The sequence below is a fragment of the Camelus ferus genome, chromosome 12, assembly GCF_009834535.1.
Source record: "Camelus ferus isolate YT-003-E chromosome 12, BCGSAC_Cfer_1.0, whole genome shotgun sequence".
Taxonomy (NCBI): Eukaryota; Metazoa; Chordata; class Mammalia; order Artiodactyla; family Camelidae; genus Camelus; species Camelus ferus.
In genome coordinates this window covers 23882859-24024008 of record NC_045707.1, presented here as the reverse complement: position 1 = coordinate 24024008, position 141150 = coordinate 23882859, and the positions used below count along the sequence as shown (strand labels likewise).

The 141150-nt window shown below is 38.9% G+C and overlaps 1 long non-coding RNA gene across 2 annotated transcripts; it reads left to right on the top strand.

Annotated features, from left to right (window-relative positions):
• Nucleotides 1–39129: 39129 nt before the first annotated feature.
• On the top strand, nt 39130–100049 carry LOC116667639. 2 transcript variants are annotated; one of them, XR_004324566.1, is made up of 5 exons: nt 39130–39758; nt 49591–49688; nt 50950–50998; nt 98299–98432; nt 99564–100049. It is a non-coding gene; the product is annotated as an uncharacterized LOC116667639 (long non-coding RNA). The 2 variants fall into 2 exon arrangements; XR_004324565.1 differs by lacking the exon at nt 39130–39758 and having other exon boundaries at nt 49359–49688.
• The last annotated feature ends 41101 nt before the right edge of the window (nt 100050–141150 follow it).

Here is a 141150-nt window from a genome sequence, read left to right as displayed (position 1 = left end):
CATCCCGGCAAGATGTGATAGTCCTTTGGACTACAGTTATAGCTGTGAAGATAGTGAGGATTATATTATTTCTACATTTTGAATTTAGAGATACAGAGTCAATAGGATTGTTGATGGGTCAGATGTGAGGTTTGAGAAAAAAATGGAGTCAAGGATGACCATAAGGACTCTGGTCTGAACGACTGAGCGATGGAGTTGTCTTATCTCAGATGGGGAGGATTATGGGAAGATGAGGTTAGACAATGTCAGCTCGGGTTTGGACAGATCCGTGAATTCTGAGTGACTTCCAAGTGGAAATATCAGCTTGGCAGCTGAAGATATGAATCTTGGATGAATTTGCAAATTCAGGAGTCGTTAGCCTAGGGACTGGTATTTAAAGTCTCTGGACCAGATCGGCTTGTCAAGGGAGTGAGCATAGACAGAGAAGTGAGCTCTGGGTGTCTCCAACAATGAGGTCTGGGAGATGAGGAGAATCCAGCCACCCTGACTGAGAAGAAGCCGCTGGTTAAGAAGGAGGGAAACAAGCAAAGGCAAAGTCTTTGGAAGCCAAACGAAGTGTGTCAAGGAGAAGGGAACAGCTGACCACGTCACATCTGCTAATACAGGTCAAGAAATTTATCAGTGGATTTAGCAACATGGGGATCATTTGTGACCTTGACAGTCACTGTTTTGGTAGAGCCATGGGTGTGAAAACTTGATTAGAGTGGGTTCAAGAGAGAATGGAAAGAAAGAAGTTAGATACAGAAAGTGTAAGCAGTTATTTCAAGGTATTCTACTGTAATGGAAAAGAGAAATAGGGCAACCACTGCAAGAGAAAAGCCATGCAAAGAGAGTTTTGTTTGTTTGACTTTGTTTATAAGATGGTAGATAAAAGCCTGGTATATTTTTATGCTAAGATCTAATTGAGAAATTAAAAATTGCTAATTCATGAGAGAATTCATGAGAGGGAGAGAACTTCAGGGTCAGAGTTCCGTGTGCCAGTGGGCAGCCTTACCCATGAGCATGGATGACAGTTCTGCCCTGGTGTCAGGAGGGAAGGTGGATTATGTGGACACTGATACTGGAGCGGGGGCATGTGTGGTGGTGGGAGACAGTGGGAGTTCTCTGATATCTTCCAGTTTCTCAGTGAACAAGGAGTGGCTGAGATGGAAATGAAGGCTAAGATGCTACAGACTTGACCCCAGCAGAGTGGGAGAGTGATGTTATCTCAGTGCACATCCACCACCACAGTGCTTTCTAAGAGCCTGAAGAAATGGCTCATAAACTCTGGATTCCTACTGGCCATGTTTTAAAGGTTCATCAAGGAGAGGGTAAGTTAACTCTCTAATTATTTTGTTGTATAATTAACTTACTACTTTGTGTCCCAGTTTAATACATATTGGTAAACATGGTCAAATTACATATTTACCTGTCCATAATCAAGAAGTCTCAGCAACTTTCTGAGGGAAAAGTTGGAAAGAAATGTGTGAACTGAACCTACCTAATGCCTTAGTGTTCACAATTGACGTTATTTTCAGGGAGGCCATATTTTTGCAAATATCTGGGAGCATCCACTATTGAATGAGACAGAAGTGTAGTAAGGGAGTGAGAAAAAGAGAGAAACTTCCTATATGAACAAATTAGATCAAACCTCATCAGTACTTTGTATTTATTCGTGGAACAAGCATTGAGAATATTACATACATAAAACAAGTGTTTGTAATTTAATGGGACACGTCAGTTTAGTAGCAAAGTCCTAGACTTAGGAGTCAGACATCCCTGCCCTAACTCCAATTACCTAACACAGGAATTATTTAATATCTCCAAGCCTCAGTTTCCCTATTTGTAATGGGGTGATAGCACCTACTTTCTAGAGTTTCTGCGATGATTATAAGCAATATAAAAGAGTATGGTTCCAAGCGCCTGGGTTAAGTAAAGATAAATATTATTTCTCTTACTCTTACTGTTACTATTTTTGAATAACAGAGCAAAGAGGAAACCTGGCTTCATTTCTGTCTGTGAAAACCTTGGACAAATTCTTTGTTATTGAAAAAAAGGGGCCTACTCCGGTAGTTACCTCACCCTGAAATTGTGGGTTTGAATGAAAAGCTATGTTTATGAAGACAAAGATTTGGGCTCTCCATCTGACCTGCAACTACACTTTGAGTGTTCCTGGGAATTAGTTTTTTCCTCACTTTTAGAACATAGTTAATACAATAAGTATGGTATTTGTCACATGAATGTTGTGGACATGAAGGGAAATGACACATCTGAAAGCACCCAGACGTGGAGCTCTATGTGAAGGCTGGGCACAAGGGCCCAGGACCCCACCGGCAAACATGGGCCCCACGTTCTCACTGTGTTTGAGCTGGTATTTTCTGAATGACCCTAGGGAAGGTCCTTTAATTGCTCTCGGGGTCAGCGGTAGGCCCCACACTGAAGAAAGAAGACCCCCAGTTGGCTGGGAAGAGCTTCCAACTGTAGTGGAGCAAAACATGTTGTGGGACCACCTGCCCTTCTGTTCCTCAGAATAGTAACATAGCCTCCTCTCCAGGAGGCTCCCACTGCATTTCAACACGGAGGGGAAAGCATGAGAAAACGACCTTCATGCTTTCTTTCTAGGCTGTATGGCATTGACGCAGGGATGGGGAGTGTGGAGTGGGCTCCAGATAACCCAACAAAGGTTCACTGAGTAGTTTGCAAAGAGAAATGTGCTGTTTTATTCTGTTGGGGAAGGAAAGGCAGGTTTTAAAAGAAATAGTGATGAGTCGGATGAAGGGATAGATGCTGCCCATCCCCACTGCTACCTCAGTGTGGCCCCTGACAATGGCAGAGACTGCATCTGGAAGCCAAAGGCAGACGTGATGGGTTCTGACTGGCACCCACCTGGCATGATTCCCAGTGGTTGTCACTTTGGAGGTGGGTCTTGAAGAATAAAGGGCTTTATCTTCCCTAAAGTAAATTAATTAGAAGAACTTTGAAAAACAATATAGAACTTTACAAACATAAAGAATAAAAGTGGACTATAATGCCACTCCACAGAGAGACTCCTTGTTACCATTTCTGTAACTCCTTTAGCTGTCTTCTGTGTGTGTGCATACTTATTTGCAAAATGCCCACTTGCACATTCTGGGGCACAAACTCTTTTACTGTGTATCCACTTAGATAGGATGCATCTTTTATTATGTGTATCAGTTGGATGTTGAGTGTCTATCTATCTTACTGGCTGTATGATGTCACTCTTACTTGCCCTCCATCTCCATACTCTAAAGATTACACTGATAACTATTATGCTGCAAACAGAAGTCACCTTGTAGCCACGTCATGCTGTGACCTGAATGAGCTGTGATTCGGGCACACAGTGACCCAGGCACATTGTGCCCCCAGTTTGCCACCAGGATTTCTGTTGACCAGCCAGGAGTTCTCCAGGGGTTGGGGGGCAGCAGGAAGAGGTAGCCCCTTCACTTGAGTTACTCTCAGCTGTGGCTGTCCCATAGCCAGAGGCCAAGATAGAACTAAGCAACTCCGTTCTTTCATCAAATAGCTCTGTAGTCTCCACAGTCACACCGCCGCTGTCTCCTGTCATCCCCTTACCCTGGCCATACACCTCTTGCAGAAGCTTCAAGATGGCAAAGCATAAATCACTGCAAACTCAACATGCCAACAGATCCAGGCACATAGTCTAAATGTGTGAACTGGGCCAGATAGAACACATTAGGGAGCGGCAAGGACTGTGGTGACCATCAAGGGTGCTGACAGCTGGTCATGTTGACCAAGACACTCCCGAAGCGCCACCATTTGGGAGCTCTTGTTAAAACCATCTACCCCAGGAAACAAGTGTCACAGTAAACGGAGCGACTGCAGGCATCCATCCCACTGTGGTCCTCGTTGACTGATTTCTCCAGCCCCCCTCAGCTTGGACCCAACCTCAGACCAGGTGTTTCTACGTGAGTAATACAGATTTGTTTCTAATCCAGGGAGGGTGGAATCTAAGTATAAAAAAGAGCTATTAAAGCTAACTACTATTTTTTTAGTGAATGAAGGCTGTCAGAGGAAAACATTTTGATGGAGGTCCTTGGCTTCTTTACCCCCGCCCCCCCGCCTTGGGGAAAAGTGAAGCCCACCTTTTAGGGCCAGGTGCTCTTTTCAGTTCCGTGATAGCCTGGCAGGGAGAGGCTGAGCTCAGTCCACTGTTCCCAAGGTCCTCAAAGTTTATAGCAGCCTTGTTAACATCTGCAATTTTAAACATGTTGCATAAAAAACAAAAACAAAACAAAAAAGCACATGGTGTCTATGTTCAGTTTTGTTTGCAAACCTCTCATGTCCACAGGACACTCGGGAACCGGGTCATCTGAAGTGGACCCCGGCTCCCCCTCCCCCGACCCTCACTCCACCCCTTTCCTCCAGATGCTAATATAAATCAATTAGGGGCTGACACAGCGATTGGCTGCCTGACAAATGTTCCATCATAATGCAGCTCAAGAGAATGTGGAATTTCTGAGGTGCTGGTTATAACGCTTTCAATATAGCTGTAAATTCCAGGCCGTGTCAGCCCAGGTGGAAAGCTGGGTCGTAAATAAAATGTTTCCCCAATTCCTAAAGAGCTGCCTCGATGATTAACCAAAGCAAGTTGTGATTTAATTCAACCACTTAAACTTTTAGGGAGTAAAAACCAGACCTTCATCAAATTCAGACCAAAAAAAGGGAGAGGAAGAGAGCACAGAAGGGAGGCAGGAAAAGGTAAAGAACGCTGCAGGCCAAGGGCTGCAACGAGCAAGGCTGCTCCCGCTGAAGCAGTTGGAGTCCTCATTATTTAGAAAATAGTCAAAGACCACAGCTAGACAAATGCTCAGTTCCATGGGAGTAATTAAAGGAGACACACGACTTCTCCCCCTCTGTGGACCACAGCTTGGCATACATGCAGAGACTTACATTTTCCACTGTATTTTAATGGCTAATGATGGACACATTCATGATTCACATGGTTCTGCCAGACCCCTCTTCCACTTTAGGAAGCCTCTTGGATTTAAGCCGATTTCCTTATTTGCGTGGAGGGCAAATAAGGAAACCTTCCCAAGGGTGGGTACTACTTTCAGTATTCTCTATAACTCCACAGAACTCCGAGCACACAGCAGGCGTGCCAATACTACAGTGAAGAATGAATAAGATCAGAGGCGTGTCCACAAAGATACATTATTTCAGGACACACAAGATAAGTAGGGCATATTAGCAAGTTTAGTTGAAGACTTAAAATTTGAAGATACCACAAGTATGACTTTTTTTTTTAAACTGGAGTCTCATTACTCTGTCAAATTTGCTCTTAATTCTTTATAGTTTTAGATGTCATTATGTCCAAGTATATTTTGATTATTTATGGGAAGAATAAAAACTGTATGGAGCTATAAGTATCAAAACATATTACTATCTGAATTGATGCCAATGCATACTCTTATTTTCAGAGAGATGCCTAAGCAGAGTGAAGGAACTCTCATTGCCAAGATAGTAATTGATTTTATTTTTATGCTCTTCCATTTCACATTTTATCTAGCTTCTCTGCCAAAATTACGAATATCTATGTGTGTGTACAGATGTATGTTGGTGTGATTCTGAGCATGCTCTTAGGATACTTCTACCAAAGATACTGAGTATTACCATTCAATTCCTCTCTGACGTAATAGCTAGAAAGATAGTACAGAGGAGCCGAAGATAATAGTCTATTGTCTGTGAAATGATTAATACTTTTCATTTTCGTGAATCACAATTACGCCTACTTTTCCATTCATGGTACTAATTGTGACTTTCATTGGGGTTAGCAGTCATTCCCAGTGTATCTGAATTTCCTAAGTATTTATAAATTCCTTAACTCTTGGCTTGCACTTCAAGAATCTTAATTCACCAAGTATTTTTAATATCAATGTTGTTGGATAAGACCAAATCTCTACCTAATCAAAGGTAATTAAGTAGTTAAGAAAACTTATCTATTGTTAATATATTTTAATCTTTTTTTTCTTATTGTGGACATTATCTATATAGGCCCAGGAAATAAACGATGTGAAGAGTAAACCTTCCACACTTTTATTTCTACAAATTCAACTCCTGCTCTTTGCTCATTACACTCAGTAATATTTATATTCAGCTGTGCTCTGCTTTTCCTGGCCCCCTGGCCTTAGCACATACTGTTGCAGCAAAGTATGTTACAGCTCAGTTGTGACAGCAACCTGGATCCAGAAGAGAGACCAAGCAGCACTCGAGGGCTGGAGAACTCAGGGTTATTACGCCAGCGGGCCCAGAGGGGTTAACACTCCAAGCTCTGGACCCCGTTTGTAGGTTTACATAGGCTTTTATAGGCTGCCAGTCTAGATTTTGCAACATCATACACAAATAAGGTGTAACAAAGTTGACTAATCAGGAATGAGCTTTTTAGAAATGGGCCAATCAGGAGTGAGTTTTATGCAAATAAGGTGTTACAATTGGACCAATCAGGAGTTAGATTTATGCAAATGAGGTATTACAAATGGACCAATCAGGAGTGAGCTCAGGGAACCAATAGAATCTTAGCAGTAAGTTCCACTTTCTGAGAAACAAGCCATTTATAGAGGCAAAAAGCGAGATGATACTGCCAGGCCAGGGAACTGGATGGCGCTGGCAGGAAAGTAGTGGCCCTGCCTGGGGGTCCTGCCGGTCTTTTCAAGGGGCTTCCCACCTCAGTACTATCTTGCCTTTTTTAGAAGGTAAGTCCCCTGTCCATTCTGTTAACTCCAGCTCATTTTCAAGGTCTCAGCTTCAAGATCCCCTTTTCCAGGAAGCTTTTACAGAATCTCTAGACAAGGCAAATCCCAGGCTCCCTGGTCATTTTATGCCTTCCATTCTCCTAGGTGATTATTTTAACCTCCTCTCTCCACAAGCCTCTCAAACCCCTTATCTCCTGTTCTCACTCAGCTGACTTTACTGAGAAAATAGAAGCAGACAGAATTTTCACAAACTCTACCACTACCCACCTGTGTGCACCTATGTCCAGAGAACTTGCCATCTCTCTTATTTCAGATGAACTATCAATTCTTCAACCAAGAGCTTGATCCTTCTGTACTATTTCCAGTTTATATATCATGCAGATCAAGTGCACTGTCCTGCCCTCCTCCCCGGGGCAACCTAACAACAGTTCATACAATCAGAAAGCAAGGTTTAGGCTGCTCCTGCCACTGCTGTTAGGGGACAAGGGGCACATCCTGGGCACTGCTCCAGTCTCCAGAGTCGCTGTGAGCACCACCCAAGGGCAACCCCTTTACTCATTTGCTAGACACACACGTCTCCGGCTTCCCTCTCTGGTCATCCCTGAAGGAGACAACTTTGACAGATGGGAGACGTGAACTTGAGTAGCTTCTGGACTGTTGGAGGTCTTACTAACGTCTCTGATATGGCATCTCTGAAGATGTCCTGCAAGACTGAGCAATCAGTTGGTCACAAAGCTACGATCAGGTGAGGAAGATTCTTTTAGAGCTGCTTTCCTTCCTCTCCCACCATACTCCCTTTAGCCTCATCTCTGCTTCCATGTTGATTGCATCCTCCCTCTTTCATGCTATACGAAGCCTTGTTTCTCTAGGGAACCACACGGAGACACTTCGGCCATGCATTAGATACTCCCTTGCCTTCTCTAGGCCACTGATCCAGTAACTTCCCCTCACTGGCATCATCAGTTTTTCTTTCTATTCTTGATTTTTAAAATATGGGTACAGACTAGTGTTATTTCCCTCGTGTTAAAAATAAAAATCTGAATGCCATCTGGATGCCATTTCTTTATCTGCTCCACTTTTCTTCTGTTTTTCCTATTTTTCAATCCACAACACTCTTGGGACAGTTGTATCTAATTCCTCACCATCTATCCTCTCATGAACCCACTCCTTTCAGGCTTCTGTCCCCACCTGTTTTTGAAAACTTCTTTTGTTGTGGGCATCTGTGACTTCCGTGTTTCCAAGTCTAGTGGTCACTTGTCAGTCCTACCTTCACCCGACCTACCAACAGCATTTGACAGTTGATCAACTCTGCCTCCTTAAAACATTTTCTTTTCTTGGCTTTCAGGTTATCTTTCTGGCCTTCCTTCTACCCTAGACTGCTCCTTTTCACTCTCCATTGGAGGTTCCATCTATTAACTCTGGAGTCCCTGAACTTTTCATCATCTCTATCTCTACCCAGTCTCTATAAATATGACTTTAAATACCATCTAGATGTTGACGATGCTCATGTCTATATCTCCAGCCTCCTTCCTGAACTTCTGTTCCTCTGTCTCTTTCACATGGACCATGTAGGCATCTATTAGACATCTCAGCCTTCACGTAACAAGCCCTGGACACCTTATCTTCCCGTCTCAGAAGCTGCTCCTCTTGTAGTTTTTCTCATTTTTTAATGGCAACTCCATTCGTGCCTTGCTCGTGTTAAAAAATATAGTGACTTTTAACTTTTCTTTTCCTATGATACACTATTTCCAGTCCATGAGCAAATTCCATTGACTCTGCTTCCAAAATATATTCAGAATCCAGCAACTTCTCAGCTTATCTTTTACCATCTGCCTATTCCAAGCTACCCCCATCCTCACCTGAATTACTGCTCTCTACTGGTAGTTGGTACCTTTGCTTTTATAGTTGCTAGCCTTCCGTCTATTCTCAACAAAACTACCAGGGTGAAACTATTATAACACAGAGGTCAGATGCTGAAAACACAGAAAGACAAAGACCTTAAATTGTCTGCAGAGCCATATAGGATCTGGATTACTCTTACCTCCCTGACACCATCACCTGCTACATTCTCTCCTCCCTCACCACCTCCAACCACGTGGACCGCCTGCAGCTCCTGGAGAGCACCAGCCATGCTCTCATCTCAGAGCCTTTGCCGCTGCGGGGCCCTCAGCTTCTGCTTACCTCTCCGTCCGCTCCCTTTTCCTCTTCCGAAATGAACCTCCCTAAATAGTCTCATGGTTCACTCCCCTGGGTCTTTGTTATCCTCACAACTTCCCGCCGTGTAACCTACCTTGTGTTTTACTTATTTATTGTGCATTTCTCGCTTCCTTCGCTAGCATGTACTCTCCATGAAGGTCGGTTCCTGGCTGTCTCCTCAATGTGTGTGACCGTACCCTGCACACGGTGGGCACTTAATAAACGCCTGTGAAGCAGCAGCCCGCCGAACTCCCCGTATCACAACGTCTGCCGCGCCCTATGGGGCATGCTTATTAGCTCTCTCTCTCTCCCCTGCCCAAGGGAGCCATTCGCTGGAGCAGAATCAGTCCCCATTCTTTCCTGCAGTATCCCCAAGGCTTAGCGGAGCGCTGGCACAAAATTAGATGTTGAATAAACATTTGTCTGAAAACTGAAGGCAATTTTTCTTTTATCCACATGAGTTACTAATTTATATGCATTTAGATGAATGATTTGCTAAAGCTGAAATGATGTCAGTGGGAAAGACGAGAAGCTGGCTTTTTGATTTAGCTCAGGATGTTCACAGCCTCTGCCTCAATTTTAAAAACAATTCAATCTAGTTTGTTACAAACATGTTAGCAAAATCTGAGCTGGCACGCATCCCTGAGATGAGGTGCAATCCCCATTTACCATGTTGGAACTGGACCATGTGGATATCTGGAACCAATGCCCCTGAAGTGCCTATAGCCGGGGTTCTCCATTCCCCACTCCTTCTTTGCCTTTTTAAAGAAAACGACAACAACACACTTTTATTATTGTTCTTATTACAAAAGTAATCCCTGTAAAGCTTTAGAGATAATAGTTAAGATAGAAAAGAAAACTCAAATGATCTGTCATCCCTCCATCCAGTGATAAACCTGTGTGCTCATCGTCTTCATATCTTCTCTACCTGTAACCTGATCTTAACTTTTACACCTTATCTTCTACGTAAAACACCATATTCTCAATTATATAGCATTAAATATAACACACACATATGCATGATACAGGCATAGCTTTAAAGACTATAACTAGACTTAGTGTGGTGATCATTTCACCGTACATACAAATATCTAATCCTTGTATGCCTAAAACTAACATAATGTTATGTGTCAATTACACCTCAATTGAAATATGTATATCGATTTATTTACCCATTTTTAAATTATTGGACATTTAAGTTACTTAATTTTCCCTTAATGAAGGTAGCACATTGATAAATGTTACTCATCTGTCAGAACAAATACCTGGAAGAAGAAAAAGCAGATCAAAAGATGTGTACATTTTACAGCTTGCCATATTTTGTTCTTTTGAAAGACGCCATCAATTGACACTCAAATAGCAAGGGAGAATCGTTCCCGGTTCTTATCAGAGGTATTATGATGTCCATAAACATTTGACAGTCTGAGAATTGAGAGATGGATTCTCCTTGTTACTTTAATTTACCTAAAAATTCTTTATTGCTGGCTGTACGCCAAACACCATTGAGAGCAGTCAAAGCGAATTACATCATGTGATCCTCACAGTAACCCTATGAAGTAGATACAATGAGCTAAGTCCTATTAATAACCATCATAAGACAGGCAAGGAAAGCTAGGCACAGAGAACTTAAGTCCTTTTTCATAGGTTGAAATGTTAAACTAAATAATGTACCCTCAGTTAAAATAATTGTAGCTGTAGCCAAGCCTGGATTTGAGCACGCATAGTCTAACTTTGAGCCCGGTTCCTTAATCCCTATGACTTTCCATACAATTATTGGCTCATTTTCTCCTGTAAATTTACTATTTAAGGCCGTTTTCCACTGTTTTTTAGGGTGTTCACCTTTTATTGATATGTAAGAAATATTTATACATTAACTCTAAAAATACTTAGTGATACAGTTTGCAGGTGTTTCTCAGGTGAGTCACTTGTCTGAATTCTGTATGTAGTAATTTGGCTAAAGAAGTTTTATATTTTCTGCAATCAAATACATCACTTACTTCTTCCATGGCTTTTGCTTTGCTGCAGTACTTAGTCATCTTTAAACCAGCGGTATAGAAATGCCATTATGTTTTCTTCTGGTTCTTGCAGGGGTTCACCTTTTACATTTAAATTATTGGTCCATCTGGAATGTATTTTTGGTGTGAGGAATGGGCCTAAATTTTTTTCAGATGATTTAACGGTGTACCAGGACCATTTGTTAAACCATCCGTTTCTTTTCTGCTGATATAAAATGTTTCTTTTATTGTACACTAAATTCTTGTGTCTACCCAGATCTGTTTCTGGGTTTTTAACCTCCCTTAGTTTTGGAAAGGCATATTTCAAAGCGACACTTTATGGGTTTTTTAGTGCTGTGATTTGAAAAGAACACGGATTTCTGGACTTACTAGATAGTCTAGCCAAACTTCTCTTTGGTCCTCTTTCTTTGGTAAAATAAGGAGGAAGCATAATATTAATTCCATCTATAGCTAACGTTCTTTTGCAGTAAAAACAAATTTTTAATGAAAAAATATTTAATTAGCCAAAAACTACTATGTAGGTATTTTTCAGTTGCTGTAGTATGTGATAGTCATTGAATCATCATTTTAACACATTAATGTTAGAAAAAAGTTCCTTATTAAAATGAACTCGAATAAAGGAGAACTTGTTTTGTCAATTCACATTTAGTTTGCACTGCTCCTTCTCAACCAGGTCAAAGGTTCACTCTTTGTGAGAAAGGAAGACCCTTTGACACTCAGGGGCAAGTCCTTCCCCGTGTCTGTCTGACAATCAGGTCTCCCCATTTTCTCTCTTTAAGCATGATTTTCTTTGAGAAGCCAGATGTGTGCTTTTCTTCTGATTGTAAAAGTGAATGTGGACATTGTCCCCAAATGGATAGACATTGACACCAGCAGATCATGACCAGCCCTGAGAGGTGTGTGCAGACTCCCCCTTCTCGCGAGTCGAAGACCCTGTGGTCTTACCCATGCGTGTGACTCAGAGGCTCACATGTTTGCTCACTTGTCTGCAACCCACTGTTTACACTCAGTAGAGCTCAGGACCACTTGTGCTCCAGTGAGTCAAGTCAGACAGAGTGGCAGTCACCTGATGAGAAAGGTGTTGAATATCCTGGTGCTAGTCCTTAATTTGGGGTCCTAGAGCCTGAAACTGCTCCACTTCTGGGGTTTTGACAGCTTTCTTCTGGTTGTGCAAAGAACCTTTGGAAGAGCCTTCAAATCCAAGGCACTATGACAAAAAAAAAAAAAAGAAGGAGGAGGGGGAGGAGTGGAAGAGGAAGAGGGAGAGGGAGAAGGGGAAGGAGAAGGAGAAGGAGGGGAAGGAGAAGGAGAAGAAGGAGGGGAAGGAGGGGAAGAAGAAGGAGAAGAAAAAAAGTTAGGCTATATGTGTGCTGATGCCTTCAGCCCAATGCAGATTCTTCCTTATCTGATCCTCATCTCACCTGAAACCTCTCTCACACAGATCAGGACATGCTGCCCTAGATTAACTTGTGTTCTAGACCTCTGTTTTCCCAGAGTAAGCTCTTGGACATAGTTTTGTTACCTGGCCCAGAGCATTGGATGAAAGCATAGAGGACGTCCCCAATCTATGTGAGCTGGTTGAAATAAAAGTCAGTGGAAGTTATTAAAAACATAAGACAACAAATTCTCCAAGCACAAAAAGGAAAATAAAAAAAATTCTGTCTCCTTCATGGTTTGGGCATGCAGAATCCATTAAAGAAAAATCTATTTACTATTACTCCAGGTTTGCCACAGTCATGCCCCAAATCATCTTCTCGTGGTTCCCTCCCATCATTCTGCAACAGCTCCCACATTCTCCTCAGCACAGCCCTCGTGAGCAGAAGGTGTGGGTGCCTCGCACTGAATCTCTGCGTAGGCTCCCTCCTTCTCCTCCACGTAGCCAGTGTTGCCCAGTCTTAAACCTCAAAATCAATTTCTTCTGAGAAGTCCTATCTTCTTCCTTATACGGCTGTCCGTGTCCCAGCTCTTCATTACTCATCTGAACCCAATTTCCTGAACGCTATCGTCAGGTACCTTTTGCATGTTTATGTCCTGTCCATGTAGCTGGACCTGTTAATTCTTTGAGGGTGTATACTATGTCTGGGCCTTTTAAAATCATCTTTTAAAACTATCCCAGTGCGTCAGCTAGTACTAAATAAATATTTACTTAATTAAATTGCCTTCCCAGCATACATAGTATGTCTGAGTCTTGATAGGCAGCTTAAAAACTCTCTCTGGAACCTGCCCTTCACTTTGCCATTCATTTCTCCTTTCTCAACTTCCTGTTTTAGCCCCTGGTACCCAGGGGCTACGCAACAAATGTTAATGGCCATGATCTTTTCCATCAGCAATTTGTAAAGTGGGTGATTATTGTCTATAAGTGACAAGGGAGACACTATTTTCTATTCATGCTAATAAAAGACTTGACTTGTGAAGGCAGCATCTACAAACAGTGAATGGCGAAACTAAACTCCTTAGCTCATCCAAAGCAAATGGGGTCCAGATTCAGGGGGGCAGAGTGACACCTATTGTTCAGGAGATGCTCATCGCTGTTTCTCACTGTCACCGCTTGTATTGACTCTTGCCTGTGTGACAACGGGAGCTGTGAAGAGTAGGGGGCTAACGCAGAGTGGTACCTTGCCCGTGCTTTGCAGCGCTAGGGCTGGACACCTGCTACCAGAAGTGTTTGATTTGCCGTGTTTACCAGCTGTTCACACATTTGGCAGCAACTTATATTGTAATCTGTGCCCATTTAAACAGGAAGTTATTAAAGATGGGAGAAGAGAGACGTGAAAACAAAACTAAATCATGTTTTTTTTTGAAATTACTAAGGAGAACAATGAATAACTCCATTAAGGGTGCCTGGTGGAACAGGGCTTCTTTGGCTAAAATTATAGCTCTGTAATTTTAAAGACCAAAACGAAAGCTTTAAGTTTTATGTTACATGTGACCTATATAAACAGTAACTTCTCCTAAAAGGTCGTTGTCAGCAGCCAAGAGGACACTGACTTTTATGTGGTCAATTTGTATTTTTTTGAAGATGGAGTATGGCCCAGTGGGGAGAGTCTGTCATCCAGCCTCAATTCCAACACCTGTCGTGGCAGGAATTTCACAGTTCCTTGAGGCAGATACAATATAACACAGCACTACCTGCCTTAGCTTTGCTATAGTGCTGTTGAACAGATCCAAGGGTAAAATGTATATGAAATGGTAAATGTATTTTGAAATGTGTGTAGAACTCCCTACAGGGCACAATGAACGTAATGAAAGCCATGTCTATCCAGGATTCTAAAGAAAGTAGTTAATCGATGTCATGTAATTTTAAAAATGTTATTATCCCTTCAAATATTACACAATATATATTGCAAACTGCGCTGAAGATTGGTATTTCTAAAGTATATAATTACATCTTTGGAGTTATTCAGAAAAGTTCGCCCCAAAGATACTTTAAATTTCTATACCTGGCTCACGATCAGCAATTTAAATAAAGACTCTCGTTTATCTATGCTTTATAAATTACAAAACTATATTATTCGCATTTAACACAAAATGTTTGCTGTGTTCCCAATGTGGTATGAGTGGTGGCTAAAATCCATACCCTCCTGACAGTCTCGAAATGAGTGGACTTTACAGCCATGTGGGGTGAGCAACCGGAAAAACAGAAAGAGGAGTTTTTAGGCCCAAAGTTGCAAAGAGATATAATGGAAGGCTTCTCAGAGGTACTGAGAACATGGAATGTTTATGTGTCTGTGGGGTGACAGTGAAGGGAGCAAGGTAAAGAGACAAGGAAAGGATGTCTAGGTAAGGAACAGGAGGAGCCACGGCCCGGAGAGCAACTGACGCAGGGCGGCTGAAAAGGGAAGCAGGGCGGCTGAAAAGGGAAGCAGGGCGGCTGAAAAGGGAAGCAGGGCGGCTGAAAAGGGAAGCAGGGAAACAGGTGATTCTGCCTAGCAGCTTTTCACTTGTATTGAGCTTCTCAAAAAAAATATCTTTAGGTCTCATTAATTTTCTCTATTTTTTTCCATTCTATTGATTCTCACTGTGCCTTTACTAGCGCTTTTATTTGGCCTATGCGTTTAGTTTGTTCTTCTCCTTCTAGTTCCCTAAGGTGGAGGCACAGGTGAGCGTTGTCCCCTTTTCTACTGCGGGCGTTTAGTGCCGTCAGCTTCCCCCTCAGGACCGCTTCAGCCACGCCCCACACACTGTAATATGTTCTGTTTCCATTTTCATTCATTTCAAAAATACTTTCTAATTTCCTTTTTGATGTTTTTCCTTTGATTCCCCAAGTTATTTAAAAGTGTGCAACTGAGACTCAAGAGCTTTAGAGCTTTTCCCAATGTTTCTCAGGCACTGATTTTCTACTTTGATTCCATTGTGATCAGAAAGCTCAGTCTGCCTGGTTTAGGTTTGCATAACGTGAGACTTCTTTTCCGGATCAGAATATGGTCTCATGTGAAAACGCACTGTGTATTCTTGTATTATTGCTGGGATGTTTTTTAGTTGTCAGTTAAGTCAAGATAGTTCATTGTATTTTTCAGATATTCTGTACTCACTTTTTTGTTCTTTTTGGTCTACTCATTCTATTAATAATTGAGAGAAGTGTTAAAGTCTCCAAATGTATTTTTGGTTTGTCCATTGTTCTTTGCAGTTCTGTTGGTTTGCTGCGTTTATTTTGAGCTCAGTTATTAGGTGTGTAAACATTCAGGATTCCTATCTCCTCTTGATGAATTAACTGTTTATCATTAGGAAATTACCCTCTTTTTCTTTGATAATTTACTTGTCTGAAATTTACTTTGTCTGATATTAAAAACTCCAATTCAGCTTTTATTTTTTACTGTTAACAGTACATTTTTTTCTCATCCTTTTACTTTTAACCAATTTTGTCTTTATACTTAAAGTGAGTTTTTTGTAAATGGCATATAGTTGGGTCTTTCTAATTAAATCCTTCTTCTGTCTTTTAGATATTTAAACCATTAACATTTAATGTGAATATTGATATGGTTGGATTTAAATCTTTTTGTTTTCTGGTTGTCCATCTGTTTCCTTTTTATTCTTCTTTGTGATTCCATTTTATCTTTGCCATTGGTTTATTATCTATGACTAATTGCTGTATTACCTCAGGGGTTGCTTTGGGGTTTATAATGTACATTTTTGACTTATGCTCTCCTTTCAAATAATAGTACATCACTTCATATGGAGCGTACAACAGTAAATTTCCATTTCTCCCCTCCCAGTTACTGTGTTATTAATTTGTTTTACTACTATGTATATTATAATCCCACAATACATTGTGATTATTTTATTGTAAATAGTTGGCTGTCTTTTATAGAGATGTAAGTAATAGGAAAAAGACTTTGTCTCTGTAGGTGCCATTTATGGTGGTATTTATTCCTTTGTGTAGGGCTGGGTTTTCATCTGGTAGTCATCTTTCTTCTGCTTGAAGGACTTCCTGTCCCGTTTCTAGCCGTGTAGGACTGTCAGGGGTGATCTCTGTTGGTCCAGTCACTTTTCCCCACTACTTACCCAGCGGCCTTCTGGTACTCTGACCCATGCCCTGTCAGTTACGAAGTTTCTGCCCCGACTGTTGGAGGCAAACGCCATTTCTGAAACTGTCTGAGGCACTGTTCCCTCTAATTCTTGCAGGTGGTTCTTTTTCCAGCTTTAGGTAATCTCTTCACACTCATATACTGATAAGTCCTCGGCCAAACACCCAAAGAGGAACATGTGCAAATGTCCAGGGGCCTTCTCTGTGCAGCTTTCTCCTCTCCGGTATCGAGGACGCTCATCGTCTCAGACTCTGAGGAGTCCCAGGTCTGCCGCCGGATCTCAGGGAGCTCGCCAGGCTCTGCCTGGTGGTCGCCTTGCTCTGCTGCTTCCTGCAGGCCTCCCGGAAATAAGCTGAGGCAACGGCACGGCCCCCCTTGCTGCTTTCCATGTCTCGGGGACCACGTGCCTCTGTTGCCTGAAGTTCAGTATCACGAAAGCTGTTTCCTACACTTTTCTGGCTTTCAGCTGTTGCAGTTGAAAAGGTGAATCTGGTCCCTGTTACTCTAGTTTGCCTGGAAATAAAAAGAAACTGAATTTTAAATTGTATTTCATTTTAATTAATTTAAATTTAAATGATCACATATGGTTCTACTGAATAGCACAGAAGGGACTGATTACAGAGGCATTCAGCTTGTGAAATTTCACTCAACTATACATTTAGGACATGCATGCCTTTGTGCTGTGTAGCACTTCAACAGCAAAACGAGTCTGAAGAACTAAGATATTTTCCTAAAATTTGCTCATCAGGAGCATCCTTTTTTTTTTTTTTTCTGGATCACTGATCAAGAAAGCTAATACAAGTTTTTGGGTTGTTTTTTTTTTTTTTTTAAATCATAATGGTTTAGCAGGGAGGAGGTGACCAATTTTTTTTCCCCAAGAAAGATAAAAGGATGAGTGGTAAGCGAAGCATATCTACTTAAACGGCATGTACTAAATTCACATTACAAGATTAAGGATGGCGTCGCCTTTAAATCCCCGTGAAGTTAAACTGAATGGTAAAAGATCTATAGGGTAGAATAACCTTACTTAACATCTTATACCTGATTTATTCCTCTTTCATGCTCGACTCACTTTAATCGCAGCCTTTTAAAAAGTTTTTGTTTTTTTTTTAAATATACAAACCCTGGTCCAATTTGACTCTTTTCTTTGCACATGACAGATCTCTGAAGAGGCAGTGGGCGATATGTATTGACAGCCTCAGGAGAATAAAATGGATCGTGTTTTTTATGTTCCCTGTAATTCTTTCTTTACTTACAACCTGTGCTGTATTATTTTTAGTAAAAATTGAGCACTTATTTGAAATACAGTAACAACTCATAATAAAATACCAAATTCTAAATGCTGAAAAATACCACAAACATAACAAAATCCAGAAGAAAATGACAAAACTAGTGAACTGCCTACCACATCTCTGTAACATTCTAAATTTTAGCTCTCTTTGTGTGATAAGTTTTTTCTATAATTTGTCTATAGAGAGATGAGAAGGAAAATTCAGTCTGCTAGAAAAGTTTTTTTGACTTCCAACTCATTATAATGCCGTGTAAATTTTTTAGAGTTTTATCAAATTTGTGATAAGCTCTGTGTAGTTCCCTTCATCTGTGAGCTGTAAGAATCACAGCGTTGCAGGTTTCTTGTGCAATGGCTCATTTTATTTTCTCCCAAGTTATTGAGATATAATTGACATGTAACATTACGTAAGTTTAAGGTATGCAACTTAAGGTCATGACTATATATATATATATATATAAATGATTACAACAATAAGGTTAGTTGACATATTCATCACCTCACATAGTTACCATTTGTGTGTGTGTGATAAGAATTTTTAAGGTCTACACTCAGCAACTTTCAAGTATGCATCGCTCAGTATTGTTAACTTTAGTCACCATGCCATACATTACATTCTCTGAACTTATTCATCTTATAACTGGTAATTTGTACCCTTTAATCACCTTCACTCATTTCCTCCATCCCCTCACCCCCCCACTAGCAGCCACGAATCCATTTTGCTTCTAGGAGTTCAAAATTTTTTAGATTCCATATATAAGTGAGATAATGCAGTATTTGTCTTTCTATAACTGACTTATTTCACTGAGCATACTGTCCCCAAGTTTCATCCACATTGTTGCAAATGGCTGGATTTCCTTCTTTATGACTGAATAATACTCCACTGTATAAGTATACCACATTTTCTTTATCCAGTCATCGGTAGATGGCCATTTAGGTTGTTTCCGTGTCTCAGCTATTGTAAGTAGTGCTGCAGTGAACACGGGGGTGCAGATACTGCTTTGAGACTGTGATTTTGATTCCTTTGGATCTATACCCAGAAGTGGGATTGCTGGATCATGTGCTAGTTCTATTTTTAATTTTTCGAGGACCCTCCATACTGTTTTCTGTAATGGCTGTTACAATTTACATTCCCAACAGTAGTGCACAAGGGGTCTCTTTTCTCCACATCCCCACCAACCCTTGTTATCTTTTGTGATTTGTTTTGGTTTGGTTTTGTTTTGATGACAGCTGTTCTAACAGGCAAGAGGTGATATCTCATTGTGGTTTTCATTTGCATTTCTCTGATAATTAATGATATTGAGCACCTTTTCATGTACCTATTGACCATTTGTGTGTCTCCCTTGGAAAAAATGTCTATTCAGGTCCTTTCCCTAGCTTTAAATCAGAACATTTGGCTTTTGGGTTTTTTTGCTACTGAGTTATATGAGTTTCTATGAGTTTTGGAGAAGTTGAGTTCCACAGAAGCAAAAGAGCTTTGTCTACTTCAATTTCCTGAATGAATAGGTGTTGTTATTTTACCATTGTTATTATTTTTAATTAGAAAAACAGGAGAATTGAGTGGAAACTCTATTAAGTGGTAACTCAATTTTCCTTTCCAACACTGACTCATCCAGACATTTTATGACCTGTTCATGACAAAATTATAGAGTTTTTACAGTAAATTCTTATTAACAATTCTTATCAATGATTCATTTCTTTTTGTTACCCTTGAATGCCTTATGAATATTGCAGAGTGGTCTCTGCTTGGACAGAACAGACTTTATTGGATGGAACAGACTCTTATGAGCTGTATGGCCTTGGCCATTCACTCTAAAAACCCCCAGTTTCTTTTTCTGTAATAAAAAATGATAACAACAGTGGTGGGATTACTATCAAGTTGAAATGAATTTAGGTATTTCATTTTAAGTAGAGATTAATAATGTAATATTGTGACTACTGCTCTTTTATTGTCCAAATCAGACTGAGGAATAGATATAATTAGTACTCAAGTGGAACAATGCAAAAAAAAAGGGAACATTTTCACAGAAGAATATATTTCTTTAACTTGCATTTACTTTGTGCTTCAAAATCCCCTCTGTGTCAGTGTCTGTTTTTCCCCCGAAGCAAAAAGAAACTTTATAAAAGATTTAACAGACAAAACACAGCAATATAAATAAAGAGATCTGAATTTTTCTGTGTTGTTTTGGGAATTTCACCTTTATTTTGTGATTTTTGCACCTAGTAGCATGAACAGTTTGCCCCTAACAATATTAAAAATGCCTTCAGGACTGTCACAATTACATACCAGAAAAGACCTTGCCAGGAGGATTTTATTATGAAATGGGGTTGCACTGTAAAAATAATTGTTTCAGCTATAAATGGGAAAACAGCTTCAATTAGTTCTCTGAAGAACCTAGATTTGTGTAGATTAGGTGATGAATCAAAGGAGTTTAAGTTACTGGATTTACTAAATTCAATTTAAGGGTACTGCTTTGAAACAGCATATGAAACACTTCATTCACTAAGTATGTATTAGTAAGACAAAATGAAATAATCACTTTATGCTTCTAGAAACTATCATGATTTTATACTATTACCTGGAGAAAAAAAGAATAAAATATTTAAAGCATATAAATATATGTAATATGAATTGAAATCTGTAACTTTGTCAAAAATTTATAGAAACTAGAAAACCTGAAACATTTGATGTTTGCATTTAAATACCAAATTTTCTTTTTCTTAAAAAAAAATCTTTAAGTAAATAAAGGACTTAGAGATGTCTTAAAGAACCCAGATAGACATATTTCCTTACTTCTAAAGTGAGTTTCCCTCTGCGGCACTAATGTTCTAGAAGCTTCCAGCAGACAAAAGGATCCAAGGAGGAGCTGCACCCACACGAGGCTGCCGTTCTGAGGAGCCTGAGTCACAGAAGTGGTCTCCCTTTCTTAAAGGGTGGCGACGTAACCAGGAAAGCACAGTCCTCAAAGCACTGTGGGGGAGAAAATGGGAACGGAGGCGTCGTTTTCCTTCCCTCTCCTGCTGCCGGCCCTGGTGCTGGAAGCAGGGGTGGGGAGGGCGGTGTTACAGTCAGGAGACTTCCAACTGCATGTAAGAGCTGCGTGTAACAGCAACCCAGAATGATTTAAACAAGGAACATTTATTATCTCACAAAACAAGAAGTCCTGAGGGAGCGCAGCTCCTAAATTGGTTAATTTAATGATTCAAATACATCATCCAGGAACCAGGCCCCTTCCACATTTCCAGACACAGCACCAGGCAGGAGAAAAAAGAGTGTGCTTTTTAGAGGGTGGGACCCTGTCCCCAAGTCTCACAGCTGTTTTCCCTTCCCATCTCGCTGGCAATTATCGGCCATGTGCCCTTTCCTAAACCAATGACTGGCAAGGGGAATGGGGTTATTCCCTTTGCCTTAAACCAAGGTAGACAGTCTTCCTCTCTGGACGGGGCTGGAGGGGAGATATTTCAGGCTCTGTGGGCCATACATTCTCTGATGCACTTTTCACCTTTGCTGCTATGGTGCAAAAGCCGCCATATATCATACATACACAAATGGCATGGCTGTGTTCCAACAAAACTTACTTATAAAAACAGTTGGCAGCACGGGTTTGGCCCATGGGCCATAGTTTGCTGACCCCTGCCTTAGAGCAAGTGGGATTTACCTCTGACAATGTCTGAAACACGTGAGAAATCTGTTCGGCTGCAAGCAATTCTCTTTTGTTCTTTCGCCCCAGACTCATGCCCAAGAATTTAGAGATCTTCGGAGAATTTTGAGCTGCTTTCTCAACCTTTTTTTTCCCTCTTGCCTTTTTCTAATAGAAGGAGGCACTGGAGAACCCTGATCCCTCATTTGCCCATTTTTCTTTCTTGCCCATTTTTTACAAGACTTTTGTAAGAAAGCATGCTTGAGAGTTCTTTTAAGGAAAGGCTTTCCGCTCAGCATAATCTGTAACTCCACCAATTGGGTCCATTTGGATGAAAAGTCAAACACCATTTTCCAAATTAGGAATAATATTTACTCATAGCTTAATATATATCAATTTAATTTGGTTGTTTTTTTAATTCTGATAAGAGGTATGTGGTGTCATGGAAATAAAGGCAAGTAGTGAGAAGCAGAGAGTAGATTTCAGGTTCAAGTTTACGAACTGATCATGCGTTTATCTCCTCCCTTCCTCTCCCCATCTCCATACTATATTGAACTGAAAATAATGTAATAGAATGGTTCTAAATCCTCAACAGTGAGGAGAATGCAGAGAATCTTCAGCAGGTAAAGAAATGAACAAATTTCTGGAATGTAGGTTTAAAAAGCTCTTACTGTTGGACCACAGGAGAGGAAGATAGAGTCACCTCAGCACGTGAAGGAAGGGCTGTAGTGTGCAAGGAGGGCACCCACATGGCCAGCACAGCCTTGGAGAGGCTTTGCACTTAGGCATGGTGGGGCGGTAGGTACAATGAAGACTAGAAGCAATAAGGAAGGTTGAGAACAAGGAGACAGAATCAAGATGTATGCAGAACCTTGACTCCTCCTGGTTCCCTTTAATCCTCTCTGTGTTCATAATGACTAAGCACTTAATCCATGCAAAACATTGGATGATTCAGTCTCTAAAGGAGAAGCCTTCCCCTAGATGGTTCACCATAAAGCAGAGCTTTTTCACTAAAGCCCTGCCCTGTACACAAAGTTCCATCACCTTATTCATTCTTCCACTTAACAAATATTTGCTGAGGGTTTAATAGGCAATGGCAAAAAAACAAACTCTCTGTTCTCCTGTAATTTACAACATTAAAAGGATTACCAGACATGTGAGAAAAATTGTAAAATGAAAGAGTAAAACAAATTTTTTGTTTTAATAATCTAAAATGCACTCTTGACTGGGTTCTCTGCTCAGGGTATCCCAAGGCTTGGAAACAAGGTGTTGGCCAGGTTGAGTTCTTGTCTGGGAGCTCTTGAGAAAAATCTGCTTCCAATCTCATTCTTGTTGGCAGAATTCAGTTCCTTGTGGTCGTAGGACTGAGATCCTGATAATACAGTTTACAGGATCTGGAGGCCACTTGCATTCTTTACCAAGTGACCCCCTCTATCTTCAAGTTGGCAATGGTGCACTGAATTATTTTTGTGTTTCCACTCTCTGGCTGTCTTGTCTGTAAACAACAACAAAAAAATACCTTTCTGTTTTTAAAGGGCCCATGGAATTCAAGTCCCCAGTAATCTCCCTATCTTAAGGTCAACTGTGCCATAAATGTCCCCAAGTTAATGGGAGGAAAGCCCATATCATCCGCAGACCCTGGGATTGTGTAGGGCACGTAGATCAGGGTGGTGGAAAACCTTAAGAGACATCTTAGAATTCTTCCTACCACAGACCTAAACTAGACCTATTATACAAAATTTCAAAACCTCAAAGTGATGAAAAGATCCTAGCATAGAAGAAATATATCACATAACCATGGGATAAGAAACAGACCAGTATCAGATTTATCATCAGCAATAATGGCTTTTAGAAGATAATAAAATAATGCTTTCAAATTTCAAAGGGAATTTTTTTTCAATACCAAATTTCTGTATTTAATTTCTGTATTTCTAGCCAAATTGTCCCTCAAGTATATAGGCAAAATAAAGATATTTTCAGACATGCAAGGAGTCATAAAATCTTTATTTCTCATGTACCCTTAAGAGTTAAAGTGTAGACTGGAGCAAGTAAAAAGCAAAAAGTTTTCAATAGAAGCCTCAATTTCTTCTACCTTAAAATGACCATAATAACAGTCCCTACTAGTTCATAAGGTCATTACAAAGACTAAGTTAACATTTGTAAAGTGCTTAGAATAGCATCTTACATTTATAAATGCTGTAGAAGAGTTTGTGAAGTATTTTTAGAAACTAGTTTAGGAAAAACTAAACAGAGAAATGGCTCATGAGAAATGGACCCAGGTTTTTGCTGTTTATTTGCATTCTTTCTATTCCACACAATTTTTAAAAATTGGTACTGATCAACACTATCAAATAGTTCAGAGATATTAAATAAGAAAGTGTCTAAGTTGCATCCACTGTATTTGGTAAAGAGGTAGTTGGTCATTTTAGCTATAGCAGTTGCAGAAAAGTGACAAGGATTTTAAAAAGAGAAAATGTAATGAGTTTACGAGTAATACAAAGTGATAAGACTGTAAGCAATTCTTTCAAAAAGTTTGACTTTGAAATGCAGAGACAAAACGGGACGGCAGCAGAAGAACGTAAAGATGAAGGACTTTTTTTTTTTTTAATTTGAAGATACAAGAAGAGAGAAAAGACTCAGTGCCTCGCTCCAAGTCATATCTACCCGTTTTCTCCAGTCAGCCCAAATAAAAATAATGGGAGTCCCATACTTTGATATAAACAATAAATTTTTTTAAATTTTTATGTAAGATGTGAATAAAAATACCTTCTGAAAACTGCAGTTTTTCTGGATCTCTGACACATTGGCTGGGGAGAGACAAAGCGCTTGTCTGCAAGCACAGCTTTGGGACTGGCGTTCGTTCGGAGCGCGCACCTGCGGGAAGGCAGGTGAGCGAGGGCCCTGGGGGAAGGCAGATGCGCCCCGGCCCGCCCCTCGCCCCCTGCCCTTTCGGGCTCCATTTCACGCCAGTCCGAGGAGCAGCAGCGCAGAGAGATGTGCAGGCCATTTGTCTCCAGAACCAGGCAGGGCTCAGAGCCTTCTTGGACACCAAGTCGTGTCTAAATAAATATTGATGACCTCCGGAAATGTTCCTTGGAGGAGGGTCACGACTGACAGACTGCCAGTCGGCCCTGTGTGTCTTTCCACTCATTTTGAAGTGGGTACCAGTTTTCCACATATTCCCATCAAACATGCATCCATTGAACCAGAACCTCAGCACAATGCCGTTCAAAATGTGGACTTTGGACTGATGTTGGCCCAGGAACCATTTGTTACCAGTCTGCTATGGTACACGTAAGCGTGTATTTTTATAGCCATCTGATGAAGTGTCTTTATATATTTGGAACCTAATCTTGAAATATTTAAGTCTGTACATTGCTCTCTTTTTTTTAAATCTTATTTTTCTAGTATTGTTTTTTAAACCTCCCATCACAAAAATGGCGAATTGGAGTTTTAAAAATTCTTTCATCATGAATAATTTGAGAAGCACCACTTCAGAGCACCTGCTACATAGGGACCCGGCCTTGATAGAACTTGGGTTGCCGCTCCCCACCTGCCCACTGGGGACCAGGGGGAAGCCACTGAACTCCTCTAAGACCTGTTTCCATCTCTCACCAAGGGCAACAATTCTCACCTAGGAGAGCTGCTGCCGGGGGTGAAATGAAATAAAGGGTTGGAAATTGATTGGTTCCCGGTATGGAGGGAACAAGTCCAGGCGGACTGGGCTGCCATCATTGTCCTGTGCGTGATTAAAGAAAGAATCTCTACCGTTCCTATGGGAAGTAGTACTTTGTAAAAATGTATTGTGTCTTCATTCCTTTTAGGATTCTTTGGCAAAGCGCCTCGCCCTGATGTTGTTTGTTTTGAGCTGTGCGGTACCAGGTTTCTTTTTAGAGCAATTAGCAAGCAAGCACCACTGCCCAGGTTTTATCTCCCTTTGCATTGTCTTGCTGCTTGCAATCCTTGCATCGCTAATTCAGTGGCTAAAGAGCGAAATATGGTTGGCAAACCGTGTAACATTGAATTCTAATGTCATTAATCTCTCACATTCCTTCCATAGTTTCGGCCGATCTTATGCAAAGCGAACGAACCTGGCTCACGCTGAGAGGCTCATCAAACTACCCGAGGGAATACAAGTCCTTCAAGATCCCTTTTCTGTTTTATTTCTGTATAATCGTGCGTGTTCGTAGCTGACCGAGGTGAGATTCATGCGTGAGAGGTGTACGGAATCTGTATCCAGTTGGCAAGAATCACTTTATACTCGGTAGCTGTAAATGCATTTTCTAACTGTCAGCTGCATGTTCGCACGAATCCATTCTTAACTCTTTTTAGACTGAGTTCAGGATGGAAATTTCCCTTTCTCAAGAAGTTTTACCTAGTATAATATCTTGGCAATAAAACCACCCCAGAGGAATAATTTTGCAACCCCATTTCCATTTTTATACCAATTAAATTGGTGTGATCTCCCTCACCATCGTCACACAAAATAGGTTTCTAGGCCATATCCTCCCCTCTTGCTTAGAGAAAGCCATCAGATTTATTTGGCCCTACTCAGATTTAATATCAGATATCTTTTTTTTTTTCAGAGCTTTACGACTTCTAATAATAACAACAAAAAGCACTGAAACAAACCTATTTTTATGGCTGCCTTCCAATCAATATGTAACACACTTTCTGTTTTGTCTCCACCGGAAATAAATAGTGCTTTAAAGCCCTGCTCTGCTTAGATATGTCAAACACGTGGGGCATGCTATCATTGCTAAAGTGGAAACTTCTTGAGATGGCCTTGTTAGGAAGCCTTAGAAAAAGTGTTTTGCAAGCCCATAACCTCATTCTAGAACAGGTTTTATCGCCTTAGAAGATACTAGCATTCTCCGGAGATTACGAAATTGCTTTCATTGCTATATGAAAGAACTGGCAGAGAGAGTTTTTGCTGATAAACATTAAGATGCTTTAGGAAAGACAGAAGAGCCTGAAATATATAACCTTTCTTCAGTCCTAATTGCCCAAATCCTCTTCCTCCACACCCTTGCACCTCATCCCTCCTACTTACAGCTTCCGTTTGCCTCAGCTCTTTGTGATTCAGTTTTAATCATATCCAAGCAGTTGAGTCACTGGGAGAGACATCTGCTACCTTCACGAGGAAACGGGTATCATAAAAGGAGCTGAGATCGTCGTTTTGGAAGGCCATGGGGTATTGTGTGTTAACTTCTAGGGACAAAAGAAAACAAAACCCATGAACTGTGGCTATCATTTCTGCCCTGCCATCTATTCCCCACTCTACATTTAATGCTTAATTATTTGCTTTTATCAGCTAGACTCACTGGCAGCATTTTTCCTTTTTAAATAGCTGCTCATTTTCCTACCCTTCCCCTTGTTTTCTTTAGTGCTCTCTAAAGGGCACTCTTCTTCCGATGTGACAGACTGGACAGAACTTACCGAGAAAATGATCAAGTCATTAACATCCAGGTATGCAGACTCTTCTTGCTAAGAAAATGCCTCTGGTAGGGACACAGGGGCAGTCTGGCTTTTGAGGGAGGCCACATTGCATGGGTTGAAATGGAAAAATACTTTCAGATGAAATGATTTTCAGGAGAATGAGTGGTGAGGGGAGAGGATATAGAAAGAAACAGGAGGCACGTCAGAGAACTGGGATTTTCCATGATGACCCTTCAGAGTCTGCAGGTGGTGGCTGGTGGTGGCAGGGTGGGGCAGGGCAGTCGGGGATGTGACGCGGAGGGAAAGTAGAGGCAGCGGATCCTGGAGACCCTGGACCACCACAAACAGAGCCCTTGTTTCTCTCTCAGCTGGACACGGCTGCTTCTGTTTGAGAACCACTCAATGTCCACTTGTCAATTTGATTGGGCATGTCCTCTGCCCATCAGTTCCTCTTACTACAGGTCAAACTTTAGCCCTTCTCTCTTTGAAAGGGAGCAGATGGCACAGCCTCAGTGCCATGAAGGACATCACTAAATGTATTCATGCAAACAAAAATACTCTCCTTTCTATAGACCTATATCCATATTTCTATGAATCCATTATGAATTGTTAAGGATGCATGTATTCCTTTAATTTATGCGTTTATGTGTGCCTGCTAGGTACCCTTCACTGAGTTAGGTGCTGGGAAAAGCTCTGTGCCTGATCTCAGAAAGTTTACAGTCTATTGTGAGAAGCTTGTACGTTAAATGAAGAATTAATTTCAATTTAACATGTGAATGACAATCACCACAATAAATCAGTGCACTTCATAGTAAGTCTCTTGTGTTGGGGAGAGTGTTTCCTTTTGAAGCACTTCTCTTTCATAATACTGTGAGACTTTGGGAAATCACCTAATCTTTTCTGCTTCCGTTTCATTTTAACAAAATATTTCAAAAATATAAAATTAAAAGAACTTGTAAGTTGCACGTGAGGAATATAGGAAACCAGAAAAGAGTTAATTAAGGTAATAGGTAATTAAGAAATTAAGGTGATAAGACAGAGGAGGTTTTCTAATTGGAGGGCTAGAGCTGGGAAAACAGATAGTTAACATGAATTAGTCTAAAATCACACAAGAGACCCTTTAAAATGCCTGCTGTTCAGACCACCTGTGTTTGGTGCTTACAGAATTGCTTATTCTTTAGGTTGCTTTGTCCTCGCAGGGGCCCTGCAGGGATGGTCTGGGCAAGAATGGCCCTCCTGCCTTTACAGGTAGGTTTGTCTTGAAGGTGGCCCAGCTACTAAGGAACAATGCTGGGACTCAAACTCAGGTCTTCCGGCTTCAAGTCCACTAGGAGTCTACTGCGTGACAGCACACTGCCTGTCACCAGCCACCTCTGAACATGCTTGACCTTCCATCGGTTCTCCAAGATCGATGACCAGGCAAAAGGAATCAGATTCACAGCCCCTAGACCCTACTTGTCGGGGGAACATGAGAAGTTTTGCAAAAGTAATTCATGTCAGATGCAGAAAATATAGAAAATCTAGAGAGACAACAAAAATCACCCACAATGGCGTCAGTCAGATGTAACTAATTGTAAGATATATATATATATATAAACTTTCAGACTTCTTTTCCTACATCTTGTTGGGTTTTTTTTTTACAAAGGCGGATTATATAATACTTCTACTTTGCAAATTGCAGTTTAAAATCAGTAATGTGTATTTCATACATTCCCTTATATTGATATTTGTTATTGTGTGATTTTGAGGCTGCAATATTTCTTTTAAAAGAATGCACCTAAATTTTTTAGTTCATGTAACCAGTCTTCAATTGTTGGGTACCATCTTTTCTGCCAATATGTATATGGTGGCAGTGGCATACTGATATGTTTCTCTGAGTTAAAAAAAAAAAAAAAAGCCCTGATTTGTAATGTTTGCCAAATTCCATGCTGTAAGTACTTCCACCAGGGCCGATCTCAAGTTTCCAACTGTATAACAACTGGCTTGGAAATTTTCTAAAAACTTAACAAGAGGTTGCAAACTTGTGAGCACCGGCTCTGGCATACCTCTGCACAGCCAGGAGGCGTAGCCTTTTGGCTAAACCTTTCTCATATCTTTGAATTTTTGTTTTTAATTTCATAAGGAGAAAACACTTCAAGATTATTTAATAACCAATGAGTGATGTATGTTAACTTATTTCATCATTCATGAAGAGTCATTATCACTTGTGATGATTATTGATATTCACATACTTTCATTCACTTTTCCTTAACCAAATTATTGGCAGTCTTTTTCTCTCTGCATTTGTCTGTGTCTCTCTCTTTCTTGTCTGTGTTTAAGGATCAAAGGAATTTTGGACAATCATTGAGATGTGTAATATTTTGAGGTTACTCGAATTTGCAAATTTAAAGCTTATTCTCGGGGCGAGATGTAGCACTATCAATGACAGATGTGGACGGGGATATCAGCTCTACCGGCGAGCAGACTGTTAATTCTGGACGATTTACTAACCTCTCTGAGGCTGTTTCCTCGTCTGCAATGCAGAAACCATGATGTTCATTTCCCAGGATTATCGTGAGAGTGTCCTATAAGATTTAAAGACTCTTGGTGGTGGGACACGACACAATGACAGGTGAAAGGTGGGGTCTTAGGTACTCACCAGGTAGCACAGGGGTCATTCCCAGAGACAAGGTAACAGCAAGCAGGGCTGCAGAGGGCAGCTTTTGTGTGGGAAGCAGGGGGGCGGGGGGCGGTGTCACAGGCTTTCTGTGGTTTGGCTAATCTGAATAATTTTCAGGCTCCAGGGCATAGAGTCTGTCCCCTGTTGTCTGGTATCTGGCCCCAGGGTGGTTAGGACGTGTGGCCCGGAGTGTGGGAACTTGAGGGTAGCCATGGGGTGTGAACTGAACTAACCAGCTTCTAACCGGGGCCTCAGAACTGGATCCTGACAGCAGGGAGATACATCTAGATGAGTAAATGAATCAGATAATGTATCTGAAGCTCAAAGCCTCCTTTTCTTCCTCCTTTACCCTCATTTAAAGGCTCTCATAAGAGAGGAAAACCAACATTACCCACAGAAGCTGTAACAGCGCAAGATTTAACCCTTCTGCGCGTTCATCTGTAAATTGAATGTTGGGATAACGGTGGTGCTTAGCATTCTGGAGTCAAAGGCTCATTGAGGATCCTCTGAAAGCTATCCGCAGCCTCCCCTGAAGTGGGCAGGACTTAAACACAGAGAATTTTGCTGCAGTTTATTTTGTTGCTTTAGAGCCTGCACTTGACAGAAGCATTTATTTTGGTCTTTGACAGCTCACTCTGCCTCCCTTTTCTTTTCCATTGGAGCAGCTTGGTCAAAAGAGATTACAGGCCTCCGGTCAACGCGGGCCACTGAAACAGAAAGCTCCCTGGATTAGCCTGGCTGAAACCATCCACCCAACCATCCAGGTCGGTAAGGAGCCTCTCCTTGTCAACCTGCTTAGGACGAGCTTGCTTTACTCCTCAGGAAAAGTGAAGCTTCTTCCTGAGGTTCAATCAAGGTTTTTGAGACTTTTCTGGAAAATCATAGATTTTTGCCCATAGTGAAAAAGAAATTTATGTTCTGTTTTCATTTCTTATAAACAAACATCTTGAAGAAATTCAATTTTTCATGAGGATGACGGCACCATAGCAATAGACTTGGCTTATTTCAAGGCAATTGGCAAAAGCTTTGATGTTACTACATTCTGATGCATTTGTGATAATTAATTTAGCAAACACTTATTAAGCACCAACTACGTATCAGGACCTCTCTTAGGCCTGTGAGATATAGCGGAGAATAGGAAGGATGATTACTCCAATGAGCCCCTGTGATGTGTAGAGCTTGTCTTCAGCCGACAACAACAACAAAAAACCCTCGATGTGCTGCTAAACCCTTCAAATGCTCCACCTAACCATAATGTCCCAAGATTTTTCTTCCAGTCAAAGACACTGTATTTTTCTTTCTTTTCTTTTCTTTCTTTCTTTCTTTCTTTCTTTCTTTCTTTCTTTCTTTCTTTCTTTCTTTCTTTCTTTCTTTCTTTCTTTCTTTCTTTCTTCCTTCCTTCCTTCCTTCCTTCCTTCCTTCCTTCCTTCCTTCCTTCCTTCCTTTCTTAACAATCCAGAGACATCAGCTTCCTTGACGTTTCCAGGACAGACACAAGATAGAAAAATATTTTCGATGGCATCATAATTTATATATTCACCAACTATGTTGAGTCTCTACTGAATGCCATTCCCTGTGAATGCAGTGATAAACAATCCCGACCCGACCCCACGCCCTCTAGGAAGCCGTGAGGAAAGAGAGCTAGGGACAGTCTGCATTTGGAGACATCAGTAATTCTATCCAGTTCACACAGAAGAGCAAAGGCATGTCTGCCAATTTCTCTGAGACCGCCTTCCAAATATTAAGTGAAATAGCCACATTTCTAGGGTGGATGATACAGACAGGCACAAACCACAAACCAAGGCAGAAACCACTTCTCCGATTTCCAAAGCATAGATGCCTTGAAGCCTCTCCAATCTGTGTCACATCTCTACTTGGCAGTACAATTAAAAAAAAAAAACTTAGAGAACTTCAGCTTTTGCATTGAGACTGAGAGTGAGCCTTTACAGGAGCGTCTCTCAGACCTTTTCTAAAAATTCTTCTTTCCTCTAAACATATAGTTAAACAGGAGTCACCGTGATTCCTCAATATGATCTAATTCATGGCCACAGCCCATTCACCTAAGAGCTGGACACCTAAACCAGACTGGACAAATACATCTTTTCTCTGGGGTATTTGGATCTATTATTAAGACATTAAGAAAAGCATACATTTAAGAAAGGGAGATCAGAATTACCTAATGAGAGTCTACTACCTTTGTTTTCAATATATAAATCAGATCCTATTTCTCCCCTGATTAAAATTCTACAATGACTTGCCATTGCTCTTAAAATAAAAACCAACTCTTTACCTGGATCTGCACGGCTCTCCAGGACAGCTTCTGCCTATCTTCTTGACCTTACTTTTTATTACTCTACTCCTCCCTCACCCTCCCAATTCTCTCTCTGAAATATGGCACGCTCAACCCAATCTCCAACACTTTATATTTAGTCTTCTCCTAAACACTGGGGAAAACAGGTGCTCCAATTTTCCCATGATGGACTCTTCATCGTTCAAGTTTCAGTCTTCCTCCATGACTTTATCTAAAGCAGCCCCCTCCCCAGGTCACCTTAATGTGCGCTACTCTTTTCTTTAGCATCCTTACTACTCCCTGAAATTGTTGTATCTTGGTGTATTTGTTTACTTCCTATTCCTTTTCCCTCAATTAGAATGCACTCTTCTAATTGATTTGTCTGACCAGTCCGTTAGGACAGCCCCAAGGTCTGTAAGAATACCTGGCACATTGTGGCAATCAGTAATCCATATCTACAAATATTTGCTGAATGAATGAAGGATTGAATGACCCTGTAACATGTAACACTTAGAAACGTCTGTCATCTTTGTTTTCTACCAGTAGAGGAAGATACAGAGAAGGATAAGAAATGAAGCAGGTGTGCTAAGATCAGCCTCAGTGGGAGACCTGAGAGCATTCAGATTCTCTGGTTCCAACTCATTCCTTAGGCTCATATGCATTCCTCTTGTCTTCTGTAAAATCCCTGTCATCAATCCCCCCCTCCCTTTTTTTTGCTGAAGTTAATTTGAGTAAGATTTCTCTTACCTCTAATGAAAACAAAGTGTTTTTTTTTTAAATTGAGGTATGATTTACATTTAATAGAATGCACACATCTTAAGTGTGCAGTTTGTTAAGTTCACACTTGTAAGCATCAAGATAACAACTACCTCAAATAAAATATTGAACCTTTTCATTGCTTCATGATATTTACTTGTGTCCCTTTTTGGGAAGTTCTCCACCATCAACTCAGAGGCAATCACCTTCTGACTGCTGTTACCATAGATTAGTTTGGCTTGATCTTAATATAGATGCAGTCATTCAGTATGTGTTTCCATGTCTTACATCTTCTATAAAGTGCAATGTTTTGTTACACTGAGTCAAAGCTTCATTAAGTTACTCCTTTTTTATTGCTGAGTAGTATTCCATTGTATGGCTGTACACCACCTGCTTATCCAAGAAAGAGCTTTAAGTGCAGACACTGCTTATTGGCCAGGTGAAAGCAGGGTGAGGACAGTGAGAATCCCTATCCAGGACAATAAGAAGAATTGATACAGCTGTGATAGTAGACCAGTTGATTGTCCATCCTCCTTTATATATTGTTTTCAGGACTTTTAGGGGGCGTGATGTCAAATGTTGGAATATTTTAGTATGTTGGCCACTTCCTTCAGGCTTCATTGGGGGTTTTTCACTAAAGGAATAATGCTCAGTTCAGAGTGATTCAACCAAAAACAGCTCGAGGACAATAGCAAATATGTATAACTTCTGCCTTTGACCAGCTGGGAGGCCAGATGATCTTTCACCTTGCTGAATTACAGAAACCAAATCCTCACTTGCATTTTATTCTGAGATTAAAACAAATCAATTGGATTCTAGAAATCAGAATGGGAATAACTGGGAAGTCCCAGAGACTGTAAGGTGTCCCTCCAAAGCACCAATACAGCAGGGGTGGAGACATTGACCACCCCTCTCTTTGGACAGCACATTCAGCTGGAACTGGTGTACAGCCTGGGACTGGGGGCTCATTGCAGAATAAAGGCACAAACTTCCCTGTCCTAAGCTATTGTTTTCTGTCCATGAGAAAGACGCTTAAACTGAGAAAGAAACAGATGGGAAGAAAACTAATGCCTGGTTCTATAAAGCAGAATCCGAGAAAACAAGGTTCCGTTCAGGCTAGAGATTCAGAGAGAACAACTCAACAATATTTTTTCCATTGGTTATTGAAAAACAGAATTCTCTCAAATGAAATTGACAACCAACCAATATCTTATAGATGTTGGGTTCCCAGAAAACCCAGTAAGGCAAGTCCCAAGTACAGGCACTGATAAGAAATGAATTAGAAAGGTGATTCAGCCTCCCACAGAGAGAACCTCGGAAGTCCCATCCTCAAATGTAGCTCCTGAAGAACTCATCACATGAAACCCTCCCAATGAATGGATGGAATAATCAAGGAATTCACTTCCAAAAGAAGAAAGTTAACAGATGGATACTCAAGGTGTTTGCTCATCTTGTAATATACCTCATGTTCCTTTCCATCAAGATATGCACTGAAGCAGTGACCAATTTAAATTACAACTTTTTTCATTCTTTTAACCAGATATGTTTCATCATAACTAAATTGCATTTTTCTCCACATTTCTCCCCATTTTTTTGACTGGACATGTTACATGTTGTAAGGAGCCATATAAATAAGTATTTGGGACTGACTAGAATAGGACTGGGTAGCCCACAGAACACCTGGCCACAGAGAATTCTTGCCCAGGTCATAATATCAGAATGCAGGTCAGGTATGACTTGGGGTCAGGTATGACTTGGGGTCAAAAAGCCACTGTTTAGATTTTCAGTTAGGAAAGCTGGAGAATTTCAAGCAGAACACTTGGGGCGTTATACATAGAGAAGGACGCTGTAAATCCACACGGGAGGCCTAGGTTGTATGGTATATTTCTACACGGTGATACTGAGGAACATCAACACCTCCCCAGTTCCTCATACGCCACCTTTTATCCACTGGTAGCAGCAGGAACAGCTGTGTTTCTACAACTTTAACCCTAAGCACAATGCTCGGTCTCTGGGTACACATCTGCCCCAAGCTGGGTCAACTGGATCCCTGCCTGGGAATTTTGGAACTAGTGCTATATGAAAAAATTAGATCCTCTCTGATAAGGTTGCTGACCTTATGCTATGAAAACCTTGGGTATGTTGCGGGGGGGCTTATTTACTATCATGTAAACCATAGCTCAGAAAAATAGTGGAAGTTGATCTGCAGAGATAATAGAATGAAGTAGATGGACAGAAATGAGCACTGTAAGAAAAAAAGAGGTCAAACAGCCTTAATATCTCTTGTTCTAGTTTCTTCCTGGGGTCTAGGTAGTTCTCCTGTTTCAGTTCAATGAGACAACCTAATATCATAGTAGTAATTTCTTTTTTTGTGCTTGAAGTCGTTTGAGTTAAATTGCTGATGGTTGTAAATGAAAAAAAGGATAACGTTCCAATATTTTTAAATTGAGCTTTCTTCTACTGAAATCCACATTATTATAAAATATACGCTGGAAACATGCTTAATTGACTTGATGCTTCTTTTGGCAGAAGCACTGCTGCCCAAGAAGCACTGTTTATGTCCCATGATGTTTTGCAATGAAAGTAAAACCAAAGAATCCGTAAGTTTCCTTGTCCCATTTTTCTCCTTGGGCCTTTTCTAACTTGAGCTACGCCTTATATGAGCAGTCTGTAACGAGATATTTATAGTCATAACCGTAAGGATATATTCTTCCTAATGTTTAAGAAAATTTAAAGGGAAACATTATTCTAGACATCATAACATGGCAACACTGACACACATATGCCATTTGACTGTTGACAGCCTCAAGCCACTGTATGGTTGCCTTAATAAATACTTCAATAATTCAGCCTTATTAATTTGACAACAATGTGTCCAAAGGACAATTTTCAATGTAATAAAAACAAAATGAAAGGAAACTCATTTAAAACTACCCTGAATCCTATCCTTGGACCTCTTTGGGGGCCTGTGTTCCTGACCTAAGAGGCTGTGTTTTTCTTTCATTACTCAAGCATTCAATTTCAATACCTATTCCTTCCCAGCCCGGAAATGACTTGGCTGTCTAAGGCAGACACAGTGGACTCCCGCTGATCTGGAACAGCAGTGAGAAACAGGTCTGCAGGAGAGAGGAACGGCTCCCCCTTGTGAACTACAGCCTCACTCTCCAAGTGCCAGATGCACGTGGGCCACAGGGTACAGTTTGTACTGGGGCTCCCACCGCCCCCAAAGCAGTGGCTCCAGTCTTATCCATTAGCGGCACTGTGTTCCAGAGTTTCCTTTTTAAATACATGGCTGCTGCTTCCAGCGTGAGGACAGAGCAACTCCATTTTTTTCACGTGTGATCCCCATGCCTCTAAATGCATTCAATGGCGGTGTCCATTTCTCAGCTCATTTGTGTTCACTCTCAAACATAATAAATGATCACAGAACATTAAAGCTCGTAGGGCCTTTACTGAGTATCAAACACCCCCTCCCATCATTTCATAGACCACATGACTGAGTTTCAGGGAGGTGAATGAATTTGTCCAAGGATATGCAATTACTTAGCAATGGAAGTGAGGTCTTGAGCCCAGGACTGTAAATTCATTACTTTCTATGATCCCAGGTCTATCTTTTCCCCCTAAAGACAGTGCAGGGAAAGATTGCCACATTTCTTTTTAAACTCAGAAATCAGCTATGTAATATTTGTCTAGGTAGCATGCTTTTACCCATTGCTTTTGTCCTGAAATTTTAAAGTCATTCTCATGAATTATTCCTAGCACATGGAAATCAGGCACCAAAGGAGAAAAGCAGGAATAATAGAATACAAAGTTTCAAACAGGAGCCTCTCCTTTATATAGGAAATATTTAATTTCCAATTATGTGTCTGCAAGAAGACCTCCAAAGTGCCTCAGAATTAGTTACTATTCAATATGAAATCTTCCCTGCTGCTTCTGCTAGCCAACATTTCATTTCTTCTTGTAACCACCTCAGCGTTTATTTTGTTTTTAATCCAGGGAGATATCCTTGTCTTGATACTCAATTCCTGGTATTGCTGCATCGAGCAAAAATGTGTATCCTGTCCCTGGAACATTCTCCTCTTGCTTGTGCTCTTTTGCTTTGGACTGAGTTGCAGTATTGGGAATTTCAATCACTGTAAAATTTGAGGGAAACACTGTTCTCATGTTTAAAAAGATGGAAACATGAAGCGGCTCCCATAGACTAGATTAGAGAGCCACAAATGAGCAGAATATTATAGAGTTATCTGCTGACTTCAGGACCACACCATTTCTCTATTTTCTAAAAATTAGACTTGGATACTTCCTGTTAGCTCCAAAGAATTCTGATTAATAAAAAGCACTGCTCTGATAAGTTCCTGGTACTAATCTGCTGCATATTTCAGTGCCATCAGAAGATATAAAATGACACATGAAGTTAAATGGTAATGGAAATAGAGCTGATGGGTTTACTGAGTGACATTGTCTTTATCCATCAACCTTTAAATTTGGAGTCAGGAAGTGGGACTCCAGGACCTCTCTACAAATGCCCCTTCTGGAATCACAGAAACTGAGGACGAGGCTGAAGGGTCAGAAGGCTGTCAGCTTGCCATTCTCAAGAATGTACTGTCATTTTCCATTTTAATCTAATATTGTTATTTCACAGGAGAATAATATGTGATTGCACTTCTTACTAACAGGAATTCACCTCAAAACTGAGGACATGAAAACCGTCTTTGTATCAATTAATCTTTATATCAACCCTGGAAAATAACCGAGTGGAGGAAGTAGTCAGTTCTGGTAATAGCAAGGAAGCAGATAAAAAGAGATGTGACTAAGGCAGCAGCAGAAGTCTCAAAAACAGACTTATTTCTGACCGAAATGTTGCCAGAAAAGCAGATTCCTAGATGTATCTAGGGGCCTGCAGCTGCCAGGAATGTTTTCTGGCTGGTCACAGGGCTCATTAATCACTGGTCTGTGTTCGCTAGCCTGGCGGCAGGTGGATGTGCAGAAGCCTTCAGGAGTGGGAAAACCTGGCAGATCTCATCCTTTTACTGGCTTGCCTAAATCCCTTCCCAAACTCCTTTGCCTGGCAGATGAGGCATTTCCTGATGTTACCTGAAACCCCTCTTCCATATCACCTCTGACTGTTCCCTGGGCCTCGTTTTCCTAGGCTTTCAGTTCTCTTCCATGCCTTTGTGAATTCTGCTCCCTTGGTTGTGATACCCTTTGTCCCCTTGTCAACCTGGCGAACCACAGAGCTTTCAAAACTCAGCTTAGGCTCCGCTTACCACAGACAGAGGATGACTTCCTTGGTTCCATGCTCATTGCACCATTTTGTAACTTTTTGTTTACCATTTCCATAACCGTTGTTTACTATTGTGACTACTGTTTACTATTGTAACTATTGCTTATTTTGTAACTATTTTTTACTATTGTATAACTAGTCTGTAAGTGCAGGAACCAACTCATTCAGGGTCTTAGCACAGAGTTCAATGCCTGGCAGATGGCTATGGCTTAATGAATGCTTGTTGAACAAATGAGTGAATGGCGCCAGTCAGTGGATCTCTAGACTGTGGCCAATGATGCTAAAATTAATTGGACTTTTATTGTAGGATCAAACTATCAACCAAATTCGATGTTCTCAGTTGTAAGTATCTAAAATTTCGGTTTGGAAATAAGGTCAAGGGACAGAAAGTCTAGACAGTTCCAAAAGCCAGGCTACACACGGAATTGGAACAAAGGTTCCAAGTCAGAGGCTGTCTTTTCCGGAGAGAAAGTGAAAGAGACAAGAACATGATCTGAAGTTAGGACCAAAAATGACAGAGTAGCCCAAGGAGACTACAAAGAAGACAATTATGGACAGCAGGTGGTCCAGAGCATGTCCATGCCTCATGTGCCTGACGATACAGGGCAGGGTGACAGAAAACTCACATTGGGTTCAGCAATAGAAACTTCAGTCACCGGGAGTAAAAGAGGAATCCAGTCTGTTAGTATCTCAGGAACAAGGAAGAGAACCTAAGAAGAACTAAGAAACAGATCAACAAGAGTGTCTCATGTTAAGTCATTTACTTGTCTGTTTCTGGTTATATTTTTTTCTACCAAGGACAAGCCCTGGTCATAGAATTTAAAGTACTATCCGTATCTGTGGAGTGGCTTGAGTAGTGTTTAACAGTTAAACTGTGGAGTCAGACTGCCTGGGCTGAAAGCCTTTCCAGCTGTGAGGCATTAGTCAATTACTTAACCTCTGTCAGGTGTAAAATGGGGCTGAAAATAGCAGCTACTTCACAGAGTTGTTGGGAAGATAGAATGAGTTAATCCACTGGAAGAACTTAACCCAAAGACTGGAAGATTCAGAGTAGGTAGCCAAGCAGTTAATTATACTTTTAGAGAATTCAGGGTTGAAAAAACCCACCTATTTAATTTTTCATGTTGAACTAAAAGACAATCTCTATTTATTTGCTTTTATCAAATAATTATCATGATGTCCTTTACAAGGAAAAAAAAATCTACCAACTTAAAAAAACTCTTTGGGGGGGTATAGCTCAAGTGGTAGAGCGCAAGCTTAGCATGCACAAGGTCCTGGATTCAACCCCCAGTACCTCCTCTGAAAGTAAATAAATAAACCTAATTACCTCCCCCCAAATTAAAAAAGAAACGAAAGAAAAAACAAGAAAAAACCCTTTGAGTAGAAATAAGAACTTAGAAATATATAATCCATCTAAAATGCTACAAAAGCAGTGGAGTTTCATTTGCTAGTTGGTATATTAGCTGAAATAAAGTACCAGGGCCTGCTTCACCTCTATCTGGAAAACACGTGTGACTGACCTTCCTACGTAATCGCGCCTGCCTGGGCTAGCGATTCCTCTTATCAAAGGGGTGGTGAGAGATGTGCCCCTCCGCTGGTTTCCATGGTAACCAACGAGCCAATGGGACGTCAGTTTGCCCTATAACTGCGAACTGCCCTCTGCCCCGGAAGCGAAGCCTGCCGCCATGTTCCGCCTGCTGGCCGCTGTCCATCCGTGGCGGGAGAGTCGCTCCGGGAACTTGCTCCAGGCATGGAAGCTCCCCGTGTCCTTTAAGCCATTGCTGTCTCTGTCATTGGCTTCTTCGGTCTCGCAGCTGGGAGTACAGGCCTCATAGGCCTGTGGGGTGCAGCCCAAAACCGCCTTAAACATTTCATCTTAACGAAGGCTGCTCCAGTTCTCCTAGGCCTCCGCTGGGCTCCTCCAGCACGCTGGTTTGCCTCTGGGGTCGCGCTTGGTAAGTGGTGTTGTGACTGCTTCCTGCCCTCTCACGTTGACGGTGAATTTAGGGAGGCACACAGGCATGCAGAGAGAGTTGTTTAATGGACGTATCAACGGATTCCGCCCCTGTAGATATTGACACATGCGGCCTAATCTCATAAAAAGCTCCTTTAACAGAAATACAGCAGGAATAACAATAACCACGTTGCTAATAGCGGCAGTGGCAGCTACGACTTTTTTTTTTTTTTTTAAATGTATTTGAGTGTCAGGTGCTTGATATATAAAGTGTCAAGAATCTTTAAAACTTTTAATATTAAGGAATGTTATCCACATTTTACAGCTGAGAAAATTGAGGCCCAGTTAGATTGCATAGCCTGCAAGTGATGCCAATGTCTACCCCAAACTATGCTCTGAATTGTTTTTCTCAAGTAGCACGTCAGTCTCTTGGGTTAGGCAGAGATCACTACCCTGTTTGGTCATCTTTGTTTTAAATGCAAACACTCTGAAAGGCACTGTCACTCGAGTCCCTGACACATAGGTGGGCTTCCTGCCTTGGATCCCCTTCCTTATGAGAGAAGGAGCAGGAAATGCACAAAAGCACGGAAGGAGAAGCAGTGATTAGAAATGAGAGTAAAGTGACCCATGTTCCCCTAGCCCAGGATTGGCTTTCTCTAAAGGATTTGGCTGTGTCAGTGAAGCATTGTATTCATTTCCTCCTGTTCCAACGTAGTTGAAGATTGCCCGACAACTGCTGTATTTGTGTCTCTCCAGTGTCCTCTCAGGCACACACTCACATACACACATGACATCTCCTTCACAAAGAGAATAAACCCAGCCGCAGTGGACTGCCAGAGCCTTCACTTTTCTGCCATTAAGTCTATCAAACCTTCCAGCATCCGTACCGTCCATCTCTTCTGCTTTCATTCCCTCTTGTGGCTCAGGAGATACCACTCCCTCTTTGTTAGAGATCCCACGTCCCCACACTTGCCCCAGAACCTGACATCGGTCATTATTTTTTTCATTCTTGTTTCTTTCTTTCTGTGGCACCCTTCTCATCATCATTTAAATATATACACATATTTACAAAGTAAGGAAACATTCACTTTCATGTTAAAAAGAACTCTGCTTCCCTTTTGATTGTTTCTGTTTTTTTGGGTTTTTTTCCCCTCTCCTTTACAAAGCTTTGACAAAAGTTGCCTGTACTGATTCACTTACCTGCCACTCAGCTCCCTCCCATCTAGGCTCCTCTCCTGTCCTTTATCCATATGCTTCCTGCCGTGGGCACCAGTGAGTTCTCCATCAGTTAAGCCAATGGGCATTGTTCTGTGTTCCTGTTACTGGAATCCTCAGCAGCATTGGAGTTTGGAGACTTGTCCGTCTTTCTTGACTGATTCTGCGCTGGGCTTCGCTGTCACCAAACTTTCCCTGTTTTTTTAACCTTGGAAACTGATTCCTCTCAGCGTCCTTTGCTGGATCACTGCCCTTTATCTGGCTTTTAATCTTGAGTTATTCAAGGCTTTGAACTTGGTCTCTTCCTTTTCTCACTTTGTATTCTGTCTCTCATGACTTGTTCCATGCTCATATCATTAATTATTATCTATATTATGAATGCTTTCAAGTTAATATCTTCATTCCAAACTTCCCTCTGAGCTAAGACACATCTAACAAATTGCTGACTCAGCACCCCCAGCTGGAAGTCTCAAGTTAAACACAAGCTTAACCAGCTTAACCACACCATAGCTGAGCTCAGGATCTCCTTCCTCAATCCCAGCCTTCTGCCAGTGTTGTCTTGCTTAACAAAGGACACTACTATCTGCTCACAGCAGAAACTCAGGATCTAACATTTTCTCTAAAGAAAACAGCATAGTTCTATGTGGCCTGATATCCTATAGGTTTAAGGTGACTTTGGCGCATTTGGGTAGGCAACCTCTAAGTTGGCCATCAGTGATCTTGCAGCCTGGGATTCACTCTTGTGAATACCTTCCCCTTGAGTGTGGGTTGGACTTGATCCACTTCGAATAGATGAGATATAGCAGAAATAATGAGATGTTACTTCTAAGATTAAATTGCAAAAGGACTGGTTTATATCTTTCTTCTCTCTCTCTTTCTCTCCCCTCACTTGTACTGGAGAAAACTAGCTCCCATGTCACGAGGTCACGAAAAACCCTGTGAAAAGGCCCATGTATCAAGGAACTGATGGCTTTAATTGTAAATGGCATTTGGGGAATGATAAACATCTCACTGATGTTTTACTTAGCTTTTTGCCCAGTGGAACATCTTTTCATATGCTTATTTGCCATCTGTTAAGTTCTTTGATCTATTTTGTTCATCAGGTTTTCTTTTTTTTTCCTTATTGTTGAGTCTTAAGAGTTCTTTGCGTATTTTGGTTAACAGTCCTTGATCAGATATGTCTTTCGCAAATATTTTCTCCCAGTCTGTGGCTTGTCTTTTCATTCTCTTGGCAGGTCTTTCGCAGAACCACTGCCCTTTCTCTGAGCCCTACCAATGACCACATAGGTGAGATTGGAGGTAGATTTTTCAGCCCTAATTAAACCTTGCCTTAGCTCACTTTTGACTCTGAACGAGCTAGACTGTTTGCTGTTTTAAATTGCTAAGTTGGGGATAATTTGTAATATAGTGAAAGATAACCAATATACATTTGAAGAATGAAGACATGATCTTGTGAACTTAGAGAAGTCAGATGGCTCTTTATTAATAACTTTATCATTTTGTAGAGATCGCAAAACAGACATCTAGAGTGTTGCATACATATTCACTCAATTAACAACACATGTTTTCCTATAAAAATAACTTGGAGCAAAAGTTTGTTTTTAGTATGAGTTGCCTTTTTTTAACTTTGTATTTTTAGAGCAGTTTTAGGTTTATAGTAAAATTGAGTGGAAGGTACAGAGATTTTCCACGTAACCACTGCCCCTATACATGCAATTTCCTCCATTATCAACACCTCCACCAAAGTGGCGTATTTATTACAACTGATGAGCCTACATTAACATATCACAACCACCTAAATTCCATGGTTTACAATAGGCATTTTACGTTCTTTGGGTTGGAACAAATGTACAAGGACATGTAGCCATCTTTATAGTATCGCACGAGAGTAGTTTTATGGCCCTAAAAATCCTCTGGTTTTTCCACTCATCCCTCCTCTCCCCGCTCCCTGGATTGTCTGTTACTTTTGAAAAACTTAAACTGTTACAAATATAAAAGAGATTAAGTTAAATATCCATGTTTTATGACCTCTAGGCATAGATCAAATAACCTAATAAAATTTATGCAATCTATTATTGACCTATGCTCACCTTCACATATGCTGCTGGAATGTTGAGTGACTAAATTTCTATTAGCTGTCCAAAGACTTGTGGGAATCCCCTCCAAGTCCAGCACACATTAATATGTCCCATGTCCTGTGTACAGGTTTTTAAATTTTTAATTCAAAGCTAAAATTATGAGGTATTTTTACTTCTGTCTTTTAACTGAATGTAAGCTAATCCTAGTTTGCCTCTCAATCCCCCTTCTTTCTTCTTCCTTCATTTCTTACCTGCTGTTTCTTTTTTTCCTACTTTTCTGCCCGTAGATAATGGTCATTTATTTCTCATTAATTTTATACCCAACCATAAAGGATGCAAGAACCAAGGGCAAGTACAATATAATAAAAAGTACTAACATGGGCTGTGACTAAAGTCAAACCTTAGAGCCTAGGTAAAAATAAAGATGCAAGTTTTAGTTCATTTCTTCTCTGAGGTGAATAATGCACTCTAACAGTTTTAGTCCTTTACAGTAACCAGACGACTCTCTAAGAAGAACAAATGCAGGTATCCCAGAGCATTGAAATAGGAAAACCTATCTTTCAAAACAGATAACAGTAGAAATAATCACATGGTTGAATTAGATATAAGAACTGAAAATTTTCTCCACAATAAATATTAGAAACCTAAACAACTTAGAACCAAAAATTTAACATGGATAAGTAAGAATAATTTAATTAAGAATGAAGCATGTTATATAACTGAATCTAATAAGAAAACTTTTAAAATGTTCTATAATTATTGAGAAATCTTTGTAACAATATGGAAATTTTGTATTACCTTATAGATAACATCATTTTTAGAACTACAATGGCCATGAGTCATATTTCTTCATCTAAATATAATGCTGAAAATAAAGACTGATTATTTAAAAAGAATCTTTTAACTCAAGTTAGCTAATTGTTTTAATTGGCATCATGTGGGTGGAAAAGGTATAGAGATAATTAGTATGAATATATTAATCAAGCATTGTTGGAGAAAGTGTTTAAAAGAATCGTTAAAGAAAAATGAAAGTCTTTCCTAATACAACTAGGTAATTCAGTGTAAAATTTTAGCAGTTACTACTCGTCACCATTCCTTTTTCATGAGCTTATGGACCCCTATAAATGTGGCATATGATGGGAAACTTATTAATCACAGTAGATCCTTTTTTAAAAGCAGCACCAAAGATTCTTCTGCTTTGGAACTAATCTGCCAGTTACTATGCTGCCAGTAGATCTCTGGTTGCATACATCCTTCAACTTAATGAGAAAGCCACATTTTATTCATTACTATTTCTACACACAATCCTACCCCCAAAAGATCACTAATATCTGTAAACATTTCTGCTTCATACCTTTTATAATTTCCAATTAGCTATTCTACATTGCTTTACTTGGTCAGTTTTGTCTGTTTAAAATCCTCTATAAAGGTTTTCTTAAACCTCTTCATGTTGAGAACTATAGAATGATGATGCCAGTGATAACATTAAATATGTTCTTTTATAAAAAACAGAAGATCAAGCACAAGAAAGATGCCTACCATGCGAATTATGTAAAATAAAAATTTCTTAGCTTTGTCTCAATTACATCATGGTAACATGACGTCGGATGAAAACCAGCACTAATTCTTTTTTTTTTTTTTTTTATTGAGCTATAATTTATACACAGTAAAATCCACCCTTTTAAAGTGTACAACTCAGTGGATTTTAGTATACTCACAAGGTTGTACAGCCATCCCCAGTAGGTAATTTCAGAACGTTTTAATCACCCACAAAAGAGACCCCAAGTCTATTAGCCATGACTCCCTCACTCCTCCCTCCCTCTTTCCAGCCTCTGGTAACTACTGTTTTGTCTCTGTGTGCCTAGGACATTTCATATAAATGGAATCATACACTGTGACCTTTGTGTCCAGCTGCTTTCATTTACCATGTTTTGAGGTTCATCCATGTTGTAGCATATTTCAAAGTTTTATTCCTTTGTATGGCTGAATAATATTCTGTTGAATGGATATACATTTTTTTTTTAAAAAATTCATTCATTTGGTAGACATTTGGAGTGTTTCACTTCTTGGCTATTATGAATGATACGAACATTCACGGACAAGTCTGTGTGTGAACATGTGTTTTCAGTTCTTTTAGTATATACCTAGGAGAGGAATTGCTAGGTCATATGGTGATTCTATTTATCATATTGTGGAATCACCAAATTGTTTTCCGCAGTGGCTGTAGCATTTTACATTCCCACCAGCAATGTGTGAGGGTTCCAGTTTCTCCACATCCTCACCAAACACACTATTTTCTGTTTGCTGTTGTCTTTTATTTTTATTTTAATTATAGCCATCCTGGCAAATGTGAGTGGGCTCAGTGTGGTTTTTGATTTGCAATTCCCTAATGACCAGGGATTTTAAGCATCTTTTCAAGTGCTTATTGGGCATTTGATAATCTCTGAAGAAATGTTATGCCCTCTTTAAATTTGTGTTACTGAGTTGTAAGACTACTCTGTGTATTCAAGATAAAAGCTCCTTATTGAATATGTGAAAATTGAAAAATATTTTCTCTCATTGTATATGTTTTCACTTTCTTGACAGTGTCTTTCAAAGCACACAAAAAATTTAATTTTGATGAAATACAATTTATCTTTTTTTGTTGCTTGTGCTTTTGGTGTTAAACATTAAAAAAAACATTGCCTAATCTCAGGTCACAAAGACTTGTGCCTGGATTTCTTCTAAGAATTTTACAGCTTTAGCTGTGCATTTGGCCTTTGATCCATTTGGTTTAATTTTGTAGATGGTGTGAGGCAGGCATCCAGTTTTATTCTTGTGAATGTGGATATCTAGTTTTTACAGCACTCTTTGTTGAAAAGACTCTGCATTTGCATTGAATTGTCTTGGAACACTTGTTGCAAATTAATTGACAACAGATGTAAGGGTTAATTTCTGGACTCTCAATTCTTTTCCATTGATCTATATATTTATTGATCCTTATGTCAGTATCACACAATTTTTATTACCGTAGTTTTGTAAGATTTAAAATAGGTGTGGTGGGTCCTCCAAATTTATTCTTCTTTTTCAACATTTTTTTAATTATTCCAGATATTTGCATATTTATATGAATTTTAGAATCAGCTTGTCAATTTCTGCCAAAGTACTATGTAGGATTTTAATAGGGATGGCATTGAATCTGTAGATAACTTTAGGACTATTGTCTTAGCAGTAGTAAGTCTTCCAATCCCTAAACATAGATGTCTTTGAATTTATCTCTTTAATTTCTTTCAGCGAAGTTTTGTAGTGTATTGAGATACATATCTTACACTTATTTAGTTAAATTTACTCCTAACGATGTTATTGTAAGTTGAATTGTTAATTTTATTTTTGGATTATTCATTGCAAGTGTATGAAAATAAAATTGAATTTTTATATTGAACTTTTATCCTTAACCTTGTTAAACTCACTTATTAACTTTAATAGTTTTTTGGGGGAGTGGGCAGGGATTTCTTAGGATTTTTCTATCTATACGTAGAGATACTTTTATTTCTCCTTTCAAATATGGGAGATGTTCATTTCCTGTTCTTGCCTAATTTCCCTGCCTAGAACCTTTAGTAAAATACTGAATAGACTGGACATCCTTGCCTTTTTCCTAATCTTAGGGGAAAGCATTCATTTTTTCATCATTGAGCATGATGTTGGCTGTGGGGTTTTTATACAAGCCCTTTATCAAGCCGAGGAAATTCCTTTCTATTTTAGTGTGTTGAATGTTTTTATTATGAAATTGAGTTGCGTCTTATCTAATGCTTTTACAGCATTTATTGAGATGATCATGTGGTTTTTTTTTTTTTTTTTTTTTTTCACTTTTATTCTATTGGTGTATTACATTGATTGAACCGAATTTGCATTCCTGGGAAAATCCCACTTGGTCGTTATGTATAATGCTTTTCATGCACTATGGATTAGTTTTCTAGTATTTTGTTTAGGGTTTTTACATTGATATTCGTTAAGGATATTGGTCTATATAATTTGCTCTTCTTGAGATGTCTTTGTATGTTTTTGGTATCAGTGTAGTAAGCCCTAATGGCATGATTTGAAAAGTGTTCCGTCCTCTTCTTTTTTTGGAAGAGTTTGTGAAGTTTTATTGTTACTCTCCTTAAATGTTGCTTGAATTTAAATGTTGGTAGAATTCATCAGTGAAGCCACCGAGTCTTGGGATTTTCTTTATGGAATGTTGTTTGATTACTGATTGAATCTCTTGTAGGTCTATTTCGATTTTCTATTTTTTCTTGAGTCAGTTTCAGTGGTTTGTACCTTTCTGAGATTTGTCCTTTTGTCTAGGTTATCTCATTTGTTGACATATAATTTTTATACTTTTCCCTTCTAATCCTCTTCTATTTTTATAACGTTGGTAGTAGTGTTCCCTCCTACATTTCTGATTTTTGTAATTTGAGCATTATTTTTTTTCTTGGTCAGTCTAGCTAAAGGTTTGCTGGTTTTGGTATCCTTTATGATATGAGTTCCGGAGAGCTGGACAGAGCTAAGCTACCAGATGTTGGATTAGCCAATTAAGGTAACAAGACAGAGTAACCATCAGGTCTTTGATCACTTAGATAGAATAAGGAAGAAGCTAAACTGCAGAAAGTGCTGGTTTTCCTGTTTCATTCTCCCTGTGGAATGACACTGGCCAAGGCTTAGGGTAATAAGCACAGATGTGGAAGTCATCTCACTATAGAGGGAGCCCTGTACAAAAGGCTCCTGAGGTCTTATGTCCCCAGGAGCCAGATGAAAGACAGCAGGAAAGGCAAGGAGTGGAAAAGTACTGAGTTAGAGCAAAGAAAATTATCTTTTGGGTTCCCCTTATCCTTTCCCTGAAAAGGTGATCTCTGCAGAGATGATGGAGGAAGGCCACTAAAGAAGGCTCTACATGAAGGGATTTCTGAACGAAGGCATCTGGGCTAGTGATGCTGAAAGCATACTTTGTGTGAGTCCATTCCTTTTAAATGTATTGAGATTTGTTTTATAGACTAACATACAGTCTAGTCTGGAGAATATTCCTGTGTCCTTGAAAAGAATGTATATACTGCTGCTGTTGAATTGTTCAAAAAATGTTAATTCTAGTTGATTTGTAATGTTTAAGTCTTCTACTTCTTTAATGATCTTTTGTCTAGTTGTTCTATTCATTATTAAAAGAGGGGTATTGAAGTCTGCTTTATAATAGTTACAAATATCATATAAATATATAAAATAGTAACAGTTATCTGGGAAGGAGGCCTTGGGGAAGCTCCTGCCCTTTCTTTGGTCTTCAGGGTCTCTGGGTTGCTGGGTTTCCCCATGATTGTAGAGCTGTTGGTTTTTAAGACTCTCACAGATCTGGGGAAGGTGGGTGGGACTGGGACAAGGTAGATGCCACAAAGCTTTCTGTTCTGAGATTTAGCCTTTTTTCTTAAATAAATGATCCCCAGATTGTTGCAAGCCTTTGGTTAATTTCCAGAGTTTTAAAAAAAAAGTTGATTTGGGCCATTTTTTTGGCCAGTGTTCTTGCTTTTATGGGAGAGAGGGTTTGTGCTGGTCTTTACTTTGCCATTCATGTTGCCATTCAGCATCAATTCTTGAGAAGATCTTTTTCTTTTTCAGAAGTTTTTACTGACACAAGTTACAGTCAGTGACTATAGTAACACACCAAATATTTTTAGAGCAGCCTTGTATGTGTATTTTCTTTGTTCCTGAGAAAGACTTGTTGAAACTTTTAAAAAAAAAATAACACTTTTGCCATGTTCATGGAATTCAAATGAGTTTGACAACTTTTAGATACAACATCTTGGTACACAGAGGTCTCCAAATAATAGATTGGCTTGAAAGCCATTAGGTCAAAAAAAAAAAAAAAAAAAAAAGATGATCTGAGTCACAGTAACCATTATTTTATGATTATTATTATTGATTATAACAACTATATATTGAGCTTCTGCTATGTGAAATGTCCAATACTATTTTGGGGGAGAATTACAAAGCAAATAAGACTACATTTACAATTTAATACAACAAACTTCATTACGCTATTAATCATTATAGTCATCAGTTACCAGTATTTAAACATATGAGATTTATTACTACAAATAAGTCAATAAATCTGGTGCCTTTTTTGCTTAAGTCGTAAAAGAAATATATGACAAGTCCTAATGATTAAGATTTTCTGCATTACAGCTTTCATTTTCTAACATAATATACATAATTTTTACAACAATGTCAAGAGAAATGTAACCTTTCCATTGATATTTATTTACTGCTTTTATTTATTTCCATGCTTTCTAGCATTTCTCCATGAATACAAATCACACATGTTCTTTTGACTAATACGTTCATAATTTTATATTGTGAGCTTAGAAAACAGTTTTCAGACCAAACATAAGCAAGAAAGCATTTGCCGATTCCCTTAATATGCAGACTATCAGATGCCAATTAGTTTGGTGATTCTTTCCACTGCAGCTGCATGTGTGTGGGCAGGAATGAAGTCCAAGTTTTCATTCCTTTTTCTGTTTCTTGTCATGTTGGTTTTAGACTACTGCTGTTGGATCCAGCTGAACCTCTTCACACAGTGGGTGGGCCAGCAGATACTGTCTCCTCACATCCTGTTTAATCCTATTCCCCCACTGATGGTAAGCATCGTTATTGTCACCCAAGTAAAAATCTATTTGCTCTCTGGCTTTTATTGCAAGATGAATATTTGGCCCATGAAATTTTTTTGCAAAATAAATACTTTTATACTACGAGAAAATTTTGACATTTCACTGAGAGATCTAGTGGTTAGACTTACTTTAATTCTTTCAAAAACAGTTTATGCAGTTATTAAGGTTTGAATTCTTCTTGTGTGTTCTCTTCCAAACCATAAATGAGCAATCCTCAAAGGAGTAAGTTGCAATCTTACATTTGAGTGCTGGTCCAACCTAGCTAGGTTCTTTAGGTCCTTAGGACTGCGCTGAATGAAACATTAGTGTTTTGTTGTTGTTGATTCTGGAAATTTCTTTCGTTGTAAGTCAGAAGGTTTTGAGGGAAATAGCACATTCCTATAGTCACAATGATAAAGCTGTTTAGAGAAGAAAAAAATTACAAATGAGTTTCCAATCTCAACTTAGCCAATTTCCTCATGTTTACTTACAGGATCTGGAAAATAGAGGCATAGTGAACTAGTGAGCTGGGTGTTTTTTTTCGGTTTACATCCCTTGTCTTATGGTATAACTACTGAATAGAGGGACTATTAAAAAAAAAAAAATCTAACAGAATGTCAGAAAACGAGTTCCAGACTTGCATTTCTACTTCAATAGATTTCTTCTTTAGTAGATTACATGATGCTGATCTAACAGGTTAATTATTCCTTTAAATAACAGTACCTTCAGAGATATTCTGGAAAATCTGAAGATCAAAGTGCTACACATACATGAAATATTGTTGTAGATACTTGTATTGTAAAGGAGAGAAATTAGCAAAACTGAAAATCTTGTTAAAGGCTGAGAATAAGAAACAAGGAGACAAACTGGTCTAATGCATCTCTGTAAACATATTGGGAGCGAGTCGGGAGTGTGGGCACCAATCTTCATATTCCCACCTGAGATTTTCATAAATGTGTTTGACAATGGTCATTTCCACTACCGTCCCAATAGTTTGTATAAGAATATATAAGAAAGGCCCACTGTTACATGGTGCCATTTGTGGCAGGCAGCGATAGGCATTTAACAAAATAATTCCCTTTACTCTTGGGCACACTGCTAGACCACATTTCTCAGCTGCCTTGCAATTAGGAAATGCGTGTGGTCAAATTCTAGACAACAGAATGTGTGCAGAAATGATGTAACGTATTATCAAGTCTGGACTTTAAAATGCTCCCATGCATAATTCTTGTGCTCTTTCCCTATCTTCCAGCTTAAGGGAGAGGCGTGCATGGACCTAGAAGAGTGGAAAGCTCAAGAGAGTAAGAGCCTGGGTCCCTTCCTTTTCACTGTGGTAAATTACTGAGAGTTGGGGATTGCTACATCAGTTCACCTGTCTTTACTAATGAACTGTCATAGGATTTTATAGTCAGTTAAAATTCTAGTTATATACATTATGGAAAAAAAAACTGTCTATGCAGTCAATTTGGAGTAAATATTTGAAATGATTATTTGACAGGCTCTGAATTAAACAGTTGGTTAGTTGATCAAATCTTTCAAAATCAACTTGCTGCTTGAGGATTGTTTTTGTAAATATAGTCATAGTGCTTGCTCTCTGGGAGTTTGATGTCACACAGAGTTTCCATATGGATCCATGAACGAGACGTAGAGTGACTGAGTGCCTAGGCTTCCATTTGTGTGAGGGACTTCTAAGCCTCCTGGGGGGACAGTAACTAGACAGTGCTGGCGACTGGTATTGGCTCTAAGACTTTCAAGGATTGGGTGGGAACAATTGAAGAACTGCTGACCTGTTTGACCAAAGAAAATGAGTTGAAGGGAATTTCTACCAACTTGAGCAAATACTGACCTAGACCACAAAGTTAAACAAAAAGAAAGCAGAAAGGCAAAATTGGGTTTAAATGTTGGAAATATTAGTTGAAATTTTCTTGAAGTTAAGCAGTAAACATTGGGGCTACAGTCTGTACCTTATCCAACACCCAAAATAAGCCCAAACAGGATGATGACTGCCAAGCAACGTGAAAGAGCCAAGGTATCAAGCTTTCTAGTACAAATTCCAAGCTCACGCATGAGAGGAACAAAGTCCCATTTTATTCAGCCAAGTGCCTTTTTCATCATAAAAGAAAAGAGCACTAACAATGTAACTGTGATAGCAAATTCAGAGAGTTTGAGTGGCTGAGTGTTATAGGGGAAAATCACTATATAAATGAATACACTGAGAAATAAAGTGGAAACCAGGCCACCATTCAATATTCCAGTAGGTGCAAAGAGTATTTCAGTAGATGCAGAGAGAAGTGTTCATGAAGGGTCTCTGCGTCTTGGGCATGAAAGGGGGGAGAAGCTCAAATATCCCAGCGTAAGGAGCAGTACTGAAGCACACCTCGGGGGCACCAACACATGGGCCTTTCAAATGAAAGGGGCCATCAGAGGGCTAGTCCTTAGGTCTGGTGAGACTTCAGCCTCAGTTATGTAATTGTGGTCCACGTAACAAAGCCCAGAGGTGTCCTGTGTAAAGAACAGCAAGGACATGTGAGTTCCCAGTCAGAAGGAAGACTGAGAGATCGCTCCCTAAGGTGACGACTCTTTGAGCCTTAATCATGCCTAGTTTCATGCTATTTCCCATGAAGTCATTGATGACTCTAAAGAACCTGAGATTGAGACAGTTAGGTAAACCATTAGAAGGGGTCAGTTTGAGCAGGGAAGGGAAGGTCCTGTAACTTAGTGATTTCATTCTGTCACTAAAAAGAGGTAAGAAAATCAGAAAGCGATGGAGCCTTTTCTTTGTGATATCCCCATCACTCAGAAGCCCTCGCTTCCTGGAAATGGTAAAGGATGCTCTGTGTGTCAAAGCCATTTCAAAACTGAGATAACTGGAGGTAATATTCTTATATACAGACATGAACATAGATAGTATGCTTATGAGGGATTACCCAGTTTGTTGACCTGAAATAACTAAGATTCACTAGTTAAGAAAAATAGGGAAACAACAAACAAAATCTTACAACTAACAGCTTTCAATCAGTGTTTACTTTTTGAAGTAACTAAAGTATCAAGACTTTATCTTTCAGAGTTAGGTAAAAGTTAGGTGTAATTGGCTAAATAATTCAGGAGAAGATAGACATGGTAGCTTGCTTAAGAAGTTCAGTACAATGGCTTCGGAAGAAATCCAAGTAGACCCGTAATGTCGTTAATTTTATTTGTATTGTCAATGACAAGAGGATCCTCATGTGAATATTTAGCTAGAAAATATTCTAATGCTTGAAAATACTTCTTGATAAAAATTACCTTTGATGGTTAACATTGCTCTTTTAAAAGGAGAGAGCTTTTATCAGGTTTGAAACACTTGATATGAGAAAACGGTGTTTTTATTTCCAAAGTCTTTGCATTGTTTCCAGATTTTATTCAAACGGTTTTCAGGAAATAATGGTACATAAAAGGGGATAAGGGTGGAAAGAAAAATTAGGTGAAACTTGCTAAAGGGGTGTAGCAGTAATAAACAGCAGGTGTTTGCAGTTTACTTTCTGCAGATTCACAGTAATTATTAGACAGAAACCTACTGCCCCTCTCCTGGGAGATTGTGGTCCTTATTTGTGTTTTATGTATAATGACCTGTATGCTGGCCGCCTGCAGCGATAAAGAAGGGGTTTCTCTTGGTTTCCTCTTCCCCGTTCAGTTTCCACAGCCAGTTCGACATGCACAGTCAAGTGTCCTGAATAATAGCCCACACAGGAATATGCTGTGTTAAAGCACAGCTTCTTTTGGGGGAGGATGTTCATCTTTCTTTTTTAATTGAAGTATAGTGAGTTTACAATGTTGTGTTCATTTCTGGTGTACAGCATAGTGGTTCAGTTATACATAGATTTATATTCCTTTTCATACTCTTTTTCATTTTCCTACTACAGGTATTGCATATAGTTCCCTGTGCTGTACAGTAGGACCTTGTTTATCTATTTTATGTATAGTAGTTTGTATCTGCAAATCCCGACCTCCCGTTTATGCCCTTCACCCTCCCTTTCCCCTCTGTAACCGTAAGTTTGTTTTCTGTGTCTGAGAGTCTGTTTCTGTTTTGTAAATAAGTCCATTTGTGTCATTTTCTTTAAGATTCCACATATAAGTGATATCATGTGATATTTGTCTTCCTCTGTCTGACTTATTTTGCTTAGTAAGACAATCTCCAGGACCATCCTTGTTGCTGCAAATGGCATTATTTTATTCCTTTCTATGGCTGAGTAGTATCCCATTGTGTATGTATACACCATATCTTTATCCAGTCATCTGTCCATGGATATTTAAGTTGCTTCTAAGTCTTGGCTATTGCGAATAGTGCTGCTATGAACATTGGGGTGTATGTGTCTTTTTGAATTAGAGTTTTGGAAGATGTTTATCTTGCTACCAACTGACAGTTGGGGCTTCCACCTTATTTATGTGTCTGTAATAATATCTGAAGTTACCTAGATTCTTATTCTTGATGTATTTCCTTTAGATATATTTAATTAAAAATAACAGCAGGAATAAGAATGTTATGTTATTTTTCTATACACATGAACACAAATACGTTTTCTTCTCAGCCTATAACTTAAAGTAAACTGCCTAGTTTCGAGTCCTGGCTCCACAACTTACTAGCTTTCTGGGCAAATTATCTAACCCCTCCCCCTGCCTTATGTTATTCTTTATACAATGAAGACAGTAGTCGATTGTTTAAGGTTACTATGAGGATTACATGAGATGGTGCTTGGAAAGTACTTGGTTTATCTGGTAACACATAATGAGCATTCGTTACATGTTAGTCACAATAAACCAGTAATTCTCCACCAAGCGGTTTTGGTATTAATCTATGCAGAGCTTGCTTGATGAAGCTCTGAGTTGGATGCAGCTAAAGGAATTCGTTCTATGTCATCTTTTACAAGAACCTGCCTGCTTCACCCAGGGCTCTGTGGTCTTCTGAGTTCATGCTAGTCTTTGACAACCAGTCGTTTCCTCATTGTAGGATGTTTCACACCAACTGTTCCAAATATCTGAAACTGCTCAAAGTTTACACTTGAGAATCATGTATATCATCGTGTATATTTCTAAGGGACAGTGGCTTTTCTTCAATTTGCTAAATAAAATATGGAAGCCAAATCTTATTACATAAAAGAGCTGCTTCCTCTGCCAGCATTTCTTCCCCAGATAGTCTTAACCCTCCCTCTCACCTGCTTCCAAGTTTGCTTAAATTAATCTTCTCAGGGAAGCCTTTCCAGACCTGCCTTTAAAATCATAATATCTGCTCCTTTCCCCCAACTCCCCAATCCTAAATTTCATTTTCAGATCAATTTTTCTCTAAGGCATTTTTCAAGTTCTGATTTATTTATTTATTCTTATTTATCTGTCAAGTTTGGTTTATTTTTATTTATTTACTTATTTATTTTTACTATCTTCTACAAGAACATAAAATGCGAGTGGGCAGAGGTAGTTTATTTCCTGCACTACCCCATTGCACGAGCCTAGGCTAGCACTCGACAGGGAGCAGGCACTCAAATGTTTGATACATGAATGAATGGAAGAGCGAAGGAATGGACGAGCAGTTTTTGTCTCTCCTCTCTCTCTCTTCCAAGGGTTACTTTATAGTTGGGTTTTCTTGCTTCTTGTGCCTCTGTTCTGCTGCAAAATTTGGAGCATGGTCTTATAATCCGAAGTTTTCAGCAGGGCAAGTCACTTCCAGAACTGTTTTGGACAGAAGAAGCCCCTTCCCCAACATTGAGGTCGTGGGTACTTTTATCCCATCAGTGTACCACTGCTAGGTATTCCCTCTGGTTATATTTGTGTAGAACTGTAATTATTCCATCAACCCTATCATGTCACTCACCTACAGTCTGAATAAAGCCTCGGTAGGAACAGCAGCTGTGTTTAAACATAGGCATGAGCTAAGCTTCACACCGTGTCTTGGAAAAATAATACTCTGTGCGTGCGCTATGAAGAACCTACCTAGGAAGTGAAAGTTCCCCAGATGTGTATCAATTTCTGTTTCACTGTCAAGCTACAGTATTTCATTAAAGGAAATCTTTCCTTTTTAATGAATTTTCCAGGCTTTTTCAACATTAGGCAAATAACATTGCCCAACTAAACAAATCAGCTTTGGAGTCCTCAAAACCTCTCTAGCTAATCAGGACACTTGCATTAGCTGGGAGGTGCACTCTAAATGAATTAAACAGACCTCACCATTACCTACCTGTTAGGGATCGAATTCCTGCCTAACGGAGCAGACGGTAATGATTTCAACCGTGTTGTCCGAATCTGCATGCCAGGGAACGCTCCAGCACATCACAAAGAAACTCCACACTGTGCTGTGTCTCCCAGCTACAGATTCTCTCCTCCAACTTCTTCTCTTGTCTTCTTCCTCCTCTTCTGAAAATTTCCAAGGAGATGTGAATTCTTTATTTTTTTTTTCCCCTGCAGAATTTTTAAAATTCAGAGCTGAAATGGCCCTTAGGCACTGTCTAATCTGTAATGTGAATGCAGCTCCATCAACATTCGTTTATTTATTTAATACATATTTATTGACTGCTCAAGATGTTCTACACATAGGTGCTGAGTGATGGGTTAGTTTCTAAAGTCGACAGTCAAAGATTGCAAGCTTCCCAGTTAAACACCACCATAGAAACTCTGTTCTCACTCCATGGACTTCTATCTACAAACAAAAGATGAAGCTTATTTCAGATGTAAAGCTATCTTGCTGAAATGAAATGTGGTAACTCATTTGTGGACACAATGTTTCATCTCATTAAAGCACATAGAGGGGTGATAAAGGTTTGAAAGGTGTAAAAATGGAGGTGAGAGGGGGGAAATTAACAACTTTATGAAGATGACTTCCGGATTTGATATGAACCCTATCTGGCTTCCAGACATGACCTAATCAACCACGTCTACTATAAATAATGAATTGTGTAAGGTTTCCCAAGACCGTCCTACGTGGCTTAGCCCCATGGTTGTGAGAAAGCTGGAAATATGCCTGAGTTCTGGGGCAGATATTAAATATAAACAGAGATTTGGTCTTGATGTTTGAATAACTGGATTTTAAAAAGCAATGGACAATGCAAGAATTGGTGCATAAGGAGGCTCCACTGTGATTAGCAATCAAGTCAGACTAATGAAGAGAAAGGGTTCTCCTGTGGTATAACTCATACCAACACATAGCTGTGAGGAAAGCAGCCCTATAATATTTTGGTTACTTTCAAAACATGTCAAAATCCAAAATTAGTGAGATTTGACATACTGGGGACTGTTTCGACAATGCTCTTGAAAACGGTGCCTGACTCTCTGCTGTTCTTTGAATACACCGTGCTGTCTTGCATGCCAATACTTTTCATGGCCCTTTCCTTTTATCTGTAATCTTCACTCCCTGTGATTCACAATCCTGAGTCCTACTTGTTTGTTAGGACTTAGTGGAGAGGCCACCCTCCTTAAATACTTCCCCAGCAATTAATCCTTAACCTCTATCACAGCAGGTGTCATAACCATCTAAAATCGCTTGCATGCTTGTCTGTCTCTTCTCTCCACTGAGAACTCCCCACGTATGGCAGCTATGTTTACTTATCACCAAAACCCTCAGTAACTTCCTGACATGTCGTTAGAGCCTAATAGATAATTTTTTAGTGTTGATTTCTATTGAATGAAGATAAAAGAAACTAAAATTAACATTAATTTAACATTTATATCCTTCCTTCAAATTCAGCAGCCTAATTTTTGTTTTACTCTTTAACAGATTGTAATAATTCCCCTAGTGCTCCATGGTTAATTATAATTACTTTTGGTTTAAAGTAGATATATTTTCTTTATTAGGAAAGGACCTTCTCATTGCCTACTTACAAGAGTGTTTTTGTGAAAAACAAAAACAGGACATTGTAGTCATAAATTTTTCTTAGTTCTATAATGTAAATGTGTTTAAAAAGTCAGTCTCTGGGTGTGTATTTTGTTCACATGTGTTCTTGATTCATGTTCTGTTAATTTTACTTGTTATTAAGTCTGGTTTCAGAGCACTAGGCAGACTGCTTTGCCGGGCTACACTCTACTTTGTTGACCATGAAAGGACATGTTTAAGTGTGTGTTCTGTTAGGAAATAAAATACAAAACTAGGATTGTTCTCCAGATATTTGGTGTGCCATGGCGCAGACTTCTCATGGTTGTCTTAATATTTCAGAAATGCTTGTTTGCCATTTGAATGACCATATGTGGAAAAAGGACACACTGTTACACTCTTACTCAGTTTCATATTTTCTAGCCAAAGATGCTTCACTTTTTTGTTGGGCATGGTATCTTACAGGTCATATACATGCAACAAACATTCTTGAGTTTTAATCCATCCCTAACCCTCCTCCCAACTATAAGAATCTTATGCCTGATACTTTATTCACTTCTGTATTATTTAAAAGTTTTATAAGAATAAATTAATAATCAGAAAAATAAAATATTAAATTATACTGAAAAAAAAAAAAAAGATTACACTGCCTAGGTGAATAGAGTGAAAGAAGCTGGCAAACTCCACTGGTTTGTTAACCTGGGATGAAGGTCAGGCAGAGTCAGGAGTGAAGGGAGCGAAGCCCTGCACAGCAGTCATCACAAGACAGTTTGAAGTTCTACAGGATTATCTGTTGGTGCCTTTTTGCATAACCCATTTCCAGTTTTCCGCTGTTCATAAGCAACTTTTGAGTGGTTCTAACATTATTATTTAGTTAGTAATAATGATTAACTTCTCTCAATCTATATTATAAGTGAGCACATTAATTATTACTACACTCTGGTTGTGAGGTCTTGTAGTGGCAATTACAAGCAACATGGTGTGTAGATTGGGTGAGGGTAGGGCACGGGTGAGTTCAGTTTTGTCCAACTAATCTGAACATCAGTCAGTGACAGAAATTCATAAGAATGCAGATTGCAGTAACTGCTCTTACTTGATAATGTCCATATCTTATGTTAAATATAATTGTCTATTTTTTCTAATTACAGGTGTAATAGTGACCAGTTCACAAGCAGTTACTAATGAACTGCCCCCAAGTATTATCTCTGCCCTTAAAAGCAGCTGAAATGAATTGACTTTGTATAGTGTGTTTTCCATCCTTGTAGCAGGTGCTACTGTACTCTTACTATAACAGGTATCACTAAGCTCTGCTCACCGGGCCAGAGACCCTTGCGGTATTGAGCAAAACATGTGCCCCGCGTGTAGCACACCACTCGCACTTGTGAGTTCCTCAGCCAACCTGCTTTGTGTGGTTTCTGCAAACCAGATTTGTGGAGATGAAGCAGGAACACAAGTTTGGTTACAGCAATCGGAGGCGTTATGTCCTTGAGTCACGTTGGGAGGGCTTTATAAAGCCTGTACCAAGGCCTATGCTCTGGGGAAACCCTCAAATGCTCAAGCAACACCCCCCCCCCCATTCTGCCTCCCACGATGTGAGGTGTGTAGCTTTGTTATCAATTATTCTCTTGAACTAACCTAAATATGTTCTAACAATAAGGAGTAGAAACCAACAAATTATAGAATAAAATTGATTTCTTATGGTAGTGTGGGAATGTTACTCCAGTCCCTTCATTTTGCAAATGAGGAACTTGAAGCCTGTAATGATAAAGTGGCATTTACAAGGTTACAAGGCCAACTAATGTCAGAGCTGGAATCAAATGCAGATTTCCTGATTCCTCGGGAAGGGCTGTTTCCATGACACCACATCATAGCCTCTGGAAGAGACACTAACCACTAAAAGCCTCTTGACTCTCAGATCCAAAGTCCTTCAGCTCATTCTTGCAAAAGTACTAAGATAAAGAGTGTGGAAAAGTCAGGGATTTTTTCTTTCTTTATCATAATATCTTTTTGATGACTGTAGCTGTCACTTTCAGAGAGAAAGTGAGCTTGACTAGGGTTCTGTTTCATGTATTTAAGCATATTTTTGCCAGCAGTGTCACCTCCCTAACAACCTAGAGCCATCTCTTGGCTTTTTTCTTGAAGACATGTCTTCAGGCAGGGAAAATGATTTGTGGTCTCTGGAGTCAACTGCAGAAGAAGATTTCTATTACAATAGCCCTTTGACAAGTACAATGTGTTAATTTCACAAAGCACTGTGCTGACATGAATGACCTGGTCTCCAGAGTCCTTTTAAATGGTAGTCTCTTGGTGCTATGATGCTCAGAGTAGACGGCTAGGGACAGAAAGACAACTCAGGGCGAAGATAACTGGCTGTACTCTTATGGCTGAAATCACCCGCAACGTGTTTTCTTATTTCTCTGAAAAGAAGAGAAAGCGAAGTGGATGCGTTTTCAGCGCTCATGATGACTACATTTGAAATATTGCAGAAAATGTAAAATTTGATTGCTCTTACCTTATTATATAACACCTTACTACAATGATAAAATAATTGCTTAAGACTGTGTTATGACTCTCAAATTATACTGATGCTCTAATTAATCATATAGAAATTCCCTACATACCTCACATAAATGCAACAAGAAGTGGAAAACATTAATATTCTATGTATGTCAATATGTCATATGAAAATCACCATGACAGCTCTGTAAAACTTTCACAGACTGAAATACTAATAGCTAAGTTACAAAGCCTTTTGAGCAAAGTTTTCCATTGTGGCAACTCGAAGTGGCAAAGAGACTGGAGAAATCTTGATACATCATAACAATAATTAAAAAGCTGAGGGACAGGAGTATATGTTTAAGGAAATTGTATTATTTAGGATGGGGAAGACAAGTTTGGAATGTAATTTAATAACTACATTTATATAACATTCGTATACTCCCTACCTGATAGGTATAATAACAGAGCACATGTAAAGGACAAAATTATTTCCAGGCTCTGGAGTGTATTCAGACATTTTTCTCACTTAGCTCAGCTTAAAGCCTTACCCCAGAGAGTGAAAGCAGGCATGGTGTATTCTGCTTTGGCACTATGACACAAACTTTATGCAGCTTTTTCAAATTAAATCTCTCCACTGTTTCTAATCTACATTTTAGTGACTCTTTAACTTTATGGAAGATTCTAGCAATGCGTTTAATATGGGCAACGTTCTGTAAGCCAGTGTGTAATGAAATGTATATGGAAGCAGCTTGCTTTTCAAGCTGCTTTCTTGCACAGTGAGTGCCTCTTTGACTTGCTTCCAATTTACTATTGAATGTCAGAAGATAAAGGACCTTGGTATCCTGGTAACAGGTAGGTTTTCCTTTTCATGCGCCAGTCCTCAGAGGTTTACTGTGGAATGCAGCCAGCAGCAGTAAGTAAAGCTGACTCTAGCTTGTGCAAAGAGCAGCACAGAGTGGGATAGACATCGCATCTTTAACAGCATGTGTGCAGGTGCACATGTGTATTGCAGGGAAAGGACACTTAGCATCAGTATCTTTGTTTTTATTGAAAATGTATATTTGATGAGGCAGATAAAGTTTCAGAGTGGCTATACAAAGCTGTCAGTCATTCTTACATTTATTCTAATTGTTGCACAGATGCCTCCTGAAATAGGGAATCAAGTTTGACACGTTTCTTTATTGTTTCATTGCCAGGTTGACAAAAGAAAGTGTTCAAAATTTTCTATTGTCTTTGTTTTACTCACAGTTGTCACTGTCTTGCTTGCAGATTCCACTACGTCTAAAGGTTTCAAAAACCATTTTCTATACTTCTTGAACTTTGGAAATGCTCATGAAGCTTCTATAAGGGAGAAACTTCACACACATTTCTAACAAGATGTAGTTGGCAATTTCTTTGCTCTCTCAAAATTGTTTCGCAGTGTATTTTTCCATTTGCTTTTCTTCACGTAGTTTACCTTGTCCAGTGTTGCTATTTCAGAAATATGTGATCTCTGATTATTTTTCATATAAAGAGGGCATATCAAAAGATTTCCAGGGTCTGACAACAATTTATTTTGCAATTGCTGGATCAAAAGGAATCCATATAGATTGTACATGACAGCATAATCATTCTGATCTACAGCATGGAGTAGTTCCAAGGTATGAGCTGCACTTCTGTGTACTTGATGCCACGAAGGTTTGCATTGTATTTTTCCACAATATATACTTTAGCTTTGCAGGAAGATTGTTTCGTCTCTGGAAATGAGACATCTATCTGTCATTTAAATGGACGACCTGTGCAATTTGTTTGAAGTGATGTTTTCCATAACCTAAAAGAAAGGAGAACGCTAGAATTGATAGTTTAACATTCCGTCAACTTGGAACAAAACTATTTTTTTGTCTTTTCAAAAAGAATGAGGTATAGAAGCTACTTTCTTAAAGTTGAAAACGTAAAAAATTGGATATTAAATAAACAAAATTTTATGCATCCAACATCCCTAATTCCAAAAAAAAAAAAAGGAAGTAGAGAAAATGCTAGTATTGGATGAGATGATTTATCATAGGACTAAGAAATTGAACATTTTGGAAACTTGACTAGCAAGCTGAAGTTGATCAGATTCCCACGTGCCTCTGCGAGTCCTCAGAATGCTTTACAAAACAGACCACCTCTGTTTTCAAACAGAGAAACAGATGTAAAAGCAACAAAATGGAAAACAAGTATTTTGTAATTTTGGACTTCTGCAGTGACTTTTTCCTTCTGATGCAATTTAATCCTTTCTTCAAATGAGTGATTTAGCCTATGAGAAGAAAGATACTCAGTTTTATAACAAAACTGACATCCCAAGTCTGTTGTGAGACTTAAAAGGGAGGTTCTGCAAGCTTGCTTTACCTTTAATGGTTCTGTTGGTTCTTTAGTTGGTGCCATATGGACATCAGCCATCAGACATGAAAGCCTCTAGAACTCTCCTTGCAGAACATAGTGATCTCAGGCATGCATTTATTGGGTTGTCTAACTGTTTCTGGCATACTTGATCATGTTCTCTAATCTATCCCTGCCTTTCTCCCGAGGAGTGGATATAAAAATACTCTACTGTCTCAATTTTAAAGATGAGAAAATAATACATGAACAACCTGATAAAATAATGTGAAGTTAGCTTTTGTGTATTACCGTGTGATGTGTGAATTCCTAACAGTAAAAAAAATTTTCATCAAAACTTTTATGTTTTAGTCTTGATCTGGTTGTGCCTACCTTTTAGTCTAAATGGAAATTATTCTCTAGAATCTTGATTAGATATAGATTTAGCATTTTTGCAAAAATGGAAAAAATCTCGTGCTTCAATTTGCATCACATCCAGGGCTTGAAAAATCTGTTGGTTCTACTTTTAGTGATGTTAAGGTTGATCAGTGATTTTAGGTGGTGCCAGTCTGGCCCCTCTGTTGTAATACTCCACATCAATCTTTTTTTTTTAATTGAGTTATAGTCAGTTTACATGTTGTGTCAATTTGCAGAGTAGAGCACAATTTTTCAGTTATACATGAACATAGATATATTCATTGTCGCATTCTTTTTCACTGTAAGCTACCACAAGATCTTGTATATATTTCCCTGTGCTATACAGTATAAAGTTGTTTATCTATTCCACATATGCCTGTCATTATCTACAAATTTCGAACTCCCAGTCTGTCTCTTCCCATCCCCTGCTCCCTTGGCAACCACAAGTTTGTATTCTATGTCTATGAGTCTGTTTCTGTTTGGTATTTATGTTCTTTTTTTAGATTCTGCATATGAGCAATCTCAGTGGTATTTTTCTTTCTCTTTCTGGCTTACTTCACTTAGAATGACATTCTCCAGGAACATCCATGTTGCTGCAAATGGTGTTAAATGTTGTCATTTTTTATGGCTGAGTAGTATTCCATTGTATAAATATACCCCAGCTTCTTTATCCAGTGTTCTGTTGATGGACATGTAGGTTGTTTCCATGTCTTGGCTATTGTAAATAGTGCTGCTATGAACATTGGGGTGCAGGTGTCTTTTTGAAGTAGGGTTCCTTCTGGATATATGGCCAGGAGTGGGATTACGGGGTCATATGGTAAATCTATTCCTAGTCTTTTGAGGACTCTCCATACTGTTTTCCACAGTGGCTGCACCAAACTGCATTCCCACCAGCAGTGTAGGAGGGTTCCCTTTTCTCCACAGCCTCTCCAGCATTTGTCATTTGTGGACTTCTAAATGATGGCCATTCTGACCGGTGTGAGGTGATACCTCATAGTAGTTTTGATTTGCATTTCTCTGATAATTAGTGATATTGAACATTTTTTCATGTGCTATTGATCATTTGTATGTCTTCCTTGGAGAATTGCTTGTTTTGGTCTTTTGCCCATTTTTGGGTTGGGTTGTTTGTTTTTTTCTTATTAAGTCATATGAACTGCTTATATATTCTGGAGATCAAGTCTTTGTCAGTTTCATCTTTTGCAAAAATTTTTTCCCATTCTGTAGGTTGTCGTTTTGTTTTGCTTATGGTTTCCTTTGCTGTGCAGAAGCTTGTAAGTTTAATTAGGTCCCATTTATTTATTCTTGCTTTTATTTCTATTGCTTGGGTAGACTGCCCTAGGAGAACATTTTTGAAATATATGCGAGATAATGTTTTGCCTATATTTTCTTCAGGAGGTTTATTGTATCTTGTCTTATGTGTAAATCTTTGATCCATTTTGAGTTTTTTGTGTGTGTGTATGGTGTAAGGGAGTGTTCTAGCTTCATTGCTTTACATGCTGCTGTCCAGTTTTCCCAACACCATTTGCTGAAGAGACTATCTTTATTCCATTGTATATTCTTGCCTCCTTTGTGGAAGATTAGTTGACCAAAAGTTTGTGGGTTCATTTTTGGGCTCTCTATTCTGTTCTATTGGTCTGTATGCCTGATTTTGTACCAATACCATGCCGTCTTGATGACTGTAGCTCTGTAGTATTGTCTGAAGTCTGGGAGGGTTATTCCTCCAGCCTCTTTCTTTTTCTTCAGTAATGTTTTGGCAATTCTGAATCTTTTGTGGTTCCATATAAATTTTATTATGATTTGTTCCAGTTCTGTGAAATATGTCCTGGGTAATCTGATAGGGATTGCATTAAATTTGTAGATTGCCTTGGGCAGTGTGACCATTTTAACAATATTGATTATTCCAATCCAGGAGCATGGGATATCTTTCCATTTTTTTAAGTCTTCTTTAATTTCCTTAATCAATGTTTTATAGTTATCTGTATATAACTCTTTAATCTCCTTGGTTAGATTTATTCCTAGGTATTTTATTACTTTGGGTGCTATTTTAAAGGGGATTGTTTCTTTACTTTCTTTTCCTGCTGATTCATCGTTAGTGTAAAGAAATGCAACTGATTTTTGAACGTTAATCTTGTAACCTGCTACCTTGCTGAATGCTTCGATTATTTCTAGTAGTTTTTGTGTGAACCTTTTAGGGTTTTCTATATATAGTATCATGTCATCTGCATATAGTGACACTTTTACCTCTTCTTTTCCAATGTGGATCCCTTGTATTTCTCTCTCTTGCCTGTTTGGTGTGGCTAGGACTTCCAAGACTATGTTGAATAGGAGTGGTGATAGTGGGCAGCCTTGTCTTGTCCCAAATTTTAGTGAGAAGCTTTTGAGTTTGTCACTGTTGAGTACTATGCTGGCTGTAGGTTTGTCATATATAGCTTTTATTATGTTGAGATATTTTCCCTCTATACCCACTTTGGTGAGAGTTTTTATCATAAATGGGTGTTGAATTTTATCAAATGCTTTTTCTGCATCTATTGAGATGATCATGTGGGTTTTGCCCTTTCTCTTGTTGATGTGCTGTATTCCATTGATTTATTTGTGTATGTTGAACCACCCTTGTGTCCCTGGGATGAAACCCACTTGATCATGATGTATAATCTTTTTCATGTGTTGTTGGATTCTTTTTGCTAGTATTTTGGTAAGGATTTTGGCATCTATGTTGATCAGTGATATTGGCCTGTAATTCTCTTTTTTGGTGGTGTCTTTGCCTGGTTTTGGTATCAGGGTGATGGTGGCTTCATAGAATGAGTTTGGGAGTATTCCCTCCTTTTCAATCTTCTGAAAGAGTCCTGAGAAGGACTGGTATGAGTTCTTCTTTGTATGTTTGGTGGAATTCCCCAGTGAAGCCGTCTGGTCCTGGACTTTTATTTGTAGGGAGGTTTTTTTATTACTAATTCAATTTCATTTCTAGTGATTGGTTTGTTCAAGTGGTCAGTTTCTTCTTGATTTGGTGGTGGTGGACTGTATGTTTCCAGAAACTTGTCTGTCACCTCTAGGTTAGCCATTTTGCTTCCATATAGTTTTTCACAATATTCTCATATGATACTCTGTATTTCTATATAATTTGTTGTAATTTGTCCATTTTCCTTTCTTATTTTGCTTATTTGTGTTCTCTCTTTTTTCTTCTTTGTGAGCTTGGCCAGGAGTTTGTCAATTTTATTTACTATTTCAAAAAAACAGCTTTTGGTTTGATTGATTTTTTTTCTATTTTTTTTTAATCTCTTATTTTATTTATTTCCTCCCTGATCTTTATTATTTCCTTCCTTCTGCTGACTTTTGTGGGTTTTTTGCTCTTTTTCTAATTCTTTTAGCTGGTGGGTTAGATTGTTTATTTGAGATTGTTCTTTTTTGAGGAAGGCCTGCATCGCTGTAAGCTTCCCTCTTAGCACTGCCTTTGCTGTGTCCCATAAATTTTGTGTGGTTGTGTTTTCATTTTCATCTGTCTCAAGGTATTTTTAAATTTCCACTTTGGTTTCATCATTGACACATTAGTTTTTTAATAGCATGTTTAATTTCCATGCTGTCATTTTTTTCTCCTTTGTTTTTCTGTAGTTGATTTCTAGTTTCATGGCATTGTGCTCAGTAAAGATGCTTGAAATAATTTCTATCTTCTTAAAATTGTTGAGGCTTCTTTTGTGCCCAAGTACATGATCAATCCTAGAAAGTGTCCCATGTGCACTTGAATGTATATTCTATTTTTGGGGGGTGTAATGCTCTGAACATATCCACCATGTCTAATTTTTCTGTTGTATAATTTAATTTCTCTGTTGCCTTATTTTCTGTCTGGAAGATCTGTCTCGTGATGTTAATATGGTGTTAAAATCTCCAACAATCATTGTATTCCCATCAGTTTCCCCCTTTATCTCTGTTAGTAATTGCTTTATGTACTTAGATGCTCCTATATTGGGTGCATACATATTAACTAGTGTAATATCCTCATCTTGTATTACTCCTTTAATCATTATAAAATGTCCTTCTTTATCTTTCTTTATGGCCTTTGTTTTAAAGTCTGTTTTGTCTGAAATCAGTATTACTACACCTGCTTTCTTGGCTTTTCCATTTTCATGTAATATCCTTTTCCATCTCAGTCTATATGTGTCCTTCTCTCTGAAGTGGGTCTCTTGTATGCAGCATATTGAAGGTTCTTGCTGTATTTTCCAGTCTGCCATTCTGTGTCTTTTGAATTGGAGCATTTAATCCATTGACATTTACAGTAATTAACGATAGATGTGTGTTTATTGCCATTTTAAACTTATTTTTGCAGTTGATTTGGTATTTCCTCTTTGTTCCTTTCTTCTTCATTTTGTGGTTTGATAATTTTCTTTTGTATTATCTTGTATTTTATTTAGTTTTTGTGACTCGTAAATTTTTGGCTTGTAGTTACCCTTTTTTGTAAGTCTGTTAACCCATTACAATAACTGTTTGTACTAAACAGATAGTAATTTAAGCTCAAACTCATCCTACCAAGAACAAAAAATTTTAAAAAGGAAAAAAAAAACCACTCTATTTTCTTGTTTCGCTCTCCCACTCTTAATGATTTAAATGTCTTCCTTTACAATTTCATGTTTATTCTATTTGTAATGCATGATAGTTATCACCTTCCCAATTATGATTGTCTCATTTCTGTAGCATCCTGCTTCTTTTGCATTTAGAGTAGACCTTTCAATATTTCTTTTAGCATGGGTTTAGTGTTGCTAAACTCATCTAGTTTTTGCTTGTCTGTGAAGTTCTTTAACTCTCCTTCTATTCTAAAGGATAACCTTGCTGGATAAAGTATCCTAGGCTGCATCATTTTTTCATTCAGGACTTTGAATATATCTTGCCACTCCCTTCTGGCCCCAGGGTTGCCTCTGTGCAGCCTGCCCCAGTCCTCTGCCCGGCTCGGGCATCCTGTCCTGTCCCCTCACCTGCCACTTTGCCTCTAGGGCTGGGGGGTTGTAGAGACCCTCTGTGCCCATTTAACTTAGTTCTGTCAGTCAAGGGTTGTTCCGTACAGATCCAAGCCTCGGAGGTTCCCCCTCTATCCCGCTGACCTCTCCATTGGAAGGGGGAGACCCAGCAAACAAGAGCTGTTTCTCTTTTGCCACTCCCTCCCCACAGGACCGGTCCCACACTGTTTTGCTTTTTCTTCTTTCTTTTTTCCTTTTGTCCTGCCAGATTCGCGGCATCTTTGTCTTTCGAAGAGGGCGATGTTCTGTCGGAGTTCAGCAAGTGCTCTGGTTGGCTGGGTGGGTCTGGATTGAGTTTTGGTGTATTTGTGGGAGAGGGTGAGCTAGAGCATCCTTCTACTCCGCCATCTTGGCCGATCCCCCGTCAATCTTTGATCTACTGCCTGTACCTATGAATGATGGTTGCCAGATTAATTACTCCTTTAGGGGATTGAAAATGGTAATTCTCTAATTCTTTTATGCTTTAAAAGTGTATTAGTTGGAATTCTGCAATAAAGAAGAGCTTTCTCTCATCAGCTAGGACTACTTAGTTTCCTTGAAATATAGTTCATACTCAAAGAAGGATAAACACTCAGTTCTTTCCTTTTAGTTACCAGTTCTCCAAGTAAGAAGTTGGTACTCTGGTTACTGCCATGGTCTCCAGTGAATTTTACTTTTGATATCTCTCTTTCTGCATAGTTATAAACACAGATGGCTTGGTATATTTGATAGGTTTCAGACAATCACTTTACATTGTTATTTTTTGTTCAAATTGTCCCATCTTTGGTCAGTGGAAGCCCTTTCATATTTGTTCCTATGACCAATTGACCAAACCCCATTAGTCCTTGCTTAGTCCTTGCTTAGTCCTGGCACAAGATGTCTTAGACTCATGTTGTATGTTTTCTATCCCAGACTTAGAATTAGCTGTTTCCTCAAGAAGATCTGGTTCCTTTTGGTACGATGTGAAATCCAGAGTCTGGGTGCTAGGTGTGTTCATGTTTTTGGTTTTTGTATTTTTAGGCCTTTAGTGGACAGAGTTGGGAAATACATATGTTCAAAAAGAAAAAAAAATTAGTCCATATGGATATTTATAGTTAAACTTTTACCAGTCTAAGATTTTTTAATTAACTTCCTAAAAATTAATTTTAATTAACTTAATTTTATTCTTGTATCTCTTTCCTCTTACAGTGAAAACCTTGGTTTCTAAAATGTTAGCATATTTTTTGTTTGCATTGTTCTATAATATATGATAGCTTTACAATAATAAATTAATGTTGCTATTACAATTAGGCTGCTAAATCAAGTTAAGGAAAGTTGAAAACCAATATTACTCTTTAGGATATGGTTATAACACATATTTGATACCCAGATTCATTCATTCTATTTTTTTCAATTCTTATGAGTTTTAATTTTATTTTTAAACATGTAAATATATTTCAAAATATTTTAATAGTAAATCATTTCTGCCTAAAATAAATTTTAACTATTATAGGAAAAATAATGATGCAATATTAAGTGAGAAAAGCAAGTCTGATATTGTTTGTAGATATCAACAATTTATACTTAAAGAAAAATACTTCAAGGAGATACACTATAATGTTGGTAGTAGTTCTTTCCAGAAGATGTGACTCAAGGTGAAGTTTTGTATTATTTACTTACAAAATCAAATGTAAATTCTTTTAAAAGATAATTTCACCTTCGTTTTTTCCATTCAAGAATATATTCTTATACTTAGTGAAGTAATTACTGCTAAAAGTATTCTTTAGAGTAATTTTCTAAGAATGGCTTTTCAAAAAAGGGCTTCTTGTTTACTTCCCTGTTTGTACACATTTTAAACTACACTCAACTTAATGATTTACAACAAAGCAAAAAGGCTTAAGCTTCAAGGCATCTGTGAAAGGATGCTAGTAGTGTGTTCATGTGGCCATATGTCTTGTATATTTTCAAACGTATTTTAATCACGTTAAGCCTGCTGTCTCTTTCCACTCTGACTTTTGTTGTTGCCTTCATCAGGTGACATTGGAGAGGCCACCAACATTTCTGGGATCTGGCTTAGGGAAGTCATGTTGGAGATACCTTCAGCTTAGATTTTGTAGAAGATACTTGTGCACTTTGCTTCCATTATCAACTTATTACCAGCTCTCTCGGTTAATGAATAGCTTCTACAAGTACTCCTCGTCCCTGCTGTGCTGACTTACACTGCTGTGTGGGTCAGGGTGAAGGGCCGCAAGTGGCAGCTTGATAAGAACATGAACTCCTGCACTCAGCCCTGGAAGTATGGGCAGGGATAGAAAATTAAGGTCTCAAATGTAAGCAGCAAGATTCTAGTCTGAGGGAAATGTTGCAATCTTGAGATACTTAACACTGTAAGCTGAAGATTTATTTTTCATTAATTATCAGTCAAAAACATTCTCTTCTGTCAAGATTATACTAAATAGTGCAGCCTATAATATTATAAAAGAATCATTTTTTTCCTTTTTTTATAGGGATGATGTATTCAATAAGGTCAAAAAGCACTGCTAACTAAAATTTGAGAAGATATTTTGGAATGTTGTAATACAATAGTGAGAAATTGCATATTACTGTATATATAAAAAGTCCTTTTTATTTATCTTTAAATTTAGTTATTTAAAATACCAAGAGAAAAAATCATAAAATTAGTAGAATATAAAACAAAAGTAATAAAAAATGAATCATGAAATCAATAGAAATTATTCTTATGTCAGGAAGCAATTTATAACAAAATTTTTGTTACTGTATCAAAAGCAATCTTCTATTAAGATGAAGATAGAAATTTCAAATTAATTTGTGGACTCTTCTTATTTGTTAATATTATTTGTTAGTATAGTTAATGAATAAATGTGAATTAATGAATTAGAATTTCACATTGATTAGACACCAAATACTGACATTAATGGGAAAAAAATACAATATGCCACTACCAATAGTGTAGAAAGAGCAAATTGTCAAAGAGTCTGAAAATATTTAAGATTAGTTACTACACTAGAAAAATTTTAACAAGCATCCTACAAGTTTAAATTATATTCCTAATATGGGTTATAATGACACAATTAACTTTTCCAATTACCAATTATAAAGAAGATTCAAGTATCTTCAGATTCTACCTACAGAAAATATTACTACAAATGTGTTGGTATGTGAAGACATGATTGGAGAGTATGGCACCAAAACATGTGGGAAATAAGTGTTATAGAGGCATGTCAGCAGTTGAATAATATTAGCTTTTTTCCAGATTTTATTGTGTTTTTAGTATTTGTCAGTTTCTTTTCTTTTAATGTTACCTTCTTACAATTTCTCATTCTCAGTAAACGTTCACTTTATTTTTTTAAATTTTTCTTTGGCAGTGGAGAAAGTAATTAGGCTTATTTATTTCTTGGTGGAGGTACTGGGAATTGAACCCAGGACCTGGTGCATACTAAGCAGGCACTCTACCACTGAGTTATACCCTCCCCTCCCCTCCCAGTAAATATTCACTTTAATTCTTAGTTGTGTATTTAATGAAGAAGGGTCCCCAATATTGTATAAGCCTTAGGACCCATAAAACCTAGCTCCCACTGCATTCTTAACATAAGTCTAAATGGCCATAATTCAAGATACAAGGACTTGGTTGGGAGCCCAAGGGAAAGGAGAGTGGAGAAAATATACAGAAACCTTGCAAAGAGAAAAGGAACTTGGCGAGGATAGATGGAAGACAGATGAGTTCCCCGAAAAATTAGGAAAAGTTGAACGTGTGTCTTTTAGAACCGTGAACATTCTGCTTATGGAATTACCTTCTCATTTATTTATGGTCTACCAGTTTATATAGTAGTTGAGTCTAGTGACAGTAAAAGCATATGAAATAAAGGTACTAAAATATAAAAATCAAAATCCAAGAAGTAAAAAGTAGATTATGAAAGTGAGGGCAAAACCCAACAAAGACAATATTTTGCAGACTATAAGGAGCAATATAAGCATTATTGGAACTATAAACTTGACTCTCAGCTTCCCGGCACCAAATCAAGGGGAAAGCATTTTGATGCACATTGTTTTTCTGTCAGAATCACAATCAGATCATTCCCCTGGGGAACAAAAGCTTTTCTGAGCATTTGGCTCTAAATAAAGTATTTTAAGGGACACTTTAATATAAGGAGTGATGTAGTGGAAAAAGTTCTCAAAATAGTCTTAAAGCAAACACAGTAATAGGTTTAAATTGCCTGATTCTATGAAAGCTGTACAATATATTTGTTACCTCATAAAAGCTGTGTTAGACATTTGTTGCTTTGGCTGCCCAGAATTGATTCCACTTGGCGGGGCGGGGCGGGGGGTGATTCTAGCATCTCAGTTCTTTTTCTGAGATAGTTATCTCCTGTTAAAGACAGGAGTGACCCTCGTGTCTAATCCTCCCTAGATTGGTGTAGTCACGTTAGGGTAAACTGTACACAGGTGTAAACTTTGAAATAAAAAAAAGGTGGGAGTTTATTTTTCTCTCTCGTACATGGTAGCCGTTTCAGGTTGGCAGATCTGCTTCGCTACAGAGCATCATTCCAGGATCCCTGCCCCTCCACACTGTTGTTCGGCCATCCCCCCGGCTGCTGTCATCACTGGGTCTGTCAAGGCTGGCCACAGCTAACATGTTCCACACGTCCATGTTTCCGCCTGTGGGAATAGAAAAAGCAAGTCCTGGGGGAAGTGGCTTCATCTTTAAGAGAACCTGGAAGTGGTGAGGTAATTTCTGTTCGTATTGTGTTGACCCGAGCTAACTCACATGGTCACACTTGGCTGCAGAGAAAACGTGGTCTCAGGATGGTTAGCCTGTGCCCAGTTGAAACTCAGGAGTTCTGCTGAGGAAAGAAAGAATGCGAAAATGGATGCTTGGGACAGTTATCACTCTCTGCCACATCAAGGGATTAGCAAATTAACGTAAGGTAAACTGATTAAATGCTCCCTCTCTGAAATATGCAAATTGATAAAGCAACCAAAAATGAGTAGAGTTAATTCAGTTTGGTGTCTGACACACAGCATTAATCAATTTATCAGTTGCTGCTACCAAGACTCTCTGCAGGTGTCCCAAGTCTGATTCCTCAGTCTTTGATCTGAGTGAGTCTCCTATACAGTCCAATAAATCCCCCTTTCTTGCAACATGACTGTCTCAAAGGATCAGAATACCTGGGAGTGAAGACAATTCTGTTATGGATAAATGTTAAGTAGGGTGCAAGTATGTCTTTTTTTCTTTCATCCTTTAAAAAGGTTATTTTATTCTGAAAATATATTGCTATGTTTCCTTTGATGAGAGAGAGAACACTAGATAAGTGATTCTGCAATATGCACAGACCCTAACATATTCACTCCATTCCATACATACCTATGTAAATAAATGTCAGAAAGATAGTTTAAAAAATTTTTTAATTGGAGTACAGTCAGTTACAATGTGTCAATTTCTGGTGTGCAGCACAGTGTCCCAGTCGTGCATATACATACGTATATTCGTTTTCATATTCTTTTTCATTAAAGGTTATTACAAGATATTGAATATAGTTCCCTGTGCTACACAGAAGAACCTTTTTTAAAATCTATTTTTATATAAAGTGGCTAACATTTGCAAATCTCAAGCTCCCAGATTTATGCCTTCCCACCCCCCTCTCTCCAGTGACCATAAGATTGTTTACTATGTCTGCGAGTCTGTTTCTGTTTTGTAGATGAGTTCATTAGTGTCCTCTTTTTTTTTTTTTTAAGATTCCACATATGAGTGGTATCTCAGTCTTGTTCTTGATGGGGGAAAGGGGAGGAAGGAAGAAAGAAGAAAAGGGGTGAAACTGAATAGTAGGAGCAGCAGCCCAGGAAGGAGGTTCAGGGAAAGGACTGTTTTATTTTATTTTATTTTTTTAAGGACAGGCGCCCTCACACCAGCAACCACATTACAGCCATTATCACATCCCGGACGTCCATTGTATGGAATTAAGAGGAACAGTGAGTGGAAATGTTTAGAGGCATGGCAGCCGACTTTGACTTCGTAGCCCCCAGACTGAGGATAAGCTGAGAGCCTTCACAGATCCTCCTTTGAGAAGCACACGCTGACGGCACCCATGCTGACCTCAGTGTCAGGGGACTCACATTCTTGTTATGGCTCTGTCTGTGGCGAACCCTGTGTCCCGGGGAAAGTCACTGAGCATCTGTTTTGGTTTCCTGTCTGAATACCTGACTCTTCCTGCTTTACAGGGATGTTGCAAAATGAATTAGAGAAGGTATGAGAGAATGCTTTGTCTTCTCATATGGTTCTCATAGTTTCCTTTTTCTTTCTTTTTTTTTTTTTAGATTTCACATATGAGTGATATCATTTGGTATTTTTCTTTCTCTTTCTGGCTTACTTCACTTAGAATGACGGTCTCTGCGACCATCCATTTTGCTGCAAATGGCATTATTTTCTTTTTTATGGCTGAGTAGTATTCCATTGTATAAATATATCACAACTTGTTTATCCAGTCATCTGTCCATGGACATTTAGGTTGCTTCCATGTCTTGGCTATTGTATACAGAGCTGCTATGAACATTGTATCTTTTTGAATTAGAATTCCCTCCAGATATATACCCAGAAATGGGATTGCTGCATCATATGGTAGGTCTGTTTTTCATTTTTTGAAGAATCTCTGTACTGTTTTCCATACTGGCTTCACCAAACTACATTCCCACCAGCAGTGTAGGAGGGTTCCCTTTTCTCCACACCACTTCCAGCATTTATTGTGCATGGACTTTTTAATGATGATAATCCTGACTGGTGTGAGGTGATACCTCATTGTAGTTCTGATTTGCAGTTCTCTAATAATTAGTGATATTGAGCATTTTTTCATGTGCCTATTGGCCTTTTGTATGTGTTCATTGGGGAATTGCTTGTTTAGGTTCTCTGCCCATTTTTGGATTGGGTTGTTTGTTTGTTTATTTGTTACTAAGTTGTATGAGCTATTTATATTTTCTGGAAATTAAACTTTTTTTAGTTGCATCATTTGCAAAAATTTTCTCCCATTCCATAGGTTGTCATTTTGTTTTGCTTATGGTTTCCTTTGCTGTGCAAAAGCTTATTAAGTTTAGTTAGGTCCCATTTGTTTATTTTTGCTCTTATTTCTATTCCCTGGGTAGACTGCCCTAGGAGGACATTCCTAAGATTTATGTCAGGAAATGTTTTACCTATGTTTTCTTCTAGGAGATTTATCATGTCTTCTCTTGTATTTAAGTCTTTAAGCCATTTTTTTGAATACTGTAGCTCTGTAGTATTGTCTGAAGTCTGGGAGGGTTATTCCTCCAGCTTCATTCTTTTTCTTCAGTATTGTTTTGGTAATTCTGGATCTTTTGTGATTCCATATAAATTTTAGGATCGTTCATTCTAGTTCTGTGAAAAATGTCCTAGGTAATTTGAAAGGGAGCACATTAAATCTGTAGATTGCCTTAGTATGGCTGTTTTAATGATATGATTCTTCCAATCCAAGAGCATGGGATTTCCATTTCTTTAAGTCATTTTTAATTTCCTTAATCAATGTTTTGTAGTTCTCCATGTATAAGTCTTTCACCTCCTTGGTCAGATTTATTCCTAAGTATTTTATCGTTTTGCATACAATTTTAAAAGGGATTGTTTCTTTACTTTCTTTTCCTGCCAATTCATTGTTAGTGTAAAGAAATGCAACTGATTTTTGTATGTTAATCTTGTATCCTGCTAGTTTGCTGAATTCTTTTATCAGCTCTAGTAGTTTTTTATGTGGAACTTTTAGGGTTTTCTATATATGATATCATGTCATCTGCATATAGTGACAGTTTTACCTCTTCTCTTCCAATTTGGATCGCTTTTATCTCTTTTTCTTGCCTGATTGCTGTGGCTAGGACTTCCAAGACTATGCTGAATAGAGAAAACATATTTTTAAATTAAGGTTTTAAATAAATGGATGAGCCTTCAGGAAAGTGAGTGAATCACTCCAAATTCTCACACACACACACACACACACACACACACACACACACACACACACACACAAGCAAGAGCGCAAGTTGAAAGAGACAGGTAGTGGTCAAGCTGCTGGGATCCCCAGAGAGCATGTGAGAATTCAGTTGGTTTAGAGATTCCACTCATGTGGGAGGAAGAGAATAGGCTTGGACCTAACTAGAGTGGAGGGCTGGATCGTAGTCCCCTTAAAATGTCAGGATTCATGAAAAATCATATATTCAGGAAAATAATAACAAGTTTTAAAAACATGCTTTTTTTCTCCCCAGCTTTCTTGAGGTATAATTGACAAATAAAAGTGTATACATTTATGGTGTACAACATGATGTTTTGATATATATACATTATGAAATTACTGCCACACTCAAGCTACTTAATATATCCATCGCCTCACATGGTTACCTTTGTGTATGTGTATGTGGTGAGAACATTGAAGATTTATTAGCAAATTTTGAATATAAAATACAGTATTATGATCTGTAGTCACTGTGCCAAAATCAGTTATGTTTCACGTTTCTATACACTAACAATGAACTATCCAAAAAAGAAATTAAGAAAATAATTCCACTTACAATAGCATTTTTTAATATTTAGGAGTAATTTAATCAATGAAGTGAAAGATCTATACACTGAAAAAAACTGATGGAAAAATACACAAAAATTTGGAAAGTTATACCATGTTTATGGATTAGAATTAATATTGATAAAATGTCCTCACTACCCAAAGCAATCTACAGATTCAGTGCCATCTTTGTCAAAGCTCCAATGGCATTTTTTACAGAAATAGAAAAATCAATCCTAAAATTCATATGGACCCACAAAAGCCCTCTAATAGCTAAAATGTGCTTTTTCTGAATCATACTTTTTCATATGATTTCCCCCTCTCCAATATTCTCTTATATCTTGATAACTGCGTGAATTAAATATGCTATCTATATATTTTTCTTTTTGTGTTAAGAAATATAGAAAGATTTTAGTTTTGTTTCTTCAGATTGGGTACCTTTTTCCAAACATTACTGTCATATGTCTATCGACTTCCCTTTCGTCATTTCCATAAAAGGAATCCTAGACAGTGTCTGAAAGCTGAGGTAGATTATCTCATTCATTTGTTCATGCAACAAACATTCACAGAGCACAACTACACACATAGCACTATTCTCGGTGCTGAGCGTACAAGTTTAAAATAAAGAACAAAGTAAAAGTCTGTGCTCTTCTAGAGCCTGCATTCTAATAAGGGAATACATAAACAAATATATAATTTTATATGCAGATAAGTTCCATGAAGAAATATAAAGTATAATAAAAAGTGGATAATAGATAAGGAATATAGGGAAAGCTTCTCTGAAAATGTGACATTTGAATAGCAAACTAAAGTGAGGGGAGTTATCCACCTACAGGAGCAGAGGAAAAGTATCTCAAGGAAAGAAAGAGGCAAATACATAGACCGTAGGATGGGAAAAAGACTGTGTGTTCAGGGACTACAAAAAGGACAGTGGGGTTGGGACAGAATTAAAAGAAGAGTGGGAGTACATATAGGCAGGAGCCAGATCATGTAGCACCTTTTGGCCACAGAAAGTGCTTTAAATTTTATTTGAAGTGTCATGGAAAGCCATCATTAGGTTTTTACATGATCTCATTTGCATTTGCCAAAGTTACACTGGCTACTATGTGAAAATTAGATACTGCTGGGATGAGTAAGAACAAAAGAATAATTGTTGGGAGTAACCCAAGCAGGAGATGATTGTGCCTTGGACCACGATGATGCAAAGAAGGGTCAAATTCAGGATATATTTTGAAGATAAAGCCAAAGGGCTTTTATATGGATTTGATGTGAGGTATTAGGGAAACAAAGGATTTATGCACGAGGCTTTGTATTTGAGCTTGAACATCTGTGTGGACAGTGTTAGCTTTTAGTTAGATCAGGAAGTCTGAGGAGGGCTGAGTGCATGGTGGGGTCTGAGGGGAGACTGATTAGTAGTTCAATTTTCCACATGTGTTAAGTTTGATAAGCCAATTAGACATCCAAGCAGAGGTGTTGAACATTGTAGATATGAGTCTGGAGCTCAAGGGAGAGGCAGGGCTGGAGGTAGAGCTGTGGGATTCAGCAGTGCACAGATGGCATTGAAAGCTGTGAGATGATGTGAAATCATCTAAGATTGAAGAGGTGGCGGAGAGGAGAAAGCAACAATTTGAGCTCAGGAAGAGGGGGAAGAACCAGCAAAGGAGGTTGTGCCAAAGTGACCAATGGGCAAGGAAGAAAAGCAGGAGTTTGAGGGCACTAAAGACAAAAAACAGTGTTTTAAGAATGAGGGAATTGTCAACAAATATCAAATGCTGCTAAAAAGTCAAAGTAAGAGGAAAACTGAGGATTGACCCTTTGGCCACTGTGTGAAAGATTGTCCTATGCAGATCTTTCAGGTGAAAGGAATGAGGGAAAGTTTAAATTTGCTATGCTTCCACCTTGCCTGGAGTAAGGAAGAAGGGAGGTAGAAAGGAATCTGAGCATCTATGGAAGATGTTTTTATTTTGCTTTTTACGAAAATCTTTTTTTTTTTTTTTTTTTTTTGTCAACCATGAGTGAAAGCAGAGTACTCATCCTTCCCCTGACAAGACTGACATCATCAGTGTGTGTTGGCAGGACTCTGCCCTTTGTAGAACTGGGGCAGCCTCAGACACATTTAGGCTGGAGGCAGATGCTGCCTTGGGCTTTGACTGGCCACAGCACAGAAGGGATGGAGATGTGCCTCCTGACATCCTGTCCTCGACCCCATGACTTGCTCCTCTGATTTAGTAGTTACTGGGAGAGTCTTACAGTTTTAGATCTAACACAAGTTCATGATCCACCTTGAGGGTGTTTTTTGGGTTTGGTTTTGTTTTGTTTTGGTATTAAATGTGATGTTTAGTCTGTTAATTTTTTTCTTATAGATGTCCAATTGTTATAGCACCATTTGTTGAAAAGGATATCCTCTCTCCATTAAACTGCTTTTGCACCTTTGTCAGACATCAGTTTGGCATATTCATATATGTCTATTTCTGGGTTCTCTATTCTGTTCCATTAATGTGTATGTCCATCCCTTGACCCTATTGCAGTGTCTTCATTACTGTGACTATACAGTAAGCCTTAATACGGCAGAGAGTGACTCCTCCCCACTCTATTCTTTGCCAGGATTGTTTTAGCCATTCTAGGGTCTATACCTTTCCATATGAATTTTCAAATAAGCTTGACGATGTACAAAAATTCCTTCTGGGATTTGTTAAGAGTTGCATAAAAACTACATATCAATTTGGGGGAAAATTGACATGTTTACTAGGTTGATTATTCCAATCCATGAACATTGTATGTCTAAAATGTATTTTTAATTATACAAGTAGTATGTTAATGTTTTTCATTCTGAAAATGTAAATGATCAGATAAAATTAGAACTCTTATCCTAACCCCCAGTTTGATTTTTCTCCAAAATAACCATTCTTAATCAGTCTTTATTTATTTAATATGATTTTGAATAACATAAATGACATCATACTATATGAATTTCTGGCAGCTTTTGCCATTTAGCAATGAGTCTGTGACATCTTTCTATACTAGTATGTAGAAATGTAAATGATTTTAACTGCTGTGTGGTATGCTGCAGTATCAACATAAAATTTATTTAACAGTTTCCTTTTTGATTGGCATTCATTATATTGGTAGAATTTCTGTAGACTGACTTCAGGCAATATTTAACAACTGCTTTACTCTATAGCTAGACACTACCTGATGGTAGAAATGACCATTTTCACGATAGAATAAAAAATATTATAGTCTCTTTATTGACTTCTCCTTGAAGGCAGAAGATGTATCTGTCTTATTTTTTCCATATCCTGGGCACCTAGGATAGTGCCTGCCATATCAGCCACTTAAGAAATATCTGTTGACATGGAAGAATGTTGTTCTGTGTTTCTGTAAAGCCCTGGAACTGAAGGGGATCTTGATGGGGACTCCTATTGACATTTATCAGAATTACAAAATGGTGCATGAAGTGTTGCTGGTTTAGAGGGGTCAGAGAAAATCTGAAACTTTTGGAGGACTGAGATAATATAGATGATAAATTGTTCACAAATTTATAAAAGTGAAATCAACCTGAATCGTCTTTCTTGCCATCTGACCTTGATTCCCACAAAGCGGCTAATCTATATTTTATCAAATGACTGATATTGAAATATATCTGAATTGAAATTACATCTCTATCAATGTTTGTGCATGCGTGTGTGTGTGTGTGTGTGTGTGAATCACCTACCTGAATCCAGTAAAGAGTCTGAGATATTGCATTACATGAATTGGTAAATAATTTTAAGGGAGAAGACAAGATTAACATGAAACCGTCAGGAAACAGTTGCTGATATCTTTGAGATAAATGTGAAATAAAATAGAAATGGTTTTGGAAGCTTGCTCCGTGGTAGAGATGTTTACTGTTCAAATGGGGGAAAGATCCTAACCAAAACGATACAAAGAAAAAGGACAAAAATCTGTACTTGTGAATATATTGTTTATCTTCATGATAAAGATTTGTTCACAAAGCTGGACTACGGAGCATTTTTCCCCCAGGGTGTAATGCTCTCAGTCAACAACTGTAAGGCAAAACCTAAATGTTTTCACAGCCCCGGACAGGATCGTGGTGAGGTAAATGAAACATGAGAGCCAGATGAAAAGACTTGATTGCAGAAGCTCTAAGTTATTTGAAAATCTCAGTTCACTTACCTGTGATGAAAATTACAGTGTTAGAGATAAAATAAAGGACAATAGCATCAGACATATTTCTTCCCTAAAATAGCTATTTGGGGAATATTTCCATGAGACATGAAAAGAGACTGACCATGGATCAGATACCTTTTAGTGCTTTTTTTTAATTTGATTTTTTTAATTGAAGTGAACTTGAAGTACATTATTTCAGGTATACTACATAGAGATTAGATTTTTTTTTATAGATTACACTCCATTTAAAGTTATTACAAATTATTGGCTATAGTCCCTGTGCTGTATATTACATCCTTGTAATTTACTTATTTTGCCTAATATTTTGTCCCTCTTAATCCCCTTCACCTATTCTGCCCCTCTCCTCCACCATTCTCCCTTCTGGTAACCACCAGTTTGTTCTCTGTGTCTACAAGTCTCTTTCTGTTTTGTTACATCCCTTCATTTGTTTTAATCTTTAGCTTCCACGTAGAAGTCACAATATACTGTATTTGTCATTCTCTGTCTTACTTATTTCACTAAGCATAATAATCTCCAGGTCCATCCTCAGGTAGGTTTATTCCTAGGTATTTTATTCTTTTTGATTCAATTGGAAATGGGATTTTTTTCTTAGTTACTCTTTGCATTAGTTCATTATTAGTGTATAGAATGCAAAATATTTCTATATATTAATGTTGTATCCTGCAACTTTACCAAATTCATTTGTTAGTTCTAATAGATTTTTGGCTAAGACTTTACAGTTTTTTCTATGTTGTATGATGTCACCTACAAATAGTGAAAAATTTACTTCTTCCCTTCCAATTTGGATGCTTTTTATTTCTCTCTTGTCTGATTGCTGTGGCTAGGACTTCCAATCCTTTGTTAAACAGAAGTGGCAAGAGTGGCCATCCTTGTCTTGTTCCTGATCTTAGAGGAAAAGCTGTCAGCTTGTCACCGATTGAATATGATGTTAGCTGTGCATTTTGTCATAAATGGCCCTTTTGTGTTGAGATTTGTTCCTTCTATATTGTTGAGAATTTTTATCATGAATGGACGTTGAATGTTGTCAAATGCTTTTTCTACATCTATTGATGTGATCATCTGATTTTTATCATTTGTTTTCTTAATGTAGTGTATAACATTGATTGATTTGCATTCTGATGTCCTTGGAATAAATTCCACTTGATCGTGATGTATGATCTTTTTTATGTATTACTGAATTTGGTTTGCTCATATTTTGTTGAGGATTTTTTTTGCATCTATCATCATCAGGAATGTTGGCCTATAATTTTCTTTTTTTGTGGTATCTTTGGTTTTGGTAGCAGGGTACAGCTGGCCTCATACAATGAGTTTAGAAATGCTCCTTCCTCTTCAATTTTTCTGGACTAGTTGGAGAAGGATAGGTATTAACTCTTTAAATGTTTAGTAGAATTCTCTGGACTTTTGTTTATTAGGAGTTTTTAAATTATTGATTCATTCTCCATATTAGTGATTGGTCTGTTCTATTTCTTCCTGATTCAATTTTGGAAGATTGTATGTTTCTAGGAATTTATCTGTTTCTTTAGGTTGTCCGATTTGTTGGCATATAGCTGCTCATAGCATTTTCTTATGATTGTTTATACTTCTGTGATATCAGCTACAACTTGTCCTCTTTCATTTCTAATTGTATTTGGGCCCTCTCTTTTGTTTTCTTGAGGAGTCTGGCTAAACGTTTATCAATTTGGTTATCTTTTTTTTTTTTTTAAAGGCTCTTAGTTTAATTGATTTTTTTTGTTTTGTTTGTTGGTTGGTTGATTGGTCTCTGGGTACATATTTCCACTCTGATTTTTATTATTTACTTTCTTCTGCTGATATTGGGCTTTGTTTGCTCTTTTAATTCCTTTAGATGGAAAGTTAGGTTATTTATCTGAGATTTTTCTTATTTCTTGAGTTAGGCCTACATGGCTCTAAACTTCCCCCTAAGAACTGCTTTTGCTGCATCCCAAAGATTTTGTTAAGCTGTGTTTCTATTTTCATTCATCTCAGGGTATTTTCTGATTTCTTCTTTGATTTGTTGTTGTTATTGTTGTTGTTGTTGTTGTTAATCCATTGGCTTTTTAGTAGCATGTTGTTTATTCTCCACATTTTTGTGTTTTTTCCAGTTTTCTTCCTGTAATTGATCTCTAGGTTCATACTTTTTGATCAGAAAAGATGTTTGGTATAATTTTCTTAAAGTTAGGGAAGTTTTCAGCTGTAATTTTATCATATGCTTTTTCTGCTCTTTTCTCTGTTTTCTCTTTCTGGACCTCTATAATGAGAATGTTAGTATGCTTGATGCTGTTGTAAAGGTCCCTTACTATCTTAATTTTTTTCCTTTTTTGCTATTCTGACTTAGTGATTTCCATTATTCTGTCATCCAGTTCACTTAACATATTTTTTAAAATTGAAGTACAGTCACTTACAATGTGTCAATTTCTGGTGTACAGCACAATCTCCCAGTCATGCATATACATACATATATTAATTTTCATTTTTTTCATTAAAGTTTATCAAAGATATTGAATATAGTTCACTGTGCTATACAGAATAAACTTAAAAAAATTGTTTAGTCTATTTTTAGATATAGTGGCTAACATATGTAAATCTCAAACTCCCAGATTTATCCCTTCCCACCCCCTTTCCCCAATAACCGTAAGATTGTTTTCTATGTCTGAAAGTCTGTTTCTGTTTTGTAGATGAGTTCATAGTGTCCTTTTTTTCTTTTTAGAATCCACATATGAGTGATATCATCATATTTTTCTCTCTTCCTGGCTTACTTCACTTAGAATTACAATGTCTTGGTCCATCCATGTTGCTGCAAATGGCATTATTTTACTTTTTTATGGCTGAATACAATTCCATTGTATAAATATACCACTACTTCTTTATCCAGTCTTCTGTTGATGGACATTTAGGTTGCTTCCATGTTTTGGCTATTGTATACAGTGCTGCAGTGAACATTAGGGTGCATGTATCTTTTGAATTAGAATTCCCTTTGGGTATATCCAGAAGTGGGATTTCTGGATCATATGGTAGGTCTGTTTTTCATTTTTTTGAGGAATCTCCATACCGTTTTGCACAATGGCTGCACCAAACCACATTCCCACTAGCAGTGTAGGAGGGTTCCCTTTTCTCTACACCCTCTCCAGCGTTTGTCATTTGTGGACTTTCGAATGATGGCCATTCTGACTGGTGTGAGGTGATACCTCACTGTAGTTTTGATTTGTATTTCTCTTATAATTAGTGATATTTAACAGTTTTTCATGTGCCTATTGGCTATTTGTATGTGTTCATTGGGGAATTGCTTGTTTAGGTTCTCTGCTCATTTTTGGATTGGATTGTTTGTTTTTTTTGTTAAGTTGTATGAGCTGTTTATATATTCTGGAAGTTAAGCCTTTGTCAGTTGCATCATTTGCAAATATTTTCTCCCACTCCATAGGTTGTCATTTTGTTTTGCTTATGGTTTCCTTTGCTGTGCAAAAGCTTATTAATTTAATTAGGTCCCATTTGTTTATTTTTGCTCTTATTTCTATTCCCTGGGTAGACTGCCCTAGGAGGACATTCCTAAGATTTATGTCAGAGAATGTTTTACCTATGTTTTCTTTTAGGAGATTTATCGTGTCTTGTCTTATATTTAAGTCTTTAAGCCATTTGAGTTTATTTCTGTGGATGGTGTAAGGGAGTGTTCTAACTTCATTGATTTACATGCTGCTATCCAGTTTTCCCAACACCACTTGCTAAAGAGACTGTCTTTATTCCATTGTATTTTCTTGTGTCCTTTTTTGAAGATTAATTGACCATAGGTCTCTGTATTTATTTCTGAGTTCTCTATTCTGTTCCATTGATCCATATGTCTTGTTTTTATGCCAGTACTATGCTGTTTGATTACTGTAGCTCTGTAGTATTGTCTGAAGTCTGGGAGGGTTATTTCTCCAGCTTCATTCTTTTTCTTCAATATTGCTTTGGCAATTCTGGGTCTTTTGTGATTCCATATAAATTTTAGGTTTGTTCTAGTTTTGTGAAAAAATGTCCTGGATACTATGATAGGGATAGCATTAAATCTGTAGATTGCCTTGGGCAATATGACCATTTTAACAATATTTATTATTCCAATCCAAGAGCATGGGATATCCAAGAGCATGGGGTATCTTTCTATTTCTTTAAGTCATCTTTAATTTCTTTAATCAGTGTTTTGTAGTTCTCCATGTATAAGACTTTCACCTCCTTGGTCAGATTTATTCCTAAGTATTATTATTTTGGATGTGATTTTAAAAGGGATTGTTTCTTTACTTTCTTTTCCTGCCAATTCATTGTTAGTGTAAAGAAATGCAACTGATTTTCGTATGTTAACCTTGTAGTTAGTTTGCTGAATTCTTTTATCAGCTCTAGTAGTTTTTTTGTGTGGAGCTTTTAGGATTTTCTATATATTGTATCATGTCGTCTGCATATAGTGACAATTTTACCTCTTCTCTTCCAATTTGAATCCCTTTTTTTTTTTCTTTTTCTTGCCTGATTTCTGTGGAAATCAGAATTTCCAAGAGTATGTTGAATAGAAGTGGTGAGAGTGGGCATCCTTGTCTTGTTGCAGATTTTAGTGAAAAGGCTTTCATTTTTTCACCATTGAGTACTATGCCGGCTGTAGGTTTGTCATACCATATAGTCATTCATAGTATTCTTGTATGATATTTTGTATTCCTTGGTATTGGTTGTAATTTCTCTGTTTTCCTTTCTTATTTTGTTTATTTGTGTTCTCTCTCTTGTCTTCTTGATGAGCCTGGCCAGAGGTTTGCCAATTTTGTTTACTCTTTCAAAAAAACCAGCTCTTGGTTTGATTGATTTTTCTATTGTTTTTTAATCTCTATTTTATTTATTTCCTACCTGATCTTTACTATTTCCTTACTTCTGTTGACTTTTGGTTTTGTTTGTTCTTCTTTTTCTAATTCTTTTAGGTGGTAGGTTACTTGAGATTGCTTGTCTTTTTTAAGGAAGGCCTGTATCCACTTGTGCATTCTTCTGTATCACCTAACCTGCTGTTCATTCCTTCTGCTATATTTTTTGTTTCAGTTATTCTATTCTTCAGCTCTGATTGGTTCTTTTTTATATTTTCTAGTTCTTTGTTGATGTTCTCATTGTGTTCCTCTATTCTTTTCCCAAGCTCAGTGAGCATTTTTATTATTATTGCTTTGGACTCTTATCAGTTAAATTATTTATCTCTGTTGTGTTAGGGTTTTTTCTGGGGTTTTATCTTGTCCTCTTGTTTGGAACATTTTGCTCTGTTTTCTGATTTTGTTTGACTTTCACTCTCCCTACAAGCTTAGGTGAAACAGTTACCTATCCTGGTTTTGAAGGTATGTCCTCGTATGGGAGCATCCCTCTGCAGTGTGTGTGTGCCCAGCAGCTTTGGTGAAGTGAGCCCAGGACATGTCTTGTGCCAGGGGCACTGCTGGAAGCTGCCCCAGTAGGAGGTAGGGCTGATGTCAGAGGGGATAAGCTGGAGAAGGAGCCCTGAGGGAGCTGGGCTTCTCCCAGGAGTGATCTCAGGCTTCACCTTGGTTGAGAGTGGGTCCAGGGCCTGAGAGGCTGGAGCTGCACTTCTCATCTGGCTCCACTTTTTCTGATTGAACACGATGGGTGGTCTTTGCCTTAGTAGGGAGTAGTGCTGGAGCAGGAGGAGGGGCTGGAGTAGGAGCCCATGGTGGGCTGGGACTGTGCTGGAGTGGTCCCGGTAGGCCAGCCAGAACACCAGTCAGTTTTCAGTCTGCTGCCTCTGCACTGGGACTGGGAGCAAGCTACTTCGTGTGGGCACTCTCCAAGAGGAGAGTCTCAGTTTCTCACAGCCCTCTGGTTAAGCCTCACTGGTTTTTAAGTCAGCCGAGAGGGCTAATCTTCCCAGGGCCGGACCCCAGGGCTGCAGTGACTACTATGGGGCTCAAGTCCTTCATTCCTAAGGGACGACTGATATACCCCTTCTCCTCTGAGTCACTCGTTGGGGTGTGGGTTCTGAGGAGACCGCTCTCCCCCTGCTTTCCTACCAAACTCTGTGTGGTTATTTATAGCCCTGGTTTTAGAAGAGGTGTTCTGCTAGTCTTCAGGTGGTTGTCAGTGAGAGTTGCTCCACATGTAGTTGTGGGTTTGATGTGTTCATGGGGAGAGGTGAGCTCAGGGTCTTCCTACTCCACCATCGATCCCTCTCCTTCAGTTCTTGCTATGGATAAGAGATGTGACCTCATAGCAAAGAGATGTAATGATCAAAATTTCCACCAAGTGTATCCCTAAAGTTTGAAACTTACCACCTATTTGTGACATGCTGGAACTCCTTCCTCACTGGTAACTGGTGTGGCTAACAAGAGTACAATTTTTTTTTTTAATGTTGCCACTGAAATCCATATATATCTAAAAAATATTGTGATACCATAGTGTAAAAAAAAGAGTATTTGCATAGGTATTAATGATGTGCAGTGTGAGTTGCGTTCTATTCTTTAGGGTTTTATTTTTCCAAAATAGATCACAATGTAGTACACAGCATATTACCCAGTAGATGATAACTTGGGTATAATTTTTATTTGGGGTCTGTTTGTTTGATTTTTGGTGGTGGTTTGTTTGTTTGTTTGTTTGTTTATTTTTAAGAACACACATGGAAAGCAGAGTTCATATGAATTTTTAAGGTAAAATGGGGCTTTCAAAGACTTTTTCTTTCTGGTCTTGACTGCCTTGAGCTATTATTTAGAACAGGACAAGATCTATTTTATAAGCTAAGATGACATAAATCCCAAAATCACACGTGGTCCACAGATATATGATAATTTGAGCATGATGTGTTTCTGAATGCTCTCTTCAGCTTGTTGCATTTTATTCTCTGGAAATCTCTGTTGAACAGTTAAAAACAGCAAATGTGAAAGAGCACTGATGAATTTAATTCCATCTGTGATTTCTGTATGCATGAGTCATGATCCCAGCATCACATCTATGCTAGGAAACATTAGCTCGACAGAGCACAGACGACTGCACACTCCATAGTGCCTTTATTTGTAATGCAAACTCCTTGAGGGACATGACTAATATTTTGATGTCCCTCATGATGACTAAAATGCATGTAGTGATGCCAAATCATACTCGGGGAGTAAATGCATGACTTGATACCAAACTCAGTACAAAGATGAGATTGAAAGAAGTCATGATTAGCTATTATTCCTCACAGCTGTTTTCTCATTGGTGCTACTAAACATGTCATTGAAAAAAACAAATGATGTATCCTAGGAAGATGACATTTCATCTTGTCTTCTGGGTCCTCACAAATCCCATACTTTGGAGTTTAGATCTCTGTCAGTCTGTTACACTTGAATGCATGGGAAGCCTGTGATTGAGTGGCTCAGAACCAAGGCTTACAGTGAAATTGATACAACTCTGCCATTTCCAGCTGTGTGATCGTTAGCAGTCTCTCAATCTCTCCAAGACTCAGTTTCCTCAAATGCAAACTGAGGATGATAATAGCATATGCCTTACTAGGTTCTTGTAAAAATTAAGTTGGTTAATACAGTGCTAAACGCCATGGCAAAGGCTAAATGCATAATAAGTGATGGTTATTACCCAGCAGCACAGTGAGATACGGTGGTGAATACAGAGTAGAACCAATCTTGGGCTCTGCCCCCAGCACTTTGCCATTTAGTTTGAATAAGCAAGATGTACACATAAGTAAATAAAATCCAAACCCACAATGAGGCAGGGCTGTTGCACTGCACAGGGAATAGTTATTATCCAATTTCAGAGATGAGAAAGATCAAAGAAAATAGAATCAGAAAAGGAATCAGAGGAGGCAGGAGGTGAAGTGGGCCATAACAGTGAGCAGGATTTCCGTGGACTGAGGGAGAAGTTTGGGTCGAGGCAAAGGCGTTAAGGAAGAAAGACCAGTGTGAGCAAGAGCATGGAAGCAGAGAGCCCAGCGTGGACGGGGCGGCGAGGTGATGGGTGGCTGACTGGCATGAGGGCTCTTTTGGGAAGCAGACAGAGACCTATTCAACTGCAAGCTGATCCTCAGTAGAGGAGACGATTAAAAAAAAAACAGGAAGAAATGTCGATTTACTATGAAAATAAGTTGTCACTGCATATTGAGGAGAACAATGGAATAAAAAATCATGTTTAAGGAAAATGCATATATATTTCACGTGTTAATACTAAAACCAAATTATGGCATGATGAACAGTGGATGGAGTTGAGTGGTGATGCTGTCTCTACTGAAGACTCAGCCAGCCTATAGAGAGTTTTGAACCTGGGATGACCCTTTAGAGTTGTCCCCGTTTGGATAATAGACGGGCCTTTATACCCTCACTGATCCACCCTTGGAGATGGGTCACTATAGGAATGCAGTGTGGCTGGATAAGGAAGCTCTCTAACCTGAAAGGAGCTGACGGCGAGGGCTATCTTCTGGCAGCAGTCTCAGCACCTAGAGGAATAAGTCCTCCATTCCCAGAGGAACATCTGGACAACACAGCAGAGTCCAGCACAGCTGCCAGCACTCTTAAAGGGGTCAAATACAGAGTGGTGAGATGGTGACTTATGGCCTGGTCTAATTATTTCACTCCCATTCTTCCTGCCCTCAACTTAGGACTCTTCCCTGTACAGGGTTGCGTAGGAACTTTTTTTTAAATAATTGGGCAACTCAAACTGAGAAAAACAAATGGCATCGCTACCAAAGTTTCCTGAAAACACCAAATGTGGTTTCAATTCATAGATAGCAGAATCGCTTAAAATCCTCTTTCTTGTTTCTCTCCTCCTTAGTATCTCATCTGAGCATCAGCTTCCTCCAGTTCTCCCCTGAGCTCCTATGTATCAGCCCCGCCAGTTCCCTCCCGACTCCCGTCCCCAGGTCAAGCCCAGCTCTGCTGCTAGGGTTTCCCTCTTTGCAAATCTAGCCCAGCCTCATCCACTGGAACTCTCTTTCCAGCTAGTTTGTGCTCCTCTCCCACCTCCATCCCACCACTACTCTGTCCTTGTTTTTGTTTTTGTTTTTGTTTTTGTTTTACAGCCAAAGTCCAAGAGCACATGTAGCAGACACAACTTCATGCTGAAGGTTAGTTCATTATTATGCCCCACACTCTAGTTACGGCCTGTTTGTGTTCGTGCTCTCTGTAGTCTCTTTGCAGTCTCACTCTCCATAGATGCTAAATGAATGTATCGGATACCTCTCAGCCCACTCTTTACTCCGGCCTTTCGGTGGCAGCCAGTTCTGCACAGGTCTAATCTGACAGCAGCTGCTTCTGCTTTATCATGTGTCACTTGTCATCAGCCCCTGGGCATCTCTAACCCTGTGACCTGGGACATCTTTGGACACCTGTCCCCGTTCGTTCATGAACAACATATGGAATAAGAATTAATACTCCAAGGGGTAGCCTTGGACCAATGACAGATGAAAGCCGGTAAATAAATGCTCCCTTTCTGCAGCAGGTGTAGGCAAGAAGGAAAAGGGTTAGATGTGCCTTATAGAGCTTTTGCAAGCACTGATGAGTTAGAAGCATGAATTAAACCACTGTCCATTCCTTTAGATAGAGAAATGTTACAGCAGAACACCAGGGACAATATAAATTAACTCTTGGAAGTTTGATAAATGGCCACCTGCTTTGGAACATTTACACAAGAAACAAACTTTCATTTGATTAAAAAAAAATTGATCAAAAATTTTGCAGCCTCCTTTCAAAGTGCTCCTTTCAACTCTTTCATTTAGACAGACTTAGTTTTCTTATGCTTTTGAAATTGGTGATGGGTGAATAAGAACATGCCGCTTTCATCTAGAATTAGACGTCTTATTGCAGTGAGCCTTGATGCTAATTTCCAGGTGTACAAACCTGCCCCCTCCTCTCACTCCATATAAACAAGTTCATCTCCCACATTTACCAGCATTGCTACCTGGGTAGTAGTTCACTGAATCAAAAAGATTAAAATTATTTCTAAATGACACTATCAAATCAGTTATTAGGAGAATACTCTATTGAAATGTCTATTCAGTTTGAGATATAAAAATGGAACTATGAATTCCTGTGAATGCTGACTTGGAGGGGACCAATGCTATACCTGCCCTCCAGTTAATCCTCAAATATTTGACAATTGCTGTGTGTGAGTCGCTCTGTTAGATCTGGAGCAATTACAAAGACCTACAGTAATCCTTCCCCCATGGTGAGTTCCTCTTACATTGAATTTAAGTGCACTGAGATTTGATGAGTCACTTCTGCTGCTTTTCACTGGGGCTGCACAGGTCTGCTGCTGCTGCTCTGCCCCGGCTGGAGAATGGAGAAAGTTACATTTCGCTGCCCCTCCCTTTTTCTCTTTATTTTCTTTTTCCTCTTTCTCCCTCTATCATTTTACTTTTGAGGAATAAAGTCTTGAGGGGCAGATATAAGGGTTTCAGCAAAGATTTGTGTTGCATGAGAACTCCTCTAATTGAGAAACTGTTAGCTCCATATATTCTGAAAGATTAAGGCTAAAGGAAGCCTTGAGTCAGCACAGGGCTGGGGCAGCCACATCTGTCAGATCAGGGACGGGAGGTGGGGAGCCGGCTCTGGGTGGGGGCAGTTGCAGGGACAAGCAGCAGAGATGTGCTCACAGGAGAGTGCATCCCAGATGACACAGACCAGCAAGGAAGCAGAGACCAGAGCTCTTCCCACATCCATGTGCTTAATGCACCTGTTCCCAGAATGTCTCCCAGCATCAAAAGTTATTGGTTCTGATGCAAACACAATCCTAATGTACACAGAGGGATAGTGGAATAGCTGTACAATTCCTTGTATTTTCACAATAATAAAAGTCAATAGAAGAAATGAAATAACTCATCTTTGACCTGCCTTATGGAAACTTTGGCATGAGATCATAACTGATTTTACAGCTTTTATTCTGATAGGTACTTAAAAAAACTTTATGAAATGTTTGGCTGAAGAAGTCAACGGTATAGAATAACTGATATTATTAGACACTAGGCTTTATCTCTTGGACTGGAAGCGAATCAGTCTCAAAGAGTTGGAAGAGTTGAAATCAATCTCAGTGAATCTCAAAGAGTTAGAAGTTGCATTTTCCAACAGTGCTGGAAAGTATCAAGACGTCTGCAAATTTAAAATAAAGCAGATTCTAAAAGCCATAATGTTTTTGGTCTGAACTTCAGAACTACAGGATGTCACAGTGAAGACTCATCTCTCTTCAAGAGAAAAATTAAACTTGAATTTATGCAACTAATATTTGTTGAATACCTCCCATGTGTCAGGCACATAGTTATTAGTTGCTGGGTGATTCACTACAGTCTTAGAAAGATGTGCAGGGAGGCTTTAGCAAAGATCATGTATATTTTGTTTTCTATTTTTCTTTTTTTTTTAATTGAAGTAGTCAGTTGCAATGTGTCAGTTTCTGGTGTACAGCATAATGTTTCAGTCATACATATACATATGTATGTTTGTTTGCATATTCTTTTTCATTATAGGTTACTGTAAGATATTGAATATAGTTCCCTATGCTATACAGAAGAAATTTGTTTTTTACGTATTTAATATATAGTAGTTAGTATTTGCAAATCTCAAACTCCCAGTTTATCCCTTCCTACCTCCTTTACCCCCAGTTACCATAAGTTTGTTTACTATGTCTGTGAGTCTCTCTGTTTTGTAAATAAGTTCATTTGTGTTTTTCCTTTTAGATTCCTCAGATGAGTGATATCATATGGTATTTTTCTTTCTCTTTCTGGCTTACTTCACTTAGAATGAGGATCTCTGGATCCATCCATGTTGCTGTAAATGGCATTATTTTATTCTTTTTATGGCTGAGTAGTATTCCATTGTATAACTATATCACAGCTTCTTTATCCAGTCATCTGTCAATAGACATTTAGGTTGCTTCAGTGTCTTGTCTATTGTATATAGTGATGCTACAAACATTGGTGTGCGTGTATCTTTTTGAATTTGAGTTCCCTATGGATATATGCCCAGGAGTGGGATTACTGGATCTTATGGTAAATCTGTTTTTCATTTTTTGAGGAATCTCTATACTGTTTTCCGTACTGGCTGCACCAAATTACATTCCAAAGCAGTGTAGGAGGGTTCGCTTTTCTCCACATCCTCTCCAGCATTTATCGTTTATGAACTTTTTAATGATGGCCGTTCTGACTGGTGTGAGGTGATACCTTGTTGTAGTTTTGATTTGCATTTCTCTGATAATTAGTGATATTGAGCATTTTTTCATGTGCCTATTGGCCACTTGTATGTCTTCATTAGAGAATTGCTTGTTTAGGTCTGCCAACTTTTGGATTGAGTTTTTTTGTGTCTGTTATTAAGTTATATGAGCTGTTTATATATTCTGGAAATTAAGCCTTTGTCAGTCACATCATTTGCAAATATTTTCTCCCACTCTGTAGGTTGTCATTTTGTTTTGCTGATGGTTCCCTTTGCTGTGCAAAAGCTTGTAAGTTTAATTAGGTCCCATTTGTTTATTTTTGCTTTTATTTCTATTGCCTGGGTAGACTGCCCTAGGAGAACATTGCTAAGATTTATGTCAGAGAATGTTTTGTCTATGTTTTCTTCTAGGAGGGTTATAGTGTCTTATGTTTAAGTCTTTAAGCCTATTTTTTGTTTTTCTTTAACCAAAAGAGTATAGAAAATAATTTCAAGAACACCAGAACCATTGTGTAGAAACATACAGATGGGCTGGCTACGAAATTAGCCAATAGAGCACACATATAGAGGAGACCACTGCTCCACTCTGTGACCTTTGGGCCTTTCTTTCTCCTCTCTTAGTCTTTATGGCCACCGTGGGGATAAGGCAGCAGCAGCCCCTCAGGGTCAAAGGCAGTTAGAAATTAGTTTCATAAGATCCATTATTACTCATTTAAGATGCTTAAAATGCATTGCAACTCATTGTTTAATGTGCAGCCTTTAAGTGAAATAAAATAAAACTTAACAGTTACGATGTTTTCCTGTAAACTTACTCATTAAAGTCTTAGTTTCTTCTCCTCAGGGTTCTGGGGACCCCTTTCCCTAGCCGTTGGGTAGGATTACTGCAAAAGGCCTTGGAGCTGTATTATCCATTATGGAAGACAGCACATGTGGCTACATAAACTTAAATTAATTAAAATTAAATAAATTACATTTAAAGTGTTAATAGCCAAACATGGCCAGTGGCTACCATATTGAACAGCACAGATACAGAATGTTTCCATCATCTAAGGAAGTGCTCTTGGACAACTCAGCCTTAGCATTACCTTTGAGGAGGTTGTCTAGAGTTACTTGGGCACAGTTCAAGTTAAGGGCCAATAGCACAAGTTGTGTTGTTATATTGTACAACAGCACAAGTGCCAGGTGACTGATGATAGTAATTAATAGTTTAAGAATCAGAAGAGAGTTCACAGTGAGTGAAGTGGTCAGGGAAAGCTTCGTGGAAAAGGTGGGATTTGAGTTAAGTCCCAAGGGACTGTTAGGATTTGGGCAAGCAGCAGAGGTATTCCAGATGATGGACAAAACCTGAAGCAATACGTAAATGTCAAGTAATTTAAGGTATATTTAGGGCAGTGATCTGAAAGTTCATGTATAGGAAAGTAATTTGAAATCATATTGTAGACGACATGGGAGGCTGAGGTGAGTACACGATGAACCTCGGTTTTAGAAGGATGTTAAAAATGTGCTGGGGTCTGTTTTCTAAGGAGGACACATCAGCAGGACCACTGTGGCCCCAACAGGGCTTCATTTGGGAATCAGAAGAGGGCTCCCTGGAAGTTAAGTATTTTTAAAGTTGGTATAGTTTAATATACCTATAACATAAAAAAACATAAAATGACTTTTGTAAATGACACAAATTGAAGTATATAATTATAGAAAATTAAAAATTTAATCACAATAATTAGGAACTCGGAGTTACAATAAAATGTAACTATAAAATAATTATACGTCTTACTTACATAGGAAACAAAACCCTTCATCACTGCTTTAGTGCTCACTTACGCTATTTCTGTACAGAAAGGGCTACAGGATTTGACAGCCTGTCTCATGGCATTGTTCTTAAAAAATGTACAGTAGGATTTGAGGTTTGCCATTTGGCACACACCAAGCACCACTGCAACCAACCAGTTCTGAAATCACATGCCGAGGTTTTATTCAAAACAAGAAATCACTTTCCCTACTGAAGTTTGTGGCTTTTGCTTTTATGGGTTCTGCCTCATTTTGTGTTTCCCTCTATAAATCCTCAGTGTTTTACACTAATTGCCTCAGTTATTCTTTGATGGTTAATCCAAAGACCTCTTCCTATCGACCTGATGTCTCCATATTTGGTCAGATTTTCACTGTCCTGTCAGACAGAAACCACAGCAGAGCACTCACTCTGCCTCAGAGGTATGTTTTCTTGATTAGTATCATCATAATTCTTCACATTAAATATCATAAGAGTATTTAAAAGGCCATACAAATTTTTATGATCATATATCTATTTTTTCAAAATTATATTGTTGTCTAGAAAATTTTTTAAAAGTTGATTTTGAAATTTAGTTTTGAATCCTGAACTGACAATATGATTTGAGGTCAAAATAAGTCTGCCTTTTTCTACATTGGAGAAATTGGCATTAATGTAAAGATGCTCACAATTTGTTTGGTGTCAATAATAGGGACTTTGCAAATACCATCATTTCTAACTTTATAAAAGATTCTGAATCACTTAAATGCTTTCAAGGGCAATACATACATTAAATTTTGGTTTATGCATCATTTCACTTAAAATGTTGAGCCAAACTAGTAACATCACCAGCAGTTTCCGTAAGCACAAACTGCAGTCTCACTGAATTGAGATGGCCTGATTGCAATGACTTGAATTTCTCAGTGTGGATCCTGCAGTGGTTTCAAATTTGTGTTTGTCAAATGCGTTTTCAAAACATCCCAATATTTCACTGAAGCCAAAGAGTAGTAATTATATAGTTCTTGGATAATGTTTAAAAAGGAAAAAAAAAAAAACTGAAGTGATAGTAAAAGAGTTTTTTTGCTTCATTGTTAAAGGACAAACATTTTAGAATGCCTTAGATATTTTTTAAGGATTTTTTGTAGCAAATCGTTGTTTTCCATGTTACTGGGACACTTTAGAGTCCCAGGCTTCTAGAATGTTTTTGACTTAAATGTATTCTTTTAATTTAGTCTATTAAATTGATTTGTTTACCAATATATATATAAAATTTGCCAGCATCTGGTTTTGTCTTTTATTCCCTAAATAATGTGCAAAGTTATTTATTGTCAGTGTTTGTATTCTGCATGTAAGTAAGTTCTGCCATAATGCTTTCAAATTTGGCTTTGGTTTCTGCTAAATGAAGATTCCCATTATCATGCACATCAAATTTCTTGGATGATGTTCTGGATGGTGGGTATCACCTTGCCAAAAACTGAATCGGGTATCATGCCTTCAAAAACAGCACATCAGTATTTTTACCATCAGTGTACAATGTCTTCATTGTATCATTGTGATAACTATGTCCATAAAAATAAGTTCAATTTAAAAACGCTACTACTGATGAATATTGTACTTTGTGAAAATGCTATAAGTGCTGCCAATAACTGTACAATCAGTCTCAGTCCCCCAGTTACTTTTTCCATCAATTGAAGAGTTTGAAATATACAAAAGAAAATTACATAGTCATCAGAGATAATAAACTAAATAGGGGGCAGTGGGTTTTCCACCATTTTGAAGAATTTGTGTCCAATAAACATCTGAAAACATCATGTTAATACTATCTCTTGGAAAACTGAAATGTCTTATTTAGGCTATGAACCTGGATCAGCAGACAGCATGCTTAGTATAATAAGTTCTTTGTGATTTTCTATTCCTGTTTTTTCTTAAAATTCTGGAGTAATAGCTTTCATGGAGACATACAGGAAATTTACTCATGTTTCATCTGTGCCCTAACTAGCCACATTCTGCTCAGGTTAGGAACTCTGAAATACATTTTATTTTTTCTACCTTTCCATCTGTTTTTTTCCAAAATTTTATTCAATAATTATAATAATTTGTTTTCTTTCTGATTTTTGATGATGACCATTTTTTAATAAAACTTTTTTGAATTTCTAATAACAGTTTAGCATTTTAAAACAAAAATATTTATAAGTAAATTACATAAATTACTAATATATGTATGTAATAAATTGCTAAATTTTGTTAGGAGTTCATTTTTGTATCAGGGAATTCTTTTGTGACAACAAATAATAGCTATCGTTTTTGTGGAGCATTACATGGTAATCTTTAAATATATTAAATACTTTAAGGTTATTAATGGCACGTGGATATTACTTATTGCATAGTGATTCATATTATGATGAAATACTTGTACATTTAAATCAAGAACTCAGTAATACCATCTGGTACAGTAAATAAATGGCTAATAAAATTAACGAAACCACAGAATGTCAAATATAGCAATGTACTAATTTTAGGGAATTTTAAAAAAATAAGTATTTACTGATCACTATACATATTCACTGTAAAAACAGCATCTTATTTAGCACCAAAGCATATTTTAGATATCATCAGATCAACAAGATCTTTCAATTATCAAACTTGTTCCTCTTTCATAAGTTAATGTGACATAACATTCTATGTATACATATAATTATATAATACAAAATGTCTTTGAATAACACATTTTTACTTCCCACTAGTCATAAAGTTATCAAAATATATTCATTTTTTAGAGCAAGACTCTACCACCACCATTTTAATTGATAATAAAAATTATCAATCTAAATATGGAAATAGTCCATCTTTGGGGTCAACAGATAGTGCAGAAGAGCTACATTTTGGAGACATGAACTGATCTAAACTTATGTCTAGTTGCTTGTTTTAGAAGTGAATTATATCTCCAGTTATTCATGTTTATAGTAGTCCGTAAACTGTAAAACAGTCCATTGCATTCAGTAATGATAAGAATGCGTTAAGAATGTAATAGCGCTAAGTCTTCTTATATCAGCTTTCCCTACTGGAAAAAGCAAAATTAATTGTAATCTCCTCTGTCAAAGGCCAGTAGTGATTCCCTATCTCAAAGGCATTTCCAAACACCGAGTTTATATGGAGATTGGTAAATTATCTCAGAGCAATATGTTGGTTTACAGAAGGAGGTTTAAAATCAACTTTTCAATTTATTCAATGATTTTACAATAAATCAACTGCCTTCTCTATGCAGTAAAATATTTTCTGTGAAACAGCACATCAGTTGGCTTAGAATCACAATTTTGTTGTTCTCTGTAAAATGTTATAGTGAGTAAAATTATATTTTTATGGTTGCATTGAGTAAAGAACACTCGTGCAATAGCTTTGATTTGCCAACCTAATTCTTATCCACATGAACTGCCACTCTCCACTGCATGTACCTTCTTCTTTAGTCATCTGGCCCTTTCTAAACACCATTCTTGAAGCTCTCCGTAATACCATTATTTTTTCTTTAATCTTGAAAGAACAGAGACAACTTCACGAACAATTTATGTATCTTTGGAGAGTATTTTAATATATGAGCAAAATTAATTGTACAGTAGTGTGAGGCTTTTTAGAATATTAGGTTCCTTCCTAGAGTTGACCAGCAGATCTCGTCGGTCTCAACTGCTTCACATAAAATCGTATTCAGACAGCTTGTCTGTGTATTTGTTACCTCATATGTTAGATCATCCTTTTTCCATCTCCCTGTAGAAAATGAAATTGTTTGGAAGAACACTGTGAATAAATCAGTTATTTTTTTTTCAACAAGGTGGAGCCATATGGGGCCAGTTTATTACAAGTTAGTTATTAATGTAAGAAGCTGATATGAGAATATTTACCCCATCATTTTTTTCCTATTGTAGGATGTATTAATGCTTACCAGACAGATATGAACCACAGTGACGCCACCAGCCACATATTAGATTATGTCTTGAAGCTTCTGTTGAAATGAGGAAATTAATTGAACGACTCAAAGAGGACTGTTTCCTGGATCCAGGTATGTTGGATATTTTTCTAGAGTCCAAATGCCACCTGTCGGTGGGAGGTTTCACTGCAAAGCGTATTAAAACAAGCAAAAACAACAAAGACCACAGGTTAGAACTGAGTGAGATATATTCACCAAATACAGGGATCACGTATTTGCCTGAACTATAGATTGGGCAAGTGGCTCATGGCTGCTTTGGAGAAAGTGAACATGTCCATAGAAAACTGTGATATTTAAAATTTTCTCCACTGGTACTGTTTCTATTTTCATACTTTTGGAATTTATCGCTTAACACGTGATACCTAAATCACCATATTTCTTGGAATTACCTAAAAGTTTTAAACTCAGAACCGTCCTTTATTTGTATCGTAGCTATGGACTAGACTAGAAGGGAGTTCCCGAGGAAGAAGTAGGTCACAAAAGCAAGGTTAGAAAGAACATGAAGGTAATTTTCAGTTATAAAAATTGGCCGAAATAAAGTACATGTCATAGTTATAAAATAACTTAAAAGATAGTTGTGTAAGCTGCTTGACTGGAATCAGATAACCAAGGTGAAAGTCAAACACGACAAAAGAGAGGAAAACTATCACCAACTAAATAAAGCAAAGGAAACTAATCCCAGTAAAGGAACAAATATTCAAACCAAAGGAACAAACGAGAGAGACCGGAAACTAATCGTAGGCACTCCTGTTTCTACTTTCCTCATGTAGCTGTCATGTTCTCTTGGTTCAAGACCTCGAGTCCACCCGTGTGGTTCAGATGCCTCTCCTGTTTTATCACAGGACTTCCCCGTTGCACTGTGACTGTTGATTCATGTCTTTACTTGTTGACAGGGGACTGGGACTCAAGTCTTCCTCACCTCTATGTACAGTGGTTCGCACAATGCCTGGCCAAAATAACTGCTTATAATTAATTGTTTGTTGGAAGAATGAATAAATGCCAAGTTCACAACTCCTACAAAGGCCAAGTGGGTGAATGAAAAACTTTATTGTCTACATCCCTTTGCTAGAATATAAACCCCATGAGGTCAAGAATTTTTATGTTTATCTGAAATACTTCTTGGCTCACAGTAGGTGTTCAATAAACATTAAGTCAGTAAATAAGTGAAAATGTCATTGATTCATTCATTTGCTTATTCAACAGATACGTACTGAGGACCCACGATGTTCCGGGTATTGTTCTAGGCTGTTTATCCGGTCCCACTACAGTCACCCACCCACCCACCCAGGGTTTTGGCTAATGATGATGGCTTTTGACTGGTATTGATAATTTAGTGAAGCATCTCTCTTCAGTTCCCTCCCTTTGCTCTTCCAGATCGTTACATGTCTCTGCTGCTTTTCTTCCAGTTGCTCTGCCATAGTTTATTCCTTCTCACCTTCATTTGTCTTCCACTCTTTTCAGAAGTGAGGTAAGAATGACATAGTCAAGCAATTTAAGTACCATAAGACTGTTAAGTGTCCAAGTCCTTTTCCTGTCTTTAAAGTATTTCTGTCCACTTCCTTTACGTTTCAACCTATTGTGAACACCTTCAGCCAGTACACATATGTATTAAAACATTTCTCATTATTCAATTTTATCAACTTTTCCATTTTAATGGGTTATATTGTAAAAGGATCTTGTATTATTTTACATTGTGTATGCATGCGGGAAGTTAACTCTGATGATCACCTAAAGATAAACTTTCATAATACACTTTATAACTTCCCTGTCATTTGAAGACCCTCTACATTTTAAAGAATGACCTTAAATAAAATTCATTTTCCTAAGCATTCTTCAGCTAGGTGGCAGGTAAGACGTGTAAGGTATATGAAAGAAACAATTTTTGTACGTTTACTTTTCACTAATGAATCCCCTGCATTGAGAGCGGTGCTGAGAACACAGCAGGCACTCAATAAATATTTGTTGAATGCATGAATAAAAGATACGACATGAAAATGAATAGTGAATACACTTAGGTGAAGATAAAGATGGCATTGGTGAATGCGGGTGATCGATCCAGTTAAAACCTTTATAGATCAGTTAGTATGAGACAGCGCTAATTGTTTTATGTCTTTGATTTGTAAACACAAGTTTATTGGGCTCATAATTTTCTTTTGATTTCTTGGAATAAGGGAAAATATGAGCAGGACTTTGAAAATCCTGGCCAGGTGAATTTTGAAGGGTTGGTACAAAGCTAAGTTTTCCCCTTTAACCCTTAGTGTTGCATTAAAAGAAACATGCACTCTGAGGGATGGTCTGGAGTCTGTGAAGCCACTGCAGCACATCCGGAGTGAGTCTTGGAGATTTCTAACTGCAGAACAGATGCGTGGGTCCGGGGAGGGGGAGGATGGGGTGGTCTCAAATCTCAGAGGGCAGGATGAAAGTAAATATCAAATGAGTATCCAATTAGATAATATATTCACAGCAAGAGTTCAAGAAATGATAGCCATAAGCTATTTTTTAATCTTTTTTTAAACACCTTTATTGTGGTATGGTTCCTGTAGAGTAAACTACACATATTTCAGATGTACCATTTGATGAATTTTGATAGATGTATACACCAATGAAACCACTACCAAATCAAGACAGCTAACATTTCCATCACTCCCCAAGAGGTGCAATTTTCTAATCCTCAATTTATCCCTTCCTATCCCCCTTACCCCCTGGTAACCATAAGTTTGTTCTCTATGTCTGTGAGTCTGTTTCTGTTTTGTAGATAAGTTTATTTGTGTCCTTTTTTTAGATTCCATGTATAAGTGATACCATATGGCATTTTTCTTTCTCTTTCTGGCTTACTTCACTTATAATGATGATCTCCAGGTGCATACATGTTGCAGCAAATGGTGTTATTTTATTACTTTTTATGGCTGAGTAGTATTCCATTGTGTTTCTATAGGTGTGTATATATGTACACGTACACACACACACCCCCCACATTTTCTTTATCCAGTCATCTGTTAATGGACATTTGGGTTGTTCCCATTTCTTGGCTTTTGTAAATAGTGCTGCTGTGAACATTGGGGAGCATGTGTCTTTTTGAATTATATTTTTCTCCAGGTATATGCTCAGGAGTAGGATTGTTGGATCATATGGTAAGTCTATTTTTAGTTTTTTAAGGACTCTCCATACTGTCCTTCATAGTGACTGCACTGATTTACATCCCCACCAACAGTGTAGGAGGGTTCCTTTTCCTCCACACCCTTTCCAGTATTTATCATTTTGAATGATGGCCATTCTGACTGGTGTGAGTGGTATCTCATTGTAGTTTTGATTTGCATTTCTCTAACAATGAGTGATGTTGAGCATCTTTTCACATGCTTGTTGGCCATCTGTATGTCTTCTTTGGAGAGATGTCTGTTTAGGTCTTCTGCCCATTTTGTGATTGGGTTGCTTGTTTTTTTATATTAAGATGTATGAGCTGTTTGTATATTTTAGAAATTAGTCCCTTGTTGGCTGCATCACTTGCAAATATTTTCTCCCATTCTATAGGTTGTCTTTTCATTTTGTTAATAGCATCCTTAGCTGTGCAAAAACTTTTAAGTTTAATTAGATCCCATTTGTTTGGTTTTGCTTTTATTTCTATTACTCCAGGAGCTGGTTCAAAAAATATATTGCTGCTATTTATGTCCAAGAGTGTTCTGCCTATGTTTTCCTCTAGGAGATTTATGGTATCTGGTCTTACGTTTAAGTCTTTAATCCAGTTTGAGTTTATTTATGTATATGGTGTTAGAAAGTGTTCTAATAAAGTACAATGTTAGCTGTGGGTTTCTCAAATATGCCTTTTATTATGTTGAGGTATTTTCCATCTATGCCCACTTTCTGAAGAGTTTTTAATCTTAACTGGATGTTGAATTTTATCAAAAGCTTTTTCTGCATCCATTGAGATGATCATATGATTTTTATTCTTCAATTTGTTAACATGGTGTATCACATCGATTGATTTGTGGTTATTGAAAAATCCTTGCACCCCTGGGATAAATCCCGCTTGATCACGGTGTATGATCCTTTTAATGCATTGTTGGGGTCGATTTGCTAGTATTTTGTTGAGGATTTTTTGTATCTATATTCATAAGTGATAATTGGCCTGTAATTTTCTTTTTTGTGTGATATCCTTGTTTGGTTTTGGCATCAGGGTGATTATGGCCTCATAGAATGAGTTTGGAAGTGTTCCTTCCTCTGCAATTTTTTGGAATAGTTTCAGAAGGATAGGTGTTAATTCTTCTCTAAATGTTTGGTAGAATTCACCTGTGAAGCAGTCTGGTCCTGGACTTCTGTTTGTTGGGAGTTTTTAAATTACTGATTCAATTTCAGAACTGGTAATTGTTCTATTCATATTTTCTACTTCTTCTTGGTTCAGTTTTGGTAAATTGTACCTTTCTAAGAAATTGTCCGTTTCTTCTAGGTTGTCCTTTTTGTTGGTATACAACTGCTCATAGTAGCCTCTTATGATCCCTTGTATTTCTGTGGGGTTGGTTGTAACTTCTTTTTCATTTCTGATTTTATTAATTTGGGTTCTCTGCTTTTTTCTTGATGAGTCTGACTAAAGGTTTATCAATTTTGTTTATCTTTTTGAAGAACAAGCTTCTAGTTTCACTGATCTTTTCTTTTCTTTTCTTTCTTTCTTTTTTTTTTTTTTTTTTGTCTCTGTTTCATTTATTTCTGTTCTCATCTTTAGGATTTGTTTTCTTCTACCAGCTCTGGGGTGTGTTTGTTCTCTGGCTGCTCTAGGTGTCAGGTTAGGTTACTCGAGATTTTTCTTGTTTCCTGAGGTAGGCTTGTATCACTATAAACTTCCCTCTTAGAACTACTTTTGCTGCGTCCCAGAGGTTTTAGATCATTGTGTTTTCATTTTAATTTATCTCAAATTATTTTCTGATTTCCTCTTTGGTTTATTCAGTGATCCATTGGTTGTTTAGTAGCATATTGTTTAGCCTCCACGTGTTTGCAGTTTGTTTTTTTTCTTGTGGTTGATGTCTAACCTTATAGAGTTGTGGTTGGAAAAGATGCTTGGCACTATTGCAGTTTTCTTAAATTTACAGAGGCTGGCTTTGTGGGCCAGCATGTGGGCAATTCTGGAGACTTCCATGTGCACTTGAGAAGAATGTGTAGTCTGTTGCTTTTGGACAGAATGTTCTGTAGACATCAGTTAAGTCCATCTGGTCTGATGTGTTATTTGGGGCCTGTATTTCCTTATTGATTTTCCTTCTGGATGATCTGTCCATTGGTGTAAGTGGGGTGCTAAGGTCCCCCACTATTACTGTGTTATTGTCCATTTCTCCTTTTATGTCTGTTAAAAGTTGCCATATATATTGAGGTGCTCCTATGTTGGGTGCATATATATTTACAATTGTTATATCTTCTTGGATTGATCCCTTGAGCATTGTGTAGTGTCTTTCTTTGTCTCTTATAACAGTCTTTATTTTAAAATCCGTTTTGTCTGGTATCAGTATTGTTACTCCAGCTTTCTTTTGGTTTCCTTTTGCATGGAATATCTTTTTCTGTCCCCTTACTTTCAGCCTGCATGTGTCTCTAGCTCTGAAGTGGGTCTCTTGTAGACAGCATACACGTGGATCTTGCTTTGGTATCCATTCAGCCAGTCTATGTCTTTTGGTTGGAGCGTTTAATCCATTTACATTTAAGGTTGCCATCAATAAGTATGTTCTTATTGCCATTTTGTTAATTGTTTTGGGTTTGTTTTTGTAGGTTTTTTTTTTTCTTTTTGTTCTCTTGTGGTTTGATGACTAGAGAATTTCCTTTAACATTTGTTGTAAAGCTGGTTTGATGATGCTAAATTCTTTAAGCGTTTATCTATGAAGCTGTTGGTTTCTGCATCAAATCTGAATGAGAGCCTTGCTGGATAGAGTATTCTTGGTTGTAATTTTTCCCCTTTCATCACTCTAAATTAAATACATTGTGCCATTCCCTTCTGGCCTGTAGTTTCTGCTGAAAAATCAGCTGATAACCTTATGGGAGTTCCTTTGTATGTTATTTGTTGCTTTTCTCTTGCTGATTTTAATATTTTCTCCTTACCCTTAATTTTTGTCAATTTTATTACCATGTGCCTTGGTGTGTTCCTCTTTGGGTTGATCCTCTGTGGAACTCTCTGTGCTTCCTGGACTTGGGTGAGTGTTTTCTTTCCCAAGTTAGGGAAGTTTTCGATCATTATCTCTTCAAAATTTTTCTTAGTTCCTTTCTCTCTCTTCTGAGACCTCTATAATGTGAATATTAGTGCACTTCATGTTGTCCCATAGGTCTCTTAAATTATCCCTTTTTTCATTCTTTTTTCTTTGTTCTATGGTAGTGCTTTCCACTAATCTGTCTTCTAGCTCACTGATCTGTTCTTCTGCCTCATTCTTGGTTCCTTCTAGTGTGTTATTCATTTCAGTGATTTTATTCTTCAACTCTGTTTGGGTATTCTTTATATTTTCCAACTCTTTGCTAAAAACTTCACTCCGTGCATCTATACTCTTCTTGAGTTCTCCGAACATCTTTGCCATCATTACTTTAAACTCTTTCTCAGATAAATTGCCTATCTCCCCATCACTTATTTCTTCTTCTGGGATTTTATCTTGTGCCTTGGCCTGGGAGATATTCCTCTGCTGCCTCAAACTGTCTATCTTTCTATTTGTATTTTTTAGGTAGGTTAGTTACATTTCTCGACCTTGGAGAGGTGGTCGTCTATGGGAGACGTCCTGTGCGTCCCAGCAGTACACACCTCTCTTGTCACTCAAGGGCCAGGGTCTAGCTGGTACCAGTATGGAATCTGGCCTGTGTTTTTGGATTCCTTCCACAGGCTTTGGGATTGTTGTTTTTTTATTTCTGGTATCCGCCCCCTGGTGGATGAGGCTCGAATAGAGGCTTATGCAGCTTTCCTGGTAGGAGGAGCCAGTGTCTGCCCACTGCTGGGTGAAGCTTGGTCCTGGACCTCTGGGGAGTAGAGCTGTGGCCAGAAGCATTTTTGTGGCTCAGGACCTCTGCTGATGGGTGTGGCTGTGTTCCCATCCCAGTCTGTTGTTTGGCCTGAGGCTTCCCAGTCCTTAAGCCTACAGGCTGTTGGGTGGGGCTAGTCTTGGTGCTAATGATCCAATCAAGATATCAGCCTCCCAGAAAGCTCATGTAGATTAACACTCCTGGAATGTCTGCCACTAGCTTTTATGTCCCCTGCAGCCATCCCCTACCTCCCCAGGAGACCTTCCAAAACCAGCAGGCAGGTCTGGCCCAGGTTCCTATGAAATCACTGCCTCTCCCCTTGGTCTTGGTGCCTGAGGGATTCTGTGTACACTTCCCTAGAGGGTGAAGTCTCTGCTTCCCCCACTCCTGTGGGGCTCCTGGAGTTAAGCCCCCCTGTCCTTCAAAACCAGATGTCCTGGGGTCTCCCCCAACCAATGCCAGAACCCCAGGCTGGGGACCCTGACATGGGGCTCAGAATTCTCTCCTGTGGGTGGGCCTCTGCAACTTAATTATCCTTCAGCTTGTGGGTCGCCCACGCGGGGAGTGTGGGGCCCGATTATATCACAAGCATGCCCCTCCTCCCACTGTGGTTCCCTCTTTATGTCTCCAGTTGAAGAAGATCTTTTTTCCTAGGTTCCAGTCTTTTTTTTTTTTTATCAATAGTTGTTTAGCAGTCAGTTGTGGTTTTGTTGTAGCTGCGAGGAGAGGCGAGCTCCTGGTCCTACCACTCCATCTTGCCTGGAAATCTAGTCTTACTGTAAGTTCTTTTTAACGAGTCTGACAATTCTTTCATTTTGTATTACACTTATGCCTTTTCATACATGCGCCACACACACCATTCATCTGATAAAAAGGACAGACACTGACCATGGCTTATAGGCATTAAATTATGACTAGAATTATTCATGTCAGATACAAGAGAGACACGTATTAAAACTGAACTTAGAAAATCCTTTTTCCACATCACAGGGGATAATTCGTTTTTCAAAATCTTCATATCCCACAGTGTAAATATGGCAGTTTAGGAAGATTTGAGATGGAGCAAGTTTACTTATTCTAAAGCAATAAGGAAATACGTATCTTCCTTTTCCCTCATCAACTTGAGTAACAGAAATATTTTAGGTAGCAGAGTATAATCATCCAAACACTTGTGTTTCTAGGAAGATTCATGGAAGCTCAGAGCAAAGGCGAGCCAGAGCCTCCTTGATTGTTTTCTCTAGGACCTGTTGCAGTGCAATCAGTAGAGGAAAAAAAAATGACCGTGCAAGTAAGACCCCCTTGCCGAATGCCCGTAAGAGGAGAAAGGAACAAGATCCAGCGTGGACAGCTGTTTGCTCCCTAATCTCTGCCTCAGAAAGTGCCTGTGAGGCAGCGCTGCCAGCCCTTGTCTCCTTTCCTCAGTGCGCTTCCCGACAAGTTTCTGTACTTTTCCCACACACTTTCAGCCAGGAACTGTGTGATAAGTAGAGGGTACATTACGTTTCAGATACCATGATTTGGCCCACACATCTGACTAGTAATTTGTTCACCGCAAATGTGTTTGGCCAACACATTTTATATCTGAACTCTGCTCTGGCAGTCTCTAAAATTATGGTTCAGATATAATGGTAAACCTTTCAGTGAAGGTCATCTACCCTAAAATCACAAAGTTAGGAAAACGTGCCACTTGTATTATGCAAAAAAGGATACCACTGATGCGAGTGGACTGCAGCTGGAATTGGTTAACTTCAGCAATCCTTCCTCAGCGTGGAAATCTAGAGCCGGAAGTAAGTTGAAGCATCTTTCAAAATGAGCATTTCTTCACGTTTCTCTGACTGTGGAAATAAAATATGAATAGAACGAAAGAACTGTGAGAATCTAAATATTATTTCAAGTTTTAAAATGCTGTAGCTATTTAATATTTCACTTGGCTAGCATATTTAAGCTAATTATTGGTATCCGAATGTATGCATTGGTTTCATCCTTTGCAGAGGAACATCAAACTTGAAATTAACTGCAACTTCACACTAATTAGTAATTACTAATTAAATCAGCAAATCAGTTTCTGCCAAAAAAATCTCATTCTAACTCCATGAACACCAAAGGCCTTTAAAAGACGGGGGGAAAATGTTAGCTAAATCTTATTTCTAAATTAATTTGTACTTTTACTTTTAGCCTCCCTTTATAACCACATTGTAGTATATCACCTACTTTTTAGTGAAACACGATGTGTCCTCCTTTGGTGTGTGTTAGTTCATTTATTCCTTCCCTCACGCATTCTCCGTATCTGGTAGCTTTCTTTGGTTGCAGTCTATGGCTGTAGACCATGGCAAAGATGAATAAATGAGTGAATTGTTCCATCGACATGGAAGATAATGAACTAATCTTTTTTTAAAGTCAAAACCAGAGGCACTCTATTGACCCAGGAAAGAAAACAGATGGATATACAGTTCTTTTTAAGGTACCACTGCATTAGATTAATATGCTTCTAATATTTTGTGTGTGAGAGAGTGAGGGAGAGATATGGGGGAGAGTATGTGTGAGAGAAGGAGGGAGAGAGTCAGAGAGGGAGAGACAGGAGACGGGAGAGAGAAAGAGGAACAAGGAGGGAGAGAAAAGAGAGGAGAGGTTGAGGAGAGGAGAGAGAGAAAGGGGGACAGAGTGGGTAGAGGAGGGGAAGAGTGAGAGGGAGAGAGATGGGAGTGGGGGTAGATAATGAGGGAGACAGACAGACAGAAGGGGGAGGAGACAGAGGGAGAGTGAGGGAGGAGGAGAGGGAGAGAGGCAGAGAGAAGAGAGGGGGAGACAGGAGATGGGGAGATAGAGGAATGAGGGAGAGAAAGAGGGAGAAGCAGAGAGAGGGATGGGGAGAGAGGGGAGAGAGACAGAAAGGGGGAGATGGAGGGGAGCATGATGGAGAGAGACAAGCAGGAGAGAGTAAGAGGGAGGGAGAATCAGAGGGACAGATGGGGAGAGAAAGGACAGAATGAGGGAGGGAGAGACAGGCAGAGAGATGGGGAGGAGGGGGGCGTGAGGGAAGGAGAGAGAGAGAAAGAGGCAAAGAGAGAGAGACTGGGAGAGAGCGAGAGAGGGAGTGAGGGGAGATAGAAGAGAGAGAAACAGAAGGGAGAGTGGGAGGCAGAGTGACCAAGACAAGCAGACAGAAGGAGAGAGAGACAGAAAGGAGGAGGGAGCATGAAGGAGACAGAATGATTGGAAAGGAAAGGAGAGAGGGATGGAGGGGGTGGAGAGAAAGGGCAAGTGGAGAGACAGCAGACAGAGCGGGGGGTGGGGGAGAGACAGACAGTGGGAAAGACGGTGGGGGGAGAGATTGAGGGTGAGAAAGGCAGAGGGAGAGAGAGAAGGAGAGGGAGGGAGGGAGAGGACAGGGAGAGTGAGGAGAGATGGAGGGAGAGAGGAGCGAGGGAGGAGAGAGAGACAGGGGGAGAGAGAAGAGAATGAGGAAGGGAGAAAGAGTGAGGAGGAGGGAGAGAAAGAAAGAAAGAGTAGGAGAGGGACAGAGAGACTGGGGGAGGGGGGAAGAGGAGAGAGGCTCAGCTCTCCGTCAGGGCCAGGCAGCCAGCACCTGCACAGAAATGCTCTCCCCGAGACCATATCCATGGGTGGGCAGGCCTTTTCCTTTTTTTTTTTTTTTAACAGCTTTATTGTAGTGTGTTCCTGTACAGTAACCTACACATGTCTCAGATACACAACTGGATGAATTTTGATAGACGTACACACCTATGAAACCACCACCACAATCAGTTAACATTTCCATCGCTGCCCAAGAGGTGCAAGTTTCTAACTCCCAGTTTCTCCCTTCCTTTGCCTCTCTGTTGATTCTTCCCTACTAGGGATCTGTCATTTTTTTCTTGAGAAGAAACTTTTAAATGGCCTAGTGTTCCCTTACTTCCAAAAAAGCTTTTTATTTTGATATAATTTCATAGAGAAGTTGCAAAAATAGTGAAAAGAACTAAATGTAGCCTTTATCCAGATTACCCAAACATTAAGGCCTCTCTTCGCTCTGTGTGCGTGGGTGTGTGTGTGTATCATGCTCTGTTTGAGAGTGAGCTGCAGAAATAATACCTCTTTAACCCTGTGATAAAGGGTCTAACTCCATTTTTCTGATTGACTGTCGACAGCTTTGAAACCTCACTCCCACCTCCTCCCCTCTGAGCAATCTGATTGGAAAGTCTGGTGCCTTCCTTCAGTGCCTTGGGGGAGACTGAGACCATGCAAGCCCCATCGTGACTGTGGGAACCCCAGTCTGGCCCCACCCCCGACACCACGAAAACCCTGAGCCAGCCTCCCAGCTTTGCTCCCTGGGACCTGCTGAGGAGACTTGCCCCGTTCTCCCAAGATACATCAGTTGTGTGAGCAGTAAGCCGTCTCACCCCCTCTTCGGGTGCGCATGGCATCATACGCCTCCGTGCTGAAACAGAACTCGGGGGGAGGGGCCGTCGGCAGGGTGATCACGACCAACCCTAAATCTACACAATTCACAGGGTAATCTCCAAAACCAGGAAATTAACACTGATACGCCTTGATTATCTAACCTGCAGACCCTTTTCAGGTCTCCTCATTGGCCCAGTAACGTTCCTTAAAGCCAAAGGAGATCTTGGATCACATTGTTAGTCAGGTGGCGTGCCTATGCCCCACCTTTATCTTGAACAGTCCCAGAGTCTCCCTGCTCCCCCACGACACTGACGTTTGTAAGAGTGCTGCTCCGTCGTCTTGTGGAGCGTGTCTCAGTGTGGGTTAGATGCTTCTTGCTAAGTAAGTTCAGGCTGCTGCGCTGGAAGCCCCTTGTCCCTGCCTGCTGGCTTTGTGCCTTTGGTCTGTCAAAGGGCTTCTGGTGCCTGTCATCCAGTAGTAGCTCTCAGGTAGGAATAAATTCCAGTACAAATCCAGACTTAAATCTTGACTCTCCAAGGGCTGAGCCAAGACCACCGGACAGTGCTGTTCTCCTGGACCTCTTGCTATTGACTTTAGGGTGACAGAAGGTGTCAATTACTGAGAGGTGGTGGACAGAGAGTTGTATCATTTGTGCTTTTGGAAACTTTGTAAAAGTTTTCCTCTCTTGAGTCAGGCTTGGCTGAGACTGGACACAAGAGATGCCTTAGTAAAACCCCTTGAATAAACCTTTCTGCCTCTTCTGTGAAGTTACCCTAGACATTCAAAGAACTGCCAAAAAGCTAAAGAAAAAGGTGTAGCTTCCAGTACTCATAGCACTATTAGGAGTTGGACTGATTGATGATTCTCACATTTTTATGTAGACTTTTTTGGATTGAGAAACATGTACTACTTTCATAATCAGAAAATAAGTATGATACAGTTTTTCAATTAAAAAAAAACCAAATCTACCCCTGACCGAATCTGTTTCTTACTCTAATTATTCTCTCCTTCCCTTTGAAGCTAAGTTCTTGGAAGAGTAATGGCCACTTATGTCCCTACCTCCTCATGTCCCATTCAGTTCAGCAGTGACCTCCTCAGCGTCACTTCTCCAGCCTCCAGGGGCATTTAATCAGTTTTGGCTGCTTCTTCCATTGGCATCCAGTTGAACATCATCTTTATTTGCATGGCTTGCTCCTCCCACCCCATAAAGACTGCCCTTCCTCACTCAGGGTCCCACACACGTCCTCCTCACTGTTCAGTGAACGCGTACGCTTCTGTGGGTTCAACTCCCACTTTCCCACAGTGATCCAACATCCTCGCCTGTAGGCTAGTCCTCTCCCAGACTCCAGGATGTCAGGCTCACGTCCTCTGTAAAGCCTGACGAGCACTTCAGCCTCCGTTGTTACCTCCTTTATGCCCTTGAGTTGTTTGTATACTCAGCACTCAGCGATTCTAAGGTTCGGACAATCTTCCAGGTCATAAATACGAGTCATATTAGATCCTTCCCTGGTTCTCCACATATAAGTCCTATTGAATCCAGCTCCTATATATATCTTCTCCTGTGTCCCTTCTAGTACCTAGCTATAATGAGAAGTTTGGTATCGATTCATAAAAACCCTATGCGGTATGTGTTTCAGAGATTTCAATTCTATCCTTTTTTTGGTTTCTTCTATCAGTTTCCAAGTATCTCCACACTTGAAAAATCCCCACTATTTTCACAATGACATTCATCATAAATCTATAGACTATTTAGGAAAAGCTTCTGGGACTTTCTGCAAAAATCAGAGAAAACAGCTGAAAGATACAAACATCCACTTATTGGACCTAATGATTTAGAACGAGTGCCAATTTTTAGAGAAAACAATTGAGGCATTCAATCACCGCTTTTTAAATTTCTCCTGACAGTGAAAGATCATCATCTTTTCTAATTTCTCCTGGCATTATGCTTCAAAATTGTTTTATTGTTCAATATAAGTATCAGTTTTCTTACACTTTCTTGCTGCATTGATGACTTCTTTACATCTGGGTGCCGATCTTCAAGGAACCACTCTAAAGCTTGGCATTTCACCATACATTGTTCAGGTCGGATTCCAGGTGTTTGCAAATATGTTTGTGCTTGATTGACTTCATCTAAAACTTCAAATTAGAAAAAAGATAACTCAGGAAATAAAAATCCCATTCATTAGAGAGCAAAGTATAAGCTTATCTTCGTGGATCCATATTTCGTCTTAGATCACACAGCACTTCAACGGTTGGGATTAACTTTTCAAAATGTGCCTGTGTGACCTGCACAGCTTCACAATGAACATCCCAGCTTGTCTGGGAAAGTCTCTCCACTGTTACACTTCCATTCTGCAGTACTTTCCAGTAATGAGGTGAGACGAAAAAGAATGAATAATTTTTCCTCAAGGCTCCAAAAAGACACACCTGAAGACATAGTTCCACTGGAATGATTTCTGCAAAGATTCCAAGAATGATTATTCATAATGTCAAATGAGAACGTAGGACTGTTTACTGTTTCTCTGAACACCAGTGAGAGTATCAGTCACTGCTGCAACATTATTATATCCTTCCCCACTATGTGTAGACAAAAATCCTGTAGAAATGCAAATGTCTGTATCTTAAGTAACTATACTAAAAAGAACAGGATTCAAATAGGACAGGACTAAACAATGTATCATCTTCTACAAGCACTGACAATGAGGAGAAAATGTTGGTAAGAATGAAAATCATATAGAGAGAGAGAGACAGAGACAGAAAGAGTCTAGTGAAGACTAAGACCAAGATTCGATACAGAGGGGACAATTAATGGCATTCTAATTTATTCTGATATTGCCGCTTGGCGACTACTGGTTCCAGATGACTTGAGAGTTGATTTGTTTAAGAGAGGAGGTGTCTCCCGATTAGAGATGAACCTTCCCAGTCCAATGAGGAGGAAAAAAATAGCAGAGGAAGTGACTGACACATCGCAACTTCCTGGTTTTATAAAATCTTTACCAAATGGCAAAAGCAAGTTGAGAACTTGATTTATTCAAAAGCCCAAATTTATTTGCTTCCTTTTTCACTGCAGACTGAGACAAAAGTTGAAACATCCAGCTTTATAACTAGCTTTAAAACATAGTGGAAACTCAAACCTCAAATCCCTGAACTTGAGACACATGGACATTTCTGCTACTTAGAAATATGGAAGATATCAGCAGTGAAAACCAACACAAAACATTGTTGCTAAAACCCATCACACGGAAATATAAGGAAAGGAAAAATGGGGAGACATTTGACGTCATCTTTTTGACATACTACGTTCTTAGCTACAAACACCTTCCCATCTGGGGTCATAAAGAGGATGTCGTCTACAGACGGCACATTTTTGGAGCTGTTAGAATTACTCTCAAATTACAAGCTAATTTTGAAGAAACATTTTATTAAAGTTAAACATGTTATTCTTTCTGAAGGGAAAATAATTTCCTATTTGTCTCTGAAGATCTTCTGGAAAATGACATCAAATCAAAGATAGTAGTAGATATTTTCTAAAAAGTTGGAGTGATTTTTGTTGCTGAACTAATGCAAAGGGTTCATTGTCAATCCACTCCCGAGAGTCAGCGATTTTACCCAGTAGTAACCTTTACTAACAGCTTTAAGGATAAAGACCATCAAGAGACTCGGACAGAGCAGAGAGGTCTGGAGCCTCTCGCCCATCTCTGTGAGTCCATCTTTTCCATGCTGGACACAAGAACGACAGACGCATCTCCATGATTTTCAGGGGCATTCTTCACGTTGCACAGAACATTTAACTTATGAAATGTTTCCATAGTATACCTCAGAATGTGGTACAGAGCTTAGGGGAAGCTCTCTAGGAAGTCGTGCCTTGGAGATTATGAGTTTATTTATTACAAGTAATCTTTTATCCAGAGATGTCCCACTCATCATACCTCTTCCTCCTAGCAAACCTCACTGGTTCACTAGTACCTGGACGTCCATTTGACAAGAAGACAGACTAGTCTTTTCTTGCCCCCAGAGGTGTGCCTCCTTCCTATTAAGGGAGTGAGTGATCTCAGGCCAGATCTGCAGTTCCTTCCCTCTCTAATTCTTTCTGTATTTCCTTCCTCCACATGCAAAGGAAAAGGAAATGTCCACACTGAAGGTGATAAAATTAAAATAAAGGAATCTTTCTCAGGCTTCTTTCCCATTTCTGGAAAGACTGCTGCTAAGCTAACAGGAAAGGCTTCAGAACAATAGATAGTGATGTATGGAAGATAGTTTGGGAGAGATTCATAAAAAACCCAAGTCAGTATAAATCTAGAGATTGCAATACTGTCTGTTTCTTCTAACAGCTTTCAAATGTCTTGAGTTGAAAAATTTCTACTAAATATCTCTGCCAGTGAACTCACCACAAATTTCTATTATATTTGATAAAATATTCTGGAATTTTTCTTCTGGGGAAAAAAATCAAACAAAGGGGCTGAAAGATAGCGAACTTTTAAATTATCCTATCCCTGGCTTCAGAGTGTCTGGTTCTTAGTGACCCTTGAATTCAGGTATTCAAATATTACTCTTTCCATTTGCTTTTTTTTTTTTTTTTTTTTTTTTTTTTTTTTGTCTTGTGAGCTTCAGTGAGTTGATCTTGTTTCTTGTTGGGAAAAGTACCCCATCCCAAATCTCTCTTAAAATCCAGGATAAGTAAGAACCAGCTGCTAGTTTCACAACCATCTTGCAAACAAGTTTTTTTTTCTCCAAATTTCTGAAAGACTGAAAAAAAAAAGTTTGTTCAGTGTTATTTGTATCCTTCTAAAAATTTGCACTTTGATCTTTTAATTACACAAATATAATAATGGTTGTGTAAATAATCATCCAGGAACAAGTTAGTGAATTTTAATGAAATCAAACACCTGCAAAAAGTAAAATTTAAGCAACTACTACTAAGTCACACTGTTTATGTAGCATTCTATTTCCTTGTTCTTTAGTATTAAAACAGAAATTTAAAAATACATTATATTGTAAAGGTATATATTATACTGTATGAACTAAAACTACCCAGAGATAGTTGAGAAGTCTCTATAACAAAACAGATTATCCTTGTTGCATGTGTGTCACATGGCAATTAAGTGTAACTATACTATTGTCCAGTACCTCTGAATATCTGAGATAGTCTGCTTAGGCACTGCTAGTAAAACTCTTTTCATCAGAATTCCTAGAATTTATTTGATGGGAAAATAAACACATCATGTGCCTTACAATGCACTTCAAATGGGCTCTGAATATACTCTGTCTAACCACAGACTATGAGTCTATTCCCCGCTGACTGATATTTCAACTCAGTAAGACAGTCTTCTGGAAGTATCCTACACCCCTAGTAAATATTTTCCAAAAAGCTGGCCAAAACAAAAATACTTCTGCCTCATCTATTACCACTTATATGTACCAGTATTGCTTGCTCCCATCAACAGTATTCTATTTTGGCTGACTTTTCATAATCTACAGCATATTATGTTTTTTAATTCATTCCATCTTTCATTCAGCAAACATTTATTAAGTACCTTCTAAGTGCCATTAAGGTTCTGAGAATATAAAGATAAAAGATGTGATTCCTTCCTTTTGCAAGATAATTATCTGGAAAGGCAGACAAATAGTAAATTTGGTAGATGCCAACACAGAGGGTCCTTAAGAGACTGGAGGGTATCTATCTGAGAATTTACTCTGAAGGCCTGGGGTTTGGAGGATGTTAGGGAGGGCTTGGAAAGTTGTTAACTGAAAAGGAATAAAATCATACTAAAAAAAAATCACTCTGGCCTACTAATTAGTGCTGGGAAGTCCAGCTAATAATCACAATTTGCATGTCATTAAAGGAAGGAAACCTAGAGAAGAGATTTGAAAACATGGCCATCAATCTCTCGTGATCACCAAATATCAGATTACTCACCTCACCAGGGCGTGGGGCCATGGCTTCTTCATCTTTGTATACCAGACCATAATATTAAGCACTGGCTCAAAAATGCTTTTTGAACCAAAATAAAGGTAATATTTCTGACAGTTGAAACAGAAATTTTGAATTATCTATATATCACTCCTCTGTCCCCCACAGAAGAAAAAACTTGACAAATAATGTAGAACTGTATTTTTTATTAGCTTCCTGAGTGGACTGGATTTATATTCATCTTTTGTTTCTTTTAGATTCAATGCAAGGCACTAAAATGGTAGAATAATATCTATAAATTGGTGACTAAGAGAGTAAATAGCCAGAAAACCCACAATCTTCAAAATTGGCTACTGGGTAGTTCAGAACTGGCATAGTTCAGTCAACAAACGTGTGTTGAGGGCCCTGATGTTCACTGGGCGCTACAGATAGAAAAGCATAAGAGTTCCTAATTTATAGGATTATAAACTTCAAAGGAATATAATGGTGGGGTGACTGCAGTGGGAGGGAAGTGCTGGTAACCGCTATGGTGATAATGAGCGTGATGTGGCCACAAAGCTAGCATCACAGAATTATGGGAAACTCAGTCTAGTACCCGACTCTTGCAAGTTTGGGATGTAAATTATATAAGGCATACATTGTGCTAGCAAGTAATAATACTCATAAGCAGCTTATAATAAGTCCTCAAGAAAGGAAAGCTATTATAATTATTACTATTTCTCCCATCATCATCACCTTCCATCATGAAGGACAGTGCGCTGCCAGTCCCAGTCATTCCCAGGTGAACCTACATGCTGAAATGAACGATTTTCTAATTTTCCAGGTAAGATTATGGAAACGAGAGAGAAGCAGCAGCATTATCAATGACTTGAAGACTGTGAATAACATGCAGCTCCCTCTTCCTCCCAACCACTACACTGACCCAGGACGAGGACCATTATTAGCAGTGTCTGTGGCCATGGCAACCATCCTGCTCTGAAGTGAATTCAGCCCAAGGTACGCTGTGGTGGTTCTTTTTATTTTTATTGTTAAGCCTGTAGCACTGGGGATATTTCAAGCAATCAGCTAACTTACCCTCAAAGAGAGAAAAATCAAATAATGGATAGACAGTGGGCGGAGCAGGATGTTGAGAAATACTCACCACAAGGAGAAACGCTTAGACATAGACATTTATAACTAATTAAATTGTTATTCTTAGTCTGCCTCTTTTTACTCCCTCTACCTCCCACCCAAGTTGAAACAAGGATCCTATTGCCAAGTAAAGTTTGAGTGTTATGAAATAAAGAGCCCAAGATCTGATGGCGCCTTATTTCATTTTCTTTGAAACATCTTACGGCTCTGTAAACAGACCCTGTAAGATTCACCTGTTGGATGCATTGAGATCCAAAGTAAAGACATCTTCCTGAGAATTTATAAAAGTGCAATTAAATAAAATGAAGGACTCAGGGAATGAGACATGCCAGAATTGAGTCACTTATAATGTTAGAATTCTCACCCCATTTTCAATGTTGTACTTAAAACCTCTGTATTATTTCAGTACCCTTTTACATTAATAACTAATTTTTGATTCACCCATGAACTTTGACAAGGAGATTAACCTTGTTAAGGCTCAGTTTTTTCATCTGTAAAAAGGGCATAATATTACCCACCTCATAGGACTCTTCATGATGATTAACTTGAATAACGAATACCAGATGTCCAGCACAGGGCCTGGCACATAATCAGCTCCTCCATCCTCTATAAAATCTGCATTGTTTCTAATCTCTGCTTTCTTGTGATTCTCGATGTCTTGTGATGAGATACTCATAAGATTACCTCATTTCCATACTACACTAAAAGATACACCAAAAAAGTGATGAATCTGTGAAAAGTCACATAGTTAGTAGACCTAGAAAGTTTTGCTTTATTCACTCTTCAATTATTTACTGGTCACCCAGTAATTACCAAGGCCTGTGTAAGGCACTGGGGACTCTGAAGGTGATTTCCTGGACTTGAATAGCCATTTCAGTAGGTTTACTGGAGCTCAGAATTCTACGTGTGGTTTGTTCATCCATCATTTCAAGCAAGTGACTGCTAAAAAAAAAAAAAAAGGCCTGAGAGTTTCAATATATGTTCAGACAGCTGTGTGCACCAAAGGGGACAGGTGTGGTTTCAACAGCCCTCTGATTGTCTGAATTCTTTTTTACACCTGCATTAGAGAACTCTGGCCCACCTTTAAGAGCATGAGATCATCTTAGCATTTTCAGCCTGTAATTCTGAACAAAGGGCCAGCCAACCCTGGGTGGGAATTGACCTCAAGATTTAGTCTTTTTTTAAATTTTTCATGGCCACCTGCATTTGAACTGATTCATCTCCATCAAGTTTAACAACCTGAGGGAAGGGGGAGAGTCCATTAATGGAACTGAAAGTCCTTCTCTTCAAAAAGAACTTATTAAGGAAACAAGTGGTCTTAAAACACACGTGTAGGTACACATGCACGTGGCTCCTGCACACGCACATGGAAGCAAGATTTGGCACAGCATAAAAAATAATAAAGCTGGAAGTGTTTTTCTTCAGACTCTAGTGCTTATTAAACATTGAAAATAAATCCAATGAAAATAGTTCAGGTGTGACTTTTGCAAAACCATTGAGACCATTCCTTATATGTAAAACATAAAATATTTCAAGATATTTTCTATCCCACTTTCATTGTCTAGAAAGTGAGTATAAGAAGGAATTATCCAGAAAAGGTAGATTTTGCTTTTTAAAAAATGTATCTGTTTTTGACTTACATTACAGGAGAGGCCCTTACCTGCGAAGCAGCTGAGAGCCTCCGGTGCACACACTCACAGGCTAAAGTAGCTCACCACCTCAGGAGTGTCACTACCTAGAAGAAATCCAGCAGCTCAACAGTGTGTGCCAGCTGAAGCACGGGTATTAGAGCAGACCGATCAGAATGTTAATCAAGCCAAGCGTGCTGAAGGAGGTAAAAGGAAGTGGCAGCAATGTGGAAAAAAGGTAAGAGATTATGCAGGGGAACAAAGTGGAGAGAGTGGTTATCCCAGATATGATCGTTGACATAAGGGCTGCGTTAGAGGAGATAAAGAGTAAGACAGATGTGGTCGAAGAAGGAATCAGTGAGTTGAAAAGACAAAATGGAGATAACGGCTCATTATGAGGATTACAGATAGTATATGGAAAGTGTCAGGCCCAGAATGAGCATAATACATGGCAAACATTCATGTTTCTGCCGTACCGTCCAGATACCCTTTTAACAACAACAGAGGGTCTTCCAAATGATCTACTAACTTAAGCCTCATAACTTTAGTTAACAGTGTACACGGTCAAGTAATGCATTCCACTGTTTCCCCTTCCTCTTTAATTCTTGCTTTCTTTCCCAGTTCCCATCAGTATATGCCACCCACATCTTTCTCTCTCCATGGCTGTGTAGGGTTTGGGAAGGCAGGACCTTGTGAATTTCTGGAGTCAGGAAGACTTGGGTTGAATCCCATGAACTTTGGCAAGGAGATTAACCTTGTTAAGGCTCAGTTTTCTCATCTGTAAAAAGGGCATAATATTACCCACCTCATAAGACTCTTCATGATGATTAAGTTGAAAAACAAATACCAAATGTCCAGCACAGGGCCTGGTACATAATCAACTCCTCGTACTCTATAAAATCTGCATTGTTTCCAACCTCTGATACTGAAATTCACTTAACTTGGGGAAAACATTGAATCCACAAGTGGAGATACACCCTACAAGGCAACACACATGCGCTAAATTACGTTTGGGATAAGCAGCCCATAGACGGAGTTCACACTGAGGCATAATTTAGTGATAGATGCCTCTTTCCAGAAAAAAAAAAGTGCTTTATTAAAAGACATGGAGAGAAATGAGGGTACTGAGTGTCTGAAGAAGGAAAAGAGTAAGTAGAGGGGAGGATATACATAAATAGAGGAGACCTGGTCCACCAAAAATGAGTTTTATCTGTTTTAACTATTTGTCTGAAAATCGTTTTGTGTCTCAGAGACTACCCTATATGACAATTCTTGTGGGATTTTAGTCTTTGAATAGCATGTTATGCTCATCAACCATATTATAAATGAATCTGTGCTACGTCAAAAAGGCTTTTCCATTACTCCCGATAATAAATATGAGCTTCATTCTGAATTCTGTGCTATGACGCTCTGTGTGATAGTAAAACTTTGTAGTGGTGCGTGAAACCTGTCCCTTTCCAAACCTTCGGCGACAATCAGTGTAATTCTTGGCTCAGGTATCCAACGATAAGAGGGGAGATTTGAGTTCTCAGTTGGGGGCAATTCAAGCATTTGTTGTCAGTCAATCAAGATAAGTCTCATCTGCACATTTTTCTTGAAGAGATGTGAATCTGGTGATGAATATGTGTGATTTGTGGATCTGGTGATACCAGCCTGTCCGCTGACCACTTCTTCCTGCGGTGTCACCGGCACTGCCCCAGCCCCCACATAAATGTGAAACTGTCAAATAAGTCATCATTTTTCCCACATGTATTAAACACCAAATTTATGGACTTCTTGAATAATATCTAAAGATAAGATTGATATTAATTTTAAAATATGGCTCTGAAGGTCACAACAGTGGCGCTCTCAGTGGTGTATTTCTGTGGTGTGTTGCTACCTCTGAATTTCCATATTCACTCACCTCTCTATCATTTAACTCGTATGTGTGTAGGGCGTTCATTTCCCGTTGAATCTGAAGTGCTCTTGGAAAACAATAAGCAACCGCCGGGTAGGAATTTCATCTATGTTATGAGTTTCTGGAAAGCAGAAAAGTACATCTTACTTATCACAATGTTCCTTTCATCACTGAAGAAGAGTTATTCAACACCCAGTATGTTTCAGGCATCATATTACGTGTGGAAGAGCCAATGACAGGACAACTGTACTGCCTGCCAGGAGGACACAGTGAGAACAGAGGACCTCTGAAGCCGCTGGTGCTTGGAGCAGAGCTGCAGATGTCTGGGCTCCACCCAAGATCTGCTGAATCAGAACCCATGCCGGGCGTCCTGGGAATTAGACCACATAAACTTCTGTGGGTTAGAGATTGTGTCTTGTTCTTCATTTTATTCACAGTGGAAAGCACAAATCCTGAGACAGGCTAGATACTCAGTGCCTATTTATTTGCTAACTTCAAGCATTCCACAAGTATTTGAGTCCCTCCTATGAGCCAGATATTGTTCTAGATGAAAAAAAAAAAAAAAAAACATTTTCATGCAGTTTATATACAGGAAGAGGGAGGGGGAGAAATAATAAACACAATTAAGAGAAGGCAGTCAGCTGTATTAATTAAGGTGCCAAGAGCAGCACCCTTGAGAAAAAGACATTTGAGCAAGGACTTGAAGGAGGTGAGAAAGTGTCTAGTAAATACTTGCGGGAGGGGCCCCCCAGGAAGAGGGGAGTTGGAGCAAGGGGAGTGAGGCAGGGCGTGGCTGCTGCATTGGAGTAGCCGCAGGCGCCCTCGTGGGCGGGGGCCAGAGCGAGCAGCAGGAGAGGAGGTCAGAGAGGTAAGGAAGGACAGGCCACGGACAACCTGGCAGGCCACTGAAGTCAAATGAGAACGTGAATGAATGATTCAATGAACTAATGAATGAAGCTGTTACCATGTCAGGTGGCAAGTCCTAAGCACAGAAATTGAGAAGGTGCTCAGAGGAGAGCCCACTGGTGTGGGAATTCAAATACTGTTCTAATATTAGATATTTTCTTTTTGCAATTAAAAGGTTCGTTTTATGATCATCAATCTTGCTGGAGGCTAGTGAAAATTAAATACACTTCTAATAGGAGCAGTGTTCTTTCTGCTTTTTTTATTTCTTAATATGTGCACAATTTTTTAAGGGCAAAAAATCCTCCTATTCTCATTTTTCCTAAAATAACTAATTAACCAACATAGCAGAAGTAGAATAAAAGCCCTGTGTCTTGTCTTTCCATCAAGAGTCCGTCTCTTGTAGTAACCTGTAATGAAAAAGAATATGAAAACCAGCATATTTATATGTATGACTGAAGCATTCTGCTGTACACCAGAAGTTGACACAACATTGTAAACTGACTATACTTCAATTAAAAAAAAAAAAAGAGTCCCTTCTGTTTTCTCATCGTCTCAAGATATCCAGGATGTCTGGCAAAGCAGTTGTGGGCTTTCAAGGGCCGTAAACAACAGTGGCCACCTTCAACTACTGCCGTGTTACGTGTCGATTATAGCTCAGTAAACCTGGAAGAAGGAAACTCAGCAGTGGCCCCAGGGGCCTGCCCTTATTCTGACTCTCTCTACCAAGTGAAAATAAACATAAAAAAGGGCTCCACATAGTGTCTGGTGCATTGATATCTTCTAAGGGCACAGCACAGATTCTTCCTGTAGCATCGGATACTGTGCTTCACGAGGCTGGGTCACGCCCAGGATGTTTCCACACATTTCTGGTAAGATTATATGTATCCCTTTGTCATAGAAAAACTACAGTTTTCTAAGCAAACAACCAAACAAAACAAGATTCTAGTCAAACAAACAAGAAGAAAATACACACACACCAAGAGAAATAAATAACTGCGCAGTCAAGTTTCAGGAAGAACACGGTAACAGACAAGAAAAGAGATGGTAAAGGAAACGATGTTTTCAGCCTGATTATTTTACATACGATCATCAAACTAATTTCACAATCTCTGAATTTTTTCAAACTGTATATAGTGACAGGCTATTACATTTTATGGTAATTTAATTATATTAGATTATTAAAAACCTATTTTAACTGCTGTGCATACATGATAGAATCATAGTTTCACATTTGACATTAATATACTGCTGTACCTTAGTTAAATTTTTAAGGTTTTTTTTTTTCTTTTTTTCAGGCTTTTGTGATGCTTTGTTTTAATGATTCAGCGTATTTGGAAAATTTAATATTTTTTATTTGTCTGACATTAAACAGGTCATGTCACACTGTTCTCTTCATTCTCTGTTCTGCATGAAAAACCCTTGAATGCTGAAATCATTCTTTATGGAGCTATTATATTGTTTTCATTCGTATAATTTCTTTACTCACACTGCACCCAAGAAATTGTGCTAATTTAGTCATTCGTAAAACCGTCTATATCAGCAGAGTATGTGTTAAATGATTATAAACTTGCATAAATGACCCCTACAGTCCCCGTGGTTACAAATTATTAGTTTCTTTGTATTATATTAATATGTTAAATATTTTATACCCAGGAAGATGTGGTACACATGCATTTGAAGTTTATGTTCTCCCTGGGAGCAATCCTGGAAAATACATCACTGAAACACTCACATGCATATTAAAAATATATTTTGTTTCTTCTGTGATTTTTGGATTTTTGTCATCTGTCTTGGGAGCTTAGAGTAAATAAGAGGTAAGAAACTGAGATAGAATCAACAAAATCAAGTCTTTGTTTATAGTCTGATGTCAGCCACACAATTCTACATTTTTACAGTCCCCTGGGCATGAAAAGCTCACCGGCTGTGCCTTAGTAAATTCGAACATTGTAGTTTCAGGTTTTAACCGTAGAGTGTCAATAAAATCACAACATGTGGCTGGGAGAGGTTGTTTATAGAAAAAAAAATTCTCAACAGTGATATTTAAAATATTGTTATTTTTAAACAATGTGTCCTTTTAGCTGAAATGAGTTTACTTAAATTCAGAGACTGTAAAAAGTACTGATCTGATGTAAAATAATTGTGGGGTGAGAGGGTTGAGATGTTGATCAGCTTAAGCAAATGCTCTCGTTTCTAGAAAGTGCTAGATACCGTTTTCCTTCTCGTGACGAGATCCCGCCCCACCAGCTCTCACTTTGCTTGTGCGATTCCTCCTCTGTCTCCCTGCCTCCCACAGAACAGGTTTGCTGTTTTCCTTTTTTGCTCCATCATTCACATTCTTTTCTTTTTCTCTTCTCTTCCTCCTTGCCTTTTCTTCTCTCCTTTTGGCATTAGGGCTTTGTGTCTTCCTTGACCCCTTTTCTGGCTGTTTCTGTTTCACTTGGTTATGTTAAAGCCCCTTTTGGCAAAATCTCCTTTAGATACATCAGGGACGTTGCATGAAATGCCTGGAAAATTAATTCCATGTACATTTTAGGAAATCTTGCTCACAGCTGCATTTTTCCATTAGTGATGGTTTCAAAGGCTACATAAAAAAAACCACAGCCAAATGAGGCAAAGTTTAAGTGAGAAAACATGTGTGGAGCTTTAAGCCAAGTGACAGGAACAGGGGTACGTTTTCAGAGAAACAAGAAGTTCTGTAAATGCCTTTCAAATAAAACGAGAACATTTTTTGAACTTTAAAAATAAAAATCAGATCGCCAATACAATAAAATTTACAAAAATAAAATTCACATTTGGTTTGAAAGACAACGGCAGCTGAACTTCTTAAGTGACTGGTAAATAGGAACCACATATGTAAAAATAATGAAATGTACCTTGTGAGAGAGAGAGAGACGTTCAACTAAAAACATTCCATCTGTTTATTACTATTCTTTGTTAGTATTTGATCATAAAGATTTTCTTAAAATCATAGTCTGCTAAAAATCCTGCTAACTGCCAAATTTCCACTGATTTAACGCATTAATTTATGACGTCCTCTAAGAGTAAATCAAATATTTTCTCTTTCCCCATTTTGGACAATGGTCTTCTTTTTCTACCAATTTTTTTCATATGGCAAACACACAGAATTCATATGAGTAATACCAAATTAATAGTAGTGAATGATTAAAAGATTAATCTTTAACAGATTTCTCAGTACACAGATTGCCCTGAAATCTCTATGAACCTTTTGTGTAGGGCGTGGAAAGTATGTGATGAGGTAGTGACCTTTCCTCTCTGCTCTATTGCATGTATTTGAGAAGAGATAATAAAGTAATAACACATATCTTTACAGCTTCAAGTTTCAGAAGACCTTCCATACATAGTCTTATTTGATGTAATCATTTACTATTTTGAGGGAAATAAAAGCAACTGTCCTGTCTGTTTAAATAGCTCAGAAAGAAAAAGGAGGAATCTCTATGAGAAAATTGAAAGGAGTTAGGAGTTGCTATGATTTTAAGTGAATAGTCATCTTTATGCAGATGAATGTTTACTGTAATTCTGGACCTCACAAGTCAATTGAGGTGAGGTCCAAGGATCTCTGCTAGTTCTGGAAAAGGACTCATGAGGAAGTAATCGGGAAGGATATTAAAGTTTTACCCTTGTGACCATTTTACTCTTCTGCTAATCTAGGAAGATCAAATATGAAATATGACCTTTGCTCATAGAAACCTCCACCCACTCCCTCCACCTCCAAAAGAGTTTGAGATGATATACAGAGTTAAAAGTACAAAGGAGCTGCCTTCTTTCCAATAACCTGTGAACCTCTCCAATAACTGATGGTTAAGAGTTGCTAATTCTGTTCTGAAATGTCTAAGGAACCAGTTCAAGTAGCGAAAAGAAAAAAAAACTTGTTTACCAAATGATTGTAAAATTCACTGTCCAAGCCAGGACAGCCCTGAGAGTGAAGGAGCACCGTGACCAGCTGAGCCTTCTCGCAGGCAAAAGGTTGGAGGGCTTTTGTTTAAAAAAGTGTCTGCTAAATGACAACCGTAATACACATGAAATCCCTGCAGACAAACTAGTATTAGCCTTGACTCAACACCCATTTTCATTTTCTTAGTTTTCTTTGAACTTACAGCTAAGGTTTCCCACACCATCCAATAGCATTGTAAATGTCTCTGAACACAGCGTTTCCACGGAGTCAGACCTGTTGGATGATCTGCTGGTTCTTTGTTTGTCCTGGAAGAGTCCATACTGGAACTCCCTTCTTCTGTTCTAATCTTTACAACCTGCTCTCTAGGTCTAATGAGCAGTTTTTATCCTGAGAATTCCCTTTGCCTTTTTCTTCTCTTGCATCCTGTAAACTGCATCTTCGTTCTCTTTCTTTGTGCCTTTGGTGGAGCACATTCTTGAGAAGATTTCTCAGAAAAGTACATGAGACTAATTTTTTTTTTTTTTTTTTGCAATGATGTTTCTCTGAAAACACCTTTATCCTGTCTCCACACTAGGTTGATACTTTAGCTGGAGACAGAATTCTAGATTGACAATAATCTTCACTCATAATTGAAGCTGTTTTTCCACTGTTTTGCAGCTTCTAACGTATGAGAAGTCTGCTGCTATTCTTACTCTTGATCCTTGGTATGTGACGTGTTCGTTTTCTTTGAAAAATATTGCTTAGGATCTTTATGACTAGTGGTTTGTAGATTTATAATTAAATACTTTGTTGTGTAATTATTATAATACCTCCTCCCATTTCTCTGAGTATATTAATTTTAGTTTCTTTGAAGTTTTCTTATGTTCTCTATATTTAAATGCAAATCAAAACCATAACCAGATACTACTTCATACCCATTAGAGTGACTTCTATCAAAAACCCCAGAAAATAACAAATGTTGGCAAGAATGTAGAAAACTTAGAACCCTTGTGCTCTATTGATGGGAATGTAAAATGGTGCAGCTGCTATGGAAACAGTATGATGTTTTCCTGAGAAAGTAAAAGTGACCCAGCAATCCCACTTTGGGGTATATACCGGGGACACAAACAGATATCTGTTCATCCATGGTCGTAGCAGCATTTTTCACAATAGCCAAAAGGAATACGCAACCCAAATGTCCACTGATGGATGAATGAAAAAACAAAATGTGGGGTGTGTGTGTATGAAATATTATTCATCCTTAAAAAGGAAAATAATTCTGACACATGCTACAACATAGTTAAACCTTGAAGACATTATGTTAAGTGAAATAAGCCAGACACAAAAGGACGAACCCTATACAATTCCACTTATGTGCAGTACCTAGAGTGGTTAAATTCATAGAGAAAGTAGAATGTTGGTTGCCATGGGCTGGAGGAGGGGAAAATGGAGAGTTAGTGTTTAATGGGTGTAGAGCTTCGGTTTTGGAAGATGATAGAGTTCTGGAGATGGATGATGATAATGGTTGCCCAGCAATGGGAATGGTCTTATCTGCACACTTAAAATGGTACATTTTATGTTAGGTATAGTTGGTCTCAGTTTTTGAAAATGGCATGGCAAAAATTCCTCAGGCATTTAAAGTACATTTTAATATCTTATTTTGAACAAATCAATGACATAGAAAAAAAAAAAACAAATTCAGGCATAATAGAATAAGTGATATAAATGATTACCCTTTTTTGGTTTACTATAAAAAAAGTTTAAATACTTCTTATGAGTTTATTTTTACTTGTTTTAGTGTATCTTATTTTTTATATCAGAGTCTTTCCTCAAATATCACATGATCTTTCACTGTCCATTTTTACTGAGGACATTCTGAAAAGCTACTTAAGAAATATGTCTGCATGAACACAGCTCATTAACTGGTAGGTTTTACTCCAGGCTGATCATCTTAGATTTAAGAATCTGCAGTATGTTACATTTGGGACACTTAAGGGTCTCAGAAACAGATACACGTGTCTCTCGCCTGGGCTTGGGAGTGGAGGAGGGAACATAAACCTGGTTGCAGTCGTTCTAGTAAGAACATAGCCGGGGCCGATCATACTGTTCACTGTGCTGCCTTCCATGTTACCCCCCTTGTCAGTCCAGCATCTCCCCCTACAGAGAGCTTGCTACGGTCCTGTGGTCACACCTGGCTAGATCACTGATTGCAGTCCACCCAGAGCAATCAAAGATAGACATAACACTCACTCACTGCAAGTCATCCCTTCTGGCTATTCACATTGCAGTTAACTATACCTATGAAAGAAAGAACATTTTTTTTCCCAACTAAAATTGCAAACATAAATCTATTAAGTGATGATAAACATCACAAAGCTGTAGAGCTAAAAGGTTTTGTGGCACATGCCTTATCATGAAATTCCAATCAAACAAGGAAGTCAAATACTGTTGACCTCTGTGATGGGTAAACGACAATATTTGTTCGATATCCTAAGGTGTGTTTTCAGATTGATGCCAGTGACATTACAATCAATATTATAGCAGAATAGCAGTGAATACACACACACGTGTGCACACACATCTTATGAAAGGAAAGACAAAAACAACTCTGTTCATTGAAGTGAATATGTTCAGCTTCTTCCCTGTAGTGATTTGATAGCATGGAAAACAAGGTGTAGAAGTATAATAACCTTTATGATCTTCACCCATGTCTGTCCCTCGGTCATGAAATACCTTTGTGGCCTGAATGAAATCACTTTAATCTGGTGAGTTCAAATTCTTCAGTATCTTTCTGTGGATTAAAAACAAATATCTAGCTTCCCCCACAGTCTGTAAGTCAAGCTTCAAGTTTATATGTAGAATATATATAAATCATATAAATAAATAAATATAATTTCTTACTGAACAAGCCCAACCTAACCATCTACAATCACCTCAAATCCAACTTATTAAAAGTGAATCTGTCATTGTTTCCGGAAACTCAGGTCCCCCTCCTGCATTCGTTCTCAGATCCGTGGTGTCACCATCTGTTCATCCTTCCAAACTACAAACCTGAGACACAGAATTAACTTTCAGACGTCACAAAACACACACACACCTTAAACCATTCATAAAAGCTGGTAAAATCTATTTCAAAGTTTCTCTCAGCTTCAGCCCCTCCTCTCCAGACCCATTGCTGTCATTATCATTAATGACAAAGTGGTGTCTCTGCCCAGGCCTCCTTTTTAACTTCCTTGTCTGCCTTTAGTATCGCCACCAGACTTGCCTCTGGCCATAAACGTGCGTGTGGCACTCCCCGTATTTATGTCTCTGTGATCATCCACACCCAGGGGATAAACGCACCCACTCTGCGCCCTCAGGACTTGGCCCCATGTGTTCACCTTGACCTCACGCCATATCAACAGACACATAACCTTCCTATGTGTAACACTTCCCCAGGGCACAGCCGTTTTCTGTCACTCTAACTAGAATGCGTCAGCTCCCAGTCCCCAGGACAGGCACACTCCTGCCTAATTTTGAAACCTAGAACAGAGGCTTTGCTCATCTCTTGTGGGTGGAATCTGTCATTTCTCCATCCAGTTATTTGTTCGTGCTTGCGCCATGTCACTTACTATCTTTGACAGCAACTTACTTAAATTACCCGTATTATACTGCATACAAGTGTTGGATAAAGTTTATCTTAGATCTTTATATTTAGGGCTCTCAGATTGCATAAAATATCAAACTATAAGTGAAATTCTGTAAGGCTAATGGGTACATAAAGCAATTTTACACAATTTTATCAGGTCATTGGTCATTCCAGTGACCTTACCACTCTGAAATAATAAAAGTTTTGCTGAACAATTCAATCAACTCTGGTATGAGAAGGAATTTAAATAAAGAGTCCGAAGTAATTTTCATGAATGACATGCCCATGAATTTTAACTCTTTGAAAATGGAATTGTTTTATTTCACAATCAAAACTTATTTTACTCTCATAGGATAGATTATCACCACTTTCTAATAGTTAAAATCTTACATTTCTACTCTCTCCTCACTTCTACTCTGCTTTTCCAAACATAGAGGATTTTCTTCACTTGTTTCCAAAAAAAGAACAAAATGTTTTTTTACATGGTGATCCCTGTGTTTGTATTTAAAATACGTCCTGTGAGATGTTGAAAATTCAACTCAATTGGAAAACCATACGCTGAGTTTTTACATTTTGCCATGTACAGAAGGAATATTCCAACTGCTTTGGAAAATTGATAGTGTGAGATAAGTAAAGGACTCTGGGATCCGGTATCAGAAGATCTGGATTCAAACCCAGGGTTCATTATTACAAGCTGCATGAGCCCACGCAAGTCACTGGAACACACGTTCTTTAAGGACTGTCTCTGTTTCAGGTATTTTCTTGATCTCTTCCCTGTCTCAGCAAGGGCAAATTTGGTTGGAAAAATAGGAATTCCTTGTATTAACTTATGCAAAAGTTTGGGTGTATGTTTCACAGTTCTATAGAGAAACTAGAAACCTCTATAGATATTTTAAACAGAAAGGGATCTAATGCAGGAATTCAATGCCTCTAGAATCATCAAAAGAGCTATAATGAGGAGACTGACAACGGAACCATTGAGTGCAAGAATTTTAAGCCATAGCTTTGTTCCAGGGATCAGACACCCCCCCCCCAACGCATAACATCTCATCTGCCTCCTGTCACCCACCAAGGCTGCGACTGAAAAGGAGCTCAGAGTCTGACGCCCACTTCCAACACCACTCTGCTTTTCCAAACAGTGCTTCTCAACACTGCCAGCAGACACAGCAGAAGGGGGAAGGCATCCACCTCGCTACCGGCCTCTAAACCTCATACCAGAACAGCCAGAACGAGCTGCACAAGAGTCTAGAAGGGTAGAACTTGGTGATTCCAGACTCTGAAATTAATTTAAGAAGGCACACAGAGAGAGTTAAAGAAGAGAAGGTGGCCATCTATTCATCACATCCAGACTGGAGAGCATGGACAGGGGCAGTTGATTCAGAATTCTGTGGCATTTAAGGACAGGGAATGAGGAAGATGTAGCTGGACAGATGCAGGTAAGGGCTGGAAAGGGAACATCAGTGAGTGACCTTGGGACACTCATTGTTTCCCAAGAGCTGTGCAGCTTTATCCCATTCCTGCTCTTCCCCTCATCTCTCCCCTCCGCCGCCCCCCCCCCCCACTGACATGGATCTCTATAGCATAAACTAGACAACTGGGGGATGGGGGTACGTGAGGGTGAGGGAAGGAGGTAAATTATCTTAAAAGTGGAAGTGGTGGGAACGTAGTTTAGTGCAGTCATTATGGACAACAGTATGGAGATTCCTTAAAAACCTAAATATAGACTCACCGTATGATTCAGCAATTCCACTCCTGGACATACATCTGGAAGAAACTCTAATTTGAAAAGATACATGCACCCCAATGTTCATAGTCAAGACATGGAAACAACCTAGATGTCCATCAACAGACAAGTGGATAAAGAAGTTGTGGTACATACACAATGGAATACTACTCAGCCATAAAAAGGAATAAAATAATGCCATTTGCTGCAACATGGATGGACTTGGAGATCATCATTCTAAGTGAAGTAAGACAAAAAGAGAAAAATACCATATGATACCATTTACATGTGGAATCTTAAAAAAAGATACAAATGAACATGTCTGCAAAACAGAAACAGACTCATAGGGAAAGAAAACAAACTTATGGTTACTGGCAGGGAATGGGGTGGGAAGGAATAAACTGGGTTCTGAGATTTTCCAACACTAACTTCTATATGTCTAAAACAGATAAACAAGTTTATCCTGTACAGCACAGGAAACTATATTCAATATCTTGTAGGAATGAAAAAGAATATGAAAATGAATATATGCATGTATATGTATGACTGAAACATTATGTTGTACACCAGTAATTGACACAGCATTGTAAACTAACTATATTTCAATTAAAAAACAAAAAAGAAAAAAAATAGAAGTGATCAAGCAGGCAGTAATGTTTTTTGTTTTCATCTCTCTCTGTCTGGCAAGGTATCGAGGACAAAGGACATAATATTTAAAACAAAGGACATAATAAATAAACAGATGAATAAATAGACTTTGCCTCTGTTTCCTCATATCTGAAGTGACAATGATACCTGCTCAGCCCTTTCAGGGTTGTTGTAAGAATCAAACAAGATAACTAAAGAGGGCTTATATAAATGTTATCCTTTTTCAAGAGATATGCGTCATTTTTATCATCAATTTAAAAATGTGAACGTAAGAAAAAAGAAAGGTATTATTTAGAACAGCATTTTCTATATGCTTTGCTATGGTTTATATAGCCATATTATCTGACACTGGGTCTCTGGCTCTCAGTAAATACTAATTGAAATGAATCTACACATGCATTCACGTGTTCAGTAAAGAGTGTAGCTGCATCCATCCACGGGATATTTTTTATCGTTGATAATAACAATCCTTATTATTTTCTTTTGTGAAATCACCTGATAATTGACTGAATTTCCAACTGAGAAATCTGAGAACCAATCCAAGTGTCACTCTATGGAACAGTTACCCTACGACTAGTGCATTCTGTTCATTCTCAATAGACTTCAATTTATTCCAGAAATCGGATTCCAGGACTTTCACGGGGCATTGAACTATAGATAAGACAATTGCAGCCATTAAGTTCTATACTTCTGTTGGCACTAAACAGCAATAGGTTTTAGCCTAAAAACTGAAAGCACTGTGAGACTAAGTTAACCCACTCCACAGCTCTAAGTAAAGATTTCCTAGGAGCCAAATAAGAAAGGGAAAAGAAATAATATGTATTGGTGGACCACCTTGATCATTTTATACATACATTGTTGTATCGGACTTTTATTGAATAGTCAGACCTATTTCAGGCAATTTGGACAGACTCATCTTTTTGTCTTAAAAATATTCAACGAGTTCTAGTGTACGCCAGGAAACATCCTGGGGACAAGTGATGAGCAAGATAAAAGCAACGTCTGCCCTCAAGGCACCTGTACGTCAGAGGGTTTATGGATAAAGAACCAATTGCAATGCACAGGAAAATGGGTTATCAGTGTGCTACGGAAAATCACAGTGAAAACTCTTATTTTAGCCTCTGGTGGTCAGGAAGGACTTTCTGGAGGAAGTAACAGCTAAGGGACCTGAAGATGAGCATGTCTGAGGCGTAAGGTGCCAGGGGTGTAACGGCACCAGGTGCTGGGGCTTGCCTTGACTTAATAAAAGGGAAACCAAGGACTCTGAGCAGAGAGGGGTGTGACGGAGTCTGCATCACAGGAAGATCAGTCTGGCTTGTGTGGAAGTGGACTGGAGGCCCGTGAGAGGGAAGATTGGGAGGAAGTCTTTGTAACAAAGGCAAAAGGTGATGGTGTCTCATACTACGCAGAGCTAGTGGGAACTGGAAGAAGAAATGTTCCCAGAAATGAAAGGACCTTGTGATTCAGTAGAGGGGCGAAGACAAGGGAGCGGTGATGGATGACACCTGCGTTTCTGGTTTGGATGGAGAATTAGAAGGATGATAGCACCATTCACTGAAGCTGTGAAATAAGGATGAGAAACTGAATTCTGGAAGAGATGACATAAGATTTGAGCATTTTGAGAGTGAAGGGCTGACAGGCATTGGGGTGCAGACGTTAGGCACTACTTCTATTCAGTTCTATAAGTAGGTCCAGGGCGCTCTCCAGGAGAGAGAGCACGGAAGCCAGGAGAGTAAGGGAAGCTAGCTGGGGAGAGTATGGAGGGTACCTGTGAGGGACAGCAGTATTTGAGGGCACCAACGCCTATCATCGGGCAAAGGAGCTAAGCTGTCAAAGGAAACAGAAGAGGGAAAAAAGCAAGTAAGAAGATACTGGGTAAAGAGTGTTTCAAGGAGTGACTCACAGGGTTAAGCGCTACTAAAGAAAAAAGTTCAGTAAGTATTGACAAGTGGTCAGTCGGGTTCATTGGGGCACATATGACCACAGGGAGAGGAGAGTGGTAGCGTGACAGTCAGAGGGCGCATTCGATTAGCAAAAGCTCTTCCACTTTCTTTTGCTCAAGGTGGGAGAGAGATGAGTCATTTTAAACGTTGAAAATGGAGGAGTCAAAACAGCAGAAACAGAATGATGGAAAGTATAGGACAGAGAAGATACGCACCTGAAAGAGGCGGGAGAGGAACCAGAGCCAGAAAAGATGCCTTGGCCTCAGACCCGCTGGCTTACTAACTCGGCAAATAGTCACTGAGTGTTTTCTCAGTTCTGGAGATACCAAAGTAAGAGGAGGTAGCGGAGAAAAAAGTAAGTAAGTTTTGTGGAGGAAAAGGTGAAAAACAGAAGAAACTGAAGGTGAACACGGTAGGAAGGGAATTTGTTATTAAATGAAAGAGCGTCAATTCTTTGGGAAGCGTTAAATGGAAGTGGGGTGGCATTTTCCCACTTCATCTTCAGTGTGCTCTGTTTGTAAGCCTTCTCCAGAATCACTTCAGGCGTCTCCATCGCCTCCCATACCTGCTGAACCTGAGGTCAGCTTGTTACCTGTAAGGGAGTTGATCGACCCAAGGTCTTTCTCTTCTTGGCTTTCCACAAGCAGCTCACTTATAACAAAGCACGACTCGCTACTCAGCAGGATGGGTTTCTTAAACATCCGCAGAGATGTGGTCAAGAGAGCTCACTGCAAATCACCAATATTATCAGCTACGAACAGTTACAAACTAAAGAAGAAGACGAAGAAGAAGCAGGCCACATCCTGAGCACCTGGTGTAGCTTAATTATCTCTTCATTCAGTTGAATCAGAACCTTTTATGAAATTATCAGTTAACGCTGCAGAGGCTCAGACCAAAATAAAACAGTGTCCTTGTACAAAGAAGGAGGCCGCGCACAGCTCTGTGTGCTGAAGATGAAAGGCTCGGAGGCAGAGAGTCACGTGTGCGGGCGCTCCCGAATGCGCTCCTTAGGGCTGGACCTGCAAGGAATCAGACTGACAATCGCATGAAAGGTTCTGATTCAACTGCTCCTTTCACAAACACTTCAAAGGATGGTGATGAGAGATACCAAAGGGATAAAAGGTTTCTTTCAGGGCTGTGTTAATTTATTTCAGACCAAAGAACAAATATCCCAATAGACAAGGTAGGCCAGTCAGCCCTCCTGATTGTAGTGACAAACTTTATAGAAAGACCAGGTCAGGAGGAGGCTGGAAGGAATCCCTAGTCAATTGTGCACCAACTTGCTTATGAAGTCAGTCTCTTAAGTCACTCTGGCTGGAACGTGTGTGCTGACAGCGAGACGCGGAGAAAAGTCAATGCAAGTGAGGTCTGGCGGGGGAGGCAGGTGGATGGGAGCAGGTATCGCTTTTGCTCTCCAGGCTGCTAATGACCTCTCTGTGGATGCAGGAGACAGACACAGACAGAGGCAAAGGAAAGCAAAGCCATTTTGTCACAGCCAACTACTTCGAGAAAATGTATTGGATTTGGAGTTGGAACTCTTGGGCGTGGATTCCAACATGCCGCAGGTTAGGCTAGCCGTGAGACTGACAGTAGGTGACAATTTCTCTGTTACAATGGAGGCAACTTCTCAAGAGCAAATTACGCAGCTCTTGAGCACCTTAAATGAGATAATAGACCTTAAGGCAATTTGTAAACCCTAACACGCTGCATGTTAGAAATTTTTTAGTTATATTTGCAAGAATTAAATGTGGAATGTTGTGTTAGAACTTTAAAACGATCATGTGGGGAAAAAAAGACAGTAGTAAACATGTCACCAAAATACCTGGATGCAGGACAAGCAGGAACTCAAACTGGATGAAAATCAAACTGATTGAAAATATTGTTAGCAATCCAAAAGCTGAGGCTGTGGTACATTTTAAAAGATCATTTAGAATAAATGGAGCAGAAAAGAAAAAAATAGGAAATCATGTTTTTGTCATGCTTTCACCATGACTCAGTTGAAAGGAATTTTGAGAAAGAATTCAATGCAAACTAATGAGGATTGTGCTTAAATCGAGCCTCTCTTCCCCAGATGTAGAGATGACAGATTGATCCTTCCCTGCTTTTTCTATTACATTTATTTTTTATACAAGTATTTTTTTTTTTGTAATTGGCGTATAGTTGATTTACAAGATTATGTTAGTTTCAGGAGTACAGCATAGTGATTTTTTTTTTTTGCAGATTATATTCCTTTATAGGTTATTACAAGATATTGGGTATAATTCCCCATGCTATACAGTAAATCCCTGTTGCTTATCTATTTTATGTATAGTAGTTTGTATCTGTTAATCCCATATTCCTAATTTATCCCTCCCCTTCTCTCTCCCCTTTTAACCATAAGTTTGTTTTCTATGTCTGTCTGTTTCTGTTTCTTACATAGAATCATTTGTATTATTTTTAGATTCCACATATAAGTGATACCATCTATGTAGTATTTGTCTTTCTTTGACTTATTTCATTAAGCATAATGTTCTCCAGGTCCATTCATATTGCTGCAAATGGCAATATTTTGTTCTTTTTTATGGCTTTTTTGTTCTTTTTTACCCCCCACCCCCCCACACACACTCACTCCACATCTTCTTAAAGCATTCATCTGTTGAGCATTTTGGTTGCTCCCATGTCTCAGCTATTTTAATTAATGCTGCTAAAAACAGTGGGGTACATGTATCTTTTTGAATTAGAGTTTTCATTTTTTCCAGATACGTACCCAGGAATAGAATTTCTGGGTCATATGGTAGGTCTACTTTTAGTTTTTTAAGGAGCCTCCATACTGTTTTCCATAATGGCTGCACCAATTTACATTCCCACCAAGAGTGTAGGAGGGTTCCCTCTTCTCCACATCCTACCCAGCATTTATTGTTTGTGGACTTTCTGATGACGGCTATTCTGGTTGGTGGACAGGTGGCACATCAGTCCTCTATCATATTTAGTTTCAGTGCATCCTTTACCCCCCTTACATGACACCTATGCTATAAAAAGATATTTAATTTCACTCACAATAAATATTATACATATTAACGCTACACCATTTTCCATGCAATGAATCAGCAAAAATGCAAATTTCGATGAATATAATGTGTTGGCAATGACGTGGGAGCACAGGCACCTCCATGTATTGCTGGTGAGTTGGAAACAGCATAAGACCAGCTCATGACAGTTTGTCAATGTCTGTCAAAGTACAAGTTCACCAACTAGACAGTCCCTCAGCTAGGAATTTATCTTAGATTTTACACATATGAGTTAATGAAATTCTTTGTATTGATACAGAAAGTGGGAAGAAATTGAATTTTGCCTCTGAGTTTGGTAAAATGAATTACGGAATATCATACAATAAAAACTATGTACCTTCATAAAATAATAAATAAGATCTTTATGTATTGATATAGAAAGATTTCCCAGATATATTGTAAAGTGGAGAAAATTAAAGTATAAAAGAATATGAGAAATAATCTATTTGTAAGAAAGTGGGAGTTATAAATCTATAATCATATTTATATTTGCATACATGCTAAAATCTGTGGAAGGACACGCAGGAACTTAACACTGCCTACCAAGTGTTAGTGAACTGGACAGTGGTGGGAGGGAGACTTATTTTTTCTAAAAACCATATGAATGTGTCATGATTTCAAAACTTTAATTTTTTTGTTAAATTATTCGCTTGGAAACCTGTTTTCCCACCAGATGATGGACTGTGTCTTGATCATTTCCAGTCTCATTACCTAGCCCAGCACACAGCACCAACTCAGCAGATGCTCACTGAACAAACACTGAATAACCAAATACTGTCATTTAGACTTTCCTGAAGGGCAGCACACATCCTACCGTCCTTCCCAGTGGAGTTCTTGATGCTGTGAAAGTGAGTGACGTTTTATGAAAAGGATGCAGAAGAACAGCAGGAAAGCAACTGAGAAGATAAGAAAATGGATTTCTATGCAAAATCCTCATTTTAGATGTCATTCATTTTCTCTTTCCAGAGTCTGCCAACCAAGGTTGGGGCGGATGGAGTGAGAAAGAAAATCTTCAGAATGTACTTTGAAGAGCTAGAGACAGACAGGCAGACAGAAAAGAAAGAGAAGCACAAGAAATTTCAAGTAGAAGCAGTTGCTCCTAACTCTAGAGCATCAGGTGGTTTGGTTTTTGTTTTGTTTTTGTTGTTTGTTTAATGAACGCCTGGTTTTTAAACAGTTGTGGATGTAACATTTTTACTTCATGCTTCTTTTTTAGGTTTGTTAGATATTTTCTGAAAGCTTTTTCTTTCTCTCAAGTTCAAAGTAGTCAGCCCACATATGCTCAGCGTAAGTATGAGGGACGAACACACAGGTTAGATCACGTGGCTCAGAGCAGCGGCTCTTGGTCTTGGCTACATGCTGGAGTCCACGGGGAGCATTAAAAATGATCCTCACGCCTGGGTACCACCCCCAGGTCGGCTGATTTACATGGTTTATAGAATTGCCTGGGTATCAGAATTTTTAAAATCTCCCCCAGGTGATTCTAATACGCAGCAAAGTGCCCGGGCTACGGATTAACAGCATTCTTCTGTCTTTGTATGGAGATAATTTATCAATGAATGTGGATAGTACTTGCTATTTTGAATAATTAACTTTTATAGTGAAGCTTGTGAAATGAATTGTCGAACCCATTTTCTTTCTTTTTGAGGGTAGCCAAGTTTTCACCATCCTTGCCTCCTTAATAAAGGAGCTATACATTGTAGCAAGCTCCTGTTTGCTGCGTATTAACGTTCACAGGGAGCAGCAACACCAAGTGACAGCTCCTCGGGCCCTTGGATTACTGCACCTGTCGCTACAAGTTTCCGCGGTGGCGCTTAGGAAAGCCCGTCGGACTGGTTCTCAGGTCAGTCACCTGGGTTTGCTCGACAAGAGCAGCAGAGCTGTTGAAACACTGGGAACAATCCAGATGCCTAAATCAGAATGGAGAAGCAATCTGCTTTATATTACACACACATACATGCACACACACACGAGTGCACGTGTGTGCAATAAAAATAATTAACCGGAACTCTGTAACAATAGAGAGTAATCTTACAGCATCAAGTGCAAACAACAGTTCCCAGAAGACCACGCACAGTGCAGGCTGATGCTTTTTAAATCCCCTACAACTAAATCTGACAACTTATTGTTGCAGGATAATGACTGGTTTTTCCATGTTCCACCTTGAAGATTTAGGTACTGGAGAAATAACTGTGAAAATGTTAATTAATTAAAAATTAAAATTTTAAGTGAAAAGTCCATATCCTAATGGAACTTACAGTCAAAGGAAACTCAAACAAGGTGAGCAGGTGATTTTTGTCAATAGAGGCGTGTAGATTTAATCCTATGAGAAAAGAGATCGCATGGTTTGAGTACCAGCAGAAATTTCCTAGAGGGGCTAACATCTGAACTGAAGAACGTATAAAAAGAGACCCAGGGAAGAGTGTTTGGGAAGACAGAGTAGCTATACCAATAGGTGGAGAAGAGACCGTGAGGCATTCAGTGGGCCCCAAGTAGACTGGGAGGGCAGGATTACACACACACAGAGAGGGGGGATGACAAAAATAAGGCTGAAGAGAAAAAGCAAGTAACAGACCGTAATGGACTTGTCTTCCTGCAGCTTGGGGTTGTGCCCACAAGCAGCAGAAACATACCCTGGGTCACATGAGAAGAAAAGATTTTCTGGAAAACCATCAGAGAGTGCCAACATATTTCATTCCGCCAGTAACGCACACTTGGGGGTTTCCCAATATAAAATAGAGGGTCAGATGTAGAGATAAACTAAGTAAGACTGAAGAAGAGAGAATAAAACAAAAACACATTCTAAAGAACTTCGATTTCATTCTGTAGGCAACCAGAGGTCGTTAAAGGGGCTGACATGTTCCAATCTGCATTATCTATCTAAGGCTGCTTCTTGCAGTGGGGGCAATACATTGAAGGTAAGGAGAGGAGACTGAGAGCTGTTACAGTGATGTAGCTGAGATGATAGTGACCCAGAGAAGGGCAGTGGTCAAGGGGGAAGAAGAAAATGGGAAAGTATGACGTGGGAGCTGGGGTTGATCAGAACGGTGGCAGAGGACGGCTGTGCGTCTGTGCCCTGCTGGCGCTGACGTGTCTTTCCGAATACTGTGAAAAGTCACGGCTTCAGTGGTTTGGCTTTCATGAAAAGGGAGAAGAAAAACCCCAGATGGGAGTGGATTCGGAGAATGGAGAGTTAGCTGCTGCCCCCTCCTGAATATTCCTGTGTGGTCCAAAGTCCACAAAACAGAACTGCCCGTTCCCCGCACCTTCAGCAGTGGAAGTTGTCTATTTCATTTCCAAACATTTCCTGTTTGCTCATAACACCTAACCTTGACTGTCCTCCACGATGGGATGTAAATTTATTAACACCTTTTAGTCACTTGCCTGCAACTATGTATATCTTGGCCGCCTCCCAAGTCTTTAATTCCTTTATTGGTGCATTTCATGATAGTTACTGCTTCTGTTTAAAAGCTTTTTTGCAGTCTCTGAGTTTTTGGAACACTATCTGTTTCTCTCCCATCCACCCTTTTATTAAAATCGATTTTCTCAGCTTCTCACACATTTCTGTTTGAGGCAAAGAATTTTAGATTGACACCACAACCTAAGCACCAGAGGTAAAGATGGGGGACAACCGAGATCTGAGTAATGTTATTTTAATTGCAGTTTAAAGCCAAAAGGCAAAAGAGCTGTTTTCATTACAGTTGTTCCACGCATGAAATGAACCATTACACATTGGAAAAGAAGAAATCATTCCAGAGTGGCTTAGTTCTAACAAACAAAATGAGTTCCAACAAGCTGTTTTTAGTCCCAAGGCCAAAAAAAAAAAAAAAAAAAAAAATTGCATTCTGTTGGTATTGAGGAATATTTTCCAATGTGGCATTACATTTTGAGATGTTATTTCATGTTATACTCTCTCTGTATAACATATTTGCATTGACTGATGGGAGAAGTGACCAGCTGGTTACAACGGCAGCAGGTCAATGGCAGACGGCAAGTTTAGGCTGAAGTCTCACTGAGAACAGAGCTGCGGCAGCTTGTTGATGTGAGATATGCAGCCTCTCCTTGAGTCCGCGAGAAGGATGGTAGGGTGGTTTATGGGGATTACCTGTTTGCATTTTGCTCTCACTGTAGTTTTTCTTCCCTCATTAAAATGGGGAAGGCTTTGGGGTTCCCTGTAGTTGAGTTTCAAGGCCAAAGGCCGAAGTCACGCAAAGACAACCCTTCTATTGACTTGTTTTTGAAAGCCTGAATTGACTAAGGAAATGAATAAGAGGGGGCAGAGGGGAGACAAGGTCCTGGGGGCTGGAGAGCTGGAAGAACAAGTCCGTATCTGATAGGGGACACTCTGCCAGCCTGGGAAGAGGAAAGCAGTACTTGGTAGAGGAGAAGGATTGACCCCGACTCCTCTGCCCACAGGGCTGTTCACCCTGAGCGGCTGTGCACTGGGCACCACGACCACCACTCCTGCTCCTGGACTTGGTGCAGGTGTAGCAGAGCCTCCCAGGTTTAAAGAGACCAGAGAGAAGCAGACGCCTCTGCTTTTGAAAAGATCGTGAAAACATAAATAATAAATATCCTTGGAATCATCACATGGGAGACAAGAAACTCTAATGTTTCACAAACTGTCTAGACCCCTGTTCTCTTGTGTGACCTTGGGAGCGCAGGACCTGGACCGCTCCCAGACACTCCCATACCCTTACGACTGGAAATGAATTTCTCACCATGATGATCAGAGATCTGGAATCTGGCTAAAAATGACTCAGAATGATAGTGTGCTGTTTCTCGCGTTGGAGTAGAGTGAAAGAAAATTCAAACCCTGCACAAATGTGAGAGGACGCATAATTATTTAAGGTAGAATAATATAAAAGAACGGGTCTGAAAGCCACGATTCCAGATCACTCTGCACTTTAATTATTATAATCATTATGAGAAATAAACATAGTAGATAAGGGCTGGGGTGGAGAACTGTTTCCTGAGAAGTAGATTCGTGTCACCAGCCACCACTGTTCCACAGCCAGGTCCCTGGGAGCCCTTACATCCCTGCCCCAAGCCCCCCGTGTGGAGGTGGGATA